Here is a 144,179-nt window from a genome sequence, read left to right as displayed (position 1 = left end):
GAATTTATCGCATCATTTTGAATAGTTTCATTCTTTTAGAAATGTAGTTTTGGCAACAGTTTTTTATTAAATTGTATACTGGACTGCTTACTGTCGAAAATCAGCACTGTTGCCACTTGAAAAATGAGGGTGATAATTATGTGCAGTTTTAAAATTTAATGTTTCTCTTGGATAGTGGACGTTTGTTGAGAGAAGGCAACGGGAAGTTGATTAATTTGTTTATTAGGATAATTAATATTTGTATTAAGGGATATTGCTTATTTCATTGTAATTTTGTTACGTGTAATATAGTTTTTTTTAATTTGTGTTTTTGTTTTTTTAAGAAGTTGTTCTGGACAGTAAAATTCTGCTGCAGTTTTTAAATTTAACGTTTGGTTTTCCCTTCAGGCGTTTTTCCGGTATATTTAAAAGCCAGACGAAGGCTGGCAGTAATATACATAATTATATATATCACCTAATAACTATATATTACAGTTTTAGAAACCAAACACGGCTATTAATATTATAGCTGATGGAGTAAAGTAACAAAATGCTACAAAGTTGAGTCGGATGTTAAAACTAATATTTGATTAGTATAACTAATAAACCATATCTATTTATTCTTCTGCGATCATAAATGCCTACGTTTATTTTTCAGCTCTTTTGGTACGCACGATATCACCTGTGCCAAGCCGGCCTTTGCTGTGTCTTTTGTTACAATTTAAATGTAGCAGACTAAAATTGAACAATTCTTCCCTTTAAAAAAAAACCTTCGTTTTCACTGCACAACAATGTAGTCCAGTGTTTTTTTTCTTTTTTTTTCTTCCGATCTAGGTATAGATATATCCATGCAGAATTGGTTACCAACTCGGCGGGAGTCAACCTCTAGCTACCAGGGTTCAAGATCAAGTGGTTAGGGGAGCCTAATGGGGTACCGAAGGGCTCGGATTCGAATCCTGGAGAAGACAGAGATGTTTGTAAATGCACAGTGTCTTTGCGGCATGGGGGCACTCTAAATATATGGCCAGCCGAAAGCCCTCTCCTGCGGTTTGGTGGTAGGGGACCCTCGGACCATCCCCCAGTGTGTTCTCCCTCAAAACTAGGATGGGAATAGAAGTCCAACCTACTTAAGGCTCTGATAACCATTCTTCCATGAAAAGCATAGACAACATAATAACAACTGTAAACAAACAATTCTATTCAATAGTCTCTCGATGTGGTGTTCCCATGGGGCACCAGGCAGTTGCTGCTTCTAGCCAGAAGATGTCAGGGATGTATACCTGCTTACATCTGTTAGCCAACGGTTGTCCCTTTCCTCTGTCACCTGCGCAACGAAGTATTCCAGCTAATGCACCGGCTGATGGCTCATAAGCAAATGATTTTTCAAAACCAATTGGTACCAATTTTTTTTTAATAACAAAGGTCTATCCCGGCGAAGTGCTGTAAAAAATGTAGAGAGTTGGAAGAATCTTTAAGTGGGACCGCTTTCAACCATTTAGAAGCAAGGAAGACAATTAAACAAGTAGAATAGTGCCTAAATGTTTCAACGAGAACAGTTACTTGGCCATCTGGAGGAATTAAAAGTTTCTAACACTGTTACTAGGATACCGGAGCAACGTAGCTGAAGAAATCGGCTGTTAAACAGTTGAATTTAGAACATACAGCTACCTCTAGAAATTTTGTCTTGTGGCAGATTTTATATAGATAGCTTACTGAGAAAAACATTTATGCCTGAAAGTAGCTTAACTAGAAAAGCCTTTATGCTGGAAAAGTTAATGATTTACGTTCTGCAGACTTCATAGCAAGAGAGGGTCCTTTTAATGCGGAGGACATGAATGTTAGAATCTAAAGCAATAAGCCAGTCTTCTGTTTCGTGATAAGCCAAGGTTCAGCGTAACATCTGGTTCAAAATGTTTTTCCGTCTGGTGGAACCACGGACACCAATATTCACACAACATTAGGAAATATGACCATTATGGAAATGCAGAGGCGAGTGTATGGAATGTTATATAGTTCAGTCGAAGCAAATTCCTGAATGTGTTTAACAGGGGATCTTAAAAATGCATACAGACATGATATTATGACATTTCTTCACAGATTATAACATGCGTCCACATCAAATAAACCTGACTGAGAATTTCTTGAAACAGAAGGCATCGAGTAAAAAAACTGATTAGCAAAATCTCCTGGTTTTAATCCTATGGAAAACTTATAGGAATTCTTGGAAAATCTGTTTCGTAGCGAATACATTCCTAGATCTCTTAGATTGATTGGAGGAGCGGTATTTGAAGTAACCCAGATTCTAATTAATTGCTTTACTGAGAAAATAAAACCGCAGTTTGATACGTATAACGAGTTTAAAATGCCGCATTCCATATTAAAATCAAACGTCTATATCTGTTTAAAACGTTTTATCTAAAATTTCCATGATTATGTGTTATTTTAAATTTATTTTTCATAATGGTAAGGAAATACCTCGTACAGGCACTCGTGTGAATTTTAAAACTGAAATGTAATTTTGGATATTAGAGCTTATCTTCGTGTATGATTAACTATTACATACGTAATAATTTTAATGCAATGTTTGACAACTCGATGCGTCATTTATAATCATCCTGTATAAATTTGTATCTTAAGCATTCACGCTTGATTTTTCAGTTGTAATCTAATTACAATTAAAGTGCATAATAACTACTTCACTTATACCAAACATGGGTGGAAAGCATCTCTATTCGGATTTAAAGTATCGTCGGATTGACAGTTTGAGATATTCATGAACATGAACGTCAGAACCACATGTATGTGCGCAAGCCTGTATTCATAAATTTATATGAATATTAAATTAAATGTTAGTACACTTAAATGAATTTCGATATTTATTTTTAGATGATAAAGAACCAATATTTAAATACTTTTCCACAAGATAAAGAAGATTAAAAAATGGAACTTATTTTTTGTTTCAATTTTATTTTTCCTCTTAAAAGAACTAAAATTAAGTTTCTAAAATAATTTATTAAATTAGTTTTAATAAAAAGTACATATTCTTTTCTATTGTGAATGAAGATTTTAGAAACATTTTTCAAAAATTTTTGTCAGCATTTTCAGCGATTATTTTGCAGATTATAAACTGAATTAATATTTATATACGAATTATTCGCTCGTGAGAAAAACGAATTAATGGGTTTAATAATCTAATATCAAAATGTATTTAAAAAATTAAAAGTTATTTTTATTAGTCCAAAGGGCGTTAGCCCAAAAGGGGTATTAATTTCGTTTTGGCATTTCGCGTTGGTTCACTATAAATGTCGGTTCACTTTTCAAATTGTTACCACCAAATATTAGAGCCCTGTGTTATATTTAAAGAAATTAAATAATGAAGAATCTGCATAAATGTATGTACGTTTTTCGCACGTACCTAGAACCATCAAATTTTGAATATTGTAAGCTTCATTGAATATTGTAATTCTTTGTATATTGCATCTGGAAGCCCGAATTTAGAATTTGAAATTTTTATTATTGTCGATTCCATATTTTGTAACATTTTAACGAATTTGATGAACAAACGTAACGATTTCAAAGCGACCAATGGCAATACTACACGACGAAAAAAAATAGCAGCATTTTTATCTCCAACGCGCGAAACTGTGTATCGAAAATTCTAATGATATGCTCATGCGATATTGCTGTTGAATTGAATTTTATGGTTTAAGTGAAACGCTGTTTGATGATACATGATATTTAATAAATAAACATGATATTTAATAACATGATATTTAATAAACATGATATTTAATAAATAAAGATAGCATCCAAAACATTAAAAACGCCTTTTTGGGCGTAATGTAAAAACTGAAAACTTTCCAATTTTATTATTATTTTTTAATTTAGTATATTTTTTTTCTCTTTTCTTAAATTTTTTAGAAAGAAAAAGTCCTAAACAAATCATTATATTAGAATAATAAAGTCAAAATTGTAAGCTCATTTAAACGATTTTTTAAAACTTTATCGACTTTCTGTATCGAATGCTATAATTCGAAAACTTTGCTCACTTTTAAAAAGATAAGATATATCGTTATACTTGTCGTTGAAACTTGGCACAAGCGGTCACACAGACGTTTCTAGTCCGTAACCTTAGGCAAATGATCTGACAGATTTCCCACAGCCTGCTTCTCCGGTTTCCGCAAAAGAACCAAAATGCGAAGTGAACCAAATGCCACTGAGTGAAAGGAAATACATAATCGCGTATTAGTTTACTCTGTTTAGGTCTAGAATTGTTGAAGAAAACCGGATCTACGAGGCCTTCATAACACGTGCTGAGTGCATATTCGGTGTATTTTAGAAAAGCTTGGAATTTTGAAATCATATAATGCATTCTATATAGTTTTTATTATAGTTTACTTCTTACAAAGGCTGCATAAGAGCTATAAAAGTTTTCTTAACCCAAAGGGGCAATTTTCCCAGAAGGGCTATTAATTTCGTTTTGGCATTTTGCGTTGGTTCACTATAAACCGCGTTTCACTTTTCAAATTGTTGCCACCAAACATTAGAGCCTTGCATTATATTTAAAGAAATTAAATAATGAAGAATCTACATAAATGCATGTATGTTTCTCCCACTGTGATAAAACAACGGTATCTAGAGCCATTCAATTTTGAATAACGTAATCCTACTGCGAATATGAGCATCTAAAAGCCCAAATTTGGAATTTGTTTTATTATCTATTCCATATTTTGTAAAACTTTAACGATTTTTTAATTAACAAACTCAACAATTTCAAATCGACCAATATCAACACTGTACGAGGAAAAAAATTATCTCCACCGTGCGAAATGTGTATCAGAAATTCTAAAGATATCCTTTTTACTTCCTTGTACGACGTAAAAAGGAAATATAGTAATCGCGAAAATTTTCGGGCATCATATTTCAACGAAAATATCCATTTTGACCGCTATCGAATGCAACTTAACGATGTTTTTGCGTAATATCTGTTACGTAAGGACAGAATAAAAGACTCTTTTTCGACAAAAAAATTATAAAACTGATTTAAAATAAATTATAAAGATAATTTGTCGTGGCGTCTGTACGTACGTATCTCGCATAACTCAAAAACGAGTAGCCTCAGAACGTTGAAATTTTGTATATCGGACTGCTATAACATGTAGACGTGCACCTCGTATTTTGGTTGCAATCGGCCGCACCAAACGCATATAAATATATGTATATATATATCTATTCTGTTAACCGGCTCAGTGATCTCAGTTTCTTTATATGTTTGTAAGTTGTGCATTTTTTGCTTTAAAAATGATCGAATTATGTTGTTATTATCCCCCGGTAAAGGTTTCCATGCCTTTAGTAAATCTGCATGCAATATTTGTGGTGTTATCAGCAATTTAAAAGTTGTTTAAGTGCAACTAAGCCTAATGAATTTTGCGATGGCGGACATGTTTGTTTACATTTGAAACTTGGCAAAATAGCGGATTTGTAGCCAATCTAGAGAAACTAAGCTTCGGAACAACAAAGATAATTCTTTTATTATTGCGAATTAAATCATGTTTAATTCCTTCTGGAATTTATTCGAGAAAATAAGTGTTTAAGATTTACTTAGTAATTTTTAATATAGATATTTTGAGTTTTTATGTATTTTTGCCTTGTCGGGAAGGGAGAACTGAATTAATTGAATGAGAAATACTGAATCGTCTTAAAAACCTGCTTCTTTTTTGTTTTGTTTGCTTAATTTCTTTTATACATCGTTTTAGATTTATTATAGTATTTGAGTAGAACATGTGGCAACTATTAGATAATTCTTGAAATGATATGAATTTATAAGCATTCTGATTTATAATATGAACGAAATGTAACGCTATTAAGTGAAGCTAGCGCTAGTGTCTAGAAGCTAGCTATGGTAAATAAATATAGTGAATTTTAAAGAATGCATTTATTCTGTCGTGGTTTATGCGCTATCGACGAAGTAGATTTATCTGGAAGCTTTCACATTTTAAAAAAAAGTTTTATTTATTTATTTATTTACTGTTTATTTATTTATTTACTTTTCGTTTGTGGTCAGAACATTCTATTGGACATTGGACATCGTGCAAACGTTGAATATAACACTTTCGTTCTATATTATAAACATAGAAAAACTTATTTTACCAATACATTGATGCGTTGCAGCTTATCAAACACCACTGCATCTCGATAGCATGTCATTCCTCAAGCTGACCAGAGCAGATGAGCAATTGAAGCTTTTCAAAGTATCTAGAGTTTATATATTATGGTGCATCGGGGAAACTCACTGTACACTCTGCATCCCGTATTTTTTACAAATAATGATTTAGGACATAAAGAAATTACAATATAATTGAAATACAATTTAAAATGCACAAATTAAATTGAGAACATCTGTTCTGATGTAACAAAAATAACGGACATAGTACTTACTGGGAACGCAGTGTTATAAGGAACTGTACTAATGATGCTAAAGAAGTGTCCCTGGAGTCAGTTCGTTTTAGAACAACATCAGAAAACATTGCGAGTAAGAAGCTAAGAGCTAAGGGATTTGAGAATGCAAAAATTGGAAATAAAAAAAATAATTTTGACAAGAACAAAAATAAATTTAAAAAAAAAAAAAAAATCTGAAAGATTTCAGATTTTATATTACGTCCAAAGGGGCGTTTTTTTAATATTTTGTTTGTTACCTATATTTATTAAATATCATGTTCTTCGCACTTAAACCATAAAATTAAATTCAGCATCAATATCGCAAAGTATTTTAAAAAGCATATCTTTAGAATTTGCGATACACAGTCTCGCGCGCTGGAGATAAAAATGTTTTTTTTTTCGTACAGTGTTGCCAATGCTCGCTTTGAAATCGTTGAGTTTCTTAATCAAAAACTCATAAATGCTTTACAACGCACGAAATAGATAATAAAACAAATTCCAAATTTGGGCTTCTAAATGCCCATATTCGGGTGGAGACTTAACGTTATTCAAAGTTTGATGGCTCTAGGTACCGTTGTTTTAACACAATGCGAGAAACATACATACATTTATGCAGATTCTTCATTATTCAGTTTCTTTAAATGTAATACAGAGCTCTAATATTTAGTAGCAACAATTTAAAAAGTGTATCGCCGTTTATAGTGAATCAACGCAAAATGCCGAAACGAAATTAAGAGACCTTCTGGGCAAACTGCCCCTTTAGGCTAAAAAGATTACTTAAACACAGGTTTTAACATTTCCTCAAGTGGTATCTTTTTCAATATGCCCACAGATGATTTAAAAGTTCATTAATGTTACGCTGCATGAGGAACTTAAGCCATAGGAAAAGAGTCGTCGCATAATTTTTTGAAACTTCGGATACTAATATCTATCTTTAATTAGAAATCCTTGTAATTTCAAGAGATCAGTATGCGGGGATTTTGTGTGACTACCCTCAGTTAAGGTGCATGAGAAAGTGTAATGTTCAGGAGTTCCCAGTTACCCGCATACATTAATGTTGGATTTCGCCATATTTCTTACGTAGAAATATGCAAGAAATAGTCACTGTCCTGTTATATAGTAATTTAATGAAGCATTCGAGTACAGAGATACGAAGCTTACATTGGAGATTAAATTACATGCGCGTCTTCCCTGTGAAGTATTATTTCACTGTTTATTAACAATGATTTGGATAAATATTAATCATTTCTACCTTTTCTTTTAAATTCATGCTATTATCTTTCTCTTAGAGATAAGTTTTATAATGCTGCTGATTTTTAACAGTAAGGAAATATGTATAAAAGAGAATAATGCACTGTGAAGGGTTTCAAAGTGTGAATACATTAATTTCCTCCAGCAACAATGTAAGCAACAGAAACAAAACACCAAAAGCCTTCCTATGCAAGCCTAAAAGCTTGCAATGCCAAGTTTTATACTAACCTGATCTAATTTGTAACATTCTCATTAAAGCAAGAAAATAAGACTGTCTAGACACCAATACTAATTACAAGAAAAAGCGAGATTATCAGATACGAACTGAATTTCATTCGTTAAAATGTAATTCTATAGAACTGAAAAGATCATTTCTCATCTGTCAGAAATTCATTTGTTCACACCTGTCAGAAAAATATATTTTGGAAGTTGAATGGCTATGTTGAAAAGGGAAATATTAATAGAATATAAATATGAGCTCAATATGACATGATAAAAGAAGCTTTTTTTTTTTTTTTTAATTAGAGCTATTTTAAGAAAACTAAATAAGTTATATAGCTAGGTAAGTGAATTCTTTTAAGATGCTGTTAAGATTGTGTAATAAACAAAGTGATCTATATCTTATCTTGCTCATTTGTGCTTTTGCAGGTGAGGATGATGGTTCGGTAAAACCATCGAAACTAGTCCTGCGAAAATTTGAAAACATAGCGCTGATTTTTGTTGTTTAACTTCTAAATTAATACTTTTTCGGCGTGTTATTTTAGCTTAATCAAAGTGATCTGTTATCCAGACGACAGTTTAAAGAGTTTTGACAGTGCTTCTTTTCTCATAGCATTCCATTTTTCATGTTATTTTTTTGGAAAGCGAATACATACTTACTACAATCGTATACCATTGCAACAAAGGTTACTTTAAACCTAGCAAACTTTAAATTTTAATATAATATGCGATGAATCTTTGCTCACTATATGAAAGACCTCTGCTTAAATGATCTTCGTAAGTTTTCATCGATTGAGCAAAACACTTTTTCTTTTAAAACAGAAGCGAGTATTACGTAGCAGTTTTGTTGCCATTTTGTATCAGAAAAAAGCACGAAATTCTTCGTTAAAGGAATAAACAAAATGACGTTCAAGCAAAAACTCGAAAGCGACATGTAAAATAATGTCAATAATTAAAAGCCAAAATGGAAGTAATAATAAAAAGCCTATTTGAAGATTGCGTTTAATCCTACTGTAACATTCAGATTTAATTAAGCAAATATAGAAACAAATCTAAAGCAATTCGCTTCAAAAGAATGTAAAGATATCACAAAGGTCCATCATTTCTAATAGCTATTTCGTAGAATCCTATACTATTTGCAAGTCCTTCTTCTGATTATATATATATAAGGTAGTAATCCAAAAACCTGAGAATAATTTTACGACAAATTTCCAAGCAGATTTAGGATATCTTCTGTTCAGAGACGTCGTTAAAGGGAGGATATGAGAATAAGCAACCTGGTAGCTATCCGAGTCTCGTTCGCATTGTACAAAAAGCACATATACGCTCTACTCAGAAAAAAAATTACCTCATATCCTCTCTTGGAATTATGATATTCACTCGAACTTCCGTTTGCTATAAAAAAACAGGAAATTTTATAAATACAATATTTTAACTAGTTATTCAACACAGTAATATTTTCCTCAGTGCGTGAATATTATTTAATCATGTATAACCGTATATGTATTTATTAATTATGTATTACAAACACAGTAATGTTTTTAATTTTTAGGAAAATACACAATAGCTTTCATTTTTTCCTTCAAATTCAGCATAAAGTCGACAAAATGATGTGTCTTCATGTGCATCATAAATTACATTTGGAAATTTTTTCACAAAATTTTGTAGTTTTTTAATTTTTACCAAAGCATGGAATTTTAAATTATATGTAACGATACTATTTTGTTTTTGGATGACAGAGTAAAATTGTGTTGCTCTAAATAAAATTTCCATAAAGTCTTTTATATAATTCCATGACATTTATGTTTTGTAGAATATCAAATCAGAAATAATTTATAACTAAGCTCAACATTTTAATATTTTCAAGTCAAAAGAGTTGAATATCTAAATCCTAGAATAGAATGTTTTGAATAGAGCATTTACACTTTCAAAATTTAGTAAAAATATTTTTAACAATCGAAAAATAAAGGTGGTGAAAAAGCTATTTCTCCGAATTTATAACCAAAATAGAAACTCGTCTCGTGCATCTGAATGACATACAGATTGCTTCAAAAAGATTGCAGTTGCAGATTGCAGAAAGCTGCTTTCAGACCTACGGCTCTAATTTAAGATATGTATTAAATAGTTTAGGAAAACTCTTGTTTAAGATGTATATCACTCAGCGTTTCTCAGTCTGTGGTCAGCGGACCACAAGTAAATCCTTAGCACTTTTCTCTCAAGACTGATTGGCCTACCAGCGGCCGTACGGTTAAGTCGCTGAACTCTGGTAATTCTGCCCGAGGTCTGAAATCCGTGAGCGGGCTGGCTACATGGGGGTTTACGTGGTTCTCCCTATGTGCAATATGTATACGAGCCAGCTTCCCTTAGAAAGCCCTGCACGAAGCCATGCCTTTCCTTAGACAGATAGCCATTGAGGCTTTGCCGTAATCACATAAAGCAAACTAAATCCAGGACTGACATTTTGAGAAATTTATTACCAATTATTCTACTTAGGAACATGAAACTCTAGTTTTAGCTAGAAAGTAGATATTTAAAGCACTATGAATACGGTGATTCTTATCAATATAGCCAAACGTAAAAAACAAATATGCAAGAATATGCAGCCTCACTTATCTGATTAATGTGAATACCAAAAAGTTAGTTAATAAGATTACCCAAAGTTAAATAGCCTTAAAACATCTTCCGTTAATTTAATTGCTTAATGTCATTATAAAATTACAGGAATTTTAATTAATTGCATTTAAGAAACACAAATATACTACTAATAACAAATGCTAAAAATTGTTTTTGAAGGGGATAAGAATTAGGTGGTCCACAGAACACTATAATGTATAAAAGTAGTCCTCACTTGAGATTAAGTAGATAACAGAAATTTTGGTCACGTAATACATTTTACTAAGAACGTACGAAATTTAAATTCTTACACTGATTTAAGAGGAAAAAATAAATCTGAAAGGGTTCAGATTTTAAATTACGTCCAAAAGGGCGTTTTTTAACGTTTTGTGTGTTACCTTTATTTATTAAATATCACGTTCTTCGCACTTAAAACATAAAATTCAGTTCAAGAGCGATATCTCAAAATAGTTTTAAATTGAACATATCCTTTAGAATTTCCGATACAGAGTCTCGCGTCTTGGAGATAAAAATGCTTTTCTTCCGTAGAGTGTTGCCGTTGTTCGTTTTTAAATCGTTGAGTTTGTTAATCAAAAATTCATTGAAGTTTTACAAAATATAAAATCGATCATAAAACAAATTCCAAATTTCAAATTTGGGCTTCCACATGCCCATATCCGCAGTAGGATTACGTTATTCAAAATTCGATGGCTCTAGGTACCGTTGTTTTATCACAATGCGAGCAACATACATACATTAATGCAGATTCTTCATTGTTTAATTTCTATAAATATAATGCAGGGCTCTAACATTTGGTGGCAACAATTTGAAAAGTGATTCGACGCAAAATGCCAAAACGAAAACAATAATCCTTCAGAGACAAAAGCCCTTTGGACTAATAACATTTTGAATTCGAATAAATCAAATAAGAAAATATTCAGATAAACTGAAAGTCCATTTGCATATGATTTTACGCAAATCATTAACTGAATTTTTACGTACCGAATGAATACATCGCTAAAAAACAGTTTCAGATGCATCCCTTAGAGATACTTGCAACGTCCGAAAAATACTTTTTTATAAACAGTGTTTCAAATTATTATTCTCAGAAATGCTAGAATGAAAAATTTATTTTAAATAAAAATTTATACGGTTCCTAAAATGGATCTACTAGACCGTTTTAATTGCATAATTTTGATAATTTTTTAAGAGGGAAGCACAGATATTTTATATACTACAGTATTTTCTTTTTCCTTAAAATTTTCATTGTGAAAATCCTCTTTAAAAACTACCAACCGAGTTCTAGATGATTTTGATCTACTTTGAAACTGGTCGTCTTACACAGTTAATTTGCAATGCCGGCATTTCTTTATATTTTCAGAAATACTCGACAGTTAATAGGTTTTTTTGAAGCAATGGCACCTTTAAAGAAGAAAGTTATACGCATGCCATAAAAATGAAATTAATGATGTTCTTTAATGAATTCTCTGATAGCGTATTTTTAGCCGAGAGGGGCGTTAGCCCAGACAGACTAGTCTCGAAACGGCATTTTACGTTGAATCACTTAAGTGCGATGTATAACTTTTTTATTTATTGCCATCAAACATTATCGCCCTGTATTATATTTAAAGAAACCAAATAATGAGGAATCTGCATCAATGTATGTATGTTTCTCGCGTTGTCGAAAAATAACGGTACCTATAAACACCAAATTTTGAATTATGTAGTCCCTGACATGGCCACCTGTAAGCCCGAATTTGCAATTTGTTTTATTGTCTACTTCATATTTTGTAAACCTTTAACGAATTTTTGTTTAAGAAACTCAACAATTATAACGCAAGCAGTAGCAACGCCAGTACGGAATAAAACGTTTTAATCTCCAGCGCGAGAGACGGTCGATCGCAAATTCTAAAGATATGCTGTTTTTAAAGATTTTTCGCCCAGTGTGGCTTTAGCCCAAATGCTTTCGAAACGCGTATATGTCTGTGAACGAAAAAATCTGATGTGTACACCACATAACTTCCTTGTATGGAGTATTAAATTATACGCATTTTTCTTGCATTTCATTTAAACTTATTGGATTGACTTAAATCTACTTCGTCGATAGCGCATAAACCACGAAGAATAAATGCACTCTTTAAAATTCACTATATTTGTTTACCATAGTGACACTCTGGCGCTAGCTTCACTTAATAGCGTTACCTTTCATTCATTTTATAACTCAGAATGCAGAAAATTTATATCATCTGAAGAATTATCTAATCGTTGCCATATGTTCTATTCAAATGCTATAATAAATCTAAAACGATGTATAAAAGAAATTAAACAAACAACAACAATAAAAAAAGAAGCAGTTTTCATAGACGATTCAGTATTTCTCATTCAATTAATTTAACTTCGCTTCGAGATAACGCAAAAAGACATAAAAATTCAAAATACTTATATTAAAAATTACGAAGTAATAAACACTTATTTCCTCGAATAAATTCGAGGATAGATTAAGCATGATTTAATTCGCAATAATAAATGAAGGCGTTATCTTTGTTGTTGCGAAGCTTAGTGTCTCTAGATTGGCAACAAATCTACTATTCTGCTAAGTTTCAAATGTAAAAAAACATGGCCGCCATGGTAAAAATGCTTAGGCTTAGCGGCACTTAAACAACTTTAAAATTGTTGATAATTCTACAAATATTGCATGCAGATTTATTAAAGGCATAAAAACCTTAACCGGAAGATAAGAACAACATAATTCAATTATATTTACGGCAAAAAAATGTACAATTTACAAACATATAAGAATAAAGAAACTGAGCTCACTGAGCCGAGTAACAGAGTGGATATATATATATATACATCTATTTATATACTTTTGGTGCGGCCGATTGGTACCAAAATGCGAGGTGCACATGTACATGTTATAACAGTCCTATATAAAAAATTTCAATGTTCTGAGGCTACTCGTTTTTGAGTTATGCGAGATACGTACGTACGTAGGTGCGTACGCACAGACGCCGTGAAAAATTCTCTTTAGAATTCAGTTTAAATCAGTTTTATAATTTTGGGGAGGGGAAGAGTTCTTTATTCTGTCCTTAGGTACAGATGTCACGTAAAAATGGCGTTTAATTGCATTAGATAACCGTCAAAATAGATATTTTCGTTGAAATATGATACCCGAAATTTTTCGCGACTACAATACTTCCTTATTTCTTCGTACAAGGAAGTAAAAAGAAACGGCATAATTTAAAATCTATTTGATTTGATTTGATTTATTTATTTATTTGTGCTTCATTAATTTTACAAATGACGATGTCACGAAAGAATGCAATAAAAATGTAAAGAAGAAATATTGCAGTTTAAATGATATTCAGGTTATTTGAATTCAATAAAGCACACAACGGCTATTTGTCTAAGGGAAAAGATGCCGTCGTAAAAATTTTCTTCAGGAAAATTGGCTTGTATTTATGTTACACATGAGAAAAATTACGAGATGTCCCATGTTAAAATTAAGAAGAAAATTCACTTAAGCCTAAGCACCGGGAAGTAAAAATTTTCTTTTAACAAATACGTTCAAAACACGGCTGTATGAGAGAATATAGCTCAAAACTGTATTACAATAAAGGAAAACGATCCATTACCCAAACATCCATTCCAGAGCTGGAACAGCTAACCCATTCCACAGTTTGCATAACAGTTGACTTACTTTACAGAACATAAGACGCATATAGTTAAGCTGTAGAAATTTTACTCACATAGCTCACAGCTGCTTACGGTTGAAAACCATTCCTGATAGCGTAACTGAATATTGCATAAATGAAATAAAAGTGAAAGTTTCTTACTTTTCAATAATTAAAGAGAAGAATTTTAAATATTGTTTAAAAGCATACATTAAAATATGAATCCTCAGTTTTTATACATAAACAACCAAAATCGCAGAAGGTTATTTAAAAATTTAAAAGTAACTGAAGGTTTGAGAATGCACAAGATACTATAATTACATTCATGGATGACTAGTGGTGTAAAAGCCTTATAAAACGCTATTCTTCACATAAAAGTCAATAACTTCAAGAGTATGAAAAATGGTTGAAGCTTAATGTATTTTCTTACAAAGCTTATTCACATTTAAAAATAATTACTATAACAACGGTACACAAATTTTTGGCAAATAAAATTTATATAGAAAAAATAAGAATGTAATGATATTAATAACTGGAAAAGGTAGAATGTCACGCTCATTCATTTGTACCGTCTGATTTAAAGCCACTTTTATTAGGGGGAGGGGTCTCTTTTTGTTAGATAGTTGGGAATATTTCCTACATTCTTTGTTTGAAAAGGTTCTCAAGTATAAAAACATTAAATTATTATAATATGTTAATCAAGAAATATATTTTAATAATGCCCCAAAGATATGATTAGTTACGGTAAAATGCTATGCATGTTTACTAATTAAAATTTTAAATTAAAAAATTAGTTACAAGTGGGGCTGTCTTGTCCGAAAATTTCCATTGAGCTGCCAAATTTGCGAAAAAACTACTTTATAGTTGAGGGGGTATTCAAAAAGAAATACCCACAAGATTTATTTCCTTGAATATTTATCCTAGCCATGTACTTCCAGCTACCAATCCTCAAGATACAGAATTTCTCGAAATTACTAATTCAGAAGTCAAACAACAAAAATCAGCGTTATACCTACAAAATTTTCACAGGACTAGTTTCGATGGTTTTACCGAACCATCATCTTCAGCTGCAAAACCGCAAATGAACAAGATAGGAAATAATGATTAGATAAGATAAGAAAGCCTGGACAAGAATAAGCAAGTGGCGCCATCTGTTGGCGAAACCAGAACTAAAACATAATTTCTCTAAAAGCCGAAGGCAAATTTGGATTGGAATTAGGATCGTTAACTAGAACAGAAAGATTTTTATGAATGTGAAATGCCTCTAGAAAATCCAGTTCTCCAATGGAAGATGTTTTTTGAATAATTTTGGCAGCAGAAAAATTGAAAGTGTGATTTTCGGACCAACAATGTTGAGCAACAGAAGACCTCTGTGTTTCCTTTTTTCTAACATATGCCTCATGTTCTTTGACGCGAAATTTTAAGGCTCTCTTAGTTTGGCCAATGTAAATTAAACCACACTGGCAAGGAATCCTATAAATACCCCAGGAATTCATATCCGGAATGGGGTCCTTGAGTATAGAAGTTGGAATTTTATTGATGGGAGAAAAAACAACCCGAAAGTTAAATTTCTGCAAAATATGTGCAACTTTATAGCTAATTGATGGAAAGAAGGGAAAGACAACAGTATTTTTATTTTCTCCTAAAATAAGAGTGTGGCTTTTAGTGTGTTGAGATGAGAATTTTTTAACTGCTTGATTAATAATGTTGGGTGAAAAGCCCCTGTCAATAGCTATTGCTTTTAAATAATTTAGTTCTTCATCAAGGGCTAGTTTGGAGGAGCAAACTTGAAGAGCACGGAAAACATAGGAATAAAATGAAGCTAACTTTTGTTTAGTCGGATGACATGATTTAAAGTGTGGTGGAAGGGAAACCGATGAAAGTTTACGGTAAACTGTAGTACTGAAGTTGGATGTGTTACGTGTGACCAGAATGTCGAGAAACGGAAGAGAATTGCAAGTCTCAAGTTCAAAAGTGAACTGAATAGCAGGATCAATAGAATTCATTGTTGAAAGAACTTTATTTAAATCATCTTTATTACCTTCAAACAGGGTAAAAGTATCGTCTACGTAGCGGAACCATGCCGGGAAGTTTAAAGTTTCAAACAATTTTGATTCATAATAATGCATGTAGATATCAGCCAGGATGGGACTGAGGGGACTTCCCATGGCTAATCCCTCAGTTTGCTTGTAATATTTATTTTGGAAAACAAAATGTGTTTGTTTCAAACAGAGTTGAGTGAGAGAAATTAGCTCATCAATTTCGATGCAAGAGAAATGAAATTCGCGAAGTCTGGTTTCTAGACATCTTAATGCACCCTCCACTGGGACATTGGTGAATAATGATTTTACATCAAAAGAAACCATGAGTAAATTACTAGGAGAAATGTTTTTAACCTTTTTTACAAACTCTATTGAATTTTTTATGGTGTAAATGTTATTGTCTAATAGAGTGGAAAATCTAGAAACTAAATATTTAGCTAAAGGATACGAGGCAGTACCTAAATTTGATACAATAGGGCGGAAAGGAATACCACTTTTATGAATTTTGGGAAGAGCATATAATCTGGCACAATTCGCAACAGATGGGATAAGCGAATGTTTTAAGTTGCTTGAAATGATTTGCGAAGATTTGATCGCAGTTTTTATTTTGGATAAGTCCGAAGGTGAAGGATCTTACATTGGCCATTACATTGGCCAAACTAAGAGAGCCTTAAAATTTCGCGTCAAAGAACATGAGGCATATGTTAGAAAAAAGGAAACACAGAGGTCTTCTGTTGCTCAACATTGTTGGTCCGAAAATCACACTTTCAATTTTTCTGCTGCCAAAATTATTCAAAAAACATCTTCCATTGGAGAACTGGATTTTCTAGAGGCATTTCACATTCATAAAAATCTTTCTGTTCTAGTTAACGATCCTAATTCCAATCCAAATTTGCCTTCGGCTTTTAGAGAAATTATGTTTTAGTTCTGGTTTCGCCAACAGATGGCGCCACTTGCTTATTCTTGTCCAGGCTTTCTTATCTTATCTAATCATTATTTCCTATCTTGTTCATTTGCGGTTTTGCAGCTGAAGATGATGGTTCGGTAAAACCATCGAAACTAGTCCTGTGAAAATTTTGTAGGTATAACGCTGATTTTTGTTGTTTGACTTCTGAATTAGTATTTATTTGGCGTGTTATTGTGTCTTAATTCTCGAAATTAGTTTCAATTCTATGAGTAGGAAAGTTTTGTACGTAAAACGTTTAATTTCTTATAGGGTCCGCATTTAGGAAATATAACATTTCAATAAATAAAACTTCCCTCGTTGTACAAACAAGCTAAGTACAAAAAATTCCATACCTTTACTAAAATGTTGGCTCAAAGAGCTTAAAATGCAACTTTCAATTTTGTGTAACTGACCTTTGCAGAATATGCGCCTAAATGATTCATAGTCACCAAAAAAATAATATTATACGAACTTGTAGTGGCATTAGGATTTTTAACGCAGGAGTCGGGATAAAAAGTGCAACGCCCTCGCCGGGACTCGAACCTAAACCTCTCGAATACGCGCCGAGTGTGCTAATCGTTACACCCCGAGGGCATGCAGGAAGGAGAGAGAATGCCTTATATACTCCTTCTTTTAAAGGACGACTGGGAATTACGGGACAGAATCACCAAATCCTGGTGAGGATGAATTACTGTCCACCACATTTTTTAGTTCGGGCGCCATAGTACAGTCATTACGTTATTTTGAAACAGCAGACATAAATAATAAACAACGTCTTCACAGGGACTCGAGACAGGACCTCAAGAATACGCGCACGAATGTGCACAACTACACCACGAAGGCATGCTGGAAGGAGGGAGAAAATACCTTATGTACTCCCCCTTTTAAATGGCAACTGGGGATTAAGGGACCCACTCGCCAAATCCTAGTAAAGAAGAATCATCATACACCACCTTTTTAGTTCGTTTGCCACTTTGAAGCAGGAGACGTGAAAAATGTGCAATGCCCTCGTTAGGACTCGAACTTAGACCTCTCGAATACGCGCCGAGTGTGCTACCATTACAATCATGAAGGTACGCGGAAAGGAGGGAGAAAATACCGTATAACGTCTTTTGCAGTCAAAGTATTTTGCGGAATATGCGCCTAAATGATAAATTGAGTTATAAACAAGAATATAACAGTATTCGCTTTATTTACATATACCTACCATCACAAGGTTAACACTATGCGTTTAAATTACTTGCATTTTCCATGTCATTATCACAGCATGAGTTGATGTAAAGAATTTAATCTCTCAAAGCATCATCATTATAAACAATAAATATTATAATTTTTACTTTATAAATGCAAATAGAATAAACTTGTTACACATACGCCATTTGCGTTTAGCGAGAAATTATAAATACGCTAAAATAATCAGAAATCATAACTTCCAAAATCCAATTCGACGATATCATCTGTGACAATACCTCCAACAACCTTATGATATTTCTAAACTGGTCTTCCGAAGTAAACAAGGCCAATTATTTCAAAATTAGATTAAATAAAAGATTTCATCTCAGCGTCCTACATTTATCGTGAAAGGCAAAATATAAGTCACGCTGCTTAAAAGACAATACTCTACGCCGTAAAATCTACGGCAATTGCATAATGTAACTTCCTTCCTCGATAATTTAATGTATTTCCTCCTATGTATCACTGATCTCGGCAATACAAAGCAAAATATATTTAAAAACTACGTGCTTCAAAATAAGTTTCCTCGTGCCTTCACTCTGTTTTATCAGAAATTATGCTTAGCACGGAAACTGAATCTGTGGCTAAATCCTGCTCAAGATTAATTCAAAGTACTTCAGAAAATGAGTACAATTTTGAGGATACTCTCAACTTCCCGATTTTCACGTATCCCATAATTCTGCTCCATTTTGGTCTAGTCTCATCTCAGAACTTTCTTTGGGTGTTATTTCTCATGGCAGGGCGTCTTTATGTGCTCTGCAGAAATATACACGCCTCTCTGTTCCATTTTTCCATGTAACGTGTATACAGTTCAGTTTTCTTCTTAGAATCCTTCTCGAAGGCATTCTCCCGCTTAGGCAAAAGCTTCCGTGTGCTCTGCCACAATCCGTTAAAAGGCTGTTTTATGGAACTCTTTCAAAAATCTATGTATCTGATCAACAATAAATAATCTACACTTATTTTTTAAAGAAAAACTGAGATAAATCGAAAACTCTGCTGAGGAAAAAATAATATAACTACATTGCAGAAAATTTATACCTGAAGGAATTATTAATGAAAAGGGGAAGACTTTCCAAGAATATCTTGTGACAGAGCTGACAGAGCTACATGTTTTTAAGTTGCAAATGTAAAATGGCTCATCAAGAATGTGCATCTATATTATGTTTTTTGTTTCTAAATGAAAAAAATAAAAGAAAACTAAGGAAAATGTATTTACTGTGCTTGTAAAATAATTCTAGTGTAGCCACCCATCATTAAGATACTCTTATAAAACTTTCCCATTCTATAATCAGTTATGCCAAAGTAAACTATTGCTTAAGAATTCTATACTACTGCCTATAAACTTAATTGCCTAAGAAAACGAGTGCCTTTGTGGGGTTTTTTCTAAGAGCAACTGACCCGTAAGTATGTAACAACCATCAAAATTCAACGGAGCTAATTAAGCTCCTTTCTGGCCAAATGAATAAGATGGAAGAAAACTCACAGTTTGAACAGTGTTCGAATCCCCGAGAATGGGATAGCTGAATGGATATTTTCCAAGTTTTCCTTGCGTACAGTGTTAAATATTTTAGAGTCATTAGTTTTTTTTTTTTTTTTTTTTTTTTTTTTGTGTGTGTGTGTGTGTGTGTGAAGCAGGAGAAGTGAAAAATACGCAATGCCCTCCCAGGGACTTGAACCTGGACCTCTCGAATACGCGGTGAGTGTGCTACCGTCACTTCACGAAGGCGTGCTGGAAGGAGGGAGAAAATAACCTTATATACTCCCTCTTTTAAAGGGCGATTGGGGATTAGGGGACACAATCGTCAAATCCTGAAACGAATTATTGCCCATCATCTTTTAGTTCAGGCTCCAATCTAGAGTCGTTTAGAACTTTTTATGCTGGAGACATGAAAAATGAGTAATGCCCTCGCTGGGACTCGAATCCTGGATCTCTGTCATACGCGTTGAGTATGCTTCCAGTTACACCACGAAAGCATGCGGAAAAGAGGGAGTAAGTACCTTATAATACGAGTTAATTTCTCTTAAAAATTGTTCCGCAACATCACCCCTTCACTTAGGTAGTTGCTTTTTATGTATTTTTCCTTATTTAATTAACCAAGCGAAATTTTCAATCACGTGGAATAAAACATGGGTCAAATGGTAATGTTTCACAGCTAAATTATTATATATATATATATATATATATATTTGGTGGACCATTTGCGTATTGAATTTCATTGTATTTCCAATAGTTAAACAACGACAAAATCTGTTAAATGTGAATAGCATAAATTATCACTTAAGCCGTATTAAGAAACATTAAAAAAATGTAATTAATGTTAAATTTATAAATATTGAATGTCAGAACATTCATTCAAATAAGACTGCCAATTACTTTGGACAAAATATTACTCGAATGATGCTCATATTATTTTCTAATGTTAATACTTTTATTTTTACTTAATATTTTCTATTATCATTGTCGGTGCACGTTTTCTTAAATTTGCTCTTTCAAAACAGACTGCTATGTTCTCTTTTGTTATTACTGAAGTTCGAAACGATTTAAAATTACTATGCGTTAAGCTCCAGAAGAAGTACGCGAGGAAATTTTCCGGGCCATACCGCCTAGTCTTGTTCAGAACTCGAATAGATGTGACAACAAATGCACCACTTGCGTCTGGAAGAGCAGAGAAATGTGGCACCAAATCCGCTCCGCATCGATTTTGTCTTAACTGCTGCGATTCTTGGCGCCGATCGCCAAACGACCGCGTCTAATCATTATGCAAACAGGTTAAAAAACTGCCATGAGGTTTCAGATACGAGATTTCTAAATGCAGTGCTGGATGTGCCAAATCAAAGGAAACAGCAGTATTTTTTTAAAATTTTTTTTGCTGTTAATTTACAAACAGTTATAGTAAAATGCTGTTATTGGCATTTTATTTGGTCATTATGATGAAAAATAGCTGCTGCGATAACTTTCCCTATAAACTGGAATTTTGTAAAAAAAAAAAAAAAAACTGACGTTTCATTCATATTTCTGCCTGCTTGGCTTACGTCATGTGCGATATCATGCGCTGGTTAAACCCACGCCAACAGGTGAATCAGCTGCTTAAGTTGTCACCATAAAGAACTACGAATTTCTACGATTAACTAGACGTCAGTAACAAGCCAGATCTTTCCAGTTCCTGAAACATACTTCTTCCGCTCCTTAAGTAAAGAACGTAAAAACAGTCACATAATTATCGGAAATCATATTCTATACTTTCCTTCGAATAATAATGTTAGAAGCCCTTCTAATAACTAAATATCAAGAATGTTTCCTCCATTTCTGCTTTAAAATTTCTGCTTTAAAGCTTTAAAATTAAAGCTGAACTATTATTAACCAGATGCTCAAATATATCGAATCCTACTCCATCTGCATTGTATGTTCCTTCTGGGCGGTGTAAAGTTGCAAATGTTGTTAATTTACTTGTTGTTAATTATACAACTGTTGTTAATTTATTTACGTATTTTTAATTTTTTCATTACTTAAAATGATATGAAAAAATAATACAATGCAATATACATTTTTTTTAAATAGTATATTAATTTAGATAAATGTGTACGAGATAGATAGTTACTTACGATGTCCGGCAAATATGTAGGCTGTATAATCATTTCCATAATATGTATATATACATATTGCATATATATTTCTATAATATATATATACGTGTGTGATGTAGTTTTGGGGGAAGATGAAAACCAATTCACGTTTTAGTCATGACCGATAAAACTGCTGAGTAGATTACTGGAAAATGAAGTGTAGTAGATGACCGGATGGAATACCTGAAGAAGCACTACCAGTTTGGTTGTTAAACATAATTTATTTTCGGTTGACGAATTTTTTAACCCATATCTTCTTAACTGGTCCAATACAATGAGTGCTAAACGCGCCTTACGAATTTTGATACACAATTTCATCTTAGCTAATGGCGAATAATTAGCAAAGGCGACACGATGCTAACAGGAAGACGAAATGACGAAAGTGGATGCGTAATTAGTTGCAGCACTAATTATAATCTCGGAATGCCTTTTTTTTTTTTTTTTTTTTTTTAATTCTGAGCGGCGTCTGGGCAAAAGATTTCGCACTGCGGCTGGGCTGCTGCAAGATGATGCAGTGATGTAACATGGTGCAACGTAGAGCCTTGAAGAGTAAACGTATAAAATTAAAATTAAGATTTTTAAGGATCGTTGCAATGAGGTGTAATGTGGTAATATTTTTTTCATATTTTGATCTGCTATACACACAGATTTATATATATATATATATATATATACGAGGGCTATCCAGAAAGTAGATTACGTTTTGGAATAAAAAAATAAACAAAGTATAGGAAACAAATTTTATTATATACAGATGAAAGCCACACTCAAATACTACTTTTCTACATAGTCACCATACAAATTAAGGCATTTATCGTAGCGATGTACGAGCTTGGAAATTCCTTCGTCGAAAAATTCGGCCGCCTGCGCCTTCAACCACTTCGTTACCTCTTCTTGCAGCTGTGCGTCGTCATCAAAACGCTGCATAGCCAGCCACTTCTTCATTGCTGGGAATAGGTGGAAGTCGCTCGGTGCCAGGTCGGGACTGTACGGCGGATGAGGAAACAACTCCCACTTTAAAGATTCAAGAACTTTACGAGTGACATTTGCCGTGTGGGGCCGGGCGTTGTCGTGAATCAACAAGATCTTAGAGCTCAACATTCCTCTGCGCTTGTTTTGAATTGCTCTTCTGAGTTTTTGGAGAGTTTGGCAATACTTTTGAGAGTTTATTGTAGTGCCTCTTTCCAGGAAGTCCACCAAAATTACACCTTTTCTGTCCCAAAAAACAGTCGCCATCATCTTCCTTGCCGACATTGTTTGCATGCATTTCTTGGGTTTTTGGGGAGAACTTGTGTGCCCCCACTGCATTGATTGCAATTTCGTTTCACAGTTCACATGTTTCACCCATGTTTCGTCACCAGTAACGATGCGATCGAGTAAAGAGTCACCATCCTTATGGTAAGCGTCCAAAAAGTTCAACGCTGCAGCCATTCGCTGATTTTTGTGGTCCTCTGTCAAGATTTTTGGAATCCATCTTGCACAAAACTTGTGGTAACCAAGCTTTTCGCTGATGATTTCGTGCAACAAACTTCGCGAAATTTGTGGAAAACTCAAAGAAAGTTCCGTTATTGTGAAATTTCGATTTTCACGGACTTTAGCATCGACTTTTTCGAGAAGTTCGGCGGTCACTATGCTGGGTCTCCCACTTCGATCTTCGTCGTGAACATTGGTTCGGCCATTTTGAAATCTTATGACCCACTGACGCACTCCACCTTCAGTGATAATGTTGTCCCCATACACTTCACGAAGCTGCCGATAGATTTCTATCGGTTTACAGTTTTTTGCAGTCAGAAACCTTATTACTGAGCGCACCTCGCGGGATTTTCAATTAACGCAGACATTTCAAACCGTCACAGTATCTGAACGGAGCACAGCACGAACCTCTCACTAGCACGGCTAGATGCAGACTGAGCTGCGCAACGCTCTGACCCCAAGATGGCCGCGCTAGACCCGCCCCTAGCGGACACAGACGGAAACGTAATCTACTTCCTGGATGGCCCTCGTATATATAATTTGTATCAGACACATAGATATATCGTATATCATTACATAAGAGATCTGTTCTTCGTTTATTATGAGTGATTTTATTATTTCATGTAAAAAATTACATCTACCTTTATCGTGCTCGAAGGTACATATATATATATATCACGCATTTTGTTTTATAAAAGAAAACAAAATATTTTTGTTTAATTTTTGTACAATAAAAATTTTAAAAAATTACGTAGAAACCACATAACTTCATCATACGTTTTAAAACTACACACATTTTTTGCTGCACTTCATTTAAAACTTTTTTTCTCGAATTATTCTAACTTAATTAACCGATTTCTCAAGGCAAGTTAAAAATAACATCAAAAACCGCAAATTCTGAAATTAAATATCCCAGTCAATTTCTTTTCGTATGGAAGTCAAACTTCTTGTATTTTCATTTTTCATAACGAGTATAAAAGTTTCCCAAATATAAGTATAGGAACCGGGAGATAGCATTAAAATTTACATTTCGTTTCTGTCTAAAATAAATTTTTTCTTAAATTTTCCACTGCATGAAACTTTTCGTCAAGGAGGCACACAACTATACTGTTGGTCAGTAAAATTGCAGCACCAGGAAGGAATGATCTGACGAACATCAAAGTCACATGAAAGGAAGAAGAGGTTGGGATATGCAAATGATTAGTACTTCAGTGCATTTAGACGACTCAGGAGTGAGAAACGACATCTGAAGCACTGCATAAAGTTAAACTTTTGTAGTAGATTTCTCATTCGTAAAGTGCTTTGTAAGGCTGGAATTTGCTCAGAATATCGTGTTATCCCTCGAATAAGAAGAGGAAATGCTTTCCAGCAAGTTTCGAAATTCGATCGTTGCTTATCAAAAGTGTAGATTATTGTTCTGTGATATCGCTGGTCGCTCTGGTCGACATCCAACACTGTCATGCGAATATGGAATTAATGGATTTCCGAGGGTCATACTGAACAGCACGCAGGATCTCAACGCCCTCCCATGACTAATGCCAGAGAGGGCAGATATATTGTGAGGTAAGCCCTGCAAAACCGTACGACCACATCACGGACCATTAGTCAGGAAATGGGCATGTTTCCAGCACGCCCAGTATCAGCTCGTAAGGTGCGTCGACGTTTGCAGCAGCATGGACTATCAGCAGGGTGACCATTACTTCGGCTTCCCTTGACAATGCAGCATAGAGAGAGACGCCGACTCTGGTGCGCCAAACGAGGAAACTGGGTACCGAAGTGGCACAATGTCGTCTTTTCAAACGTGTGTCGGTTCTACTTGCAGTATTTCGATGGCCGTATACGTGTCTGGAGTGTTCGAGGAGACCGCATGTCGCCTGCTCGCATTCGATATCGGCATAGGGGCCCTGCACCTCGTGGGATGGTTTGGCAGCCATTGGGTACACGACATGCACATCTCTAGATTAGATCAATGGTAATTTGAACGCAGATGGGTACATTTCTGACATCTTACGCTAAGTGGTTGTGTCCTATCTTCGAGGCCTGCCAAACGCCATCTTCCAAGAAGGTAATGCGAGATTACATGTTGCACGTCGTGTTCTGACCTTCTTCGATACACAAGGTTTCAATTACTGCCCTGGCCTGCATGGTCTCCACATCTGTCACCCACTGAAAACATCTAGTCGTGGGCTGCTGAGAGACTGGCCCACTACCCCTGTCCAGTGGCTAGACAGTGGTTTACATTTAGTGGCTGTGCCCTATCTCCGAGGTCCCTAAACGCCATGTTCCAACAAGATAATTTAACCACATGTTGCACTTCATATTCTGACCTTCTTCGATACACAAGGTGTTCGATATGTTGTGATCTGGAGACTGGCCTGCACGGTCTCCAGATCTGCCACGCAATGAAAACAGCTGGTCATATGGAATCAATGGATTGCTGAGGGTCATACTGAACGGCATGCAGGATTTCAACACCCTTCCATGAGTAACGCCAGATAGGACAGACCTATTGTGAGGTCAGCCCTGCAAAACCGTACGACCATATCACGGCGGTCGCCGTACGACCACATCTTAATTATCTGGTCATGTATTGCTGAGAGACTGGCCCGCCACTCCTCTCCAGCTAATACGGTTGATGAAGTGTACCATAGATTTGAAGCAGCATGGAATAAGTTGCCCATTTCTGTCATCCAAGCCTAGTTTGACCGCATTCCTAATGGGGTAATGCAAGTTTTAGCTGCCAGGAGTGGCAGCTGCTTCTACTAATTTCTCACCCCCGTAAACCTTCAAAATGCTTACAAATTTAATCATTTTGTCTTCATGCCATATAGTTTACATGCAATAAATATCTTTTTTGTACTTGCTTTCCTTCATGGTGCTGCAGTTTTAATGGCCAGCAGTGTAGATATTATAGCAGTCCCATACACAAAATTTCAACATTCTAACAGCTCATCGTTTTTTGAGTTATGCGAGATGCATACATACGTATGTACAGATATTGAAAAAAATCCATTTTGAACCAATTTTACAATCCGTTTTGGAATAATTCTGTCAGCACGTACAAATAACAAGCCAAAAAATAGTCAAATTAGAGTCGGGAATGGTCAAAAGGGATATTTCCACTGAAATGTGAAACCCGAAATTTTTCGCGATTACAGTATTTCCTTTTAGAATTTTTTGATTTTAGCAAAGAAGTGGGTTAAAAGTTATATTCAAGAAATAATTCTTTTTTTCTCGAAATTTTGTTTCTTATTCTTAATTTTATAATCAGGATGAAATAATATAAAATATAATAAAGTACAAAATAAAATTCCCTAAAGTTCATTACAGTAATTATTCATTTGGCCTAAAGGAAATTAAGGCTATTATTCAATTTTACTGAACATACGGATAAGTTGCGGCTCATTGATATCTGGTGTATGTGTGTGATTATGGCAAAGCCTCGAGGTCTATCTGCTTAAGGGGAGGGATGCCTTCGTGGAGGACTTGCTAAGGGAAACTGGCTCGTATACACGTTACACATGGGGAAAACCACGAAAACGCCCATGCAGCCAGCCCTTTCGCGGGATTCGAACCTCGAACCGAACTACCAGTGTTCAACGACTTTACCGCTCGGCCGCTGGTAGGCTCATTGATATCTGGAATTCTACTTTATGTTCAAAAACAAATTAGGCTAATATGCTTGAATGTTCAATAAGAAGTACTCATTCAAGAAGAAGTATTCACTGTAGAAATGAATTCATTGAAAAAATTATTTTTTAATGAAAAATTTCAATCTCCGTGTCTTTTTACTTCCTTGTAGAATAAAAAAGAAGTATTGTAATAGCGAAAAATTTCGGGTGCCGTATTTCTAATGAAATATGCATTTTGACCGCTCTCAAATGCATTTTTGCGTGACATCTGTACGTACGGAAAGAATAAAGGACTTTTTTCCTCAAAATGAATTGAAAAATTTATTTTAAATGGATTCAGAAGAGTTTTTTTCATGATGTCTTTAGGTGTGTACACTACGGAAAAAAAAAAAAAAAAAAAAAAAGTATCTCTTGTTCTACTGGGCGGATTGACCAAATTCAACTTGCGTTTTTTATGACTCGAAAGCGCGACTTAGAATATATGTATTAGATTTATATATATCATTGTTCATACAGGTATTTTGATACAAAATAGGACTTATTCTAAAATGACATGCCAATTGTTTTCCATATTTCGATTCTACGACTCAAATTATGCCGAAGCGGGCCAAGTTTTGTAAAAATCGCACGAGTAGTTTCTTTTAAAAAATTAACTTTCAAGATTTTACGTCCTCAGTGTTAATTCCGTTTGATATATATTTATTAATGTCTCTTTTTTATTAAACATAATTAATTCCTTCTTGAAGTACTCGAAATGTAGACTTAGTCTAAATATAATTTTTATGATTTGTTTTTAAAATTTCTATATTTAAATAGTTTTTATAAATTTTTGGAAAACACTTATGTACCTATAAAAATTTTAATATAATCTTAAAGTAAATGCATTTCTAGGCATACCTGCACAATATTAGAGTTTTTAATTCATAATTTTTCAAGATATACGTAATTTTACATACTGGCGCGTTTTGAAATTTAGAATATTTGTTATAAGCGATAATAACGCCAAATGTGGTTTACGCACTTTGTTAAAGTTATTTGAAAGTGTGAAAGATGACCTTCTTTTCGCTCGTGTACACTGAAAAAAAGGAAAGGTTACTATAAATTGAGAAATTCGCCAAGTGAATTATTCTTGGCGCGAACTGAAAAAACTGCGCCAAGGTAAATTTTTAAATTTCTCCGTAAATTTCGCACCAGATTTTACAAACTTCAATATTTAGTCATAATTTGAGTCGTAGAATCGAAATATGGAATACAATTGGCATGTCATTTCAGAGTGTGTCTGATTTTGTGTCAATATACCTATATTAGAACAATGCTATATATAAATCTAATATCTACCCTAAGTTGCGCTTTCGAGACACGAAAAACGCAATTTGAATTTCGTCAATCGGCTTAGTAGAACGGGCGATATAAAAAGATCTTTTTTCCCCCCTCTCAGTGTACGTAAATAGCATGCATAACATAAAAACGAGTCACATCAGAACATTGAAATTTTCTTATATGGGACTGCTACAACATGTAATTGTGCACCTCCCTTTTTGGTAGCAATGGGCCGCACCAAATATGTATATATATATAATTCATAATTAGAAAACTTTTCACATACCATCTCCAAATATAATATACCCCCTCTGCTACCCGCTTCGGCGAGCTCAGTTTTTTTATTCTTATATGTTGGTAAGCTTTGCATTTTTTGCTTGAAAGTGATTGAATTATGTTGTTCTTATGTTCCGGTTAAGGTTTTTATGACTTTAATCTACATGCAATAGTTATAGAATCTTCAGCAAGCAAAGGAAAAAAAAATAAGTACTACTAGGCCTAAAGAAGGCGCTATTTGTTTACCTTTTAAACTCTTAGCAGAATAACGAATTAAGTCAGCTGGTGCACCAACTTAAGTGTCTTTTTACCGAATCTGACCCAAAGTGAACTTTTAGTTTCGTGCACCGAAAAATCTGTCTTCCTGACCGCTGTCCGAATTGCTTGTTTTTGTTTTTTATTTGTTGTTTTATGTTTTTCTGTATTTTACAATTTTTAATGAAGCTATTTTGAGGTTTTATGTATATTTTCCTTGCCGCGAAATGAGAACTGAATCGTTTGAATGAGAAATATATCTCTAATGAAATTCGAGGAAATAAGGTTTAAATGATGCAGCAAAAATATGTATAATTTAATAGGCCGTACAAGGAATTCATGTGGTGTTCATATCAGATTTTTGTTTTCTTTTCAGACATCTCTGACATATGCATCTCAAATATTCAGCAGATCTTCATTAAAAAAAAAAAAAACTCAGGTAGAAGATCCTGCCGGAATTTTAAATGTCTATGAAGTTGATTTCAAATCTCTTGCATAGATGGATTATTTTCTATAGGAAGTACTTCAATTTCTCAGCAAATCAATAAATTTCAGGTCGAAATAAATCAGAAAAGCTAGCTTACTATCCAAGGCCTTATCTGCGCATTTAAATTTTCTTTAATGAAAATAGTAAATGCAGAGATAAGCAAATATCCATGGTCTCTTAGAAAATAGACATATAGCTTAATGTAATTTATGGGTATTTCATCGAAATAGAATTTTCTAGAAACTAGAAACTCAAAAGAAATATGTATTCTAAGTTCAATCTAAATCAGTTAAACAACTTGCTTCATAAGCCTCACGAGATAACTATGTATGCATATTAATGATACAAAATGCTTTTCTAAAGCATTTGCAGTGTTTAAAATTCTGTTTTAAGTATTATATATGCGCATGCGCAGCTTCCAAATAAAAAAATCATACTATTTTGTTGTAAAAATAGAACTGTCAATTTATCTTCAGAAGTATTTTTAATAGAATTATAGAATGGATATGAAGTATTGAGTAGATTCGAATTTTACGGTGAGCGCACATTGAAGATTTTTCTTTCGCATAAACAGCTGGCAAATGGGAAAAAAATCATATATTTTGTTTTAAAAAAATTATTTATATATTTTCAGTAGTTTTTCTAATAGAATGATAGAATGGATTTCAGATTCGAGTTTTTACTTTATAGTTTAAGTTACTATTCAAATATATATTCGTTAGCCACAATCAAGAAATATAATCAATTTTTTGCTTTTGAACTATCGGAAAAAGAAATATCGAAATAAAACGTATATTGGAAAACTTTTAGAGCACAATAAAAAAATTAATTAAAAAAACTGAAAAAAAAATCTGAAAGATTTCAGATTTTAAATTACGTCCATGGGGGCATTTTTTAAATATTTGTGTTACCTTTATTTATTAAATATCAAGTTTTTCGCACTTAAACCATAAAATTCAGTTCAAGAGCAATATCGCAAAATAATTTTAAATTGAGCATATCTTTAGAACTTCCGATACAAAGTCTCACACGATGAAGATAAAAATGTTTTTCCTGTACAACTTTGCCATTGCTCGCTTTGAAATTCTTGAGTTTGTTCATCAGAAATTCTTTAAAGTTTTACAAAATATAAAGTTGATAATAAAACAAATTCCAAATTTCAAATTTTGGCTTCCAGTATTCGCAGTAGGATTACGTCATTCAAAATTGGATTGCTCTAGGTACCGTTGTTTTATCACAATGCGAGAAAAATACATACATTTATGCAGGTTCTTCATTATTTAATTTCTTCAAATATAATACAGGGCGATTGTATTCGGTGGCAACAGTTAAATGATACAGCCTTTTAAAGATTTCAACGCAAAATGCCAAAACGAAAAAAAAAACTTGTTTGAATATAATAATTTTTTTTAATTTTCACTACAATCACCACTGACCGAGTCTATCTAAAAGAAATTAAGAGTAATTAACTACCACAAACTATCAGCATAAAACCTAACTGTCGATCGATCATGTAAAACGTAAATGAAAAATGCGTGGAATAACAGCAGTGATAGCACCTGATATTACAGTATTTGCAGTCTTGGCATTTTTATTCACAATACTACGTAATTTAAATGCATATATTGTTACTTAATTGGAACCTATTTATTCACGTTGAAAACCCACTACTGTATTTATAATAACAGTAACAAAGAGCAAGCCATGTTTTATTTCAGTAAATGAGGCATTTTTCAATCTACAACTGTTTGCCTATACAGAATATGCATTACTAGTTAAGAGAACCAAATTAGTTTTACAGATAAAATACTTTACACGTGAGTGGTATTAGTCATTATTAAGGAAAGTAAAATAGAAAATACTTTGGGAAAAATTATTTTCAGATTGTCAGTAAACTGGTGAACCATTTGTGAATGTGCACGGAAAATGATTTTCCTTTTTCTTTATTTAAACAGGTAACATGCTACAAACTTCTCACGAAATATAAGAGGAGAAAGAGAAACTGTACATCTTACGGTTCTATAACTGGCCTTCAGTGAAATAAAACTAAACATAAATTAAGTAAAATAACTTGTACTTCTCACTGCAGCGTCAAATTACCTTAATATTCACAGCATGCATCAGAATAAGGTTATTAGAACATTTTTATCGCTTCGTATTGTAAAAAATAAAAAAAAGCACAGTTACGTTCTTGAATCCTTCCGAATCTTTAACCCCGTTATTATATTTAAAGAAGATATCTTTTACATGAATGCTTATACTTTCATTTTCGATGGATTTGGGGCACTATGTTGAATGTTATTAAAATAAATTTTAAACTATCCATATACGTAATTTTTAATAAAACCACTACAGACCTTTAAACGGATACTTTTGAGGAGGACATTCTGAAACAAAATTAGCTCATATTTACATTATAAATGAGAGAAAAAGCAAAATTTCTGTGTAGCATACCTTTTAAGCTACCAGGTACCCAACCCGGGAAGAAATACGAGGTTTTAATTACCTTATGAAAAGATAGCTTTATTTTTAATTCTTCGTTTTATCTTCCTTTGCTTACGATTTTAGTTGATAAAGGCAAAGCACTCGAAGGCTTGTAGAGATATTAGGTTGTTTTGAAGCAGGAGATGTGAGAAATATGCAATGCTCTCGCCGGGATTCGAACCTAGACCTCTCGAATATGCGTCAAGTGTCCTACCACATATTGTGCGCCAAGTCTTACACCACGAAGGCATGCTGGAAGGAGGGAGAAATACCTTATAGGCTATATGATAAAAAGTAGGGATGCTTTTTATATGATAAAAAGCTTTTTATATGATAAAAAGTAGGGATGCAAGATTTTAAGGCAACTGGTCATATTTCCACACAGAAAACAAACTGAAAAAACGCCAATTCTGCCCCCACTTAATTCGTTGGGATTCAAGCCCAGTCGAGTTACTAGTAATCAACAATGTTATCCACTTGGCCACTGGATAACCAAACTTTTTTATCTACCTCAATTTCAAAAAATGAAATAAACGTTTCATTAAGGTTTGCAGAACATTAACCTCGACAAAAACTACATTGTCATCTTCAATTTTATGTTCTTAATTATTCCTCTCACAAATTTAATTGAATATAGTGTTGTGATAACCATAAACAATTTTACAGAAATAAAAGCAATACATTTGTAAGCTGAATTCTGATGCATTAGTGTTATTAAAAGTCACCACGAAGTGTTTGGTTTACCAGGAACTGTTAGGTTAGGTTAGGTTATTTATCACGACAAGGCACTCGACTATTCACTTTGAATAAAATATTCCGTGAATGTCAGAAGGTTCGCCCAAAATGTTCAAAAATTAAAAAACAAGAATTTTTCAACAGCCGTGTGATAAAAAACATCTTTTTAAAAGAAATTATAAACGGAATTTTCGGTAAAACGCAGTGTACAAACTCCTGAATAAGATAGGAACTTTAAAGGTTCAAAAACAATTTTAATATTTTACTTAATTCCAAATGCTTCATACTAGTTGTTACCAAGGATGAGGCATAAGGGAATGACATACGATTTTGTGATGTCAAATGTCAAATTCCTTTCTCTCCATTAAAAAACTTTAATAAAAAATTAAGGATGCTCTTACAAATATTTATCCATAAATATATGAAAGAATTATATAAAACATTCTCGAAATAACTGCTGTTATATTCACCAAAATTGATTTTTGACAGTAATTATTCATAAGTAAAAAAGTATACAATTTAGTACACATTAATTTCAGAAATTTGTCAAAAAATTTTCCGTTTTGTGAGCTATTCATTTAAATAACGTGTGATTTTGTTACAATTATTTATAGCATACTTCTGTGAACTAGAGCAATTCATTAATCAGGAAAGACACATGCTGTGTAGGACATTTCAGGAAATCATTGCAGGCAATTAAGCGATTAATAACCTGAAAACTTTTCCCGGAAACGGATCTACAATACGCTTTTAACTGATTGGATGAAACCTTTGCAATTTAGTCAGAGTTGTGTAAAGCTACATGTGCTTGTGTATACACGGTATTTTAAACGCAAAAGCAAGTGTCTCTCCACTTTTGAAATGCCCTTCTATTTTATCATTTCTGAGATAAATGTGTTATTTTCAGCAAATTTCACCAGATAAATCGTTATGACGTTGATTAAAAGTAAGTTGTTAAGCCTACTTTCACACTCAAGCCTTACACTGGCCAAAAAGTTTGCATATGTGCTTCAAGAAAATATTATTTCATATAAAATAAATAATTTCCAGGAATTAATTTTTATTTAGACATTTGTACAAAGCATGTGAGATTTTTCAAAAGCGAAATTAGCACACGATTACTAGAAAATAAGCTACGAACATGCAATTGAGTTAAATTCGTTCTGGTTAGGTCCCCGAGGGCAAATTAAAATCTGAAATTTAACTTCCTTACGGTCCTAAAATCCTACTTCCTTATAGAAGATATAATTTTTTTTTTTTTTTTTTTTTTTTTTTTTTGAGAAATTCTGCCAAAAAACATTTTATCTGAAAGCGATACCAAAAATGCAAGTATTATACAGCAATGGTTTCAAATTCAAATTGCATGCTGGGAAATGCACCATCTGAAAAGAGTTTACGGACTAAAAAAATGTTCTTTATAACGAAGAGAAATACTTTACTAATAAAATAAAAAAATTTAAAATAAATTTAAAATTTAGTTTACTAAACATTTATTAAAACATACATAAACGATTATAATAATATCGCAAAGGAAAAAAATCCAAATTTTTATTTATTTTCTGTATACAATCTTAATTCTGTTTTTTAACCTTCAAGAAATTTTTGCTTGTTACACTGTAGAGTCATTAAATTTATTATTATTATTTTTTTTTTACAGAAGACGTGAATAATGTGCAAGACCCTCTTCGGGACTCGGACCCTGGATCTCTCGAATATGCGTCGAGGATGCTTCCAATTACACCAAGAAGGCAAGCTGAAAGGAGACAGAAAATACCTTATAATACTTTGTAATTAAAATACATTGACAGCTAAATATTAATTTCTTAGACTGACATTAATTTTAAATAATTCTAACATGTTTAATTGATCATCAAATAGCTTATTTTAATTTAAGCTAAAAATAAATAGAGATAAAATTTACCAAGTGGGACAAAACTTAAGAATAAATAATAACAACCTAGACTCTTTTTCTAATTTAATAGGTTTTTATTAGATTCATAAAAATATATATGTCTGCATGTAAATAATTATAAAATTCTGTATTTCGCGCTATAACTTGTTGGCGTTTCGATTTTGATAAAAGTTTGTAGCCTTCGAGAGAAATTATTAGAAATTATCTTCATCTTTAATTCTAGATGCTCATCGATCAATCCGGTTTTTTTTCTTTTTAATTCTCAACTAAGCAAAAAAGCTGTTTACATATAAATGTAAAAAATAAAGCGAATATTCTTAGTGCAAAAATTCGTAATTGAGCTCATTTATTCTTTGACAAGTACGAATAAAAGTTAATAAAATCTGTTATTTTCAAGTCTTTGAATAGGTTTCACATTGTTCATCATTTACAGGTTTTCTGCTACGTTATTCATGTTCCTTTTTAATGGAAATGAAAATAACATAAACGAAGACTTCAAATAACTAAAATCTTTAAATCTTAATAATAATCTTTAATCTTAAATGAATACATAACTGAAATGTCTTGGTAAGCAGCATAAAATATCTTTCAAAAAAAGCACGCGGCCGGCCGGCCAGCAGTTTGTGACCATTATTATACAGTATTCAATTAATAATAGTAGTAACTGAAAAAAATATATACATATATATTTGCTATGAAATGCAAATCTGACTCCTTATTGTTAATTAGACAAGACTAGACCTTAAAATGTTGTTGTGTGTGTGTGTGTGTAATTATGGAAAAGCCTCGAGGGCTATCTGCCTAAGAGGAGGGATGAATTCGTGGAAGACTTTCTAAGGGAAACTGGCTCGTATACACGTTACACATGGGGAAAACCACGAAAACGCCCATGCAGCCAGCCCGTTCGCGGGATTCGAACCTTGGACCGAACTACCGGTGTTCAGCGACTTTACCGCTCGGCCGCTGGTAAAATGCTGTTGAAATGACTATTTTTTAAAATCAGCGCATTACTTTTGTTTTAATAGGCATTAATCAATATTTATCGTAAAAATACACTTATACAAAAATTAGATTCAACGCTTTTTTTTTTTTTTTTTCCTTTCGAAAGAGGCGAAAGCTTTCATTTTACACTAAGATCGTTATAACTAGGAAATAAAATTTACTTAAGTAACACAACTGTTGTGGTAGAAATTACTTTAAAAATAATTGATTAATTATTTTATTAAATAATTAATTAACTAGATTTACAGTCAAATATATAAACCACATCTTTAAATTTCCTTCATTACAAAAGAGCACTTCTCTTTTCGAAAAGCACACGTAAAAGTCATATCATGTGAGTGAATCTTACAATAATTGACTATGGTTGTTGGGAGGCATAAGCGATTCTCTCTAGAAAAATTGCATGGATTGATATAATCTGGAACAGCGCGATTTTGTTGTAATACAAAAGAAGTTAAAGCACCTTCGCCGCAATACCACATTTTGAGTAAAGGAACATAGGTTGCTTTGATCAGGAACAGATCTCTGCCATTGTCCAACCATTATATTTGCCAAATTTCTAATCCTTTATTTTATCAAGACAGATCTAAGAGTCAACGTTTTCCAAAATATTGCGATGATGAATCTATGACAGATACTAAAAAGAGATTTTTTACCAATACTTGCAAGAACCTCAGGAACGCTGTCGAAGGTGTATGTATTCCGATGGATGTTGCTTCTAAAGTGCTTGGTAATAAATATTTCATTTTAAATAGAAATACTTTATAAGCACTTCTCGCAAAATTTTTAATGCAGAAATATTTCTATGAAGATCTCTGTTTTAAAAATTTTTATCCGTTAAACATATAAATTACACGACATTAAAAGCAGCAAAGCAGCAAAAATAAAAAGGTCATTTAGCGTCTTATCTAATGATTAATATACTTATTAATATCTTCATATCTGCGAATTAAAGATATGCATTATTAAAGGCCCAATTAAATAAGGATCTCTATTTTTTCCTTGTTTGTGTGTGTTTAAATGAACTGACATAATCAAGCTCCTTTTAAATTACACTAGTCTTTCAAATTCTTCTGTTGATATGGGTATTATTAAGTAATCATCCAGGCATAAGTTTCAATTTAACCCACGCAGGCTTGAGTTTATCACTTACAACGCAACTAATTGTAAGACCATGTAGATGAACAACAGATTCAAAGATAGAAATATGATGCTTGGAAAATATCCTACTTCATCTAGAACCGTCCAAAAATATAACCGCTGGATATTGTATAATATTTCTTTCTTCAGCAGCTAGTTACGATAAAGAGCATACAAACAAATTGTGTTATATGGTTCTAAATACAAGAAAAAGCTAATAATATTAACAATAATTTTTAAACTATCACAATATTCTTGGATATACGTAACTAAAAATAAAATCCTAGAGCTGTTAAAAATGACAAATTTCAAATCAAAAGAGTCAAAAAAATTTTGAACTGCAATAAATTTAATCATTCTCCGATATGCCATTTTTATGCTTCGACGTATAAAAAAATAATACAATAAAATAATAATTATAAAATTAAAAGTGAGCTTGAAGTCTGAGAAATTCAAATAGTAGTCTAGCATCTAAAAGAAATATTTTAAGATAAAAAAAATCTGATGTGTACACCACATGACTTCCTTGTACGAAATATAAAATTATACGCACTTTTTGCTGCATTTCATTTAAACTTATTTCCTCGAATTTCATTACAGATATATTTCTCATTCAATTAATTCTGTTCTCAATTCGCGGCAAGGTAAAAATACATAAAACCTCAAAATATCTTCATTAAAAATTGAAAAATATAGAAAAAAATAAAACACCAAATATATTTAAAACAGCAAAAGAAAAAAAATAGAGTTTCTAAGCGGAAACAAGCAATTTGGCAAACAGACAACAAAGCAGATTTTTCGGTACACAGAAATGAAAGTTTAATTTTAGTCCCACTGGCAAAAAGAAACTGAACTCATATTCTGCTAAGTTTCAAATGTTGTAAGATTCAAAATCTTGGATATTACTGCAATGTGTCTGGAACATTGAGAACTGATAAGCGAATAATCGCTTTAGTTCAATAGACAGAGAACAGAACTCGAGAAGGATTAAATACCCTTTATTATTCCAAATAAAGTTTAACAGATGACTCCTTTCTTGGAGTTTACAATAAAGCCTCCCCTGGGGCTTGAACTTAAGAAACTAAGAAATAAAACTTAACTAATCTTAACTAAAAAGATATAGCCGAAGCTATCAAGATTTTAACAGATTTGACCTCTTAACGCTAACTAATGGCGAAGCTATTAAGGGCCTAAAGTACGGCCAAGCGTAAAAATAGCTTTAAAGAGAGTATCGCCAAAAGGCTAACGCTCGCTGATCAGAATCTCTGGCTTTTTAACACAGTAAAACTTTACAGTTAAATACTTCTTCTCCTCATTTGCATTCAACCGCTATTCTGAAAATACGTTCTGGCCGGAAGTTGTAAGCTAAAATTAAGGAAAGACAGGAAAGTAACTTCAACTTAAAATTAAATATTACAGAAATTAAGATAAAGCAAACAAATATGGCTGCTATGGTAAACAAAAATTAGGCTTAGCCGGACTTAAACAACCTTTAAACTGTTGATAATTCTATAACAATCGCATGCAGATTAATTAAAGGCATAAAAACCTTAACCGGAAATAAAAAACAACATAATTCAATCATTTTTAAAGCAAAAACCAACTTATACGAATAAAAAAGAACTGAGCTTACTAAGCCGAGTAACTATCTATATACACTTTTGGTGCGGTCGATTGCTACCAAAACGGTCCTCAACTACATATTATAGCAATCCTCTATACAAAATTTCAGCGTTCTGAGGCTACTCGTTTTTGAGTTATGCGCGATACATACATACATACGTACGTACGTACAGACGCCACGAAAAGAATCTCTTTTGAATCTATTTATATCCGTTTTACAATTCGTTTGGGAAAAATAGAGTCATTTATCCTGTTCTTACGTACAGATGTCACATAAACACATCGTTTAACTGCATTCGATAGCGGTCAAAATAAAAATTTTTGTTGAAATATGATACCCGGAATTTCTCGTGATTACAATACTTCCTTTACTTTGTACAAGGAAGTAATTAATTCCTATCATATGATATTTATATAACACTTAGGATGCGTGTACTTACTTGATGATGAAAAGTTTTTTTATCCAATGACAATGATAAAATTTGCAAACCGAAACATTTGTTAACCAAGAGAAATATAACAGATCCATAACTTCATCATTCTTAAACTGGCATTTATATTTTAATTTACGCAGTGTTAGCTCCTTTGCCTCTAAGCTACTAATGCTATGTTAGCCGCTTCTGTTTTCTCATCATTTATATTTCTATGAATCTAAGAAATTTGTGAGTGAACTGTTATATTGTATTTCATCAAAATGCTTTAATTTATATGATCTGTGAAAGTTTCATCATGCATCCTTTTCTTCCTGCAACATTTACGTCACTATCAACTAAAAATTATATTTACAGTTGTGGGATGGCATCGTTCATTATAATCGGATGACGCGACAAGCTGTGAGAATAAATCTTTGACTTTTCCGATGATAGAAGTCAGACGATTCCGCCATTAAGACGATGACGCGATTAAAAGATGTTTGCATATTAAAGACTATTCCTTCTCTTCATCTGTAAATAATCTCATCTATTTCCTTCTACGTATGTAATTACTTTGTAGTTTGTTGCAACTATTTATGTTTCATTAAATATTTAAGTTATTTGTAAATCGGACTAGTTTATTAGCCCCTAGACAGCCACATAAGAAGTAAGTTTACAAACATCATATTCCTAGACAGTAAATACCGATTCTACAGATTTGGGCGCTCGTGCCGCGATGAGCCTAGGAAGAAGCATTATGAATATTACAAAATAAGAGAAGTTAGTTTTGTTTCGATTATTTCCACATTGTTACTTCTAAGAATAGTGTTCTATGATACTGTGAATTAAGATGACTACCTTAAATTCTATTCCTAGAATTTCAAATTCTTTAAAGACTGGGCCTACTAAGTCAATTAAACATTTACATCAAATTGTGTTTGGAACTTTGGGTGATCGAAAAAATAGAGCTAGATTGCGTAACTTTTGTGGTTTTCCATCTCATTTTAATATTGAAGAAACAAAACAAAAATTACTTAAAACTCTTACTGCAAATGATTTTATTTCTGTGTGTAATTTGTTACATCTTAATTATGATTCAAATCCTGATAAAAACTGTGATTTAATATTGAATAAGTCTTTGTGATTTTAAGCTTTTAAAATCCGAAAGTGATGACGATGATGAGTTATCTGAAAACGAAAGTGCTTATGATTCTGATAAAAATGATGATATTAATTCTGTTCGGTCAGAATCACCTCCCATAAATAACTCAGTGAATGAAAACATTATAATGCCTAGCAATATTTCCTTACATTTTCGTGATATCTTAGAAACTGTTTCTGAATTTAATGGCACTGATACATATCCAGTTGAATCTTTTTGAAGGTTTAGAAATTTAGTTAATAGTTTAGTTTAGTTTAATTTTGAAGGTTTAGAAATTAGTTGATTTAGAAGAATCTTTTAAATGATTTAAGTTATCGGAATTACAGAAAATTGTGTTTGCTAAAAAATTGCTTACTGGTTCTGCTAAAGTATTTATTAGGTCTTTGAAGGGTATAATATCATGGGAGAAATTAAAAGAAAATCTTTTATCTGAATTTGGTTCTAAAATAAACAGTGCACAACTTCATAATTTGTTACAGAAACGACACTTAAAACCTGGTGAATCACTTTCCGAATATTTAATTGCCATGCGTGAAATAGCCAGTCGCGGTTCTGTTGATGATTCATCAATTCTTGATTATGTAATCAATGGGATACCAGATCAGAGTAGTAACAAAATTATTTTGTATGGGTGTAAAAATATTTCTGAATTCAAAGAAAAATTAAAAATATATGAGAAAATTCGTGTTCCAGATACGAAGAATAAGGGTTATTCAAGTAATAAAACACGCGCTATACCTAGTAAGATTAAAGAGCCAAGGTGTTATAATTGCGGAAGTTTAGGTCATAAGTCTAATTTTTGTAACAATAAGAGTAAAGGATTTAAGTGTTTTAAATGCAATTTATTTGGACACAAAGCCGCAGATTGCTCCAAAGCATCATTTAAAAATATCCAAGAGGCCAAAGCTGTTACTCTAATAACTCAGACTTGTCAGAAAAAAATGCATAAAACTGTTAATTTGGGTAATTTGCAAATTGATCCTTTAATAGATACTGGTAGTCAAGTAACGTTAATCAGAGAAGATATACATAAGAAGATAGGTTCTTCTGAACTTAAGTCGGCAGAGCTACAGTTAACCGAATTTGGCAACAAACCTATAGAGAGATTTGAAGGTGAATTCCAAATTGATGGTTCTTCACTTAGATCAAATATTTGTTTTATCGCAGAAAACAAGAAATCTGAGAATGATTCTGAAGAGCAAAAAAATGCTTATTGCAATGGAAATGGTTCTGAAGAAGGATATGGAAAAGTTGTTAATTATGGTGTTTTACTTCCAAAACCAGAAACTGATCCTGTTAGTATAGTTCCTGCTACAGTACAGAATGTGATCAAACTGGACACTTCATCTACAATCAAAGCAAGTGGCATTCATTCCCTTATTGTGAATTCTGATGATGTCCCGAGTGACGCAGATTCTTCTGTAAACGAAAATGATGCTATTAAAGATGAATTTGAATTAGTGCAAAAAGGAAACTCAAGCACAATACAATTAGCTTCGAAGCCAACAAGGAGAAACGACACTGCAGAAGGAGATTCTGAAGAGAATCATTTTTCCGAAGAAGAGTCAGTTGCTAAAGATGATGAATCAAATGTGAATTCTACTAGAACAATTTCAGTGAAATACCTTGCAATAGAGAAGCAAAATAAACCGCTGGAGACGAAGAAACTACAGAGACCACTGAAGAAAAGGAAAAGGTTGAAAAACAGAAGTCAGTCAGAAAACCTGATGACGACGATGCTGATACAGAAAGAAAAAACGGAACAAACGAAATTAAAGAAGATGAGAAAAAAGAAGCGAAAAAGCAAATTCAGAAGATCGAGGAAGAAAATCGAAAATTTTTGATAATGAAATAACGATTTTGATTATTCCTGATTTAGACAAATTTCTCCCGATTTGACTAATAGACTATTATTTTAAAGACGTGACTAATTTAAGAAGACTGAAGATGATGTCTAAGGATGAAATGTATGAAGGAAGACGGCTTGAAGAAGACGATTTTAAGAAGACGCATTCGAATGACGGATCTTGAAGATATTTAACACGCATTCAGAAGACGTATCCAGACGGTATCTAAGAACACGCATTCAGACGATATTAAGACGTATGTAAAGACGAATCCAGACAAATTGTACCAGAAAACATCAAAGAAGACGTGTTTGTGAAATGTATTTATTCAGATAGACTGTTAAAGATGAACGAACACTGAAAGAGCATTGAAGAAGAGATAAAGCCGTTATTTCTGTAGATGTTAAGATGATGAGAAAAGATGGCTGAAATAAACCTTTTAAGACGACTTTTCCCTCAATAGTAACTAAAAATCTTTTTTTTTTTTTTTTTTTATTTTTTTATTTTTCAGATCCCTAGATGTAGACAATGGTGCTACGAGAATGCGAGGCCGCATTCCATCAGGATGGACGAGCAGTTGTGGGATGGCATCGTTCATTATAATCGAATGACGCGACAAGCTGTGAGAATAAATCTTTGACTTTTCCGATGATAGAAGTCAGACGATTCCGCCATTAAGACGATGACGCGATTAAAAGATGTTTGCATATTAAAGACTATTCCTTCTCTTCATCTGTAAATAATCTCATCTATTTCCTTCTACGTATGTAATTACTTTGTAGTTTGTTGCAACTATTTATGTTTCATTAAATATTCAAGTTATTTGTAAATCGGACTAGTTTATTAGCCCCTAGACAGCCACATAAGAAGTAAGTTTACAAACATCATATTCCTAGACAGTAAATACCGATTCTACACAAATTAATAAATGTAATAAAAAACTAAAAAAGACTATTAAAATTAAACCTTTTCTTTCTTTTCCTCAAATTAAAAAAAGACCTTTTATTGCCAACTTCTGAAACTAAATTTTTACTGCTGAGAAACAATAGTCAACTGAAAAAGAATTTCAACTTTAAAAACTTAGTTTGTTTCTGCACTTCTTTCTTGAATGCCAGATTATATAAATAAGAAAATGTTAAAAATTACATTATAGCTTATGAAAAAATTAAAAGCAAAATTATAGAGAAAGATTTGGAATCTGAAGATTACTATAAAATTTCATTAAAATCATCAGATTTTTATTTTGAACGCAGACGATACAGAAAGCAGAGTTAGAAATTTTGCAGCCTACCAATTATGAGTATCAGAAGCCTACTGTGTATTTATGACACTCATAATATTCAAAAACTTGTTGCAAAGTATTATTAAGAATTCCAATATTTATAATAGTAAAAAAATAGAGCAACTTATGTTTCAATGTTTGGCAGTAGCAATTAATTATCATGGACATAATTTTGTTGTAAATTGAAATCGAAGAGATCTTTCTTCAAGTTATTAGTACACTTTTTCTCTAAAAACCAAAGCTCTCTTACACCTTTTTCTCTTAAAACCAAAAATCTCTTGCAAATTCTTTTTATGTTCATTTTTGTCCCTCGTACCCAAGGCCACAAACTACAAATAAAAATATGCATCATAATAACAATATGCGCATGGGGACAGAGAACATGTTCATTTCATAAATGAGTCCATTTAATTATTAAATGACGTTGCAAAAGCATTTTTCTGCGCCTGGTACTATGGCCTTTACTTATTGATTAATTAAACTTTATTTTCCAGATTCTTAATTCGTGTAATGCTTCTCATCTGCATAAAAGATCATTCAGCGTCCGAAGCTGATTAAAGCAAGATTACCTCAAGGTTCATTCCTAAGCCCCCTACATACTTTCTAATCCTGTAACGCCTTAAATTTCATATAGCATTCTGCGCTGATATTATTCTGAATTAAATGCAGTTCCACATCGAAAAGGTCAGTTACCAACCTAAAGTTCGTTTCCACGTTATTTAAGGAAGGACTGTTCCGGAAACAACCAGTCACCTAATCAAACTATCGTATGTGATAATAAACTTGCTTTCCAAACCTTCCTGCAACATTCGTTTTCGTAATTTTCTCCGTGTAATGTGATTACAAGCCATTTTTCGTAGGAATCTTTCATTTTCTTCATAATAAAGTGTTACTATATATTATATTCGCAAAACACATTACCCGAGCTCTCTTTTCGCAATCGTTGGTCGTAGATATAGACTTAAACTTACAAAAATGTTTCAAAAATGCAAAGATTCACATTATCGTATTTTTAAATTTAAAAGATTAATTTCATATAAAATACGAAATCTAATTTTTTGAACTCTTCTCCGGTTCCTTTACTTATATTTAGGAAATTTTTTACTTATTATAAAAAAAAAAGAAAAAAAAAAAAGACTCTTTTATAATAAAATTTGTCCGAGATATTTGATATTAAAATCGCGAATGAAATTCAGGAATACACTTTGCATTGTTAGGTAAAAATATAATGTCGTTCCGAAAAAGGTTTCTGATGTTACGAGATCATATAATGAGCACTATATATGCTGATTACGGGGGAAATATTGAACAATATAATAATAATAATATATTGAACAATTATAATTTTTTTTCAAAATGGAAATCTTATTCACAGAATTTTATAGAATTCGTTTTCTAGAAAACACTGGCATTTCGAGTTCGCATATAGCCAACTCGGAATATTATTTGCATTAATTAGAAATGAAAAATGTTTATACTTTAATTAATTTTTTACGATTAACAAATTACGATTATATAGTAATAAAACTCAACGAGAATATTAATAGCGTTAGACTATAATAATATGTAAATTTGTACATAAAACTTCTTTGTGCATACGAAATGTAACAAAATTATGAATGAAAACACTAGTAAATCACAAAAGAATATTATTGAACGGCATTTAAGGGAGGGGGGAAATATAATATTCTAATTTATTTATTAATCTGCTCTCAATGCACGTTAAAAATGACATAAAATATCGCATATCTTGAAATTAAATATTTCGGTCAATTTTTATTACACAGATGTCATTTTTTATTTTATTTTTTAGTCTTATAAATGAAAGTATAAGGAACGTGCAAAAAGTTAGATTTCGTATTTTACACACCTTTTTTTTTTTAATTTAAAAATAGTGCATTTTTACATTATTTAAAATATCTTGTAACTAGAAATATATGTTTACGACTAATGTTTCCGAAAATAAAGGCCGGGTGAGGACTTTAGTGGATGCAATATATATCAAACAAAAATTCGTACAAATTGACGTCAGGTTTTTCCTATTTCGGAAGATCCAGCTTCAGCAAATTTGTTTGAAAGACGATTCTTTGAAAATAAAGCTGTCAGAAACATAGCCAAAACTTCTTTATTTTTAAGGACTATCAAATTACATACCATTAAAAAACCCATCAATAATATATTATTCAAATATTATTTGAATATTATATTATTCAAATAATATATTAAAAATTAAATATTCATTGCTGATAATCATACATGAATCTAACGGGTGACCCAAAAGTCCGTTAACATTTGAAAATTCAATAATTCATTGAATAATATAGATAAAGGGGTAAAAAGTGACATACATGGCTTAAATGTCATGGGGTTTTATTGAAAGCAAAAAAAAAAAAAAAAAAAAAAAAAAAAGTGCTTAAAACAGCCAAAAGACGGCGCTTCATATGATTGCAAAAGCAATAATTAGCATAATAATTGATTTTTAGCAAAGATTATGTTCTTTATAACAGATTTTCAACATATCGGCCGTCATTCATCAACAATACTTGGAGTCGAGGGACAATGTTGCGAACAGCATCGTATAGCATATCTATAGGTACCGTGAGAAATTGCCGGATGGTATTCCTTTAGCATCCCTGATGAGGTCGGACGATCGTGGTAGACTTGCGATTTCAAGTAACCCCACAACCAATAATTACACGGACTGAGATCTGGAGACCCGAGAGACCAAGCAAGAATGGCGGAAGTGGTGGCTCAGCACGCGATCCTCACAAAAGGATGCGTTCAAGAGATCTTTCACACGTGTAGCAATATGGGGTGGTGCGTCATCTCGCATTAAAGTCATACCTTCCAACAAGTGTTTATCAGCCAGACTAGGGACGATGCGATTCTGTAACATATCAGCGTATCTCGCACTCGTCACACTGACAGTTTGAATAGCAGAACCATGCATTTCCTCGAAGAAAAAAAGTCCGATCACGATTGATGTGATAATTCTACGTCACACTGTGACCAACACCAGGAGCCGTGGATAGAAAAGCGACAAAGTCGTGAAGGAACTGCTTTCCTCTCTCACTACAGTTTATTTGATATACGGTTCTCATGCGGCGTCACTGACATTTTGCTGCCCAGTTGGTCTTTTCCCACGTCATATGTTGGTCTTTTCCCTTTCCCTTCCAATAAAACCCCACGTTATTTCAAGCATATGTGTCAATTTTTACGTTTCTACCATCTTTATTCCATGAATTACTGAATTTTCAAATGTTAACGGACTTTTGGGTCATTGGATACAACGAATCAACCTCTTTGTGATAATCATACCGGACCCTGAACTGGAGTAGAGACGGCTATTTGCCAGAACTTCAAAATACCATTTGTTCCAACATAAATTTTAAATCTAATCCCATGCTCTTATTTAACATTTATTCCTAAATTATTAAACAACAATATATTCAAACGCAATATAATTAATATTTGTCAATGACTAATAAAAATATCCTTCTAAGAGCATATCTTTTATCAAGTTTCATTGTGCAGATAATAGGAAAAATGAGTTGCGACAGTCATAAGGTACAATTCCATTTTCGGGGCCCTAAAACGTCGCGAAAATACTGTAGATGCTAATGATACCAAAAATAACTATGGTAACTCTAATGCAAGGAAGGAAGCACAACAGTAAATAACTATCTAAGAATATTATTTTTATTTAAATGAAAAAGTAATTTCATATATTGCAATTTTTTTATTACAGTCTATAAAAAAGCTTAAAACGATTAAACGGGAGGCGTAAAATTCTTGATATCCTCCAATATTGCAGAGAATTTTTTTTTTTTTTTCTTAAATATTTCCGCATAAATTCAGACAAATAATAATCGAGGTGCCATCGAGCAATGCCCCGATGGCGTTTTTACTCCATTTAGCACCGCCCCACATCCGCTGTTCTGTTTGTGTATAACACCCACTTTCGGGGTCCACGACATTAGTTTGTGGTTTACAGTAAGCCGGCATCTCACAACAGCAAACGATGTAAATTTAATGCTTCCTTCTGCGATATTTACCTTTGTGATATTCAATAAACTTTTCCTGTTGTGGCGGAAGAACACATCAAATGTTCATTCTTCGAGTGGAAAACGCTTTCTTCCACTTCAGAAATCTTGTCACATCCGCCGATTTTCAACTTCGAGCAATCAAATTTGTGGCACACACCTCACGCATATAATTGTTTTAGTCTACAGTTAGTTGTAATTACTATAATTGTGATTTATCTTCAGCTGAAGTTCACAATATTCAATAGATGTCATCTCTTGACACGGAAAATTAATGAACCTCGCGGCTATAAAGAAGGGAATTTTCGATCCTTCGAACCAGTTTTTGTGTTCTTAATCCTTTCTTCAAATTACAGATTCTTTCCGGCAGCGCCATTTCGCTACCATCGATAAAACATAGTTTCGTGTCTTGGATATTCGAGCATAATTTTCTGTCATGAATGATGCCTTTTCTTTAAAAAATATGATTGCAAACATTTTTGTCTCTGAGAAATTTCCAGATTGTTAAATCGCTATTAAAAAAGAATTAAAAAATTAAACCAGTATTTCAGTACAAATCTATAACTATCTAAATTCACACGCATTTGGAGAAACGTAAATTTACAGGCAGTTCTGTAAATGGGCATGTGGTGCTGGATTTAGCGCTTTTGCGCATATATTTTCGCTGCGTTTTGCACGGTTCCGATAACGGAATTTTATCTTTTATCAAGTTCCGTTAGGTAGATAATAATGCAAATGAAATTTTACTACAGAAATAATATATCTTAACAGTACTTGCCGGTTATTATAATCATTTCCGTTTTAAACATATTTCGGCTGAGTTTAATAAACGGCGATTTCAATATTGCAAGTTTCGTATCAATTTTGATTTAGTAAGATAGTAACTAATAATTAATTTAATAATTACTATCTAAACTATTAAATAAAAAATAGTGCTAATATTAAAGCATCTGCGAAATTTGGAAATTTATTTATTTTTTATTAAAAAATTTATAATTACATATCTGATGAAATTTTAAAGAACTGCTCTATCCATATTTGTTCGTATTGTTCGTCAATACACTTTGATTTGTATTTCAAGTTCGTAAAACTGTTGGTTCCTTTTCCGATCTCCATCCTTCAATTCAAGAGTTATTTTTCGAGTTTGTAGTGCTTTTCTCGATTCAGCTGGTTTGGTTTGCTTTACATGTTTATGGAAAAGCACACTAGAGCTATCTGCTTAAGAAAAGAGATGCTTTGGAGGAGTTTCTAAGGAAAACTGGCTCGTATACACGTTACACATGGAAAAACTATAAAAACGCCACTGCAATCAGCCCATTCGTGTAGAATCGAACCCCAATCGAACTACCAGCTTACAGGAAATTTACCGCGCGGTCCATGGTGGGCACACGATTCAGGTTGACATATAGCCACTTTTTTTTGTAAAACTTTCACTGTTAGTTTCAGTATCTGGAGCTCTTTTAACACTTTCTGTAATATTGTAGTCAGTGTTTTCACACACTATCTATTATCATCATTTATTCTAAAAGCATCAAGTATTCTAAAAACAAATCTTTATAATTTCCCTCACTCGTGTCCAAAGTATTAGAAATTGCTTGCAGTTCCTCTGTGATTGCAAATAAAAAACCACATTTTCTAAAGCAACTTCCAGCTTTGTTTTGAGAGACTGCTTCCTATGCGTTCACTACGATATGTGTAGCCTCTACCAAAGATATAGACTTAGTTATCTTCTTCGAAGTGCATGTATTTTCACAATATTCAATTTTATTTATCTCTTTATGAAAGATACTTTTTCTGTAATAGCATTTGAGAGCTTTTATAATACCTTGGTCTAAAGGCTGAATGACAGAAGTCGTATTTGCAGGAAGAAACACTAATTTAACGGTTTTCAGAACAATATCAGAGGGGGTATGCAGCGCAGTTATTTAATCATAAAACTTTTCTTTCGTTTTTCAGTTCTCTATCCCACTGCTTAACATCCATGAGTTCTTAATACGTTAAATTCTTCACTTCTTTTAAACATCGAGTTTTTCTACTTTTTCCAATAACTAATGGCATCTTCTTAATTCTTGCATTCATATTTCACGTTAATAACACGTCACTTGTTCTCTTGACTTCGTTAAAACTGCTGCTGTTTCACTCGTAAATACTGTTAACCGGTAATGTGCTCGTACCGGTTACTCGTAAATACTATGTGCTCCGGTAATGCTACGTAAAACAAACCAGTTCTACCTGTGTTATAAATTTAGTGTGGTTTGTATTCTTTAAAAAGCCCGGCTAAAACGTCTTTTATCCAGTTCTCAACCGAATAATGATCTGTCCCTTGCTTCTCACCATGTAATTTTTGATAAACAGTGTTATTTCTCCTTAACATCCTCGAGATATTTGCATTTTTTACTAATTCTTTATTAATTTAACTTTTTCGTATAAGAAAACTGCGCAATGTTGTTTGGGAAATTCCTATTTTAAATGTTGCTTCTCTTTAATTGCATTTACCAAACGTATCATAATCTTTCATAAATTTCTTTTAATCTTCTTTCTTTTCTTTCAGGTTTAAACCATTTCAGTTAGGCATTTTCGACATGTTATGAGTCATGCGCACAGTAAATAAAACATTTTTCTTCCAGCGATTTGTTCAAATCTAAGATTCCTCTTTCTAGCCAGCAGGAAGAGTGCACTCCATCTGTCAAGTTGACCTGTCACTTCATTGTTATATATAAGCGTAATAAAAAGTTGTTTTCTTTTCTTTTTTAATCAGCTTACACTCCCCTTTTCCAATCAGACAGATAATATACGATAGTGCAAGGAAGCATTTCGTGATATTTCTGAGAGCACCCAGCAAACTTAATGTGTACATTCACTTCCATTCTCCTATCAGCTGGTATTTAAAAAAGGAAATCAGTGCTCACTTAAGAACCACCTTTTCTTTAATTTTGTGAAACCATTACTCATTTACAGTCCAAGAACCCGTTGCGAATGCCTCTAGAAAGACTGCTTTTCTTAAACATAATATAAAGGTAGTCTGTCATATTCAGCTCTGGTCAGGGAAAAGAGATTTACAAACGGTATCTGATATGATCTAGGGAAGGGTACCAAACACCCCCAGAGAGATCTTGGTTCTATCTACACTAGCCGAAAGTTCTGCTATTCCCGCTTTGGTGAAGTAGTACTTCATAACTGAAAGATTAAATGAATGAACTATAAACAACTTTTATAGGTAACAAACGGGATTTAATGAATCAGATTTTCGGGATCTTTATTCCAGATCTGATGAAACAGTCTTTTGCCGAGTTTGAGTTTTATAAGTGGAGGAGAAGAATTTAATAAAGCGCGATTTTCCTATTGGTTAGTATACATTTGTTTGGCTACTGGAAATTTGAACGTAATAAGATGCTGAGTTTTTTAACCAGCGAGTTTAATAAGCGGCGGATATTAATTATAGCGCATGATATATTACTAATATACAGTTCTAATGAAAACTTACATTTGTTGCGATTTTTTTAAGATGATAAAACAGGGGATAATGAAACAGATGATGATATAAGATAGATAAATGAAAGACATAATACACCTGTGAACTGTGGATTCTAGATCTATGCAACCAAATTTAAGCTAAGGATGCAGTAGAGTTTCAGATAACGCAATAGGCTATTCCGCGACAACGGCGAAGAAGAAAAGACAGCATAGACAGCAGTAGCAAAGATATATAATGGTGATTTTGCGAATCGTGTCAGCGTGCTGGGAATGCTGCCAAATTCTGAGTTCTAGTACTAAAAGAACATATTTCAGTTTTTTTTTCCTCTCTTCATAATGGTAATTCAAAAAGTACTATCTGATCAATTCATACTAACAGACCCGAAACAAAGATTAACAATCTAAACAAAGTCTGCGTAAAATCGGCAGCTTTTTCCAGTTTACAGTAAAGGAATGCTAAAAAAGGAATATTCAGATATTAAGAAATATTCATAAAGAAGTTCCACATATATTTTGAATCAGACTAAAAAAAATTCAAACTGTTAAAGTCACAACTCAGTACCATAACAGCTTAATAGCTGTTATCTTTCAGGTATCAAATATGAATTTAATAGTAAAGATTGAAATATAATAAATAAGAAAAACAACTTAAAAAGCAAGCAAACTTCCTAGAAAAGGAATATACAATGACATAGAGCTTTGCTATCACGATACACGTTTTAAAACAGAAAACCTTTTCCTAAAACCAGTTGTTGAAATATTTACCCCTTGTTACAAAATAAAAGTAGCCCATTAGTTTGCGAGTTAATATAGTTTTTTTTTTCGGGGGGGGGGCTCAATCTTCTTTTGTCATGTTTAATGGTAGCAGAGTAACTATAAATGTAATGCGTTGCAAGATCTCAAAATGCATTCAGGAAGATGCAGCTGCAGGTGCAAAAAAAAAAGGTAGAACTTCGAAGGAGCGATGTCGGAGCTATATGCTGTGTGTGTGTGGCAAAAGACCCCATTTGAATGAATGCAGAACCCAGCCTGCGAATGCACCTTACTGTCAAGGGTTTTACCTTTTTCTAAATACTATTTGTAGATAATACCACGGCAGATACAAAGCGTGATCTTTTTGTTTGTTTTGGTGACACTGCCAACGAGCTCACCAGGCGCAGACCAACCCCCTTTTTTGGCCTGTGTTGTTGAAATAAATCTATTTTTCATCACAAGTGACAAGCTTGCGTTGAGATTCGAGCAGATTAGTGCAGGCCCGAACACGTCTGTCCTTACAAAGAATCTGTAAGATTCTTTGGTCCTTATCTGCTTGATTCAGCTCATGCGGCACACAGCGATTGAACTTGTACGTCAAGTTTATGCGTTGCGCAGCGCGACAAATAGACACGGCATTAACATCTAACTCCTTAGCAAGCTCTCGAGTGGTTGCATATTGATCTTCTTCCACAAGTTTTCGCAGGCGGGCCTGACAACTCTGCTTCTTGGATGCCATAGTTCTTGTTTTTGAACTTTCGCAGTGTCAAACCTTTTCAGTGTCATATAATACAACATTAGTACCTAGAGCTATACACATGATTTGGTGACATTCTGTAGCTGACTTTTTGCAACAGAACTGGAAGTCAATTATGGTTCTAATCTGGTAGCGTGATAGTTCCATTGCAGACACCTTGCACTTAATGATAACGTTATTTTTTTATAATTTCACAATAAAGGAAAGCAACACAGCAAAGCAGACTAAAGCAAGTCTCTTTCTTTAAAATGCCAAAACTCGTTTCACAAAATATGATTAAACACTCCAACGCAAATTGTATGCGCAGACGATATTTTCGGTGGCGGAAAACTATCATTTAAAACCCTATCATTTTTATCTTTTAAAACTCCATGCAATTCAAATAAACAAAATTGAGATTGCATTTCGAATATTATTCTTTAGATCATAGCACATATTTCTGCACTGATAAAGACGATTTAAAAATATACTTGACATTTATTTATATATATATACGGTAATATTTTTAATTTAAAATAAACCCTTCTGGTTGGGAAAATAATAGAGTCTAGGAAACTGTTAGTACTTTCTTCCATTTTTCAAAAGAACATTTAAATAAAAAATGTGGCTTTTATAACTAAGATTTATGGATGATCTTAATCATCAACATAATATATAAATGACTGACTTATGCACAAAAGTATTCATTTTTATTTAAAATATTTATTATTTTTTTAATTTCTCTTTAGAGTATGACTGTCTATAGTAAAGTATTTATATGATTCAAATGAGAAAAACTTGTTTTCGAATTCAATAAATTTTAGATCATTCAATATTTATATATATATACAAATATAATTATAAAACAATACTTTTGAAAACAAAATATAAACACTAGTATTTTCGCGCATTAAGCCGCAGAAAAATTATCATTAAAGATATAAAGTAAGAAATTTATGACTAATATTTAAATAGACATAAAATAAGAAATTTATGACATATGACCAAAAATAGAAATTCATGATTAATAAATTTAAAATAATCTTATAAATGCAATAAAGAATTTTAAAAAATGTTAAAACCAAAAATTTTCAAACAAGCAAAACCCCATTTAAAAAAATTAATGAAATTTAAAGAAAGATGAGCAAAAACAGAAGAGAAATTCAATTAACTTCAATGCTACTTCGTCAGGGGGAAAGGAACATTGAAATCTCTATTCTACAAAAATCCATGCTTTTCTATCTAGAATTAGCCGATGAACCATTTCAATGTGTTTTAATTATAATAGTTCATCCGAAAATTCTAGCCTTTCCCCAAAGTAAGGAAAAGAACAAAGTAAATTTTAATTAGAATAATTAGAATAACCTTAAATAAAGAGCATTTTGTTTTATTAAAGGAATTGAAGACAGAAGAGAAAAAAAACAAAATATTTCAGTGAATTTTTTTAAAAATCAAAATGCTTACCTTTAAACAGATAATCCAATGTATTAAGAAGTGAGTGAATTAAAAAAAAAAAAAAAACAATAGTTGAAAAAAAACCTAATTAGAGCATAATATATATATATATATATATATTATCTGGGAGTTAATAAATTAGTCATTCACCCAGGTACCTTCCTAACTACTAAAAAACAATTTAAATCTTGCAATAAAGCCTGTTAAAAGTTTTCTTCCGAACGGGTATTGCTAGTCAGTAATAAAATCCATTTGAGATTTTGACTTGCGATAAAAATTAAGTGTATTAACATACTTTGCAACATAATAGTGTTTCAAAATCTAAACTAAAGTTCCATTGACTAAAAAATCAGTACAGTCAAAAGTCGTTAATTCGGACACCCATAATCCGGAATGATCTATAATCTGGACCCCAAAGCTAAAAACTTTCTGCGCATGCGCCGCGTTGGCACATGCGCACAGGCGTTTTACGTGTGCGCGTAAGACCTTGACTACTGCGCATATGCGTGTGCGCAAGTGCAGAATACGTTTTCGCCTGCGCGTTTAATGCATAACGGACGGTGTAAGCTAAAATTATCTAATTATCTATTTCTGTTAATGTTAATGATTGCGTTGTTCCTTAATCTTCGAATTGGATCGCGCTTATTATTTTTTGCAGACTGTAAGAGCAATTTTATAAAAGTAAACTTGAACTTTCGATTATGTCAAATAGAATTTCCGATGCTGGAACTTCCAAAGGATCTACAAAACGAAAGTATGTTTCGATGTCCAACACACAAAAAGTGGAATTGCTGCAAAAAATGGATAAAGACATGAACAATGTGACAGAGAGGTTAGTGAAAACGAAAAAAATTCGATTGACAAGTTAGTCGGTGTTCTCGGCACAGCAATTAACGGGACTTGAACAGCGGAACTTTGTAACTGAACAAGGAATTATGTCTGTTTATAGAATTAAAGAGAAAGTATTATCACATAAAACGAAGCAACTTAAACAACTTACATTGAAAGAAATGTTTAATAAAGTAAATAAATATTAAGCTTTTTTTTTTTTTTTTTTTTTTTTTGTAAATTTTGATGCCCTTAAGATCATAATTGTTCTTTATTTCATAAATTACTGTTTCATATTTTTAATTTTAGAATTTCTGCATGCCATCTTACGAAATTTAAACTGATGATCTATAATCCGGAAAAATCGATAATCCGGAATCGCCGAAGTCCCGACGAGTCCGGATTAACGACTTTTGACTGTATTTCTTGAAGTGAAATTCAGTTTGGCGTCAGAATTCACGTCTAAAATTTCTCAGATATGTTTACAACAATAATAAATCAATATATGGTGTAATCGTTACGAAAGGCGACATACTTTGAGCTGGATGAAAGCGAAAAAGAAATCGCTTGCACAGCTGTTTAATCCGAAGAAGAGACGGGAAGATATTCTATACTTCTTTCTCCAAATCTCATCTTATTTATCAAAATACCCGTTAAAGAAGTACAAAGTTTATTTCAAAATCAAAGCTACTTCTGTTTCTCAATTTAATTCCCGATCGACAGATGGACAAACGTAAGAAATGAAATCTTTTTCTATAAACTGCCATTTCCATCAACAGACTCCAGTTTTAACTTCAAAAAGGTAAAAAAATTCAATCTAATGAGACAGACGATAAGATTTTCAGACAATTGTGCAAAATTTGGTCAGGAAACTGAAATATAAGAAATCTATGTATTATTTTCCCTCCCATCCTTCATCAGTTTTCTAGTTTAAATGCCATTAAACAAAATTAGCTATTTTGTCGAATTGCCTTTCTTGTGCTTTCTTTTCAGCAAGTATAATTAACAAAGTTTAAAAAAAAAAAAAAGAATCCTTTTAACGAAACACTTTTAAAGAAAAAATTAAAATGTAAAGTCCCATAATGATGACCACAAAAATAAATAAATAAATAAACAAATAAAAATTTTTAAAAAAATCTGAAAGGTTTCAGATTTTAAATTACGTCCAAAGGGGCGTTTTTTAACGTTTTATGTGTTACCTTTATTTATTAAATATTATGTTCTTCGCATTTAAACTATAAAATTCACTTCAACAGCAATGTCGCAAAATAATTTTAAAATGAGCCTATCTTTAGAATTTCCGATACACATTTCCGTACGCTGGAGATAAAAAGGTTTCCTCTTCCCCCCCCCGTAGATTGTTGTCATTGCTCGCTTTCAAACTGCTGAGTTTGTTACTCAAAAATTCAAAGTTTTACAAAATATGAAATCGATAATAAAACAAATTCAAAATTTCAAATTTTGGCTTCCACGTGCCCATATTCGCAGTAGGATTACGTCATTCAAAATTCGATGGCTCTATGTAGCGTTGTTTTAACACAATGAGAGAAATATACATACATTTATGCAGATTTTTCATTTTTAATTTTTTCAAATATAACGCAGGACTAATATTTGGTGGCAACAGTTTGAAAAGTGAAACGGACATTTATATATAATGATTCAACGCAAAATCGCAAAGCGAAAACAATAGTCCTTCAGAGACAAAGCCCCTTTGGACTTATAAATAAATAAATAAAAAAAAAAAAAAAGTCATCAGATACGAAAGAATAAAAATCATCTGATGAGACTTTATTGAAAGCTCAATTTTAAATTATCAAGTGCTTTAATTAATACATGACCGTACATCAATAAGAGTATTTGAAATCTTTACTGTAGTTTGTTTTTATTTATAACTCAGGAGTTTTTTTGCTAGATTTAGAAGAAATACAAAACGTAACTAAACAAAAATCACCGAGTGTTTCTGCGTCTGCGAGTTTCTAAAAACTAACACAACCTGCAGATAGAATGTTTTTTAAAGAAAAATTTAAACTTAATTTACGGAAAGAAACCCCAAAATTAAGTTAAGTATATTTTATATCAATGCTGCAGTTAAAACATTATCTGCGAAATTATTTAAAAACAGAAGCACTGCTGCTTCTGATCCTCGGATAAAATCCTTGGGCAAATCATTTCTCAAATAAAGAGTGTGCATTTTTGACTGGTTGCTATTATTATTTACTCCTGCCCATTGATGTCTCACTATTCCTATAGCTGTCACTTACAGCACATTATTTGAAAATACAATCAGTCATACTCAAAAGAGAGAAAAGTACTGCTATTGTAGAGATTATTTTAAGTTTCTAACAGTTATTTTAAATTTAAACATGCTTAACTGCTATTCTCGTTTCCCATCTACTATTCCGTACCAGAATGAGATTTTAGTATCGCGTTTTACGCAAACGGCGCGGTTTGCCTCTGGCTACTTCGTTCTGGAATCTACTAAGCTCTATCATATTGTACGTACCTCTTGAGAATCGCCGGCTAGTTTAATTTAAGGGCCAACTACGTTAGGTATTTGTGTCTAGCTTCGGCCAAGTCTATTTGGTTTAGTATCAGATCAGTTTCTGATCTGATACTAAACCAAATAGACTTGGCCGAAGATCAGTTTCTGATCTTGATTTAAAAGCTCAAGTGGAGGCTTTCTTGTAAGCCCGAAAAGGGACCATATGCTATTATCTCTTTGAGTGAATAAAAGAGTATTTTAACCCTTCTCAAGACTCTGTAGTATCTACTTAGCGATAATTCGCTTCTTAGTTCACTAGGTTCCTAAGCATTTCATCATAGACAAAGTACTGAGGAACATTACACCATGCTCTCAGTGAGATGATATTCAGAAGAAAATGGTAGAAGAAATATCGGTATAAACAAACTATTCTGGGGTTTATATATTTCATGTTCGTCATTTTTTTATTTCCTTTACGGTAAGAAACGAAGAATAAAGAAAAAGTAGAAATTACAAAGAAAAAAATAGGAACAAAGAAACTAGACAGAGGAAAAGTAGGAATCGCCAAAATTTCTGATGTTGCAGTTTGGTTACAAGCAAATATTTTACTCCTTCCTATATTCAATTCATATATATTTATTTATATATGTGCTTTTTCTCATATACTGTATACCATGTTACGGAAAATAGCACACAAGAGCCTCCCATATCAATAATTTTGATGCTACGGATCTCTGTCACAGTTTTAAGCATGCATAGGTTACTTTTTAAGTAACGTGCATTTACACTCATGTCCATAAATTAAGGATAATGCAAAATCAGGCAAAGGAAGAGTTAGAAGCAAACCAAATTTGACATATTTGTAAAGCTTATTTATTAAACAAAAAGTAAAGAGGAAAAAAAGATGCTATATGTTTGATATTATTAAAAAAATTAGCGATTTTTTCTCCCTGAAGCAAATTACAAAAAACACCTATTTACAAAAAACCAATATTACATGGCTGGTATGATTGTTAATACATTGTATGTCTCCCAGATGATGCAATACAGTCCGTACAACGCCTAGGCATGCTGAGTATCAAATTATCGATCTGATCTTGGGGGATATTACACCACTCAAAAAGCAATGCTCTCCGAAGTTCCGGTAGACATGTAGGAGGAGATTGACGGGCTGCAAATCGTCGGCCAAGCATGTCCCACACGTGCTCTACTGGATTCAAGTCCGGTGAGAATGCTGGCCAGTCCATACGGGTGATATCCTCCGATTGAAGGCATTCGCTTACGATGTTTGCACGGTGAGGACGGGCGTTGTCATCCATAAACACAAATTGTGCGCCCATGACGCCCCGAAACAAACGTACATGTTGTTCCAGAATGACGTCCCGATAGATTTGGCTTGTCATGGTTCCAATTTGAACATGTAGGTCAGTTCTGTAACCCAGAATAATTCCACCCCAAACGAGCACTCCTGCACCACCGTAACGGTGTCGTTCAATGATGTTTTCTTGGTGGTAACGGGTACCTGGAGCTCTCCATATGAAAGTCCGGCGAGAATCAGTTTGCAAGCTAAACCTGAACTCGTCGCAAAACATCACACAAGCCCACTGTTGCGGTGTCCACAATGCACGCTCTCTACTCCAGGCTAACCGCAGGCGACAGTGAGTTGCAGTAAGTGGAACGCATCTGACAGGTCTACGAGCATATAGACCAATCTGCCCTAAGCGTCTGTACACGGTCTGCCTTGAAATTGTCGTACCAGTGGCTGAAGACAGCTGACGAGACAGGTCTGAGGCTGTGCTCCGCCTGTTTCTTTTGGTAGTAATTGCCAAATACCGGTCCTCATTCGGCGTTGTAACTCTGGGGCGACCTGTGCTGTAACGTCTACTCACATTACCATCATCTTGGAATCGTTGCCAAAACCTGGAGATGACACTCTGGGCAATTCCAAGTTCGTCTGATACTTCCAGTTGGGTACGCCCACATTCCAGACAGCCGATAATTCTACCACGTAAAAAATCATCCAAATGCGTCCTTTGTGTCAGAACTATTCGGTTATTGCACTGAAATGCTTATAAAGCGCCTGCGAAGAATTTTACTTCTTTGCCTGTATTCCTTATATATCACTCTCTTACACTCTCGTCATTGTGACGTACCATCGGTGTCATCTGGTTACTTCCTGAAATTTGTATATGCATCTTGAAGATGTGTGTAGTGATTTTACAGGTGATATATTTATTTTAGAGTTCGATTTCCGCGTGACTCCGAATTATCCTTAATTTATGGACATGAGTGTATAAATACTGTTTGAAATTTAACGTCTCCGTGAAAAAAAGTGGGTACAAAGGCTCCCGATATTCCCTGCGTAGAATCTGACGCCACTTGCATTTCCGGCGTTAGTTTCTACGGTTCGTAATAAATAGTCAAAATGTTTAAGAAAATATAGGGGTCGCTTTTAATCATCTGTTTCTATCAATAAGAAAATCGAAAAAATGTGCATATTCATTGCTAGATATATTAAAACCCTCTAACCGGCAAGGTCGTATATATATATATTTTTGTGATATCTCTAAGAACATATATATACGTGCATATTAAAATGTGGGAAAGAAACTAAGGCAATGTATTAAAAAAATACAAATCTAGGTATAAAATACCAGGAGACGTTTTTACATTAAAAAATCAAGAAAATATTTTTTTCTCATAGTACTTTTGGGAAATTTGTACTTTTTTAGCGAAAACCTGGTCGGCCAGAAGGTTAATTCATAATGTGTACGGAGACACCTCTCCACTACCTGTTCCTTCATCTGAAGACCTTCCTGTATATAGCAAGCATTTAGACACTGATAGATAAGTAATAACGACTCTGAGTAAGTAACTAGTAGCTATCATCACAGTCGAGGAACTTCTATCAGAAGGATCTGCAGAAACTCATTTTTCGACTTGGTAAATGCTAAAACCGATAAAGAAATTATGTAGAAAACTAGCGAATTGTTTGTAAATTCAGGAGGGGACGGGGAATGTTTTTTTATTTTTTTTTTTAATTTTATTTTTATTTTTAAGTTTTTACTTGTTTCGTTTGAATTGCAAAACGAACCATATTTACTTAACAAAATAAACCTTCTATACTAAATTCTTTTTAAAAACTTATCACATAAAAGTACAGTTACGTTTCATTTGTGTGCAAATCTGAAATGCCTAATTGAAATCGTTAAAATTTTTTTCCAGAAAAATATTCCGTTAGAAACAGCAAGAATTATTGCCAATTCAAAAGTTCTGTAAATGTAGCTCTACATCTAACCTAAATATGTCCGTCGATAGCTCAGTTGACAAAGCGGTGGACTGTAGGTTTTGAAAGCAGATATCTAACGTACATCTGTTGAAAATAAATAAAGTGCTCTTTAGACTACGTACAGTTTTACAGTTCTTCATAAACTGCAGACACTACAGAATTTTGAATAGTAATAAACGCTTTTTAAAGTGTACATTTTTCTAATTCTTCATATCACGTAGATAATACAGATTTTTGAAACTAAATGTAACTTTTTCTTGTATATGTATATTCATATATTGGCTGATTCAGAAATATCTCAAAAAAGATATAGATAAAGGGACCAAATAAACAGATTTTGAAATAGTAGAATGAGTGCAAAAGTATCGCATTAAGTGGCACAGGACACTGTCATAAAAGGATTCTGTTGGCGTAAATCGTCATTTCGCGCACTTGTATCGCGCTACGAACGCAGAGTTCGTTGAAACATTGTTATCTATGGATCTGCGGCCAAAAAAGAAGCAGTTTGTAAAAAGTCTCCATTGTGTTTATTTATTGCTGCCCAGACGGGAAAGTGGTTAGTGAGTCTGACTGCCGTACCGAAGGGTTCGGGTCGAATTTCGAAGAAGGCATGAATGTAATTTGTCCGCTTCTTCATAGGAGGCAACAGTGGCCCTCCTATTAGGTGATTCCATAACAAATAGAGCACCGCAACAATAGTGGCCAACGCCTATAAAAGGCTAGAGCCCGCCATTTTTTTGGGAGGGGGAGACCTGTTATTTTTAACAATTGTTATGATTTCGATCTTTCCTGCCACTTCTCCTTTCCGTTTCCCTCCCAGAATGCAAATTAGATTAAGAGTATTAAGGGAAGATTTTTCAGGATTGTAAGATCGAGCGTGTTTCTGCCAATAGATGCCACGTTATTAGGTTTTGCTAGCTCCGATTGTATTCTTCGGCTTTGCATTATAGTTGCCGACATTTAAATTGTTACATTGGTGAGAAATCTGAGCCATCTTCACGTTGTTTCAATTCTGTAGCCCTTGGCTACTAGATTTAGTTTTAAATTTGAATTTGCTATTACTTTAAAGGTACACTGCGAAAAAAAAGGGGCGACAGTTTCATATCTCTCGTTCTACCACGACGATTGACGAAATTCAACTTGCATTTTTCATGCCTCAAAAGCGCGACTTAGCATATGTATTAGATTTATATATAGCATCGTCCTAATATAGTTATTTTGACACAAAATCCGACTTTTACTGAAGAAACACACCAATTTTCCATATTTCTATTCTACGACTTAAATTATGCCAGATTGCCAAGTTTTGTAAATACGCACGAGTAGTTTTAAAAAAAATTAGCTCTCAAAATTTTAGCTCCTCGACGTTAATTGAGTTTGGTATATATTTATTAATCTCTCTTTTTTACTTTCTTGTACGAAGTAAAAAGGAAGTATTATAATCGCGAAAAGTTTCAGGCAGCATATTTCAACGAAAATATCCATTTTAACCGCAATCGAATACAATTTAACGATGTTTTTGTGTGATATCTGTACGTAAGGACAGAATAAAAATGAAATACTCTTTTCCTTCAAAAAATTATAAAACTGCTTTAAAATTAATTATGAAGAGAATTTTTCGTGGCGTCTGTACGAACGTATGTACGTACGTGCGTATGTACGTACGTATCTCGCATAACTCGAAAACGAGTAGCCTCAGAACGTTGAAATTTTGTATATAGGACTGCTGAACGCTGCTCAAGTGGACTGCCGCCCTTAACTATAGTAAGCCTTGCGGTATTTGTTTCCACTTGGCAGATGCTGTCTAATCATGACTCGCTGATCCGACAGCATTTATTATTTCAAAATCTTAGGTTTCATAATCACTCATTATTTTACATAGGTTTTTAATATCTATAACTGCCTGGTTGTTAACTCAAGTTCTATTTTAACTACTACGCTGCTAACTATACTACACTACTTTAACATGGGCAATGTTGCTATAATTCCTTTACACTACAATACTACTTCAATGTTTTACACTAGACCACACTACATTTTACACTGAGTACTATACATTGTAACAATATCATATATAAATGCAAGACATAGAAAAATATATAAATGCAAGACATAGAAAACCTGGTTATAAATATAATACGATAATATTAGACCATTTTTCTATCGCACAATTTCGAGTACAACACAATGCCTACGAAACTTTACACTTTAGTACTATAAGCTACAAAAGTACAAACTCGGCTAGAATTGCATTTTACATTGGGTACATTACATTGTGATTCTATTATATATATGTACAAAATTTACAAAATATAAAAGCATTAAAGTCGCATAACCTCATACTACTACTTATACAGATATACTGAACAATTACTGTAAATACAGTAGCTTGATTGATCTTGATTACAATTCACACTGTACTAGTTAGCCATATTATTGCAAAATTTAGAAATAATATACAATGTTAATCAAACCATACACTGTTATTCATTATTTATGCAGGTACCCAAAGATAATACTATAAATGAAAAATGCTAAGGTTAGGTTACAATACACTTTTCAAAACCATTCCTAGTTAGCAAATACAGTGGAACTACCAATAACATGATTTAAACATTGATATTTCAAGCATAATCCAATTTATATTCTGTACTCTAACTTAAAAAAAAAAAAAAAAAATCTGAAATGTTTTAGATTTTAAATTACGTCCAAAGGGGCGTTTTTTAACATTTTGTGTGTTACCTTTCTTTATTAAATATCATGTTCCTCGCACTTAAACCATAAGATCCAGTGCAACAGCAATATCGCAAAATAGTTTTAAAACGAGCATGTCTTTAGAATTTCCGATACAGAGACTCACGCGCTGGAGATAAAAATGTTTTTTCTGCACAACGTTGCCATTGCTCGCTTTGAAATCCTTGAGTTTGTTAATCAAAAATTCGTCAAAGTTTTAAAAAATAGGAAATCGATCATAAAACAAATTTCAAATTTCAAATTTGGTCTTCCACATGCTCATATTCGTTGGAGGATTACGTTATTCAAAATTCGATGACTCTATGTACCGTTATTTTATAACAATGTGAGAAATATACATACATTTACGCAGATTTTCATTATTTAATTTCTTCAAATATAATGCAGGACTCTAACATTTTATGGCAACAGTTTGAAAAGTGAACCGACATTTATCCGTCCGACGCAAAATGCCAAAACGAAAGCAATAATCCTTCGGGACTCAAGTCCCTTTGGACTAAAAATATTTTGGTAACAATAAGTTATGCCTCCATCTATGCTGAGTAAATAAATAAATATAATTCTGCCAATAATGGAATAGATACAATTCAACAATGATACAGTTATATAACTAGTAAATTTTACAATACGTTTTAATGATTCTTTCAGTTATGAGACTTATTAATTGTAGGGTAATTTAAAAGTCACAAAGATGTGTACAATGAAAAATTAAGAATCTATACACAAATGTGGTTAAATCACACAAACATTGAACAGTTCAAGGTTTTGCAATGGTAATAAAGCTAATGTTATGTCATTCACAAGGAAGTCTTTACCCTAAGATGATCCTTTAATTGTGAGCGTACAAGGTACAGATGTGTGCAGTAATTGTCAATTATTCTGAAGTGTTCGCTCGGTTTATGCCTGCATGACTCTGTGCACAATACTTTAATACCTCATTCAATTTGCTTTTAGCAATACTATTCTTGCAGATTGTTTCTGCCCATTGTGGCCAAAATAAATCACTTGGTCTCCTCAAGTGATAAGGTTTGGTGGATCCACAATGGAAGAGATAGTGATCTGGATCACCTACCTCTCCACATTCACAGAATTCTGTTCCGCTTAAGTGGAACCTCTTTAAATAGGTAGGGAATGGTCCATGTCCAGAAAAAAAGTGGGTCTGTATAACATGTAGATGTGCACCTCGTATTTTGGTTGCAATCGGTCGCACCAAACGTATATAAATATATTTATATATATATATCCACTCTGTTACCCGGCTCAGTGATCTCAGTTTCTTTACTCTTATATTTTTGTAAATTGTACATTTTTTGCTTTAAAAATGATTGTATTATGTTGTTTTTATCTTCCGGTTAAGTTGTTTATGCCTTTAGTAAATCTCTATGCAATAGTTTTAAAATTATCAACAATTTTAAAGTTGTTTAAGTGCCGCTAAGCCTAATACTTCTCTTGATGGCGGCCATTGATGTTTACATTTGAAACAGGAGACTAGTGGATTTGTTGCCAATCTAGAGAAACTTATAGTTTCACAACAACAGAGATAACGCATTCATTTATTATTGCCAATTAAATCATGCTTAATTCTTTCTGGAATTTTTTCTAGGAAATAAGTGTTTAAGGTTTACTTCGTAATTTTTAATATAGATATTTTGAGTTTTTATGTATTTTTGCCTTCTCGTGAAGTGAGAACTGAATTAATTAAATGAGAAATACTCAATCGTCTGTGAAGAACTGTTTCTTTTTTGTTTTGTTTGCTTAATTTCTTTTATACATCATTGTGGCTTTATTATAGTATTTGAATAGAACAAGTGGCAACGATTAGATAATTCTATTCTTTAAATGATATAAATTTTGTGCATTATGAGTTATAATATGAACGAAATATTTAAGTTAACTGTTATATAATTATTGGATTATATAACAGTTAACTCAGTTTCCGTTATATAATTATTATATAAGTTAGTTATATAATTATTAATACTGTTAAGTGAATCTAGCGCCAGAGTGTCGCTATAGTAAACAAATACTAGAGTGAATTTTAAAGAATGCATTTATTCTATTGTGGTTTATGCGCTGTCGGCGAAGTAGATTTAATTCAATCCAATAAGTTTAAATGAAATGCAAGAAAAAATGCGTATAATTTAATATTCCAATACAAGGAAGTCATGTGGTGTACACATCAGATTTTTTTATTAAACTTATTTGATTCTTCCTTTCACATTTCGAAATTCGGGTTCATTGCAAATGAAATTCACCCATTTTTTTTATGATTTATTTTTAAAATTTGTATTTTTAAATAACTTTTATAATTTTTTTCGAAGAACATTTTTGAATTATTAATCTATAAAAATTTTACCATCATCTTAAAGTAGACGTATTTTTAAGCATATCTGCAAAAAATTACAATTTTTTATTCAAACTTTCCGAAGATATACGTGAATTTATCAGTTGGCCCGTTTTGAAATTTGGCATATTTGTTGAAAGCGATAAAACATCAAATATGGTTTAGATACTTCGCTAAAATTATTTGAAAGTAGGAACGAAGTTACTTTTCTCCGCTCATGCACAATGTAAAAAGGTAGGAACAAAGTGCCTTTTTTCCGCTCCAGCATAATGGAAGGGAAAGGTGGTGGTGTGGTGTATTTAATTATGGCAAAGCACACGAGGGCTATCTGCCTAAGGGGAGGGATGCCTTCGTGGAGGACTTTCTAAGGGAAACCGGTTCGTATACACGTTACACATGGGGAAAACCACGAAAACACCCATGCAGCCGGCCCGTTCGCGGGATTCGAACCTCGGACCGAACTACGAGTGTTCAGCGACTTTAAGGCTCGGCCACTGATGGGCCTGGAAAGGAAAGGAAAATTGGTTCTCTTTCTGTCAAGCACAAAACGTGCATTTATGTTCCAATTCTGACTCAATTAAAAGGTTACTTAAACCTTCTTAAGACTCTGAAGTTTTTTCAGATACAGCGATAATTCGCTATACATCTGAACGGAATTAAGCCTTAGTTTATGTTACCAAAGAACACCAAACTCTATAACTTGCTAAAAATGAAATATTCAAGAATCTTTCTCTGTACCTCCTTTGAGCAGCTGCTCCGTTTTAGCTACAAACCCATAGATAAAATATATATATATCGATGAGCTCTTATGCTCGTATAGCGATGCATACTTCTCGAAAACCATAGAGAGATTAACAATTTACGCAAACGGAAGGCTTTTACTTACTGCTCAACAGTGTCCGTACTACCTCAATCCGCCATTTCGGCACACACATTCTGTTACAAAATCTGCTTATTTTGGTCACCTTTACCTGTTTTTAACTTTTTGGCAGATATTTTTCAATTCCCTATTTGATCGACTGAAAGTAAAACTCGAAATCTGCTATCATTACTCTAATAAGAGTCTTTATCACATTATTTTGATTCCACTCATCGTGTTTTTAAATAAAATAGAATAACGCGAAATTGCTCGTTTGAGTACCGCATTTCCATATTTACGCATCAAGAAGCGAAAAGAGAAGCATTCATATTTATATCAACAACCATTCATATAACAGATCGGGATTCGCGATCGATCAATGAATAGCTGCGTGCATCTGGCTCACGAACTGCACGCATTTGGCGAGATTTCTTGGCGACGTCACCAAACATTCTTTCAAGATCACTTCCATGCCTAGACAGAGTGAATAAAAAAAAATAAAAAAAATCGTCGAGTGTAATCGCATCATAAAAGTGATGCAAACTGAACAGTATTAGTTACTCAATACAATACGATGAGCATTATTTTATTAAATCTATAAGTAATTTCGAACTTACGAAGTGAGGAAAAATCCCCTCTTCCCATTTCGCAATCTCACGGAAAAGAAGATTACTTATTTAAGTTATTGATTTTATTTAACTGTTCAAATTGTACTTTCGTCCCATCAGCGGCCGAGCGATAAAATCGCTCAACAATGGTAGTTCGATCCGAGGTTCAAATCCTACGAACGGGTTAGCTGCATGGGCGTTTTCGTGGTTTTCCCCCCTATGGGTAACGTGTATACGAGACAGTTTCCCTCAGTAAGTCCTCCACGGAAGCATCAATGCCCTTAGTCGGATAGTCCTCGAGTGCTTTACCGTAATCACGTAAAATCAAACCAAACCAAGGATCGCCCAGACGATATAGTGGTTAGGGAATACTGATACTGAAAGGCTCGGGCTCGAATCCCGGAGAAGGCATGGATGTTTGAAAATGTATAGTGCCTTTGCGGTATGAGGGCATTCTAAATACATGGCGAGCAGAAAGTCCTCTCGAGAGGTTGGTGGTAGTGGAAGTTGGGTGGGAGAAGGTGATTTTCTGCAAAATTGGTGCGGAGATTAGCGAAGTCGTACTGTCACCTACATGGTACTCAAGGCTCCATCCAATGACAGGCGCAATCTTGCTCGCCTTGCCAAGATGAATTTCTTGGACTTGTTCTGATGTTACTGTTAGACAAGTGATATTAAGTCACAACACAACAAACCAAACCAAACCAAATTTTTCTTCCAAATTTCGTGAAGGATTTTCTGAGAAAGACCAACTGGTGCTCGAATTACACTCATCAAAATCACGAAAACTCCATCCAACTAACACCTTCATCGAAACTTACACTAGCGCTGAATTACTTGCGTTCAATAGTAAATTATAAAAAAATAAAAAATTTTAAATATATGCGTGGGGGGGAGGGGAATAACTGAAAACGTTCAACCACGTTTATTGAACTATTCACTCAAAACAAGAATGACGTACACCTTGAAGAAAGTTTAAAGTATTTTCTGCATTGCAATCCCAAAATTTAATAAATAATACATGAGTCTATAGGAAGCGATTATGTTTATATATATATATATATATATGTAAGATATAACAAAATGTGATAGCTGTTAGTAAAATGTGAAAAAAACAGTAAAAATTAGATGAAAACTCCATTGATAATATAAATTACTTAACATGCATTGTTTCATAGGGAAGGTACTGCATATATATATATATATATACTATATACTTCACATAATCAACCAGCCACGTTCTTGAGTATTCAGCTTGAAGTTTATGTATAGTAAATAAGTTAAATTAATAATGTTATTTGCTTAGTTACTGTCGAAAATTTGGTTTCATAAACTTCTTATGGCTAACATACCGCGAGAAGGCCAATACATGTGGGATTCAGTATCCAAAGCATTATAATAATAATAATAGTGATTTCAAAAATACCAAAAATCTGAAAGGTTTCAGATTTTAAAAATTACGTCCAAAGGGGCGTTTTTTTAACATTTTGTGTGCTACCTTTATTTATTAAACATCATGTTCTTCGCACTTAAACCATAAAATTCAGTTCAAGAGCAATATCGCAAAATAATTTTAAAATGTGCATATCTTTAGAATTTTCGATACACAGTCTCGCGCGCTGGAGATAAAAATGTTTTTCCTGTACAACGTTGCCATTGCTCGCTTTGAAATCCTTGAGATTTTTAATCAGAAATTTGTTAACGTTATACAAAATATTAAATTGATAATAAAACAAATTCCAAATTTCAAATTTGGGCTTCCAGATACCCATATTCGCAGTAGGATTACGTAATTTAAAATTGGGTGGCTGTAGGCACCGTTGTTTTATCACAATGCGAGAAACATACATACATTTATGCAGATTCTTCATTATTTAATTTCTTTAAACACAATACAGGGCGATAATATTTGGTGGCAACAATTTGAAAAGTGAAACAACGCTTGTGGTGAATCAACACAAAATGTCAAAACGAAATTAATAGTCCTTCTGGGCAAATTTTCCCTTTGGACTTAAAAAAAAAAAAAAAAAAAAAAGCCCAAGTAAAAAATACAACACATCTTTTTTTTTTTTTTCTTTTCGTATCACAGAATAGAATTTTTTTATACTTTTACATGGATAATAGCGTAAGAAAACATCAGATATGCTTTGCATTGTGAATCATAAAGTGTGTGTGTATATATATATATCAGCTTTAGACTGACAGCGTAAATGTAACTTGCAGAACCAATATATTACATGTGATCAAAAAGATGGAATATAAATGTCAAAATTTTGTGGAAGGATGCAGAAAAACGCAGTGAATTGAACGCACATGTCCAACAGGATATGCTAAAAAATGAAGAGGTGGATCTTGGGCGATCCGAAGTACATTTCCATTGCAACCCACTAAGACACGCATAGTAAAGCTTTTTGCAGATAGTGAACAGCATCACTGGGACGAATCGGCTTTATCACGGTCAAGGAAAGCAAGGTCACAAAGCAACCATTCTCCTCGTGCCGTTTTACGCAAATTCAGTTTTCGTTTTTCATTTTACTTTCTTTCTCTTTCGCAAAAACAGCTGTTTCTGAAACATCGGTACAAGTTATGTTGTTACCAGGTCCACAAACCCCACTACTTAGCAATTTTTTCAATCATTCCCGAAATGCTTAAATTTGGTAACAAAGAACATTAGAATTGAAAATAATAATGATATATATTGTATGTACATATGATCAATATATACTAATAATTAAATCAAAATTGGTATTTAACAATCTGACAGGAAGAACATGCATCAAAATTGGAACCAAAGCAAATATCTGGATCTCTTATATAAACAAATATTCCTTAAATCTGGATGATTATAAATACATTACTTTGTATTTATAATCATCCAGATACAAAATAAATCATTATTTTGTGTTGTTATTTAAGTAAGTGCTAAATAAAAAACAAATTAAATTAATTAAAAATAATAAGGTAAGGCCACTAAAATAAATTATAATACTAGTAAAGAATGCAATAAAATAACGCATAATTCTTTTTTTAAAAAAAATCACGAGTATTTAGTTTTTTAAATAAATCATCAAGATATAATCTGCTTCAACGTGACTCTAAACAAAAATAGTTTATAAAAATTAAGCATTATAAAATAAGAATTTTCAAAATAAGAAATAGCTAATAATTTTTTAAAATCTGATCTAATCTTTAAAAATTTTAATATACATAGTTTATCAGTAGAGATTATCAACAGAAATTGCCCAGGTGAAATAATAAAACATACTGTAGGATACTAGATGAATAGACGTTTAGACTAACATAGCAGCGCTACATATCTTCTGTATATTTGAAAAACAAAAAAAAAATATATATAACGTAATTTTATAAAAATATGGTACTTTTCCGTTGTATACGGGCGCCTCGAAAAAACACAGTTAAAGTGTAATAACGTGCCGAAGACAGCAACAATGTGATCAGTTCAGTCATTTTTTTTTTTTTTTTTTAGAACTGCACGAAACATAATTTGATAGACGGCAGACGACTTTCTTCGTGTACACTGAGAAAAAAAAACAAAAGATCAATTCTATATCTCCCGATCTACTGAGCCGATTGACGAAACTCAAACTGCGTTTTTCATGTCTTGAAAGCGCAACTTAAGATATGTATTAGATTTATATATAGCACTGTTCTAATATCGGTATTTTGACGCAAAAGCGGACGTTTTCTGAAACAACATGCCAATTTTTTTCCCTATTTCGATTCTACGACTCAAATTATGCCAAACTGCCGAGTTTTGTAGAAACTGCAAGAGTAGTTTTAAAAAAATTTCCTCTCAAATTTTAGCTTCTCAACGTTAATTGAATTTGGTATATATTTGTTAATATCTTTTTTTTTATTAAATTTATTTTATTCTTCCTTTCACATTTCGAAATTTAGGTTTATTACAAATAAAATTTGCCCATTTTTTATAATTTATTTTTAAATAATTTTTATAAACGTTCCGAAACAAATTTTGAATCATAACCTATGAACTTTTTAAAATCGCCTGATAATTTCTAGGCACACCTGCAAAAAATTACAGTTTTTATTCAAAATATTCTAAGATAAACATGAATTTACAAACTGGCACTTTTTGAAATTTGACATATTTGTTATAAGTGATAATAACACCAGATGTGGCTTACGCACTTTGTTAAAATTATTCGAAAGTATGAACGATGACTCATTTCCGCTCGTCTGCAATCAAAACAAGGAAAGGAAAATAGATTGTTATAAATAAGAAATCCGCCAAGTAAATTATTCTTGGCGCAAACTTAAAAAAATTGCGCCAAGATAAATTTTTGAATTTCTCTGTAAATTTCGTACCAAATATTGCAAAATTTAATATGTAGGCATAATTTCAGTCGTAGATTCGAAGTATGGAAAAAATTTTCCTTGTCATTTTGGAAAAAGTCCGATTTTGTGTCAAAATACCTGTAATAAAACAATGCTATATATAAATCTAATATATAGCCTAAGTTGCGCTTTCGACACATGAAAAACACAATTTGAATTTCGTCAATCGGGCCTGTAGAACGAGAGACATAGAACTGCCCCCCTTTTTTTTTTTTCCGCAGTGTACATTATTTGACTAAAAGCATTTTTTTGGGGGGGGGAGGAGGGAAGAAAATGGATTTCACAATCTGAGATTAAACCCAAAGACGATAAGGAGACACTGAAATCACTACAAGATAAAGGAATTCTTCATGGGCAAAGATTTGATAAAAATAATCAGGAAATAATGTTGTGTTTTACCAATTACCATACACCAAAATGGTGTTCAACCTTAGATACTGGCGAGAAAAAACAGGTGCCATATCTCACATTTGGTTTGAAGGATCGCGCCTAAATTTCCTTACAGTTGCAAAATTTATCTCCTGTTGGTACCATGAACTGAACTCAGTTGAGTTTTCTAATATGCAGTTAAAAAGGACGTCGACTGGAACAATTACATGCGGAAGGTTTACGTTCACGCCTTGTTGTGTAGACCTGAAGTTAAAATTGGTGGAAATAACACAGCAGTAGAGGTTGACAAGTCTTTTTACGAGGCGAAACAGTACCGTTGAACATTCTTCCTCTACAGGGCAGGAGACAAGAGACCACTGGGTGAGCAGCTGTGCCGCCATGAAGACTTTCAGCTTTACGGTCGTGTTTCCGTGAAATCCTTGATTGTCATTTGTTTAACGAAAACCCACAGTAATTCGGTGAATAAAATTTAAGTGTTAAATTTACAAAACTAAGTAAAATTCAAATGAAGAACTGTTTTCATAGGCCATGAATTCAACATAAAATAAGAAATTGTTTATTTATTTGTTATTAGTTTTGCTTTAGATAGTTGTGACCTAAAATAATCTTTTTATAAGGTATTTTCTCCCTCCAGCATTCGTGATGAAACGGTAGCACACTCGGCGCGTATTCCAGAAGTCCAGATTCGAGTCGTCCCGGCGAGGGCCTTCCCGAACTAAAAGGTGGTGGATGATGGTTGTTGAACACCAGGGTTTGGCAATTGGGTCCCCTAACCTCAGTCGCCCTTTAAAAGAGGCAATATATAAGGTATCAATATCAGAAGTGGGCGCAGTCCGACCCACCTAACCAAAGAAGTATAGTATTATAAGGTGTTTTCTCCTTCCATCCAGCATGCCATCATGGTGTAACGGGTAGCACATTCGGCGCGTATTCGAAAGGTCCAGGTTCGAGTCCCGGCGAGGGCATTGCTCATTTTTCTTGTCTCCTGCTTCAAAAATCCTGTTGACTGTACATTCTAAAAGAAAATTTAAAACGTGATATATTAAAAACTATTTCAATACAAGGTAACTATAATTTGTCGTATCAATTTTTTTATTAGATTTGTACAGCTAGTATTCGCTAAAAAGCATCTGAAATAGAATATGATAAAATAGTCAAGCGAAGTAACTAAAGAATATTAGGAAATGAACCAACTAAATGACACAAAAACTTGCTTGTATTCAATTTCCTAAACCCTTTACCCCCCCCCCTTTTTTTTTTTTTTTTCGGTGCTTTAGTTATTGATGCTTTTGAAATTTCTGATTCTTTACGTTAAATTACATCTTTTTGTATCCGCATTAAGAGCTAAAATTAAAATGCCAGAACAAAAAAAAAATTATTATCTGAATGAGAGGAATCACTCTGACAGGATTTCATGTTACTATTCGAAGAAACCGAATGGAGGTTTTTCGATTGTGTATGAGGATAAAATACGAATGGCTTTTCCTTGAATCTATTTTTTTTTAACCTATATTCATTTTAGGACTACGTTTGCCTAGAATGCAGCAATTTCAGATGAAAAAGAAAGATATTCTATAATAAAACGAAAGAGATCCGAAACAAATATCAGTAGGAAAATTCAGAAGTAAATTAACAAATAAAATACGTTTCAGTAAACAACAGGACATCTAGATTATGCAATGTTTTCATAAAGATATCATAATTCGCTGTAATAGTTCTAGTTATGAATAATTTAAGCATAAAGTGCGGCGTGAAATCAGTAATACCCTTCTCAAAATGGAGCAGAAGTTCGGTTTATGTGCCTACATACGAAACCCTTTTTTTAAATACATAAAATTTTAATTAAACACACATGTTTTTAAGTAAAATGCGATATAAAACTATGAATTTAAATGGAATTTTATAGAACGTTTAATTAATTTTTCAAATATAGGCAATATTTAGTAAAATTTTCATTTACGCCAGATCTCCTAAAATAAATTCTAATGAATATACTTCATTAATCTTTACACAGTATATAATTAACATACTTACCTGTGTTCTGTAGCAAAAGATTTGCAGTATTTATAAATTTTTTTGAAATATTCAAAACTTGGTGCAAAAACTCAAAATTTAAATAAAAAAATCCTCTTTTCTTTCAATAAATAAATACAAAGAGGTCAGATTTTGCTAAAGAACACATGTAAAGATGAATTAAACATTTTGGCAAAATTTCCTTTCAATATTCTAAATACATTTTGAGAAATTAACGTAATCACAATCAAAAGTAACGAAAAACCCAATTTCTCAGAAAATGCATTTAAAGATTTTAATACAGCACAAAAAATTTTGTAGTCACTTTAGACCTTTAAAACTCGCCGTATTTGTAGGTTAGGCCCTCTTTTACTTCATTCTTAACTAATTTTGACTTCCATTTACGAATTTTACGAATTCATTTACGAATTTATTTTGACTTCCATTTTTACATTGTTTACATGTTTACGATTTTGACTTCCTTTTAGCATTTTACTGGTTAAGTTTGCTGCTTGTAGAGATTGGCGTTTCTATTTCTGAATTTGCTGTTTGTCTATTCCCATGTAGCTTTCAAGCATAATGGGATTAATTTCTATTTCTATATACCTGAAAATAGGTAAAAGTCCTAAATATCTTTAATTAAATAATAATACAGCAGTATCTGCACATAAAAGCAATGTTTTCAGTTGGACAAAAGTTTCTTTAGGTAAAATATACCTCAAAAGGTTAATAAAATACTCGTTATTGTTTTGAGTCTTCCCATGTAGGCATTTTATCAGCAAAGTGTCACACAGTGAAAGATGTGTTGTTTTTACAGCTTTTATATATTGTTTAATAATTAGAAAATAGTTGTTTAAACTTATTGTTTACATTTTTACGACCATTTAAATGCTAACTTCCGGCATCCAAAAATTCACTTCCGGTTCACTTTTTATACTATAACTTTGCTTCTATTTATCGTAAACACAAAAATACATTTCTGGAAACCTAAATATATGCCCTATAAAATGAATAAATAAAAAATTTTCGAAAATTTTCACCAAAACGACGAATTTAGGGTAGGCACATACCTTAACGTAATTAGAAACACCAGAAATGTAACCTTACGTAAAATAAAATTAAAAAAAAAAAATTCACACTTCTGGCAATTAAGGGGGGGAATAAATGAAAAAATTAAAAAGAGGGGAAAAAGCATAATTTTACGTTTTTGAAAATAAAGTTTAAAAATATGTTATAGATACGAAGACAATTTTAGTTGTCTATGCAGATGGCCACCATAGAACGAGACTGAAAAGTGATGTTTATTTACATTTTAAAGAAATAACGGCCATTTAGAGAGGTAGCCACTTACAAGATATATCGTCACGAAGTTATCACTTTGAGAGTTTTCATTGCATGTTCTCTGAAATATTAGTTAGTTTCAGAGAATGTTTAGTACTGAAAAAGTAAGAATTTTCTTAATTTATGTACTGAACCTCACGATGAAATAATAATATAATATATTACTGCGTTTCCGTTAAAATATTACATAATCTAAAAATAAGCCCTAGCATGATTTTTCGGGATACGTGTAATATAAGCCGTACTCCAAAATAAGCTCCTATTAAGATCGTTAGGTCTCCAGACGTACTGGCTAATGACCAGACCGACCGAAAGCGGCATACATATGCATTTCAAACTATAACAGACATACTCAACGCTCTCATTTGAAATAATAGGCTAGAGTTTTTCATCGCCACCATTGTGTGGTCTATCAACTTTTGTTGCCACTTCTGTCTTGTAAATCTTCAGTTAACATTTGATTTAATGATAGATTTAAAGGGAATAACATTTTGATCCCTAAACAAGATAGTTGAAAAAGAAACATATATTCGAGTACAAGAATGGAATCGCGGAGAATCCCCGGGCCAAGAAAAATTTACAAACTTACTTTTGCAAAGAGAAGATTGATTTTCAAATGGCCCAAAAACGCTCAGTCAACATGTGGACAAATAAAATGCTAAGAATCGCAAGAGTGGATCAAGTCAGCATCCAGCATTTCCTAAACTGGAAGACATCATCTGTGAATGGATTGCTGACAAAAGAGCAGACGTTTTAATTGCTAGCAGTACTGATATTCAAACATTTGCCTTTGCAATGGCACCACAGTTAAGACAAGCCTCAGAATACTTTATTCGGGGATATGAACTATTTCTAAGACGGTTGATATGGACGCTGTTCAAAGTGGAAACTACAAAGTTATTAAACATGCGCTTACATGCAAGTCTTATTTTGATGGCATCGACAAATATGAGATCTCCACCATGATTGCTATAGGGGAATTGTTTTGAGGTTAAGGATTTCAAACGGCAAGTGATCAGAAGATGTGTCTCGTCAATACCCTTCACCAGTTATCAAAGTGCATCCATTACTTATATTTTGACAATTCGTCTAGATGAAAAGGAAGCCATGCCTCTAATCATCACTGAGGGCAAGAAAGATAAGACTGAACATGTTTTATGCATTTAATGTTCTTGAAACCGAAACCGCCTGGTGCATGCAAGCAGCTATATGGAAGTGATTCGATTTAATGTACAAATTTTTTTCGGGAGTTGGGGGGACAAAGAAGTCTGCTAATCTGGCATCCAACCTGTATTCACCCCATTAACATGAAGAACATACTTGTAGAAAGACGAATACATCAAACGATTACTGCGGTAATGATTTCAAGCTCTTGATTCCTGATGTTGCAAAATCTCCAAATTCTTGATATTGTAATAAAAAAGCTATTTCCGGAACATCTGAGAATGGAAATCAATGACACAGAAAATAGGATCTACATTGAAAACAGAATACAGAAATTTCAGCGTGAAAACTTTGTTAAGCTTAGCTTGTCCAAGTTCGTAACATGGAGATGAATTCATGGGATATAATCACTGACAGCTGTGTTGCCAATGCCGTATGTGCAGGCTAGAAAGACAAGAAGTGCTCACTTAAGGATAGCTATATTGGTACACATGACAGATTAAAGCTGGTGGTTCGAAAGAAAATAGGCGCTCAAGAAAATAATCCGAATTCAAGACGGATGAACGAATGATGGATGATGAATTCAATATGGATGAATAGATCAAGCCCGAATTCAAGATGAATGATTTGTATGAATTCATGGGATATAATCACTGATAGCTTTGTTCCCAATACTGTATGTGCAGGCTAAAAGGACAAGAAGTGCTTATTTAAGGACAGCTGTATTGGTAGACATGACAGATTAAGTCTCGCGGTTCGAAAGAGAATAGACTCGCAAGAAAATCAAGCCTGAATTCAAGATTTAGGGCTTTATGACGTTGATCTAGAAGATAACATGACTGTATTTAATTAAATGTAAATTTTTGTACACAAATAAATATCGATTTTTGTGTGCGAGTATATATATGAAAAATATAGATTATTATTAAATGGATAAATATTACCTTAATTCCTCGTGTATTTTACCTCAGCCTTTTAGCGCCAAGTGCTGAAATTTTAAAGAATATTCTCCCCTCCCTCAATGAAATGATCTTATTAGATATTGTAACGTTAATATTACTATGCATTCTTATTGAAATTCAGGTTTCTTTTAAAGAAATAATCTTGTGTACGGTAATTGTTATTCATGAAAATAAGATATCCACTGAAAATAAGTCCTAGCATATCTTTTGGAGCAAAAATAAATATAAGATCTGGTCTTATTTTCGAGAAATTCGATAGTAATTATACAACTTGAAATAAATTGAAAATAATCATGTTCATCGTTTTCCACCATTAAGACATTGTTAAGCTCGTGGGAGACTAGTAGAAGAAGTTGGCAACTTTACAAAGTGTGAAAAATACAATTGATATTTAAGAACATCAAAAATATTATCTTTCTTGTATTGCTACATTATATACGGTATTTTAGAGCCTTTTCTTTCAGTGTTACTACACGTTAAAAAGGTTTACTTTGCTTGAACTTATTGAAGTCCATCTAATGACCATCTTATCATTTAGCAGCAACTTTCCTTTAATTTTACAGAAGATGGTGTTATGCCTTTCAATTCTCATGCACCTAACCCTCAGTTCTACTGCCAAGTTCGAAATTCCCTTCGTTATTAGACATTCTTAGGCTGAAGGCTAAAATGCAGTTTAAATTTATAGTCGACTGTCTAGTTTGTATGGGGAGAGGATTCTGCGTGAGTAACATAGCTACGCGTAAATGGTACCAGATGTTCAAGAAGCCAAGGAAGAAATCTATTTCTTGATACTTTTTTTTTTTTTTTCAAAGTATGTGAAGATTGGGCCTAGTTTCTAGGTTGTATGACAAAATTATGGAAAGATTGGTGAAGCTAATGCCAAATGCTTTAATCGAAGACAACTATATGGAGAAATAGTAACAATGTATCTAACTGTATGCATACATTAAAAAAAATTTCTCCATTCGTATTTTTAAAGCAATTTTTTATTTGCAAGCTCGTCGGTAAATTATTAAAATTAGCCCTCATTTGGTATTTAAATAACAAACCAAATACGCATTTAATAGTCTATGACAAATTCATTCTTTTTTCAATTAAAACTCAGAAAATTATTCCAAGCAATGTTGTGGGTTTAAGAGTTTAAGGGCATATTGGACAGTGAATCTGTATCTCCTTTAAAACACTCCCAAGATCCCAAAAATTAAGATTATCATTTTTCGTAACTTCTTCGTTTCAATTAGGTGCTTTGTCAGTTTGTTTTCATGAATTGACCAGTATTTAAGTATCAACATCAATGTCCAATCTGGCAATTCTAAACTTATTCTTCCTTTTCAAAAATTTCTAGGAAAGTTTTTTTTAAGAGGATAAGACCAAGAACGTAAAGATAAAAGACATTTAATCTGAATAGTGGACCTTAAATGTAATCGCAAATGAGTCGTGCTCTTAAAAGCAATAAGGACAGAAAAAAAAGGCAGAAATTCTGAAAACAATCGTTCAGATAATTAATGTAATTCATAATTATCTACCAGCTAGTTCATGAAAACCATGAATTAACATGAACGAATAATGATTTATTCCAACTAAATTTCATTCTCATTTGAAACCACTTTCATTTTGCTATTAAAAAAAATAGTACGATTTAGATTGAATTCAGTTTACTATAAAAGTTGCCCGCGCCCTTTAATATTTTTATTTTTTTTAGTCTAATTACTAAGAGAAATCGATAAATGTTAATGAAAAACTTTAATCTATCATTTTGTTTTATTTTATTAGTATTTATTCATTTACTTATTCCTAGTTTTAATATAACAGAAATGTTCTGTAAATTCGACCTACTTTACTGTTTTATTATCGTTTTTAAATAATGATTTATTTTTATTAACTTCCAGAGTATTATTTAAGAACGAACAAATACTTTCACAGCTGCGGATTCGGCATCTATAGACTATACAATTAAACTATGAACTAACGTTTCTGTATTTTCACGCGAAGGTATCTGAAGAACATAAATAACTGTAATGCTAATATTTATACATTAAAACAAAATTCACGCATGGAAGGCAACTGCGAGCCTAATGGGGGGACGTAACAGGCAATAATCTGACGTCACTGTGATGCCACCTGTCCTGATTTCATGCGTTTAAAACAGTAGTTTCATTGAGCTGCGAGACGATTTTCTAGAGGTTACATGTCCCAAATTAATTTTAATAATATATATATCTGTTTTCTAATAATGTATATATTTAAAATAATTTATATGTATGTAATTTTAGTCAGTTTTTATTTTAAATTCTATATTGTAAAGTATCGTACGTGCCGTAGCACTTACAGAAGTATGAAAGGATGAGATATTTTATTTCATGGGACCAAAGGATCCAAATGAGAGTTTGCTTTTGACGGAAGAATAGATACACAAATGTCAAAGAGAAGATTCTATTAATGTGAAGAGCGGAAAAATCTGGAGCGAACATTTTCTATGCAGTGTTTATGAAGATGATATGAAAAATCGCTTGTTTGGATAGCCACAAAAAGAAACTGTTGAAATGGAATGCTGTGCCGAAAGTAAATTATGATGACAAAAATAAATCGAAATTGATGATGATAATAATAAATCAAATTTTAATGATTTTGAAATAAAACTCACAAATGAAAATGTAGATCATCCTGAATGTTTAAGGATAAACAAGAATGCATTGATAATTTGAAGAACAAAATAATATCCTTAGAAAATTGTATTAAATTGTATTAAAGTATTGAAAAATAGAGAAAAGAAAAATTTTAGAATGTTTTTTCAGCGACAAAGAAGGTGGACGACATCTAGACAGAAATTGGTATCAAAAATTAAAATCTCAAATAGCGAAATTTGAGGGTGGGAGCACAAATCGGAGAATTTGGAAAAATGTCTAAAGCCCATTTTTATAAAGACGCAGATTAATGCATTACTGAAAAAGAAGAAAAAAATCAGGTGGACTAGTGAAAATATTTTTACGTTGCATTGTCATAAGAGCTCTGTCATCTTAAAGCTATGATTTTTGGAAAGAAAAAAAATTAAGAAAAAAATTGGAATATCTTTACCTAGTATTATCAAATTAAAGAAATGGTGTTTATTTTATTTTTTAGTGTTTTCTAAATTTTAGTGTAGTCCAAGAATTCAGAGCAATGTTCTTACTCTAAAGAAGGAAAGAGGCGAATATTTGTATTCTGTAGAAAAATTATGCGTTCTCAGTTTCGACGAAATGCATATAGATTGAAAACTCTGCTATGACTCTAAACTGGACTAAGTTGGTTCTTTTCAAAATGTGCAGTTTGTTTTAATCAGAGGTCTCATTTCGCGCTCTGTCTCAAATTACTGAGAAACCGCGTTTTAGATAGAGGATTTGTTTTAGAAGATTAACTGTTTTAAGTTTTGATATTATTAAAGCGGTTTTAAATAGAGATTGAGAAGAAATCAAATTGTGTCACAAACTAAAACCAAGTTATTTAATGGTCAAGGGAAACGAGAGACAAAACGTCGCTCCAGAGAAAACATTATTTTCAAAAAGTACCGCAAAAGGTTTACTCTACCACACAGGAAATCAGAAAGCATTTGACTTCTATGAGTTAATCGATAATATCTTCGGTATTATGAATAGTACCAAAATAGCACCAACAAGAATAACAAGTATTTAACAAACTAATTTTGTTGATAACTAATTAACAGAAATGTTGCCATATATGTCATATATTTAAACCTACGTCAATGTAAAGTTGTTTTTTGAGTAAATTTAAATAGCTGCTATTATAGTTATCTTAGAAGCAGTATAAAAATTCTCTCAGTTAGCATGCAAATAAAGAAATGATTAGAAATAAACGTGCATTAAATAAAAAAACCTGCAAATAAAAATAAAAAAAACCACAGAACTTTATGTTAAAAGAGTAGCACATTTTATCTATTATTTTAAAATTGAGTAAGCATTATTAAATTTTTTAATGGTTCAGTCTAAAATGCATAAAGCAATAACATTGCCTCTTCCAAATTATAGCTATCTTTCACACACAGCTCATTTTAAACGCTGGTTCAAAAACGCTAATTTCCAAGGTGTGAATTATATTGGCGCGCTAAGTGTCATCATGGCTACGTCATCACTTCTCACTTTCTGCTTCAGGGGGAAAAGCTCTATGAGCTAGCCCTTCTCTTCTAAGTCCTGACTATTTTATTAACAATACTGGTGTCACTCAAAAATACTAAAATGTTATTAAGAAGTATACTGACTTTCTCTGTCGCATTGACATACAATATAATGTTATAATTTGAAAGAAAAATTAGAGATATTGCATTGCTGGCAACCATTCAGTTGCCACTGCTATTGCTTTGCTTGTTATGAGCCAGGAAAAACTGTCGCAAAGACTTTTAAACGAGGTATTTTATATACAAAGGGTAGAAACAGAAGATTGATCCTACCTTTTTTTAAGCTATTTATAAAAAGACACAACAACGTAACTATAGTAAAAACAGTTCGATGGGTAGTGTTTAATGTAAACAACATTTTCTCAAGCCATACTACACCGCCTTTATTTACCTAAATTACAATTTATTTGTGCAAAACCTTTTTCGATAGATGCAGAACTAGTACAAAAGACGAGATTGACAGAATCCTCCCAAAATATTATTAAGTAATCACCAAGCTATGACTTAACTGGACCCCATACAGTGGAAATGGATGGGGTTATTTTAAAGATGCTTCGAGATCAATTCTAATATCATTACTTCATGCATCACTAAAACAGGAATTTCAATAATCTTTTTTTATAAAAAAAAGTGAATTTTTTTAATAAAAAAAATATTAAATTAGAACTGGTGTTACTAGTTCTCTCAGTTTTCACTGCAACTTTCTCGAAGCAATTACGAGTTCACTCTAGTATGACGGCTGCCCAGGCGTCGCTTTCGAGATTTCGAGACAAAAGGTATCAAGAACACAAGAATAAATGATTTTGAAGTGAGAAAGAGAACGACTTTTTCTGACAAAGCCGAGATTAGTTAGTGAATTGTAGTTGGGCTTAGAGAAATGAAACTGAAATCAAATAGTTTTACAAAGTCTGAAACAAGGAAATAGTTGCAAAATTGTTAAACAGAAATTAAACTTTTCAAGTCTCTTATTTACAGTTTGAATATTTTCCAATACCTAATTTTTTTGTTCCACATCAAATATTATGGCATGTACTGTCAGTCGATTTTAGTGATAACTTTTAATACAATTTCTGCTTTGAAACTTAACGTGTTTTACAGGGAAAGTCCTCAAGTAATAAAAAGACATGGAAGACATAAAAGTTTTTGTTCTCTTTTTCACTGGAAATATCATTCAGGCCACGTTTTCCCTATCAATATAAAATTAACATTTTTCCCTATGTATTTTACCTGACCGTAAATTTGTTCTATGTTGATTTTTAAAGCAATTACCAAATGCATTACTACAAACTCTTTCTAAGACGGCCATCAACAATTCCAGATTATTATAAAACAGTTTCAGATTTATTATTTAGAGATGATGGCGTTAGAAAGGTTATGCTTATTAGCGATATTTACTTATGTTCTATAACAGGTTTTGAAATTCGCTTCAAACAACTTCATCAGCATCACCTTTTTTAATTCCATTTAGATCAACATCTTTCTTCAGAATTTCTGGAAACAAAGCTTTATTTTTCGGAAAAGATTTAATACCAATAATCTAGGGATTGCCACAGAGTTTAACTTTATCCTTCGTTTCAAATAAAAACAGTTCTTGCCCTTAAAAGCAAGTAACTGTATTTGAAACATTTTTTAAATAATTCCAAAGATCAAATGATTAAATGGCAGCAGCAGGAGGTATTTCCTTATAAGAGGTATGATCTTATAAACATTTCTTCCACGTATCGTCAAAAAGAAGTTGAACCCACAAGAAAGAAATCTACCTGAGTAAAATTAACCATATAAATTCGTCGCTGGTTAGATATGCAAATGATTCAAGTTTCACATTCGCCCGGCTTAAATCGTGTCAGCGAAAGCGAAGCTTATCGCCGTACTTGCTAGGCTATAAAATGTCTAGAATCATTAGGTTATTTTGATACTGGAGACATGAAAAATAAGCAATGTCCTCAACCGGGACTCCAACCTGGACCTCTTGAATACGCGCCGAGTGTGCTAAACGTTACACCACGAAGGAATGCAGAAAGGAGGCCGAAAATACTTCCCCTTTGAAAGGGCGATTGGGGGTTAGGGAACCCAATCGCCAAATCCTGGTGGTGAAGAATCATCATCCACCACCTTTTAGTTCGGTCGCTACTATAGAGTCATTAGGTTATTTTGATGCTGGAGACGAGAAAAATGAGCAAGGCCCTCGCCAGGACTCGAACCTGAACCTTTTGAATACGCGCCGAGTGTGCTAACCGTTACAAAACGAAGGCATGCAGAAAGGAAGGAGAAAATAAGTCATTCGTTTTTTTTTAATTTTTTCAGTGGCTAGCTCCGCAAAATACTTTAAACTCTATCTCAATCAATAACTTAAATTCAAAGATCAAGCTAACTGTGCTTTAACGAAAGCAGATGCTAGTTTCATGATTATATACCCACTTACTGCACACCGACCAAAACTAGGCATGAGTGTCAAAAAGATTCTTCATGTAATTCTTCATTGTATGTAAAAGTCCTCTTCTTTTACATGCAAGTACTATGTAGGCAACATTCCTATTTTTTTCTGTGCAAGTCCTATATAACCAACAGCCCTAAATCATACAAAACAAAAAAATGTTTCTCAAAATAAGGTCTTTAGAGCCATGACTAGTGTATCATGCTTCATAAGAAATGCGCAATTACAAAAAGAACTCGACATCCTCAAAACTTCGTTCTTACAGCTTCACACAATTTCTTTTCACTCTTCATTCTGAATATGCACATACTGCTATTTTGCAATTATGACCCCATTGTAGAACACCCTTATAAACGGTAGAACATCCTTAATACATTATTCATCGTAATAGTTAGTGCCTATTAGCCATTTCACCGATTTCATTGTGATATCTTTAATATTGTCATAATTCTGAAAACATTCTCAAAGATTTGTTTAAACAATTATACAGTAGTTTTATAAGACAGTAAGTTCTGCTTCAAATGAATGAAAGCTAAAAAAAATTATTAAGCTATTTTATGATATTAACTGTAAACTGTAGTCTTATTATTATTTCTTGTAATATTTGTAAGTATAAACTCTGCATTTTTAGCTTTTGAAAATTACTGCCATATATATTTGTTTTGTGATGTATTGGCCGAAACCGCTACGCAAACCCTGGGTTGTGACACAGGGGTGAAATGAACTTCAAACTCAAGTTTTAACAATAACATGAATTTTAATAAGATGAAAACCTTAACAGTTCCATAGCTTGACAATATGGAACTTGGATATATTTAGTACCGTAATTTCAGAATTTTGTTACAGGAAAAATGCTCTAACGCATTATACAGGAGGAATGATCGTTCCAGCAGGAGAACATGCCCAAAGCTCCAAACAGGCAAGATCCTTTCTCTCACTCTCTCTGTAGAATGGTGTTTGAGACACCAGGGTACCTGAGCAGTACCTCCTACATACATATACTGTATGTAGGAGGTACTGGCCTGAGCCAAGGCTCTACGCCTTGTAGAACAGTTTGATCATTTCGAAAGTTAGTATACAATAACAGAAAGATAAATCGAATAGGTGGTTTTTTTTTTTTTTTTTTTTTTTTTTTTTTTTTTTTTTTTTATATATATATAATTTTGTTAAGGTCAGATAAGAATATTGTTAACGTACTTGTAAATGAGTAATATCAATGGAGTTGTTGTCTAAAATAGTGAAAGCAGAAAAGTCGAGAAACTGGTGACTGTGACAAGAATGAGGTAGTGCAAACATAAGCAAATTGAATCCATTAAGAATTATCAAGTACACAACATCAAATATTAAGACATGAACTTGAAATAATTATATTCATATATCTATAACATACACAAAAGTGAGAATGCAGACAGAAAATTTGAAGTATAGCAGATAAGAGGAATTAAAATAAATACATAAATAAACATATATGTCAAATTATCAGAGTTGCATATTACATGATCCATACATTTAGTTGGGCCATAGGCCTATTCATATTTTCCAAACTGTTATAGTCGTAATCACAGATTTTAATACTGGGATTATCAATAGTTTGCTGCCTTTCATGAAATTTTTTCGCTAAGTAATGAGTGCGCAGTAACTCAATGCCTAACTCTTCATGCATTCTATTATTCCTTACATACCATTCAGCATTTACAATTTGTCGTAGAACAGTACTCTGGCAGACTTGCAATCTTTTCCTATGAGTTTTCTTGGTACATGCCCAAACTGGACTTGCATAACACAAAAGTGGACGTAGAATGGACTTGTAAATGAGTAACTTGTTGTCAATAGATAATATACTGTTTCGAGCAATTAAGGGGTATAGTTTGGCTTATCGAACTCGAAACTTCTGGATAATAGTGGAACCATGTAAGTGACTTATTGAGGATCACCCCAAGATAAGGGAAGATCCTTTCTCTTCTCAGGAAACCACCTTATATATCTAACTGTGTCTACTTGCGCTGAACTTCTAAGGGGGAATGATTCTTTCACTCAAATGATTCTTTCAAATGAATGATTCTTTCAAAGTGTCCATCGCCTGACCCTGCTGAAAAGACTTCTTTTACCTCTTTGTTCATGGGAGTGACCCTCGAGGCTGCAACCGGTATCATTAACAAAGGCACAGGATTTCACCGCTGATGAAAATTATTGCACTCTGAAATTATTGATCAGAAAAATCTAAAATCACTCATCCTAGCCCAAGAACCTTTATACCACCTTATTACAACTTGTTAAATCATGATCTTATTATAAATATGAAAGTTTGAATTTAAGCTTTTTGTTATTAAAGCGTATTCTGTTTTCGTTGCTTAATTTTTCTACATATTTGTGATAGCAAGAAAATTCATTATAAATGAAAAAAAAAAAAAAAAACAAGAAAGATGAGCAATGCCCTCGCCGGGACTCGAACCTGGACCTTTCGAATACGCGCCGAATGTGCTACCCGTTACACCATGATGGCATGCTGGAAGGAAGGAGAAACAGTACTTCTTTGGTTAGGTGGGTTGGACTGCGCCCACTTCTGATACTGATACCTTATATATTGCCCCTTTTAAAGGGCGACTGAGGTTAGGGGACCCAATCGCCAAACCCTGGTGTTCAACAACCATCATCCACCACCTTTTAGTTCGGGAAGGCTCTCGCAGGGACTCGAATCTGGACTTCTGGAATACGCGCCGAGTGTGCTACCGTTTCATCACGAATGCTGGAGGGAGATAATACCTTATAAAAAGATTATTTTAGGTCACAACTATCTAAAGCAAAACTAATAACAAATAAATAAACAATTTCTTATTTTATGTTGAATTCATGGCCTATGAAAACAGTTCTTCATTTGAATTTTACTTAGTTTTGTAAATTTAACACTTAAATTTTATTCACCGAATTACTGTGGGTTTTCGTTAAACAAATGACAATCAAGGATTTCACGGAAACACGTCCGTAAAGCTGAAAGTCTTCATGGCGGCACAGCTGCTCACCCAGTGGTCTCTCGGGACGTTTATAAAACGTTTCGGAACGTTTATAAAAATTATTTAAAAATAAATTATAAAAAATGGGCAAATTTTATTTATAATAAACCTAAATTTCGAAATGTGAAAGGAAGAATAAAATAAATTTAATAAAAAAAAGATATTAACAAATATATACCAAATTCAATTAACATTGAGAAACTAAAATTTTGAGAGGTAATTTTTTTAAAAACTACTCGTGCAGTTTCTACAAAACTCGGCAGTTTGGCATAATTTGAGTTGTAGAATCGAAATAGGGAAAAAAATTGGCATGTCGTTTCAGAAAACGTCCGCTTTTGCGTCAAAATACAGATATTAGAACAGTGCTATATATAAATCTAATACATATCTTAAGTTGCGCTTTCAAGACATGAAAAACGCAGTTTGAGTTTCGTCAATCGGCTCAGTAGATCGGAAGATATAGAATTGATATTTTGTTTTTTTTTCTCAGTGTACACGAAGAAAGTCGTCTGTCGTCTATCAAATTATGTTTCGTGCAGTTCTAAAAAAAAAAAAAAAAAAAAAAAAAAAAAAAAATCTGAAATGTTTCAGATTTTAAATTACGTCCAAAGGGGCGTTTTTTAACATTTTGTGTGTTACCTTTCTTTATTAAATATCATGTTCCTCGCACTTAAACCATAAGATCCAGTGCAACAGCAATATCGCAAAATAGTTTTAAAACGAGCATATCTTTAGAATTTCCGATACAGAGACTCACGCGCTGGAGATAAAAATGTTTTTTCTGCACAACGTTGCCATTGCTCGCTTTGAAATCCTTGAGTTTGTTAATCAAAAATTCGTCAAAGTTTTAAAAAATAGAAAATCGATCATAAAACAAATTTCAAATTTCAAATTTCAAATTTGGTCTTCCACATGCTCATATTCGTTGGAGGATTACGTTATTCAAAATTCGATGACTCTATGTACCGTTATTTTATGACAATGTGAGAAATATACATACATTTACGCAGATTTTCATTATTTAATTTCTTCAAATATAATGCAGGACTCTAACATTTTATGGCAACAGTTTGAAAAGTGAACCGACATTTATGAGTCCGACGCAAAATGCCAAAACGAAACTAATAGTCCTTCGTGATTCAAATCCCTTTGGACTAAAAAAAAAAAGGGATTATTAGCCAGAGTATCCTATTTAACAAAAAGGAAGTTTCAAAGTACATACGCAGCATATGCTACTGTATATTATTTAAAGATTTTCTGTGCAGTCAACAAAAAAAGACTATTGATTTTTGAAAATGTATTATTTGAATGAAGTGATCATTGTAATCTACCATTCTTTCAGGAAATAGAAATTAAAAATAAATATATACGTTAGATATGACAGAGAGAGAGGAGATGATAAGAAACTAGCATAAAAGTGAATATTTGAACTTATAGCTCTTGCTATTTTATTTAAGCCTATTTTTGCTTTCATTGTTTAGTTCAATATATGTTCATGATAAAAGGAAAATAAAAAGTGAAAAAAAGATTTTTATGATATACTGTTCAACGGAAAGGAGATATTTTAAGTCGTGTAGCAAGTTATTGTGTATATTATTCAAAGTTCTTCTGTGAAATCAGTATGCAGGGAAAAGTTATCGATTTTAAAAGGTGCTTTAAGTGATCATGATAATCTACCGTTATTTGAAATGTAGAAACTAGAAAATAAGTATATACATTTATGTGATCGAAATAGGTCATATTAAGAAACGTCAACGTTACTGCTAAATACTGCTATCCAAAATTATTATATTTTTAATTGCATAACATTTAAAAAGCATCAAATACATTTTTATAGCAAATTGCAATTAATTGCAAATTGCAATTCTATTACTCTTCTTTATTTGTAATTCAAGTTTTTGAAATATTGCAGTCATACATATTGTTTGTTAGGCTATTATCTCATTACAAACATTCATGAATAAGCAAATTAAGCATTTCGCCATTTTAGCAAATTAAGCATTTCCCCACTGTATTTAATGCATTTTAATAGTCCCATTTTTAAAATAGCAGAACACTAAGAATTATATGCTAATATTTTGCAAGTTAAATGCAGAAGAGAAAAATTGTTTAATAGAGGTCTTTTGGAAAAAAAAAAAAAAAATCTTTTCTGCTATAATTTTTCTCCAGATAAACACATCAAATTTTGTCTGTAATGCATGATTGAGTACAAAATGGCTCCGATTTTAAAATTATCGATCAGAATTTGAATTATCTTTTTCTTTTTATTCCCATGGATGAGCATAATTAAATTAGTATCACCAAGCATTACACAACTAAGATTTTGAAAGGAAACAGACGAAAACAATTAGGTAAGACATAATGAACAGAAAACAAATTCAAACTAGAGATATGCACTATCCTCAGATAATAAGAGGGTAACTTGCGTAGTTAAAACAGACTTAAAAAAATTTGATATTTAAAACTTTTATCTTACAAGTATTTTGGTGTTCTATGTGTTGTGCAAACTTTACGAAATCCAGTTTAAGAAAACTACACAGGAAAGTTTCTTTAAAGATAAGTTAGTTTGTATTAACTCATAGGGAAAGGTAGCCTAATTTGAGACCGTAGCCTTATTTGGACCGCTATGATATACAAAGACTGATGATATCTGCGAGATTTGAGATAGGCATTTTGTTATACGCAGATGTAGATGAGGTTTAAAGAAAAAAATCTGTTATTTCGACATAAGTGTGGAAGCAGTTAATTCGTCTAAACGTAAGTAATTACATGTCTTATTATACCATCACAAAACTTGCTTATTTATCTACAGTTTGCAGTTATAATTTTACGAGGTTATGTTAGTTTGTCGTTTCTGTACAATATCAAGCATTAAATATTCAAGTTTCCCAATTTTGCCGAAATTGAACCGGTCCAATTTTGGCAACGACATTTTTTCATGGATAAATTATAATTAACCCTAGAATGCTACCCTTTGAAAAACTTACGGGAATGGTAACCATTCGTCTCCGAGATGAAGTATGCGTAAGCATGCTTAAAACTTATTTTAGAAGCTAATTGCAGAAATATTTCCGCAAGAAGGAAAGTTCTTATCTGTAGTAGCCAAAGTGTCTCTATTAGCAAAAATCAGTTCCGCTTGGATACATACTCGGTGTGCAGGGGTTAGTGCTGCAATTAAAAGGTTCTTTTGTTGTAATTTCCGTTAAGAAAGCTCATGGTCCAATTTAGGAAACTAGCGGTTCAAATAAGGAAACCGGGTTCCTAAATTGAACCGATGATGAATTTTTAAAATTCATTTTTCACCGTTATAAATAATTTTTAAAATTTAATAAATGGTTCTATTTTGAAGGTACATTTTTCTACTACTTAATTTTAAATGGCACTTCCTCCGTCCTTCTATATAGTGAAAAATACAAAATTGTTCCAAATTAGGCTTTTCTCCCTTAATTTTCAGTGAACTCTCATTAATTCGTACCCGTAGAAATTGCTCGAAATATCAAATGTTCCAAAAAGTCAACTTTTAAGTATCGAAATATTCTAAAAAGGCACCTTTAATATGTGAAAGAAGAAATAATATAGAAACTGAAAACTTCTTAAGAAGAAATATTTTTTGGTACTTGTACAGTAATTTCAAATTTCTTATAAATGCATACATTGCTACAAAAGGAATAGATGTCTGTTTACCCCTATTAATTTTAAGCATTTTTGCCAAATTTTTATTTATAACAAGCACTGCAGTTCTTCTTCTGATGAAAAGCTGCAGAAGAATGAACGCACGAGAGATTCGACTGATTGCACAACTGACTTATCCGTCGGTCCTAAACATGTTCCAGAAATGAAAACTGATATTTCTCGTTTCAAAATTTCCTGATAACCCTAGCAATTCCGTTGTCACTTAACCGTCTACAAACTTATAAATCATTTTCAATTGAACATGATCTGCTAATATTAGGTTATCACATTTGAATTTTTTCCCAAATGAAGAAATTGGGTTTACTCTTTGGGTTTCTCGCGTTTCCATGTTCGTGAATGAATGGTGAAACCAGCTGGCTATTATGGTATGTTTCACAGCATCCCATGCAGAATACGTGCCCACCAGCGGCCGAGCGGTAAAGACGCTGAACACTGGTAATTCGGTCCGAGGTTCGAATCCCGCGAACGGGCTGGCTGCATGGGCGTTTTAGTGGTTTTCCCCATGTGTAACGAGCCAGTTTCCCTTAGAAAGTCCTCCACGAAGGCATCCCTCCCTTTAGGCAGATAACCTTCGTGTGTTTTGCCATAATTAAATAATCCAATCCAATCCCATGCAGAATAGAAGTCATTAACATTCAGTAATATGTGTGTTTATCGAAAATAAAGCAGCTTCGTGTATATTTCATGATAATGTGATTTTGAATTATGCCTCAATCCATCGGCAATAGTTTAACGGTGGTATAAGATGGTAAGCATTCAACATTGATTATGTAGTTGACTATGACTTCATGCATTATGACTAATAGTAACAGAAGTTACCTCCTTTGTAATAATTTTTTTTTTAATCTAGATCTTTTAGTCAGTTGTCTAAAGCATCAAGCATTATCCAAGCGTTATTATGTGATTTATAATCAATAGGCAATGTTCTTACGTTTTTACTTTCTATTACGAGCTTTCCATAGTAACTCTTATAGCTCTTTACTGAATTAAATACAAACATTGTCGTATACATATGCACTTTAATCGCACTACACTTTCATACAATATTATACTGAAGTTTAAAAAATGCAAGTCAACCTTCACTATATTTGTTGTCATTAATATCTAAGCTATGCCAGTTCAGCTGTTTTAGCTCGCAAAAGTTCCACTTGTCGTTAGCTCTCTTGTTGGAATAGTTTTCGATCATAAAAACTTGCTTTAAATCCTCTTACACACTGATCTCATTTCTTTTCATGATTTAGAAAATTTTTTGCAATCCCATAATTTCAAAATGAGTCTTGGTCTTTGAGATAGGTAAACAAAATATTCTCTTCGGGGCTGGCGCCAACTTTCTGCCGTCCGGTCCCCACCAAATTCTTAAAATTTTATTGCCGTTAAATTTTTTCATCTGGTGCGATCACGACTGTCGCACCGGCTCTGACCCTAGTTCTCTTTTGTTCTATATTTATTGTTATTTCTGATTTAGAACGGCGACAGTTCGTTTCAAGGTTTAAGATACTACATTTCCATCTTGAGTCAAATTTTGCAACGAGGCGATTCTGTAGCAGATACTTTTTTCGGGGAAAAGTTACCTGCTCAAAAAATATCATAATAAGATCTCAGCTAGAAGAGAGACGCATCGTAGAAACTATTGTAAGCTCTTATGATTTTACTCAAAAAGGTTCTTTATTTCAAAGAGCACATTTTCAGAGAATTCTGTTACGTAAATAAGCATACAAGCTGCGTTTTGGATCGAGTCAGATGGAAATCAATCCTCGGGAAAGATTTTACAAAAGCGCGTCCCACTTGAAATGATGGAATAGGTCCTAGAGGAATGCAGATAATAAATAGGACAAGACAAGATAGTCAGCATTTCATCAAAGCATCTGAAGTTTAGAAACGAAACTGAGGAATTTAGTCTAAAGAAATTAATAACACAAACACATTTGGAAAGTAAAAGAAGAGAATTCAGAGAATTCTGTTACGTAAATAAGCATACAAGCTGCGTTTTGGATCGAGTCAGATGGAAATCAATCCTCGGGAAAGATTTTACAAAAGCGCGTCCCACTTGAAATGATGGAATAGGTCCTAGAGGAATGCAGATAATAAATAGGACAAGACAAGATAGTCAGCATTTCATCAAAGCATCTGAAGTTTAGAAACGAAACTGAGGAATTTAGTCTAAAGAAATTAATAACACAAACACATTTGGAAAGTAAAATTAAAAAATAAATAAATTTGAGAGGGTTCAGATTTTAAGGGCTTTTTCGAAGTTAGATAAGGTTTATCAGTAAAGATGGTCCGGGTGGAATAACGAAGCATTTTATGTGATACTAGGTAAATATACATTTAGGCCAACATGAGAACGTTATATATCTTGCGTAAATTTAAAAAGTGAAAAAATATGTAATGTAATTCTCTAAATATATTTACTAATTTTAGTTAGATATATGACCCTTTTTTTCCAAAGACTGAATTCTTTAGAAGAAAAATCACTTTATTAATGCTATTTTATTCGGAGAGGATTCAGCATTAAAAGACATTGCAAATATAACTAACGTTTGCGTAATAGCTAACGAATTGAAGACTTTTTTGTTTGTATGTCTACCGAACTCCCATCCCAACGTTTGCTGACAGTGTTTTGAATTGCGAATCTATTAAAGCAGATGCAACGAGACAAAGTAATTAATTAAATACCGGGACTTTCCCGTCGTGTGCGTTCGATAATGGTCTCGGATCAAACACAAGAAATAGCGCAAAAATAAGGACTTGTTGGACTTGGAATCCTAAAGAAGACAGGATTTGAGAACATACCCACCGATGTTCTAACCAGTGTTGCTGTGACTGCAGGCACCCATATTAATCAACTGCTTCACAAGCAAAGTGAAATTCCACTTGGTGGCCAAGATACTTTCAATTTAATTGCTTATACACACATGAAAGAATCAATTATTGCCATCATAAACAATACTAGTAAGATCCCACCCAGAGCGCAGGATATGATTTGTACAGATAGCAAATTTATCAAAAAACGAAAACATTCGAAGCAATTAGCGACGCCCGACGAACTAAAAGCCCAAAAAATAATGAAAATTGGATTAAACCCAAAAGAAAGCATAAAAGATCTGGAAGTCAAACTTCTCAACCAGACAATGATCCAGAGAACAGATATGAAACCCCGCCCCAAGCAGAAGAAATGGAACATATTGTTGTTGTGACTTATCTCACTAGTCTAACAGTAACATCAACACAAGACCACGAAACTTTGAGCACAATATAGGTTGACAGTACGAATTTTCTCAGTTCCCCTCTCAGTTTTGATGAAGAACACCTTGGGGTAGGAGACTTTTCCACTCCTTTCCCTTAAAACCAACCTTTGCACAAGACTTTCGGCTTGCCGTATATTTAGACTGCCCTCCACGCCGCACAGATATTATACATTTATAAACATCCATGCCGTCTCCGGGAATCGAACCCAGGCCCTTCGGTGCCGCAGTCAGCGTCGCGAACATCCCGGTTGAGCGGCTGAAATGGAACATGAAACCATCACTGGCGAAACAAAGGATCGCGAGAAAGCAGATGCTGTGAACGTCATTCAACCATACAAAACAGCTAATAAAATACCTCTATTTGTTGTTTCTGAAGGAAAGTTTAACTGGAAAGACTTAAAAAAGCAAACTGAACCATTGCGCAAGAAAAATATAATAGGAAATCTAAAAGGAGAAAATTTAAATATTTAACTTCCCCATTCTAAGTTTATCGTAAAATGTTACAAGATTTTTCAACGAAAAAGGCATTCAATATCATACTCATGCACTGAAATCGGACAAACCAATCAAAGCTGTGATTTAGAAATTACTATCAAACCTTGATTCTGCCGATATACTAGAAGAAGAGCTAAAAGCTCAAAATATCCGTTTCATCAAAGTAAGACAACTCACTAAATTTAAAAATCGTAATGTTATTCCCCTTCTAATGCTTCTGGTAGAAATCAGTAAAAACGAGGAGGGGAAAAGAATATATGAATAAGTTAATATTCATATTAAAATATATGAATATTAACTTAACGTGGTTAAGTTGTTACGTTATATAAAGTGGTTTATCGCTCCAAACTAGGTCCGGTCCATTATCACAAATGCTAAGAATATGGGCGTAGATCAAACACATATACAGTGTCTCAAAAAAGTGATGGGACACTTGCGCTTTGCAAAAGGAAACTGCAATAAAATAAATTTAAAAAACATGTAAAATTTTTTGTGGGTGTGTTTCATACTTAAATTTAGTAACAATAATTACATAACATACATTTTCTCAAAATATTAAAATATTAATTTGATAAAAATACAATTGTTTAGAACGGAGCAGAAAATGGCTCACTTAAGTGATGGGACACTACGTACTATGCAACAAAAATCGTCTGAAGTAAGCAATAAAAATATCTTTTGGGGTATTTATTTTTACTCAAAAGCAATTGCCAATAATTTATAAAATCGTCTGCAGTATTTCTCTCCAGTTTGTTTTGGAATTTTTGTGTTTTTTAGCTCTGTGCAGCCATGAATGCTATACGAAAAGAAACTTTGCCTGGAATTCGAAAATTAGTTATTAATTTGCATATTGAACGTGGAAAATCTATTAGAGAAACTACTGAAACAGTTAACTTCAGTCATTCAACAGTTTTCAATATCATTAAACGATATAAAAAGAATCATATGATTCAGGATAAAAGAAGACCTGGCCGACCATCAAGAGCTATCCAATGGAATAAAGCGAATTATCGTTCGAAATATTTTTAAAAAATCCAAGAATGAGTGCTCCTAAAGTTGCTGCTGATTTACAAGCATTATATGGAGTAATTGTTAATTCTGAGACTATTAGAAGAGTAATTCGATCTACTGGATATCACGGTAGAGCAGTCAGGAAAAAATTCTTCGTAAGTGAAAAGAATAGAAAACTCAGACTGGCTTTCGCAAAATCCAACATAAATAAGAATTCTGATTACTGGAATGAAGTTATATTTGCTGATGAGAGTAAATTTAATATATTTGGATCTGACGGTAGAATCTTGGTGTGGAGAAAACCCAGGGAAGAATTTCGCAAACAGAACTTGGTGCCAACAGTAAAACATGGTGGAGGAGGAGTTATGGTATGGGGGTGTATGTCGTCTGCTGGAGTTGGTAATCTTGTTTTTATTGACAGTATAATGGATCAGTACAAGTATATTGACATTTTAAATCAAAATTTGAAATCGTCAGCACGAAAATTTAACCTTCATAACGATTTTAAATTCTACCAGGACAATGACCCCAAGCACAGTGCTTTGAACGTTAGACTCTGGCAGCCAGAGTCTAACGTTCAAAGCACTGTGCTTGGGTATAACTGTCCTGGTATAACTGTCCTGAATATAATAACTGTCCTGAATATGTCCTGGTATAACTGTCCTGAAATAATAAAAACACCCCACAATCTTCACAATTAAATACCATAGAGATTTGGCAAGAATTGGAATCAAGAATTCGCAAACACACCATTTCTTCAAAACAACAATTAAAATCGGTGCTTCAAGAAGAATGGGGTAAAATCACTCCAGAAATCACAAAAAAATTAGTCGAATCCATCCCAAGAAGATTAAATCATGTTTTAAAAGTAAAAGGAAATCCAACAAAATATTAAAACCTTTTAAAAAGTAAAATTTTTGGTTAAATATTTGATGGAAAAGTAAGTGTCCCATCACTTAAGTGAGCCATTTTCTGCTCCGTTCTAAACAATTGTATTTTTATTAAATTAATATTTTAATATTTTGAGAAAATGTATGTTATGTAATAATTGTTACTAAATTTAAGTATGAAACACACCCACAAAAAATTTGACATGTTTTTTAAATTTATTTTATTGCAGTTTCCTTTTGTAAAGCACAAGTGTCCCATCACTTTTTTGAGACACTGTAACAAACCACGATGTATTAAATGTGTTTCATGTCGTCCCACATAAGAATGTGGACACTCAAAAGAAGATGGTCCTGTAAAATGTATTTTATGACACTGCGGAATATTTCATCTTCTAAGGGACATCCGGCGCGTCGAAAAGATACATGCTTTTTTAAAAAAATAATAAACTATGGATTAAACTGCTGAAATCGTTCTATCTTACTCGTCACTTTTATTCCCTTCCCCAATGTGTTATTTTCCTATGCATTAAAAAGTATTCTGCTCACTGAAGTCAATGCATATAAACATTTTCTCGCTATTTCATTGGAAAAAAAAAAAAAAAAAGAAACTCGTTGTTCAGAGCTGATTTCGGCAGAGATTTCCTGTTTATACGAAAATACTAACATCTTTTCGAAATTTTAAATTATAAAAAAAATTATCTACTGCTCGCGTTAACAGATTTGTTGGAAAATTAATTAATTATGAAAAGATGATTCGGTATTCCTCTTCCGTACTGGCCTTGGCATGAAAAAAAAGGCGCAATTTGTCTTAAGAATCCTTAAGAAGGTGCGATTTGTTGCCAGATTTTACGCACTCACCAAAACGAAACTGACTGTTTAATAATTGTATAATAGATCATAGTATTTAATTAAATAAATTTTTAAATTATCTTCCTTATTTTTAACAAGCGGAAGTACCCAACGCCAAGTTAGATTGAGAGTAATGCGTCTAACAACAGAGAGAACAATACCTATGTAATCTTTCTCTATAAACGATGCGAAAAATACGATTCATAGTTATACATTTTTCAGTTGGATGCTTTCTTTTAGACTAACACAATGAAGAAACGATTCCATGATGTATGAATTTAAGCAAGTATTTTCTTCCTTCCAATGTAAATCAAATAAATGAATTTTAGAATAATTTACATATATCACGAGAAAATTTATTTTTTAATGTAAGTAAAGTAAAGCAAAAATTAATTTACTTACATTAAAAATTAATTTTTAATTTAATTACTACATTAAAAATTAATTTTTAAATTACTACATTAAAAATTAATTTTTAATGTAAGTAAAGTAAAGAAAATTTATTTTTTAATGTAAGTAAAGTAAAGTTTAATGTAAGTAAAGCTGCTTTAAACGAAAAATTACTTAAGAATTACCTTAGATTAAATTAGAAAAAATTATCTCAGATTTATCTAAAAATGCAAAAACGTTAACTGTCACTTTATTACGATCAAATCTCATCCATAAAGAAACGTCTAAAGTTTAAACACACCGATTTAACTTTAGTTTTATTAATTTACATCATGAATAATGAATTATTGCACAGTTAGAATCAATCTAGTTACTTCAGTTCCCTAAAAATGTAAAGCAAAGCAAAAGAATATTAGTTAACTAGCAATGAATTACAGCTTTAAAGTTTTAACCCAACTTTATCATTCTGTAACAGATTTTAATATGAACTTTTCTTTAGTTTTATACTACCGGAAGTACCCGATGCCAGTTAAGTTAGACTGAGAGTAATGCGTCTAACAACAGAGAGAACGATACCGCTGTAATCCTTCTTTAATAACGATGAAAAAAATACGATTCATAGTCATACATTTTTCAGTCTGATGCGATATGGAACCCACAAAAAATTCGATATAAAAATAAGCTAATTCTCTCTCATTATATCAACAACAACGGCACGCAGTCTTTAATGATTTCCGTCTTTCTAATTAAATAAATGGTCGTAAAGGCTAATTTCCATCCAATATTTCACCTATATTCAATTTTGGTCGATTAAATATGGAAAAAATATTATCATAATTGATCAGAAATCAATAACGCGAACAAACACACAAACAGACATTCTTCTTTATGTGTATAGAGTTTGTAAAACCTATCAAGTTTTGATTAACAAATTCTACGATTTAAAAACGAGCAGTAGCAACACTTTTCGGAGTAAAACATTTTTATTTCCAACGCGCGAAATTGTTGCCACTCGGAAAATGAATGAGAAAATTAGTGTTTTCAAAGTTTTTAATTAATATTTCAGCTGATTACAGTCGTACGAAGATGGGAATAGTCTAAATGGCTTTCCACGAACTTTTGGAAACGGGAATAATGTATTTAATGTTTGGCAATGCTATTTTTATTTCAACGTAAAAATTAGAAATTTTTTTATTAACAAGCTCTAGGATTTGAAAGCGAGCAGTAACAACAACTTTCAAAATAAAGCAAATTTTCATCTTCAAATTGCGAGCCTGTTGCCACTGGGAAAAATGAAGGCGAAAATTACGTTTTTCCAAGTTTTTAATTAATACCTCTAATTTTAGCTACTTTTTTGGAGAAAAAAGTGGGCGTCGACCTTTTCCAGGACCCATAAAAGCATCGCAGAAAGTTTGACGACGATAGCTATAGTAATGACAGAGTTATTAGAGGACAAACACACATACTTTCTTCTTTATACATATTGATACAATTTTGTTAGCAATTTCTTTTTAAAAAATAACATACAGGAAAATTAATTTTTTACAAATTTCTTCTGCTGGCTACTTTTCAACAACTGCTGCTAACAACGCTTCAAACACATTATCATGGTCAACTTGGTAGTGAGTATTGCATTACCAAATGCTGTATAACTGCATATTATTTAACCTATACCTGCATACGTGAAAATTCTCTCGCTTGATAAAATACATTTTTCTTGGAAAAAGCTACAGCACCTTTTTCAGTTGATGGTAGATTGAAAATAGTAAGCATAATAAATATTTACAAAGAAAATCTGCAGTACTTTAAAAACGAAAAATTTCACAAGCCGAATAAACGTGAACCACGAAAAATAGACGGAAACCAATATGCATTAAAAGTGACAGAAAAAAAACACATGCGAAGATCGGTAAATGTAAACTCTTGTTTCTTGCATATGCACAGATCGGAAACCGTTTGTTTCTAACCAGTGCATAAATGCACCAAATCAACATTCTCGCCAAAGCCGCTATAGAAGACAAGTACCGATAATTCTTTCATGGAGATACTAAAAAGCAGTATAAAATTTATGACAAGAATTCTGACTTTGGTCTTTGAAAAATTACGGTACTTACATATTATCCCGTCGACCGGCCAATGTCATGTTTCTCGCATTGTGATAAAACAACGATACCTAGAGCCATCCAATTGAATCCATCTGAAAGCCCAAATTTAAAATTTGTAATTTGTTTTATTATCGATTTCGAATTTTTGTTTAACAAACTCAACGATTTAAAAGCGAGCAATGGCAACAAACACTCTACGAGGGGGGGGGGGACCTTTTTATCTCCAGTGCGCGGAACTGTGTATCGGAAATTCTAAAGGTATGCTCATTTTAAAATTATTTTGCGACATTGCTGTTGAACAGAATTTTATGGTATAAATGCAAAGAACATGATATTGAATAAATAAAGGTTATACACAAAACGTTAAAAAAACGCCCCTTTAGATGCAATTTAAAATCTGAAACCTTTTTTTTTTTTTTTTTAATTTGGATAAGAAAATTACTATGAAATTTTCTTTTTACATATAAACTTAAAGCATCTAAAGTTAAAATTAAACTGGAATCAAATTGTTTCGATTCAAATTTAATTTTAACTTTAAGATGCTTTAAGTTTATTTTACTTCAATCCTGCAGCTATAGCGCAGGACGGGTTTAAAAAAATTTTGTTTTTAATTTTTAGCCTATTGTTATGTTTCTTTCTTATATATATATATATATATATATATATATATATATTATATAAAACAAATTACTGTGAAATATTTTATGTACACGTATTATAATTTAATTATCATTATACAATATTAAAAGTTAGCTAAAAATCTGGCAATAACGTTCAGTTAGTTTGCTTTCGAACAGTATGAACTAATTAAATATTTAAAAGTACTTCACGCTGAATATCCTTTGACGCAATTCCATCACATAAGAGAATATTCTTAACTTTTTGTTGGAATAAGCAGAGAATAATTATTGATTCGTTCCTACAGTTGACATTATTGTGAACATTTAATCTTTTAAAACTTCGACAGAACTAAGTATGATATGGTAAGTGAAATTATAATATGCATTCAATTAACGAAATCATTACAGAATGTTGATTTCCTTATCCCGCCATACGTAGTAACCAATGAGAGCCTTGCAATATCTGCGAGTCAGATACTACGTTTTACATTTAATTTGTTGGGTAGAGAAACCGGCATTGAAATATATCTGTCATACACTTAAATAATAGACCACTTTTTTTCAGTTACAATACAAGTCGTACAGAATTATGAATAATATATGCTTACCTCGTTATCGCAGGATGACTGCGCATTGCTTGAATGTTTCTCAATAAACATATTTTTTTAATTTCGGCAAACAATCGAAACGCGTTCCTTTATTGTTGTAATTAGGGAATGTGAGAGTATTTTCAAAACAGGAGAAATAAAAACTATATCATGTGCTCAAACGTGAAATAATTTTTACCTACTTGGCAATTCGCACTTGCGCAGAAAGCAGTATGTCGTCTGCTCATGAGTTACGTCGACGGTCTCGGATAGATCCAGTCACCGCGACGCCGGTCTTTGCTCCTCCGGAACCTCCCTCGGTAGCTCTCCGCCGGAAGAAAAGAAACAATATCGCTGGTTTCGCTGCTGCGCTGAAAAACCCGTACTCCGCATTTAGTACACGTACTTATCCCGGCAAGCCGTACTGACTCCACGTGAACAGCTGGTAGATTCAGGTCTAGCTCATTTTGCAGTGTAGTTCGGCAACGACTTGAGGGTTTACATTTTCAATGTTCCGTACAGAACTATGCAAATTTTTGCCTTATCGAATCATCGTTCACCTCTTTAAACACATGCTACGAGGCTTTTCTTCCTTGTGTCTCAGTTAAGAGGAATAATAAAACCGAGAAGTGTGTAGTCAGAGGTTTGCTTTTACGCACTCTACAGCGGTTCCGTAACCGCCTTATTGTTAATATAAAAGCAGGATTATTTTTAATTTGATATTCTTAAGAATTTATTAAGACTTTTATTTTAAAAAGTTCCTGTCGGCTTTCATGTGGGGCAACATGTCCGTATCAATGAGCAATGTAAGTTTATTTTATTTTTCACTTCCTGTGTGATATATGTATAAATTAATGATAATTTACGAAAAAGTAATTATAAATGTATTATTTGTTTTATGTATATATGCAGGAAGCTAATAAGCAAGCAAAACATCACGTGGTGTGTTGACGCCCAGCTTTGCGCATTAAGGAACTGCACGTGGTTATTAACTAAAATAAATCTTTGAAAAAAGAACATTTTTCTTACCATATTTTAGTATTGTTATTACTTATATATTGTGTAATACTGATAATAAATCTCAAAAAGTCTTCATATGGTGGGAGTAACCGAAACCAATATTGATCGATGATGATCACGAGAAGAGGAAAAAGAATCGCGTAGTTTGCAAAATTAGTCTGTAGGTTACCAGAATTGTATGTCTGTAAAGCTAATCCTTCAGTCTTTTACCGAAACTTTTGTTCATTTCTTGCATTTGCTTATTTTTATGTAAATTTTCAGTAAAAGTTAATTATGGAAGATATCCCATTTTATGTTTGTATCCTGAAATCTTTGATTATTCTTTTCTCTCTAAGTTTTCTAAATTATTTAAGGAATACTTAAAACGTCCCTTTAGTAGTTATGTTACGTAATGAGAAGCAAGTAACGAGTAGGTGATAAATACATGTACCAAAATATGTATATTTAAATAGTTCTGGTGACTTGCAACCATAATTATCGATTTCGTGCATTATTTTGAAAATTAAGTTTTAATTGCTTTAATAAGTATTTCACAAAACGAGGGAATATCTTTTTATAAATTTACTTAGAAGTGCTTTTAATTACTAAACTTGGGCATCTCACCACAAATCTAAGGCTACATGTAGAAGCATAGTTAACTTTCTCTTGGTAACAAAAGAAATGCTGTGTTCTAAATTATATGTAATAAAGCATTTACATATTATGGTTATATATAATCACTTTAAAAAAATTCATAGTAATAATAGTCCCCTTTAATTCATATAATGCCTTAATGTCATGTCGTCTCCAACATATTGCATTTGTAGTTAAACCAGTGTTTTAAAATTATCTTATTCATTAACTGGGTCATATTTCAGACTTTTAAACTAAAATGGAAAATAACTGTGCGAAATTCGTTTCAAGTTCTATGGTTGCAACTATTTTTATGCAAAGTTTGCAGTTATTTTTACTTATCCCGGAAAAACATATTCCTTAATATGAAATAGAAGTCTATAATTTTAATCTATGATATATTGTGAAATAATTAGAAGTACAATTTATTTAACAAAAATCTCAATATACTGTGCTTGAATGCCATATGCTATTTAAATATTATAGGGAAAAAATTTAGTTTCCATCTTTGATTCACTTTGTCAGTTAGTGGATTACTTACAATAATCCTCTTAAAAATTTTCAAATATTTGTTTCAACAATACCATTACTATATTACTGTGCAGTGTATAACCTATATATGATTAAATCTGAGAAATATGCACATTTTATCGAATAGTTCTCATTTGATTTTGTAATTCATTTTGGATGAAATTTATAGGGGCAGTTCTTCAATGGTTCATCCGAATTCGATGATAGGTATTATTCAAATACTGAATTTCCTAAAAGTGGAGACATATATCAGAGGATAAATGCTATATTAGAAAATACTTTAGATTTGACTAACACCAGTGATTCAATAAACAGAAGGACAAACCAAGGTAATTTGTTTCATGAATGTTTTTCTTCTCTTATTTTTTTCAGTTTAAATTTGTCTTGTATATCTATTTGTGTTTAAAATAATTCCTTAATGTATTTATACAAAAATAAGTATATATAGCAGTATCATGTGTAGGGATTATTATTTTGCCTCATCTGTTATTAATATCGGCGACATATTTTATGTAAGAAATGTAGCTTTGCAGATAACGAAGATAGGGAGTCTCTTAATTTTTAAAATCTTATTCTTAAAATGTGGACAAAATATTGATCATAAATTTTAAAATATTTAGATTCTTCTGCATTTAATGTATTCTATTGTATAATTCATTTTCATCCATTTTATTCTAATGATAATGTAAATTAAGAAGAAAGTTTGAGTATTTGGTTTAATCCTAGTATCCGGTGCACAAGGGATTTGGCGACGACTTTATGATGAGCAGTAAACGAGACATATACGATGAGTATTTAAACGGGTCATTTTGGTGTTGGCGATAATTTTCAAAATTGCACCAAGGATGCACCGTATACTAAGATTTTACAGAGTATTTATTCCATTGTACTTTTAACAAAATTACTGTACCCCTGTTTAGCTATAAGGACAAAATTTCTGCATATTGAAAAAAGGAACCTGAATTCTCTTGTATGCAGCCTTAACATGATGGAAATTTCTTCACAATTTATGTTGAATTTATTGTGAAGTGTAACAAATCCTGACTTGTCAAAATCTACCCTACAATGGTAGACTTCTTATTGGAAATGCACCAGGAAAGTTAGATTCCTTATAGTGAAAAAAGGAAGGTTTTTTAATTTTCCAATCCATGTAAATACCAACATTCTATATTTTATATACAGGAAGTGTTAGGCAGTTTTTTGTGGATTTTGGTATCTTAGGTGTCGTATAGTATTTTAACAAATACTTCTGCAAGACTTTATTGAAATATGAAATCTAATATGTCTTAGCAAAACTGACTAGCCTTTCTTGTAAATACTAGCATTGTGAGAATCAGCTGATTATAGCTAATAAAAATAGTAAACTTTTGATTTTTTTTAGAATAGAACAAAATTACTCCTTTGGGTAAAATCCTAGTATATGGTGCAGCCTTGGCGCGATCTTGAAAATTATCGCCAACACCAAAATGACCTGTTTAACTACTCATCGTATATGTCCCGTTTACTGCTGGTCATAAAGTAGCCAAATCCCTTGTGCACTGGATACTAGGATTAAACCCTCCCTTGGACAAAAATTATTAAATATTAACGAAATTTTTACATAATTTCATACAACCATATTTGTAGTTAACTTGCATAACAATTATATGTATTTGAAGTTATTTAAAATCTAGTTTATATAATTTAAACATCTTTCTTTTCATGGCTATATTAAAATATGCTTACCCACAGCAGGCCTTTTTTAAACTGGTGAGATTTTATTTTGAAGAAAGGTAAATGTATTTCATTTCTCTTTTATGGTTTTAAATGGTAAATATTAAAGAATCTAACGTTAGAAACTTATCTTGACTCAAATATTTTATTACTTAACAGTACTTTCTTTTTAATTGGCTTATTTATGATTTACATATACACTTATTAAATATCCTGGTTATCTGGGAAAGAAACGATTAAAAAGAACAACACTTATGAAATTAATCCGTTTATTGCATTGTGGTTTACATAGCTGAAAGGAAGAAATTAAGTCTTGTACATCTCTGTAAGCATAATTTATAACTTGGATTATGTTTGAGCAGTACTCTTATTTTACATATTTAGCAGCATCACTGATATGACTTATTCCAGTCATCTCTGTAATCTGGATATCTAAATCTAAGAGATCAAGTCTACTCCAAATCGGTCTTTCTACTGAATAGAATTTTTGAAATTTTCCATATAAGTCACAATGCAGTAAACATTGGTTCTAGATATTTTTTCATATCTTCTTGGACATTCTGAATTTCGCAATTCTGGCTTTTGTCTTCGTAATTCAAATTTTACTTTTTAAAATATAATGAGTTATTTGTTATATTCAAATTTTATTTTTATATCCATATGTGTTCTCAAATTCAGTCTTTTTTTTTTTTTTTTTTTTTTTAAGGCTTGTAATACAACAGCTACTATATCTGTTAAGTAATCAATTTCAAAACTTAAGATTGCTAATATATCCTGATGTGTTTGATATAAAGGCTGTCTATCAGCTTCTAATATGTAAGGAATTGGGACTGTTCTGAAATATTGGAAGTTTCTTAAGTTTTATGTCATCGTACTTATTACATTCGTATTTGAAGTAGACTGTGCTAGTTTTGACTAGATTCTGTTTCAAAACTGCATTTTGTTAGATGGCCACAAGGATACATGTATCTTTGAGACTGTCATATGAGCGATTAAAATTTTTATGGGTAAAAGTTTACAATTGGTTACTTCCTGTACTTTTGGTGATTCTTTTTTTGATGTCAAGATAGGCACAAAGTTTCAAGATGTCTGCTACACAAAACCAGAATAAGAAGTCGAAGAATTCAAACTCTGTCTCCATGTACACATCCATCTATTTTCACTTAATAAACTTTGGAGAATTGCATATATTCCGCACTGCCTTTGTCCATGTACAAAGAGATCTGGTTTCACTTTTTAAAAAAAAATTGGGAAGCTAAAACAGACTTGAAACTATCATGGTAACCAGAAGGGTTTTATCACCAAAATTGAATGCATTTTGTTGCCAATCAAAGGGTATTCAATTTTACACTAGAGCCTTTTATGGTTTAATTTCTTGATTGTAAGAAACTTAAATAAATTCTTCTGATAGAAGCTGTCTTCATAGTGATAAACTGCATGTAACGTGAACACATTTTTTTTAAAAAGTCCCATGAAAGTATTTTTACCTTTAGGCAGCTGGAATTAATTATGATAAAATGTATTTTTATCTGCCAGCATGATGGCTGAAATATAAATATTACGTCTCTGATTTTGTTGGGCTGAAATCTCTTAGAATTTGCATATTGAAAAGTGTAACTTTTTGTAATGTGATGGCTCATATCATATCTGATTTTGAATGTTGTTAAAAAAAAAAAGCTAGATAGTTTACTTTAATAGCTTATTCCATTCAAAATTACTGTTAAATTTTTACTTTTATGATAGTTTTTATGAAAATAGATATGCAAAATAATTTGCTTCTATTGACTCTATCCAATTATAAGCATCTTCACCAAAAGCTGGCAAATTTATGAATTTTTGCATTTATAAATTTGTTGGCATCCTTACTATTGTTTATAAATAATAAAAAGAAATATCTTATAAGGAGCAAGAAATTTTGAGTAAAGGGAGTCTTTATATATTATATTTAAATTTTTACAGCCACTGCCATGACATTAGAGTATAAAATATATAATGGTTCTGCAGTTTGAAATATCATTAGTTCATTCCAAGTTCTATATCTGGTGATTGAATGAGTTGGCTTCATGAAGTTTTGAGCTTTTTTCCGTACAAAACGTGAATGAGCCTTTGTTGCTCCAGAATAACTAAGTATTTTAAGTTAGACAGTATAATTTTATTTAGATTTCACTTGTGAATCGACAGTGTAATTTTATTTAGATATTACTTGTGAATCTTGCATAAATCTTATGTTTGCATGAATAACTTAAATCTCTTGTATTTAAACTTTAAGGAGTCTTGATCTTCTACATTTAAGTAGATGTAATTAAATCTTTTTCCTGATATTTAGGGAAAAGGAAATTCAAATTGTAAAAAAAAAATGGAATCTGAAGTTTTAAATCTTTATTTTTATATATACTGCTGAACACTTGCTAAGGGTAACAATGTTTATTGCCCATAGCAGTAATAAAACAGGAGGAAGCAAAATGTAAAAAATTAGAATAAATGCACGATGCAGTAAGAAGAGGTGTATGTATGTAAATTTTAATTTCTTCAACTGTTCATCGCAGGATAATGCTAATAAGATTTAAGCCCTTGAGGACCAGCTCTCAGAGAAAGAAGTGTACCCACGAGACCGACCCCTTCCCCAAATGGAATGTGGCTACTGGGCCACACATTTTCAGTGATTAAGCCTACTTTTGCAAAAGGAAAAAAAAAAATCTTATAAAATCTGCATTTTAATGATGACCTCAGTTTTTGAAGTTACATACTTAATATTCTAATTTTTAATATGTATTTATAGAATATTAATTATGGAAAATACTAAAATTATAACTATGTGCATGAAAACAAATCCTATACACATAAAAACAAAATGACAAATATAAAATAGAAAAGAAAATTTAGTAATTATTATCTGTAGGTAGTTAAATTCCAATTTAATAATTCTGCTGTGTCTGAAATAATTAAAAACGAGGATCATTGAGCTGGTTGCATGTCCCCACATTCTAATAACGATAAACATAAAGAAAAAACAATTTCTAACAAAATAAACATGCCGGTATCCCTTTAACTTAAAGAGCTGTGATTTCCAGTTTGTTTATACCAATATGTCTTATCAAAACCAGAAGGACAGATCAGAAACTGATGTTCATACATAAAGGTCAAAAGCCATATGACTTAACCAATGTGAAAACAGTTATCATTTAGTACCATCTACTGGCATTTAAAAATTCAAATAAATCTTTCCATTTTAAGTTGCACATACGTGAAGCTGGGCTGAAGAAATTGATTGGAGTTGTTCGTATATAAGCAACGCTGGGCTAGTAAGAGTGGACTTGTTGCATCGCGCCTACATTACGTTGGTGCTGAATAGGTTAAAGGATTTGACACATACAGGCAGTTCTTGTAGTGGTGTATTTTTTGTCACTTTGATGATTTTTATGCTTGGCCTTATTGTTGGAAAGTTTGAAGAAAGGGGAAAGATAAGATGTTGCTAGGAAGTCCACTGTTACCCACAGTGTTGTTTTACTAATGTGGAAAGCACTTAAAACACTCTGCAACTTGAAGCCAGCATAATGGAGGAGATTGTTAGATGTATTCTTGTACAAGATGGGTACATTACTTTATCAGCAAAAAGCACCCGGGATATTGCAGCTCTGAAGGTGACAAAAAACTTTCTTGCTGCCATAAAATATGGGATCTCGCCCCCCCCCCAAAAAAAAACTAACCAGACATTTGAAAAAGTATTGTACACCCACAAACTTGTTCTCTCCTTAACCATGCTCTGCCTATTTGTAATGGTGTTTCAAGCATCGTAACTGAACTGGACTGGGTTTGCTATTCTGTGATTTAAGTGTCATCTGATCTGGTACAAGAGTGGTACTGCTTATCATCCAGGAAAAGTACTGATATTGGAGATGCATTATCATAGTATGGGCTAGGAATAATGACCTTGCATCTAGTTTGGAACTGGGTCTCATATGATTGAAACTAGGACTGTGACTAACCAATAATATGTTAAAGTTCTGATGCCTGATGTTCATTTTTCATGGTGCTTTCATAAATTTCTTTTCATCAACCTTTTGCTTTTAAAGATTGTTTAAACCAGAGGTTTTTAAATAGGAATTTCTTCCTGAGAAGTAATTTCAGGGGGAGGCTGTAATTAATATTTTATCTGTTAGGTATTTAGTTTACAAATATAGAAATAAAGTTTTAAAGTTTTGGTATTTAGAAACATTTTCTGTACATTGTGTTTAATTTTAAAGCACATAAAAAATTTAAATAAATCTATGTATATTTTTAAAGTTATGGAAAGGGAGATGATCATCTAACAATGGTAAAAGAGGTTAAACCAACTGGTTTAGATCCAATATTCACAGCCAGAAGGGGATTTCTGCCTAGAGAGGAATTTATAGGGAAATGTGGTCAATCTGACTCTACCTCCTAGGTTCTTAACCTTTTATGAACTGGTGTCCCCTTTTATAGTGAATATTTCAATATTGCCTCCCTCACACTTCAGAGAAATAAGAGTGCACATAATGCATGGTGGAAACAAGAATTAAATAAAAATTGTAAATCTAAATTCTAGATAGAATATTGCTGGAATTGAAATGTTTCTGAATTTCATTCTGTATTTAAAAATGGGTAATAAAAGTTTTAGCTTACCTGTTATAAGGACAGGCAGGGGTTTTGATGATACGAAGCAATCCATAATAAACTATTGCTTTCTAAATAAATACAGTTTCAGAGAACAATCAAAATGTATACCTAATTATATTAAAAAGTATTTTTGTTAAAATTTAAAGACTTCGAATTTCTAACTTATGGGAAGGCTGAATTTGAATTTTAATAAGCTTGTTAATATCCGGCTCGATTTTACTTAAACAGTTGCAAGTTGCCAAGTTCAGTAACATGGAGCCGATTTCTCTTTTTCGTTACCAATGTTGTTACAGCACTAAATTCACATTCTGCTAAATATAAAGATGGGAATGCTATCAGAAATCGTTGAACAATCGACCATAATCCTGAACAGAGTTGCAAAATCAACTTCTGCAGCCAAAATTCTTGGTAGCCATTCTTGAATTTAATTTTTAATTCCTCATTTGTCATCACTTCTATTAGTTCTTCTTTAACTACAATGATCCTGCTGTATTGACATTGGGAAAAGGATCCAAAACTCAATCTGGTATGTCCATGTTTAAAATGTCCTGGAATCGTTCCTTGAAGTCATTGTAGAGGTTTTCCAAGTGTAGACAGTAAACAAGCAAGTCGTTGTGCTTGAATGATACTGCTGATAAACATGGGAAGCTATTGAATTCACGTCTGCCTACATTTCTTTTATATAATAGCAGTTTGGACACGAAAGCAGCAACGCTATTTTTAGTCAAGTCGAAGTCGTCGCCTTGAAGTTGGAGATTGACATTAAACAATTTATATAGGTGTGCTAAGTACGCAATATCATTCTTTGATGCAATTCAGCGTCTTTGTTTCCTAGGAACTCTATCACACATTCAAACAGATAGTAAAATCGAGTCAAACAAGTACTTTTTGAGAGCTAGCACACCTCTGTGTGAAGCAGCAATTGGTTAAAATCATAATTTACAGTGCAAAGCTAAATAATCTGTCATTTAACAAGTTGCTTCAGATTTTATTAACTGCTCTTATAACATATTGCAGTGATGTATGGAGGTGATTGCTCAAATTTTTCATAACCAAATGCTGTCGATAAATTACGCAATGCACAGCAAGAACGTCGGGAACTTTATTTTTTAAGCATGCTATGAAGCTTTTGTGATGCCCTGTCATAGCCGGTGTACCATCGTAGCTACTGACAAAATATTAAAAGGAATTTCCTTTTCATCAAAAACCTTTCCCAGTGTATCGAATTTGTTTTCTTCTTTTGTATCAGTTTCCAAATTGGTAGCAAACGTTCCTTTACACACTTTTTCATCTTTGATAAACCCCGCGTCTGACAATAACAATGTTTCATTGGTTGGTAAAGTTGACACATCCAGCTGACTTGAAAATTGACAAGTCTGCAGAGAATTGCACAACGATTCTTCAGTGTTTTCAGCCATCTCACCAATTTGTTTTTGCACAGAATTATTGCTCAAAGGAATTTTTCGCATAATATCTGTAGCTGGTTTATGGAGCATGGTGGTCATTACTTTTTTAACTGCTGGTAAAATTAAATCTTTCCCAATAGTATGTCGCTTGCCTGTTTTAGCAATCAACAATGAGATATTGTACGAAGTTCGAAGTCCATCATAGTCTTGTTAAGAAGCTGATGAAAGTAATTTTGATATAGTTGGCTGATTTTCAAAGTTTTTTTTATGTCTAGAAAATAGGTCATATCTTTCTTATCCAGATGCATTTTATTAAGATGATCTTGAAGCTTAGAAGATTTCATCGCATCATTTAAAAATGTATTTTGACAAATAAGGCATATTGGTGATGATGGATTTGTGGGATTTTCGATAAACCCGTATTTTATATAATTCACACTATACAGCCGCCTCTTCTTTTTTGTTTCTGACATGGGTTTTTCTTTACTTATACTTGATCTAAGTTAAAGGAGCTGTAAGGGATACTGCCAGTTTGAATAATATAAGTTGAAGTAGCAAAATATTAAGGCACACAAATGCCAATCTCATCGTACGCAGTACGTGCTACGATGAACGATAGTGAGAATGAGTCGACAGTTTTCTGTGAGAGAGAAGTAGGCTAGCCTCAAGGTTGCTGCGAGGAGTGTATCTCGCCAAATTGGCAAGACGGGTTAATTAGTTTTGGCACATGCAGCCACAGAGCTGTATGTACTAGAGATCTTTCTCTCAGCAGTGAAGTTTCATTTCGAAATATGTGAATTTTTGCACACGTGATAGAAATGAATTATCAGCATGATTTTTAAGTCTTTTTTAAGACTATATTTAGTTAATCTTCCTACGTCCTTCCATGCTATATCAACGGCTCCTAATTTTCTCTGGGTCTTTTACTGTCTCCCTTAAAGCCTCAAATGCGCACGGGGGGGGGGGCGTTATCGTACACGTTGGGAACTTATGCTCTACCTGCTTCTCTGTGTCTTTAATCTAAATCTAAATAAATGCATAAAGTATTTCAAGTTTTAGGAGGGGAATGATCTTCTGGCAGTGGTCAAAGGGCTGCATGAGGAAAACATGTTGAGAACCACTGGTCTAGACAGTATTCAATGCCTCGTATAGCCAGCTCATTTTCTAAACATTAACCGTACTGAAAATGTTAGACTCGACTTTCTGGTTAGGTGTACTCTAATGTACAAGAAAATCCTCATCTGTGTGCAGACAGGGAGGCAAAATCAATTGCTTTTGCAAACATTTGCTAGATAATGCTGTCCAAAGTATAATGCAGCATGCGAAAATTTGCGTAAATCTCCACGGTGAACATATCCTCCCACTGATACCTTTCACAAAGGTGTTGCTGTCATTCATTTGAATTTTCTCAAGTTTTCTATGCAATAAGACTTTTTGCCCAATGTCCGAACAAAGTAGTAACAATATTTTATCCTACTCATCTAGCCACACCTAATGTTATGCTACACCGTAATCAGAGATCTGTCTTTGGCAGTTTTTCTAACAGTGTATCTGAATTTTGTTCTGATGCAAAAATGAGATGATGAATCCTTATTTGTAACTAATTATAGTATCATTTTGAAAAACTGCATTTAAATCTTAAGTTTAATCAATACTATTCCGTTTTGAGGACCGTAAAAAAATGTATGCGCCAAATCTAGCATACGTGCTGATTTCAGATTGCGTAAGTTTATATAGTTCTATATTTCGTAAGATGCCATTGAAATACTAGTTTAATTTTTAAATCCTTTTTTGATATCCTATGGATATAACAATTTGGAAATTGCCAGTGACGAAAAGTCTGCAATAGAATTTTGAGTAAAATGTAGAATCGCCCACTGCTTGATGCATTTTTAAGAATTGTACATACTCGGTATCCACGTACACATCGACCTATTTTCACTTTAAAAAAAAATCCCAGAATTGCGCAAAAGTGGCACTGCGCACACCCTTGGCTTAATCTATGTACACATTGACCTATTTTCACTTAAAACATAAGAGAAAATTGGCAATTTTTTTTACCCTTGTAAAAAGCGGCAAATAAATAAGTAGGCGATTCTGCACTTTACCGAGAATTTTTTCATAGGAAAGGCATCATTCATTATAGAAAATTATGTTTGAACAACCAACGAGATGAAATTATGCTTTAGCGATGCTGGCATCCATTCAGTTATGTTTAGCAATTTTTATATAAATTATGAAAATGATCTGAAATAGTTGTATACTCTTATGCTTCCATTCAGTCATGTTTAGTCTTTTTCATATAAATTATAATAGAAAAGCATTATGCGAAATTAACATTTCATCTAAATTAAAACATCAATCTTGGATAGTTATTGACTATTATACTTTCTTTCTTGTGTTGGGGTTGCCACAATTATTTCTATTTTTGGCAGCACTGGCATCAACAATAGTTTGACATTTTTTTATTTGTTTTTTTTTTTTTTTTTACGACCCTCGAAACCAAATAGTACTGTTTAATCTTTGTTAAAATTAAACTCCATAGACTCTAAACACTTATAAGAAAAGTGTTTTACTATATTCAAGTATTTTTTTCTTCGTTTAAATGCTATGTAGATGTTCAAAGAACTGTTATTTAATAGTTATTTGCAATTATTTTATAAGTAGTTTAATTTTGATTAACTGTATAATTTCAAACTTTCAGTTAGTAATATTTGTGACTTTAATGTTTAAGTTATCTGAAATTTACAAAATTAAACTTTGAAGCTCGTATATGAATGATCTTGTTATATTTACGAGAAACTTGAAGCCAGTTTGTGATCAGTTTAATTAATGAATTGGAAACAGCATGGCAATATGAATGTATCTTTTGTAAAGGCTTTGTAGTTCTTTGAGCTTTTATTATGTAGGGAATTAGGAGAAGGTCTTGTAATATTAGTCTTTGAGTTTTATTATATTTGTTCAATATCAAAGTTATAAAAGTTTACTATTGTATTCTGGATACGAAAGCCTCTCCTGTGTATTATTTATATGTTCTTTAAACAGTGAACTTTCCTGGGAGATGTCATGTGTAAAAGTCATGCATATATTTGTTGTGGAAGATTATCTTGTAAAAAGGCCTGCAACTGAAAACCTTTTCATATCACTTGTATGTAAATCAAGGGCATTCGAAGATCAGCTTAGAGTGGAGCAACTATGCAGATGCTTTAAAAGGGTTATGGTTTAAGTGGATGCTTTACCAGCTGAAAGAGGATAGTGTAGATTGATATAAATTTATGTGAAAACTGATATATTCTAGATTCAAAATAAGAAAAAGCTCCAGAAAATGTTACTGTATCTTTTAATTTTGTTGAACAGAAAACTTTTGACATTAGCTATGAAATGGTTACAATGAAATTTTGATTGTGAATTGATTGAAAAATGAACTAAAACTTATCTGTTTATTTGTATTATTACAATGCATCCTTATGTGCAGCTATGAAAGCTATGGACATTCTGTAACAGAAAATGTCAGATCATCTGTATTTGTTAGTTGACTTCTTGTAATGAAAGAGCAGAAGAAAGATTTCATTAGATGATCTCATAGCAACATATAAATAAATTTTAAAATATCTCGTGCCGTTGACTGATTTGAAGTGTTGTCTTAGTATTATAAAAATAGATTAATTATTCTGTTGAACTCTTGGAAAAGATTCACTGTTTTAAATTTTACTAGCTTTTGTAAAAAATTCTTTTATGTATCTTATAGAAATTCCTGGTGCAGTTGTGAGTCAGTCTTTTTATTTCATTAAAAAAGTTAGATTTTCTGAATTTCGGAATTGCCAATAAATATTCTAACCATATTAAAATTGATCATGTCCTTGGAGAAGGTATAATGCTTTACCTGGAAATCAGGGTATATGATACTTTTACAGGATCTAGATAGCTGAAAAAAGTTAAATTTTTATCCAAGAATTAAAAATGTCTATGGGTATTCATTAGTAATCATTTTCAGCAGAGCTGATCCTGAGAAAAGTTTTACACATACGTTATCTGAGAAACTGTTTTTTACACACACGTTACCTTACTGCTTATCAGTCTAATTATTAAGTTTGCCTATAAAAAGTATAAAGTGTATTTCTTGAGCATTAGTATAGCTGCTAAATTGGTTTTATTAAAAAATATTCTAAAGTGTAGAAGTGAGCATTCTTAAACTTTTCAAATTACTTATATGAAAAAATACAGCTTTATTTATTTAAATATACATGTTTAAAAATGTCCTATTGTCAGCATACCAGTAACAGTCATTTAGATTTTATATATAAAAAGTCTATGTGTTCATCAAAAAAAAAATCAAAGTGCATTTTCTTCTAATTATTTTGATTCTGCTCATACTGAATGGTCTTGATGGCAGCTGATGTTTAAATCTTTTCTGCTTACACAAAGTTCTAGCATGTCCTGTTATCTGATTTGTTTCAATGCAGTGTTAAGAATAAAGGAATAAAAGTTCACTTTCATCATGTTTTTTTATCTTAAAGAACAGTGCTAGTCAGACAGCTTGTAAAATTAGTGTTGTATATAAAGTGCTGTTTCTGATGACGCAGTTCAGTGGCTTTGAGAAGTTGAGCATGAAATTTTCAAGCTCAAAGATTGAGATTTCTAGATGGTTATGTTCTGTAAACAAGGACCTATTAGAAAAAGCCAATACTGAAAAAATTCATATTATACAATTCAGAACTATCAGACTAAATATTTTAAAAAGTATTATGTTTTATCATTTAAGATTGGATATGTAAGTTAGGATATTTAAATATCCCATATTTTATAGAGCAGAATATGTTTGCTTAAGTTTTGGTATGTGATCCTTTGTTTTAAAAAAATCTTTTAATAGCTTGTTATTGGAGTTGAGAAATTTGTATCATTTAATAATGTTACAAGATCATGGATCAAGAAAATAACTTTTAATAACATCAAGAGGGAGGCTGCATTCAGGAAAAATAAGGCTTTGTTTAAAATAGGACTTCAAAGAAAATTGCTCCCACTAATGTAAACAATAAATTTGAAGAAATACAGATCTTAAATGGCAGTTTTAAAAGCAGAAATCAAAGCTTTTTTATGAATAAATGTAATTACTTTTAAAAAGAGGAATTTTCCAGCTGCATAGTCCAAAACTCGTAGAATAAATTATGCTTGTACAGTTTGCTTTTGAACAACTTCATTCGTATTTATCACAAAAAAAAAAAAAAAAACTTTTTTAATCCCCAATATAAGTAAATAATTTTTATTAATATTGCTAATTTCTACAGGTTATGTAAGTACTTTTCAAATTTGTGAATTTGATATTTGTTTTATGTAAACACTGTTTTAAATTGTTTAACCTGTTCAGGACTAGTGAAAGAAGAAAGAGGTGTTTCCCAGGCCTGTGTGTCCACAGAATATACAGGACTGGGCATATTTCCCATTAAGGCTTAATTTTATTTAAAAATTTATTTAAAATCATTACTGCAATAAAATATGCCGAAATGTTAGTTTATTTTTGATAGTATTTGATTATACTGTAATAAACTTTTCGTGCTATTTAAAATAAAAACAGTGAATTTTGTTAGAAAAAAATCTACATGTAATGATGTAGAAATATTGATATGTAATGCTCCATAACAAACATAGCAGCTGAGGCAGATTAAATAATTCAGCTTTATTTTAACTGATATCTGCAGCCACAATTCATATGGCATTTTCACCATGCCTATTTCAAAACATTTCATTTTTGATAGCTTTGCACATCAAGTTCCAAATTAGCTATGTCATTATCATTATATAAAAGTTGTATGTTAAATTAACCTAGAAATATAACAGTCCAAAGAAAGTTATTGCTATTTTTAGAATAGATGGAATTGCCTAAATTCAAATGAGGGCTGTTGCTAATTTAAGTTATTTTGATATAATAAAGTTAATATGTGTACATTGTCGGGAAAAAGATATATCCAAAATTTCACAAATATAACAAAATGAATGTACTGTTTGCATTTATAAAGTCTTATTATTGTCTACTTATTTATCTTATGCTAGTTTAGAAGTCTTGGCAAATATAAAAAATGTCTTGTCCATTTTTTTCTCTCCGGCAGTGTATGTAAATTACAAAAATTTTACAAACTTCCATAAAAGTGTTCATAATATAAATAAAACATTGGGAAATTAAATATAATAAAATTTAAGATAAATGTACAAATTACTAAACAGTGTTGAAAAATTCTGAAGCATGATGCATTTTAAATCATTATCAAGAGAAAGCCCTGCTTGCAAGTTTTTTATTCAGAAATTTATATATTTTCCCTTTTTAAGGAATATTTTTCTGCATACTACATGCTGTTTTCTTGACTTCTCTGTAAAAATATAAAAAAAAACCAAGCACGTAATATAATGCAGCCCTCTGGGCAGTTTATATGTTGAAATTTCTGATGCAACAGTAACAAAAAAAAAAAAAAAGTTTTCAGATTTTATTTTATGCTCAAAAGGGCGTTATTTTAATGTTTTGCATGTTGCTTTTGTTTTAAATATCATGTTCTTTGCACTTCAAACGCATGAAGTTCAATTCAACAGCAATATCACAAAATAATTTAAGAGCGTATCTGTAGAATTTGCAATACAATCTCTTGCTCTAGAGAATTTTTTTTTTTTTTTTTTTTTTTTTGTACAGTGTTGCCATTGCTTGCTTTGAAATCGTTGAGTTTGTAAAACTTTAACGAGCTTTTTATTAACAAAATATGAAATAGATAATAAAACAAATTCTAAATTTGGGCTTCCAGTTGCCTATATTTGTTTGGAAGACTGTTTTTAAAAATTTTTTGGCTCTAGGTACCATTGTTTTTTCACAATGCAAGCGATCGTGCAGATTCTTAGTTAAGTTTTTTTCAGTCCTTCTGGGTTAAGAATCCAGGATTGTATGAGTGCATTAAAGGTCAAAACTTCTGTTGAATATACAGAAACATAAGACTTTAGTCACCATGTACTGTTATTTAAAAGTTTAAATAAAACATTCTGATTTCAAATCTAAGCGCTTTGTTCATGGGCCTAAAGTCTTGGAAAGCTTGCCTACATATATGATGTTGTGGAGGGAGAATTGTGTGTTCATGGTCCTGAAGGAGTTAAAGATTTTTACCCCGAGTTTCTAGAAGCATTGAAATTTTTCATCTATAATATTATGTAATCTGTAAGGTGATTTTCAGGTAAACCCATAATTGTTTCCAGCTGAGTTTTTTAAACAAAATAAAAAGCTAGAATTATTTTTAGTTTTGAAATTTACACAAGATGGGACTATTATTCCTTTTCATACTTCTAATTTTTAAATCATTTAAAAAGGTTGTTTACTTTATTCTCTTAACCCTTTAACTGTCAAGTTATTTTGATGATTTGGGTACACAAATTGTCAAATTTTTTATTGCAAAAACCAAATGTTTAGTACAAAATAAAATATACTTAAGTAGTTAAAAATTTATATTTTGACGTACATGGGTAAAATTTTAGTTTTGTAGCCACTGCATATTTTCTTTGAGGCAGCTGTCACTCAACATGGCAGTTGCAAAGTTTGCTTCTAGTGGAGCATTATTTTCTAAAAATAAAAATAATTAACTATTTTCTAAAACATAAATAAATATAAGTGAATACCTAATTAGTAGTTCAGTAATTCAGTCTTATGTGGTACAACTGGAAACTCTTTTCCAAGCACAAACCAACTCCACAATCACTACACCAGAATCGTGATTCCTTCCTTATCTTTTCCCCATTTTTATCCTTTTTCGAACAACACACTTTGCACTGTCTTGTAGGCTCACGTTTCACAGGAATAGGAGGAAAATGGGATATAAAATGTCGTTCAGTAAGACGGGCAGGGTTATCTATTGTAGGTGGTCTGCCAACATTCTTTTGTCCAGAAGCTGCATCATCATATTTATGTAAAAGCTCTTCTACAACTTGGATTCGAAATTCTAAAAATGTAATGCGTTTCCCAACTACATTTTTATAGAGCAAATACGAGTTCCAGAGTACCTTGTCTAGTAAATGTAAAAATATCTTTTTATAATATTTTATCCGACGTTTTCGGATTGTTGGATGAAAGGATATTTCCTGATCACAGCGATCTACACCACCCATAGTTAGACCATAATTAGAAACAATCTTCGGCTTGAGTATATCTCCATTTTTTATTTTTGAGACTGACCATGGAAGTATCATGAATACTGCTCATCAAACACACATCCTTCATCTTCGGTTGAAGAACATAATCATCTATATAACGTTTCAAAGAACTGGATGCTATTTTACAACAAAAAGATCCCATGCACCTTGAACCAAATAACCTCTAACCTTTGAAATCTTCAGTAAAGTGCTGTCATCTGTTGAACTGAGCGCACATTAACTTTTCCCGAGATAGTCGGGTTTGACAAAGAGATGAAGCCGAAATAAACGTCTCCCGATATATATTCGGGTATAACAATACGATGCACTCAAAAAAAAAATTACCCCGAGTAATACTCGGGCGTGACATTTTCGAACACTAGTGCTGTGCCCGAGATTATCTCAGGCATGACAGTTAATAGGTTGTGTCCTTTTGGTAGGATAATTTGTGCTAGCTAATGTATGGAAAAAGGCACAGTGTGTTCAGTTATTTATAGATATGTCAAATATACAAATCTAATGGAATATCAATATAAAATACAAGAAAGAATAGAAAATTTGGTCTTCTAGCATGTGCATATTGACAGTCGACAAGTTCACGGAGACTAATTATGTTTCATACTACCTGGTCAAGCACAAGTAAAGAAACCTGAAGAATGTATTTTTCGGTTCTTGCTGAAATTTAGACAAGTGCATTCGTGTATGTGACAGAGCCCATCTGTATTTTATGTTAAAATTGCTTTGGACTTGTATATCTGATTTCATTTCTATGCACTGCTAACATACTGGGCCTTTCCCTACAGAGTAAATATTGTAAAGGATGCATGTATACCATAGGTATGGATAATGTATATATCTCTTGCCTGAAAGTAAACAAAAACCTTTTAATGCAAGTAAAACTTTGGCTTGTTAAGTTTTTTAGAAAACCAGAATTGTTATAGCAATTTTTAAGATTGTCGTCATTTCAAGAAACAATTAAAATTATAGCAATGTCCAACTTAAATTATAAATCTTCTATTTTTATTTTATTTGTAGCTTATAAATTTGGCCTTTCTTATTTCAATGTAATAACACCTCTAAATTTATTGAATTTTACAAGTGTTCTACATTTTTGTGAAAATCTTGACATGGAGCTATAATCTGTCATTCTAACCACATTCTTGTAACTCTTACATTTCAGCCATTCTGTAATATTGAAAATCATTTCAAATAAGATTTGAGATACTTTGTATTCATATTTGCAGATTATTAAAGTATCTCTATAAATTTCAAATTTATTATGTGTTTTTTTACTTTTAGTCTTTAAAGTTTTTCCGGTACTTTTCCGTGGCGACAACATACAATATACACATAACAAATGTTAGTTCTAAGAATTTTTTATTTTGAAGGCATAAATGTTTTAATATCGTTTAAAATTTTGTAAAAAACATCAGTTTAAAAATTTACTATGCTTTCATGGTTCAGCATCCTTATTCATCGGTTCATATCATGTGACCTCGAGTGATCTCATCTCACGTAAACTGCTCTACAAAAATAATTCTCTCAGTAATTATCTACATTAATTTCAACTTAAATCTTAATTTAGAATAAAAGTTTAAATGCAAGAATTATTTCAATTTGTACAAATAGGCTTACTCAGAAATTATGTAAAATCACAGTGCTTTACGTCGCTAGTGAATTCACTTTAGAATTGATGAATTTAACCCTTGACTTTGCCTTTTCTGTATTTTCACATTTGGGTGAGTGGTGTGATTACATCCTAATTATCTTAATTACTGCAAATGGCCTTAGGGCATAAAATTGAACTATCTAGTAAAAATTCTATGTCATTGTTTGCCAGTATTGAAAGAAACAATCAATCTGATAAGAAATGGCTGCGACTTGTTTTGAAAATGAGGCATAAAACATTACCAGTGAGGATATTCCATTTGGCATCAGTTGTACCATTATTGGCGACTTTATCCATTGCCTGCACTGGCAAAACTGAAAAGTATGGTTTTTCCTTTAATAACTTTATTCAAATGAACACAATTTTATAAAATTTTCAAGTAAACTCTGACATTTAGATTTTAAATTAAACTAGAAATTTCTAATCATTAAAGTAAACATATTAAAAAGATGAAGGCAAAACAGTTGAGTTATAAACACAAAGGAACTTTTATTTTAAAAAAATTAAATATTATTTTGATATGCATAAAAATAAAATTAAAAAATTTTGTATATTTGTAATTAATTTTTTTTAATTCTGCACATTATAGATTAATGATTTAAACTGAAAAAGTTTTTACAAGCTGTTATGCTTATAATGAGATTTTCTTTAAATTTTATGATCTTTTATAAGAACTGAATTCAGCTCTGCTAATGATAGTATGGCTGCTAAACACTAGTAATTTGACCCAGGTTAGAAGGCTGGTTGTATGGGAGTTGTGGTTTAGTTCCATGCAATATGAATATCATCCAGTTTCCTGTAAGGTATCCCATCCCTTACACAAATAGCTCTTGTGTGTTTTGTCATAATCCAAATAATATAAAAATTGAGTTTAATGTCTAATAATTCTGTAATGCCAAATCTTGCTCTGAAACCTAAATTTAAGCTTTTTCATTTCTGTTCTGTTTAATGTTACTTTTGAAGATTTTTTTAAAATATATTTTTAAGTTGAGCTATCTTTTATTAAAAAAAAGTTATTTCTGAATTTATGAAATTTTATTAAGCAAAATTAAAATCTTTAAAATATAGCTTTATATGAATTTTTCTACCTATAATTTATCTATTCATATACTAACAAAACCAACTATAATTTCTTTTAGATTCATCAGTAGTTGATATGTTGGGTCTTGGAGGTCGATCTAATTTTTCTGGTAAGCTTTAAAATATATTTTAAAATTTCATTCTTATTATTTCTCATATTATACATATTGTTTCAAATGGAATATTTCTGGGTGTGTCAAATAATCATATTTTATAAGTCATCTCATTAAACTTCCATTTTCTAGGTTCCAATTCTAATATACTCGGTTTGCCAAGTTTAAATATTCCAAATGGAAACACGTCTAACAGTATTCCTTATGGAACCAGTTCTAATTTAAGTTACAACTCTATGCAGAATAATCCTCTGAAGTCTTTCAGTTACGGTTGTTCTAAGCCTTATGATGTTAGTAACCCATTGAGCAAGTTATTATCACAGAATTGGTCAAGCAATACTTCAACTGCAGGCATGAGAGCAATTCGAGCTGCATCACCACAGTTGTCATTTACTTCGTATGTATTTTTCAAATTTGTATAAAATTGTTTCTGAATTTTTAAGTGTTAAGGATTAGTAGACTGTTTTCTAAAATTAGAGAATTAGTGTGACTAGATTTCAAAATAGCCTGTGAAGTTTTGATATTATGTAGTCAACAAACTAATTTAAAGGAATTTTTCTTGATTATATAAGACTTTAATTTGCACATACAGTTACTTATATTAGTGGCTTTGAAATCTGAAAATTTTAATACTTAATCTTTTAAAGGCTGAAATTGTCAAATAAAATATTTTATAATGGAAAGTAATTTCTTTCAGTAATAATAAGTAGCTTAAAAACTACCGTAGGAACAATTGCAAAGAACATATCTGTATGATAGCAACTTCAGGGGATATATCAGGAGTATATAAAGAACATAAGATTATCTGTAGAATACTTTCATACAGATATGTTCAATACATATCTGTATGATAGCAACTTCAGGGTCACTGTGTAATTGTCTTTTCATTTACTGCTAATGGCAGCAGTCGTAAAAGCTAGGGCTAGAAAAGATAAGTCCCTTCGACCAGTCCAGCCTCAGAATGAGAGGAGTGCTCTGTTAAGTTGCTTGTTTGATAACCAGTCTTTTTCTTTGTGTTTTTCATATATCATAGTTTCACAAACTCTTCCTTATAATTTTTAGTCTTCATAATGAATTCTTTAAGTTAATTTTTTTTTTTAATTTGGGTATAAGACTTCATAGTTAAAATTGAAAACATTTTGCTTTCAATTTTAGTTATGAAGCATTAGCCAGGAGTAACGTGTATTCATATGGAAACTATTAAAAACACTACATTTTGAACATATGAAGTAGATATGTAGAACATATGAATAATTAGTGTACTAAAACTAAGCATAATATTAAAGTTAAATGCATCGTACTTACTTTATCTCAAATTTCTAATTTTACCAAAATGATACTTAGTTATTCCTTACTTTCAGAAAAAGCATAAATTTTCTTGCAGAGCATTAAATATTGCTTTGTTCTTATTGTCTTTAAAATATGGTAATATATTTCATAAACGCTGGTAAACATTATCGAGTATTTAGCTTAAATACTTCAGAACCAAACATGATACACAAGTGATAGTTTATGTAAAATCAGTGATAGTTTTCCAATCAAAATAGTACTTCACTATATATCAAGTTAATACCTCATATCTTGAAAGTCCTTGATTATAACACAGAAAATATTTACATGAAATCAAAAATTTCTTTAAAATCAATATATATGAAATTAATATATGTTTAAAAAATCAAAGTAAATATCAAAACAAAATACTTGTGTACTTACTTCCAATTAAGTTTATTCCTCTTAACGCCTACCGAGAGATCGCCTATTAATTGGTATTTTTTCACCATCGCCTACCAACTGATCATCTATTAATCTGCTTTTTTCTGCCAACGACTACCAACAGATAGCCTATTAAGCACTTTCCTTTCGGGGCTACCTAAAAATAGCCTATCAATTGCTTTTCTTTCGGGGCTACCTAAAAAGCCTATCAATCGGTAGCCATGGCGAGAAACGATTGCCCTTCACTATATCATTTGCATTTTATTAGGGAGAATCTGCGGCCGATAGGACTTGTGTATGCTGTTGAACCGATAGTGATCGGTTAAGTGACGTCGAGAATTATTAATCTATGTTTGGAGATCAATTTTTCACTTTTATTTAGTTTCTTCAGCAGAATAAGTTATTTTTTGAACAAGTTAAACTGTACTGAATAAAATAAAGTGGTTAGTATTAACCAATAAATTTGAGCCAAGATTGCATCTTTAATGTAAACTATTCATAAGTCGAAAGCTCTAATCTATTGAATTGGAGCTGCATCACATCAACAGAACTTTGAAAATTTCACATTTAGCCGGAGTTAACAATTCTTCGAGAGAATGGAAATCTGAAAAGAAACTGGGTAGCCACCCTGGATAAAGATATAAAAAGCTGAAAAAAGATGTATCGCTTTACCTCTTACCAATCCTATATTCACAGGCAAGGCAGGTAATGTTTTCAGTCCAAAATTCGATAGTAAGATTTCCAAGTTTCAATAGTTTTGGTAAATTAGGGTCCCCACAACGCATTTTTACCAATTTAACAAACTTTTCTTCCATTAACTATGATGTTGAACATCCAAAAATTTGTTTTCTATGTGTATGCTTTTTGCCTTAAAGAGTTGATTGGATTTTGGGTAAAACTGGACAACTGGAAGTGGTATTTAACTTGAAGTCCATAAATGTTTCATAGAGAAGCAACAGTAATACTTTATTTGAAACCAATAAATTTTGCGACATTTAACATAATATATTGCTACATTTGACTGAGCATTATTTGCTGATAACTGAACATCACAGTGATGTATATGGAGATCAAAGTGAAGTTAGAATTGTTAGTATTGTAGAAATTGTTGATGCTATGGAAGCAAAGAAAATTAAATTGATATATGAATTTGATTAAAATTAAATTATGAAAATTAAAATATTTGTTTTAAATATATTATAAACCAATTAAATTGTTATTCAACTGCCCAATAAAATACAGTTTTTAGTAAAAGAAAATAAAGGGAATGATATTTATGTTGGTATAAATTCAGGAAAAACAATTTTTACACATGGTCAAAATTTTATATTAGACCTTTCTATTACTGGAACAACAAATTGGATTTTGCTCATAATTCATCAACTGGAAGTTGTACTTAAATCTTACTGTTATTTAAACATAGAAAATGTTATTTAAAGCATGGAATTCGTAGGAAGTCATGCTGGCTATATCAGATTTTTTAACACACGTTAAGCAGGAAATGGTGGAACTAATTTTGCGCAAAATTTTACTAAACCACCGTAGACAACAAAACATGTTTTCTACAAGTTATTTATTGTTGGGTTGTTTGATGACTGTGTTTTTTTAATAACTCATCTTTTTTACGAAAGATTCCTAAAAATTGCCCATTATAGAATAGAATATGATGAAGAATTTTACAGTTTGTCAAATTATTCCTGTGACAACAAGCTTGCTGATGACTATTCTGCAAAAAATGCAAATAATTTAATATTCCATAAGAGAAAGTCGTGTGGTATACACATCAGGTTTTTTATTTTTACATTGTTATCCATATTGTAAACTTTAAAAACATTATTTAAAAATGTTGGTTTATAAGTCTATGAGGTAGTGTAAGATTTTTTAGATGAACTCATTTTAAAATCTGCCTTAATCTTTTTTTATGTAATAAATGAGAAGTTATAATAATTTAACTCGTGTTTTAGCGATTCTTGTACATCTTCTCTTGAACAAGCATTACTAATGGGATGTGAAAATTATCGTGAAACTAGAAGCTCATCTCCAACTGAATCTGATACCAGTGGAATCAGTAGTGTATCTGAACTGAGCAGCATTTCTGATCTGATGGCAAGTTTTAATATTTTCCATATTTTCCAAACCAAATTATTAAGAAATCTTTCTTAGCAATCCTGATGTATCTTTTGTTAATGTCGTTTTTTTTCACTTAAAATTTTAACTTTCTAATGGTAATTAAATTATTCTATTTTTCTTATGGTTCATATTTTATAGCAGCCAGTAATAAGAAATGTCGTGTTTTCCCAAAGTTTTTATGAATAGTATTCATTTTCAGTAAATTTGCGGAAACTCGGTAATTCATTTTATGGAAAGATTACATATGTATGAAAGAACAAATGTTCTATTAAACATTTGTTCTATAGTTTGTTCTATAGTTAACATTTGTTCTATTAAACAAATGTCAACATTGTTTGTTTGAACAATGTTTAATAGAACATTTGTTCTTTCATATCTGTAATAGCTATACAAGTGAAAGAACTTGGAATTTAAAGAAGCTTGATAGTCTTAAAATATTGTAAATTGTGACTGATATCATCGTTTCTTGTTTTAAACTCGGACATATCAATTATTTTGAAACTTGTTTTTCATAATTATTTGTTTAAAACTTGTTCTTTTTAAGCACTTTTATCCAATTTATTAACGAAATTTGATTAGACTTTGGTGTTGTGATTTGGTCATAAAAATTACTGCTGAAATGTGTCTTGAAAAAAATTTGAAGATAAAGCAGTGTTATCCTTCAAAATAAATTGTGCAAAGTGTGATATTTACAATATCTTGACTAAATTCAGCTGGTTTCTTGAGAGTTCTTAACTGTTACTCAGATTGCTGGATAATTTTCCAGGATGAGGCCTGCTTAGTTTAATGCTTAGATAAAAATCTGCAGTACAAGTCATGTAGTTCTTTTGATTATAGTGCCTACGTCAAATATGAGCTAGATTTGTTCAAACATGAAGTAATTATCTTTAAATTGCTAAGTATAATTAAAGTAGTTTAAAATATTAGTATATTTTACCTTATTTGTTAGCTGGTAAAAAAACTGTGCATATGTAATGTGTAAACAATTTTATAACTCTCAAATTTATCACTTTCTATTGGTTTGTGCTGAGTTGCAAAATCTATGAGCAGTAATTGTACTGGAATAGTGAAATCTATAACTGCATTATTAAAAGTCTATAAGAATAAAATAAGATCTGGTGCTTATCAAATTAAGAAACGAGTCAAAGCAAAATATTACAGTACAAGTCTTGAAGTTTGAAATTAATAAAAGGAGATATAAATATTGAAAACAAAGTAATACAAATATGTACACTGCGCCAAAAAAAAAAAAAAGACAGTTTTATATCTCCCGTTCTGCTGGGCCAATTGACGAAATTCAATTTGAGATTTTCATGTCTCGTAAACATGACTTAGTATATGTATTAGATTTATATACAACATTGTTCTAATATACGTATTTTGACACAAAATCGTACGGTTTCTGAAATAACATACCAATTTTTCCATTTTTCAATTCTATGGTTCAAATTACGCCAAACTACCAAGTTTCGTAAAAATTTTCGAGTAGTTTTTAAAAAATTCTCTTAAAATTTTTGCTCCTCAGTGTTGTGAGTTTGGTATATATTTAATTAATCTTGCTTTTTTTTATTTAGCTTGTTTGATTCTTTCTTTCACATTTCAAAATTCAGGTTCATTCCAAATAAAATTCATTCATTTTTTGATTTAGTTTTAAAATTTGTATTTTTAAATAATTTTTATTTTTTCTAAATTTTTTGAATTATAATCTAAAATTTTTACCATCATCTTAAAAGTTGACACAGTTCTAAGCATACCAGCAAATAATTGGAATTTTTTATTCAAAATTTTCGAAGATGTACATGAATTTATGTATTGGTGCATTTTGAAATTTGGCATGTTTGTTGAAAGTGTTAAAACATCAGATGTGGTTTAAACACTTTGCTAAAGTTATTTGGAAGTAGAAACGCAATGACTTATTTGAGTTGTAGAATTGAAATATGAAAAAAATGGTATGTTATTTAAAAAAGTCAGATTTTTGTGTCAAAATATCTATTTTAGAACAATGCTATGTATGAATCTAATATATATCCTAAGTCGAGTTTTCGAGACTTGAAAAATGCAATTTGAATTTTGTTAATTGGTGCAGTAGAACAGATGTAGAACTGTCCCTTCTCTTCTCTCTCTCTCTTTTTTTTTGGGGGGGGGCACAGAGTACTTGGTCTAAGATCTTCAGCTGGCCTCCCCCTCCTGTCTTTATTTGTTTGCATCTTATTTTTTGAAAACTTCAGTATATTCTCGAGTAAGGCTGAGTATCTGTATGATATAATGTTAGTTTTATGTGTTAAATTTGAAAAAATATACCTAAAAATGCTATTTTAACTTGTATTGATTGAACCTATTTTTTGTTATGAATAGTGTATCTAAATATATTTGCAGAACAATTTGAATTTGGGAACAACTGTTGGTACGGGATCAGGAGTCACTTCTGCATCACCTTTAAATGGTAACCTTACATGTCGAAATGATGTAGATATGCCAGTTGTTTCTTCACCTTTTTTCCTAGATCGAAGGTGGGCCGTAAATTCAGTTTTAAATGCCAATTATGGAGATTTGGATTCTATTGAAAGAGCTGCACGGCTGTATCGAAATGCTGCTGGTGAGTTTAAATATTTATTAAATTTTCACTTCAATTATAAACATCAAATGTTAAGAATTTTTGAATTTCTTGGAAATTCTATAATAGAAAGATTTCATTTGAATGCTAGAGCATTTGGAACTAAGTAGTCATTTATTGCATCATTTATTATTGGTAAGATACCTAGTACCGGCTTTCAATAAGCCTTAAGTATATGGGGAATTTATTTATTCAGGACTTGGATAAGCCTTAAACAAGGGAAAGAAGTACACATAAGTATAATAAACTAGAAAGCCCAGCGGTCATACGAAATAACCGCTGTTTTAGATATTATAAATTGTAATTAAAATGATTTGTGCAAAGGTGTCTGCTAATTCAAACTGAATTACCCAGGGCAGGCAGCGAGGACGCACCTTCATTTACTGTCCCACGGGGTTTCCCCTCTTTCTACTTGCTTAATTACTTAAAGTACAGTGCAATAAAGGAAACCACTGGTGGTACATTTCTTAAGAGCTACTGCTAGCTCAATAAATAAAGGTGATTTAAATAATAAAATGTTAATTCACATGTCAAAGATCTCTTTGTACATAACATTTCTTGTGTAGATCTTTCCATCATTTTTAAGCTCGCCTTGCAGAGGATCATCAATTATTTTTAATTTTACGTCCATTTTTTCACGAGCTCTTGAACAGGCAACATAAAGTTGACAGTGTCCAAATGCAGGCTGAGGTAAAAAAATGGCAACGCACTTAAGCATTTGGTCCTAAGGCTTATTGATGGTCATAGCAAAGGCAAGTTTTACAGGAAATTGTCTACATCTCAATTGAAACGGCAACTCTGTGCTGTGGCAACTTCACCCCCATTGGCTAGTACAGTTACGCAAGCAACCAATAAACTATCGGCGACCAACAGACACTTAAGCCGCATATAATATATTTATTTCATTTGTTTTTACATCATTGCTGGGTTTTGCCGGTTGCATATTTCCGAATTCTATTATATATAGATGTTGAATTTATTTATTAAATGTTAAATGCACATGCTCTTGTATTTATAATTTTTCCAGCTTAGCTTTTTCATAATATTTGTCGTGCTGCACTGCACGGGGAATAAAACAATTTACAGTTATGCAAACAATCGATAAACTATCGCAGACAAACACTTAAACCGCATATATATAAGATAACTAAACTAATACAATTCAGGCTTAATTATCTCGGTGCGCAATAGAAGATAAAATTTAGCGGAACAACTTGTCATTAGTTGCCAATCTCGTAATCCATAACCAAGTATATATAATAAACGATAGTTAAATTTTATGATGATAGCTGCAAATTTTAATGGTTTTCAGATATTGCAAACCAAAGGTGAAATTTTTCATTGATTTTGTAAAGAAATGGGGAGTAGTGGTAATAAAGGAAGATCATGTAAAAGTGTTTCATTGTGATGACAATGCTCTTCCAGTCAATTAATGGATGACGAAATCTGTAGTATCAGAATGTATGTGTAATCTAGATCCATAAAAGACAACTACTGATAGTGAAGAAAGAGACAGAGGTTACTAAAAACTAAAATTTCGATCGACTTGACGAGTTAGTCGGAATTCTCGACACAGCAATTGCAGGAGATCAAGAATGTAACTGAACAAGAAATTGTCTATTTTATAGAATTAAAGAGCAAGTATTAGCACAAAAAAATGTAGCAACTTGCATTGAAAGAAATGTTTAATAAAGTAAACTAAGCTTTTTTGTGTAAATTTTGATACTCATGACATCATAAATGCTTCATTATTTCATAAATCATGATTTCATATTTTATAATTTCTACATGCCATCTTACTAGATTTAAACTGATGATCTAAAACTGGAAAAATCCAGAATCGCAGAAGTCCCGACGAGTCCGGATCTCGAACTTTGTATGGTATTGAATCCATTGTAAAACGTTGATCTGCGCATGTGCCTAAAATTGAAAATCGATACTGAATGATAAAATATGTGAATTTTTTTGTTTTGGCTTTTTCATTTTTAGATATTTTTTAATGCATTTTAATATTCTGTGTCAAATATTGAAATGCTCGCTAGATGTTGACATAAGTTAAAAAAATGAGCTGAGTATTAAAGTCAAGCTAAAATATTTTGGTAAACTTATGCTAATTCTCCATTAGGGCAGTTAATATTGTTATGTAATGCTTTATAATCATAAAAATTAACAAAACGCTATATTGATTAATTTCTATCAAGTTCTTTTTCTTTTAAGATTTCTCGTTTATTGGCTGTTCTCATATTTTGGCTATTACAAAATATGTTATTAAAGAATGTCATAGCATTTGGCAGTAGCAATGTTTCTTTTATTCCTGGTTAGTAGATTTTTAATAGATAAATTTATAATCCTTTTTAAAATTAGGAAATAAGCTTCTGCATTAATATTGCATAATCAATCGTAATAGTTTATGCTAGTCAATTTTTATACAGGATAGCATTTCTGTTTGAGAAATAGAAATTAAAAGAACGTTGTCAAAAACTGCCTTTTTCAGTAATATTTTTATTTTTTGCCTGTAGAAATTATATTCTTGTATTTATTGGTCTATGCAGAAATAGATAATGTGAATGTTCAGTCTGACTTCTTCAAAAATTTTGAAGATTGAATAATGGTATGTCTACGTAAAATATGTCTGCCATGAAAATTTTTTTAATTTCTTCTTTATTTTGAATTATTTGTAGCATTTTGTGAAGCTAATTGTACATGGAGTGGTCATTTACCTCCTCGTACTCATAAGAACCCTACTTATTCCTGTAAAGTGTTTTTGGGAGGTGTTCCTTGGGATATAACGGAAGGTATATATATTCAATTCTTATACTTGTTATTTTTTCTTATGTAGCTTTCATAATTTCATTGTGTGTAAATAAAGTTGTAGTTTATTGGAGAATGCAAAATGTTCATAAATAAATAGAATATGCTGTTTTTATTATCTAGGCAATGTGTTGTGAACATTCTTCTTAAAAATCCCTAAATTTTTCAGAGATGTAAGAATAGTAATAAAAATGAGTTTTAAGAAACCCTGCCTTAAATGCTCTTGTATTTTAGTGCTTATGCTGATAAATAATGTAAAGAATAAATAAGACTGCAGTTATACTTAGTATTTCATGTTTAAAAAAGTTCTCACATGTTCTTCATTTCATATTTAATACCTAAGCTTGCTTTGAATAACATTATTTGTGAAAAAATGAAAGTTTTCTGTGACTCTGTCAGAAGTACAAATAAATCCTCATCTTTTTATCAGAACTTGGGTATTTATTGTAAAATAGAGTTATGTTTTATTCAAAATATTGTCTATCGCTAGCCACTACTTTTTCTCATCTTTCTGGCTGTTATCTTTCAAGGCTGTCCATAAATCAATCCAATTTTTGGTATGTTCATATGATAAGTGCTGTTTAGAGATGCCATGTGTCTTAAATCAAAACAAGTAGTAATTGGAAAGATCAATGTCTGATGAATACAGTGAGAGAAACAAAATTTCTCATTTGAAAATTTTGACTGGCACCATAACATGTGGACATACCGAAGAATAATTTTGTCATGCATGGAGTAGGTGTATTTTTCTTTCTTTGAATGCTGGGTTCACTTTTTGTTTGGTAGAAAGCCCCAGTAATAATTTTGTTTGGTTTGAGCAACTCTTAATTACATGACACCAAGTTGATCCCACTATATATGTACGATTTTTTTCATGAATATTTAACTTGGCTCTCGGTGTTGAAGCCATGATTTCTTTTTATGGTTATCATAGAGAATCCATTCTTCATAACCAGTGACTATACAATACAAAAACCTTTTCTTTTATGCCTGATAAGCAGCATTTAATGTATAAAAAATTGGCATTCGATGTTTCTCAGGTTCAGCTCATATGAAAACCAAGTTCTTTGCTTTTGAATTATTCCCAATCGTTTTAAATGACGTGAAACTGCTTGTTGAGTCATTCTTAATGTAAGTGCAAGTTCTACTTGCTTCTGGTATGAAACTTCATTCTGTAGTATTTCCAATTCTGCATCTTTATATTCTTTTATCCTTCTGCCACATTTTTTGTCTTCAACGTTAAATTCACCGTTCTTAAACTTTTGAGACCACTTACAACATCTTTCACTTTAAGGCTGCTTCACCAAACAATCGATATCTCAGCCACAGATTTCTTGAAATTAATGTAGTTGGTCAAAGTTCCCTCAAATGACTGTCATTTGCATTAGGACATATCCAACTTAACAATGTGATGTTTTACTTCAGTTTTAACCATAACTTATTGGCGGTACCATTTTTTTTCAAATGGAGATTTATTTGTACTTCTAATACTTCTTCAAGAGTGAAATGGTTTCATCGTAAAAATGCTGTAGCAAATTCAGTTGAAGAGAACATTGAAGATAAAAGGTTATATTTTCAAATAGAATTTTTAATTGCATTTTCTCCTGATATTATAATACTGAGCTTTTGCATTACTTTATATATAAAAACATTGAACATAGAATGTGTTGTAGAAATTTTGGAACATTTTTAAATGTAGTAATGGAAAGGAATTTTAAGAGCCTCTCCTTTCCCTGCCAAAAAAATATAAAATTTCATTATTAATTTAATAATTTTCTTTTATAAGATGTAATACATACATTGATTTTTAAAATCATATGAACAGTTTATTTAGTGGCAGAAACAGTTGGATTATATGTGTGTTTATTTAAGAATATTTTTTCATTATTAATTTTTGCCAAGAATAAGTTTAAGTGCATTCTTTTATCAACCTTCGTACATTACTATGACGTGGATAGCCGAAAATACCTATTCTTTACATGAAGTTTGTTATATTTATCTAAATTAACATCGAGAATTTTTTTCCAAAAAAGTTCATTCTGATGGGTTATGAGACTTGCAGTGACACTAAGCAGTAATAAACGTGTAATTGCTGAAGGATTTCATCAATCTGACCACGCAGTAGCAAAACGTATTAGTGCCGTGGAGCAAATCGACAAAAATTTTCTCCATAGATATCCAATTGGCCCATGAACTGCAATGCAGTAAAACTACTGAACAGTAATAGTTTGACCTTGGTTTACATTCCAGCAAGTGGGTTTGCTGCATGAGTGTAATCGTCATCTGATGAAAGTTATAAAATGTCATCTTCATCCAAATCCTTTATAAATTTTAATACTTCATTCAACTTTAAAAACTGTCATATTGAAAATCTATTATTTTGGAGCTATTGTTTGTAGAATCTGTTAAAGAAGAAAATATCACTATGAAAATCTGTGTATTCACAAAGACTTTGAACTGTTCCTTTTGTAACATTTTGCAGTATGATTTTTAACATTTCTTTTTGTGCCAAGAATGTGGCATGCTTATCTACATAAGTGAGAAATATATCCTGTATGATAGTGGGGAGGCTACAAAATGAATGAAATGAACGTAAATGTTTTTCTCTTAGAAACTGCTGTATAATCATTTACTATTGTAATGAGGTAGTACCTCATATTTGTTTGCTCATATATGCAGTTGGCCTTACATTTCTGTTAATGCAGGATAGTGCTGATATTTACATAATACTTATTTAGTATAAAAATTTTTTGAAGGAACTTTGGTTATGACATGATCAATTAGTCTTACTGGATATGGAATGTATTTGTATAATGCACTTAACTGCTGTACACTTGTACAGATATAACAGTTTGCAATGCTCTTGCACAAAAGTATGCGAAGGTAGTACAAAATTTATGTTTGCATGTAGAATTATCACAGATTTTTAGGTCTTTTTCCTTTCATTCTTGTTTGTGTTATTGTGAACTTGTAGTTGCTATTTTTTGGAAGTTGCATACAATTTATGTATATTTCGGTTAGTATGTTATACATTTTCATGTTACTTTAATGTTGGTATATATTGTATATTTTTGATGTGAAGATAAAATATACAATATATACCAACACTAGAAGTGTATATTTGATGTGAAGATATCTTTTATACTAAGTGTATATTTTTGATGTGAAGACATCTTTTATACTATATTTTACAGTATAAATGGTCAATAAACTTTTCAGTTGAAAAAGAATCCTTAAAAAGTAAAGTGCAGCCATAGTCGTAAAAACTTTGTTGAGATAATAGTTTTAAAGAATATTATGTTTTCAGTATTTTAAACTAAGAGACTGAACGGTAGGTGAGAGGTTTCTATTGTATTTCGTTTAACCCTTTGAGAAGCATACTGCGAAATTTCTTTCCAGCTTGCAAGTTTTCTAATGCTTGTTTTCTTTTAGATCATAATGATTTTCAAAATAAAATATTATATAAAGCAAAGTAATTTCTAAATGGCTTTATAAAATACAGCTGCTAGGTTTGTCATCTGAGTTGGCAGAACTGTACATAAATTGTGAAATTATATTTAGTAGGCTAGGAATAAAAGTTGATAATTTGATAGTTGCATTTACATTGGTTTAAAATATTGCTGTTAACAGTCACTTCAAAAGAGTAAGATTGAGAAAAACTTGAAATGCCACTTATTCACATAGCCTGGTTGTACAGATCAGTTCTCAAAGGCTTTTGAATCTTTTTCATTTTTAAATTATAAAAATGAGCACAGTAATATATTAGTGATTTATGACCTTATTTTAAAACTGATTTATGTATTAAGTTCTGATGAATATGCAGAAATATTAGTATTAAAATAATTTTCTTGTGTTTGAAAGTAAGTTATGAAATATTTATATTGAAGGGATACCACGTTAAAGTAACATATATAATGGACTTAAAGTAAAATTTTCCTGCCTTGAAATTTTCTGTAAATTTTTCCTACAGCTGGCCTTGTTGAAGCATTTGCTCCTTTTGGACCAATTAAAATTTTATGGCCTGGAAAAGATAGTCGTAGTGCCTCATATCCTCCTAAAGGTAAAAGATTTTTTATAGGCTAAAGGTGAAATTTAATTTGTCTCTGATATAGTTGATTTGTGTCATGCATCTTTATTAATCAATTTTTATTTTCAGCCGGGTATGTTTACATAATTTTTGAAGCTGAGAAACACGTCAAAGCTCTGCTTCAAGCTTGTACTCATGATTATAGCAATGGTGGAAATTGGTACTTTAAAATTTCATCTAGGAGAATGCGATCGAAAGAGGTAAGGTTACTTTTTGAATATTTCTAAAATTATAATCTTGCATGTGTTTTAAAAATGCCCTTGGTTTCTTACAATACTTCTAAATTATTATCAAAATATGAAAAACCTAATTATAAAAACTCTAGATTTAACTGTGTTTGAGTATAATTTTGGCTAAAGCTTAAGTTTCAAATTTATAATTTTTCAATAATTTTTTCCTTTCTGACTTAAGTGACTTGCTTTACATTTTTTGGTTTCGTGCATGCACACTGATAAGCCAAAACATGAGCATCCCCACATTTATCAGTAAAACTCTTCTGGATGACATAAAGGGAATGGTATTTAGCTGCTGCTAGAGAAGGTAAGGAATTATACTTGAACTTTTGTGAGCAATTGGAAAGGCTACTGATCTAAACAAATTTGATAGAGAGCAGATTCTAATGGTCCGAAGACTTGGAAAAAGTATTTTCGAAACTGAACAGCTGGTAGGTTGTTTACAGTCTGCTGTTGGTATTTATGCAAAGTGGGTAAATGATGGTGAAACCAGCTGTAGCCAACAAGGTGTTGTACATCAATGCATGATCAAATAAAAAGGACATTGGAGACTATCTTGTAAAATTGGTGCCAGACAGTGACTCAGCTGATAGCCCAATAAAGTACAAGTCCAAGTACTTCAGAATAACAGTTCAGTAGACATTGTTGGATATTGGAATGCACAACAGACATCGCACTCGTGTGGCTCTGTTGACCAAGAGTCATTGCCAACTACGTCTACAGTGGGCCCATGAATGTTGAGACTAGGCCACGGATAAGTGGATGAGAGTTGCCTGGTCTTATAATAGTTGTTTCACCCCCGTACAGCAGGTCATACACAACCTGGTGCTGGCAGTATTATGCTCTAGGAGACATTCTCATGGGTGGCTCTGGGACCCTTAGTTGCGATAGAACATGCCATGAGCACTGCTGGTTATCTGAACGTAATTGCGGATTAGTTGCACTCTTATGTGGTGTCCATCTTCCTAACTGGAAAGGGAATCTTCCAGCAGGACAATGTCCTATATCACTAGGCTTAAATGAGAGTGGTTAGAGGAGTATAATGATGAATTCCAATTAATGTTCTGGCCACCTTTACTTGCCGTGTCTTAACCTGATAGAGCACATTTGGGATGTTGTGGAGTGGCAACTCTGACCTTGAATATCACTGTATTGGAAAATCTCCACTTTGCATGACCATTGCATAGACATTTAGTACAACCTTTCTCCAGTCATCTAGCAAGAACATGTGGCATGCATGTTAAGGCAAGTTGCAGCTGTTTTGCAAGCCAAAGATTGCATAATGCACTATTGAATTAGGTGGTCATAATGTTCTGCTTCTTCATTATAAATATCCCAGTTCTTCAGGCAAATGAAAATACGTCTCTAGTAAAATATTTTCATATTTAAAGGCTATATTTTAATAAGCCAAGTTATTATATCATGTACTGAAAACTAGCATAGTGCTGCATGCAGATATAATTTCTGGAAACTTGATTTCGTAAATTTTTGTTTCATGGAATATTTATTATAATTTCAAAATGTTCATTACTATTCATGATTATTATTTCTACTATTCATGAAATTCTTGCTGGAAGTAACTATATTTCATAGTTTCATACCTTTTAGCTATGTAAAATCGTTTTAATAATTAATAATTATTTCCAAGGTTTTGAAGGTGTAAAATACAGTTAACAAAATAGCAGAAAAGTGTTCATATTGGTACATAATCTTTCCAAATCTTCACCCATAAATCCCATTATAGAATTTTTGATTTAGCTGCTGTAGACCATTTTACTTTACAAATGAGGTGTTGATAAGTCGTACTGCAACTGTGAAGTCAAACTTAATTTTTTAGCAAGGTTTTGCTTAATGCTGAATTTTCTGGTCATTGTACTAGATATGCTTCTAGATAAATCTTCCCTTCATATATGACCTTATTATTTTTGTATATATATATTTATTTCAAAGATCATACGTTCATATCTCCTTTGCTATGTAATTTAGCAGAGTTGCAAAGAAGTATCTTTGTGTAATCATTGGTATCAGTTGTGAAACATCTGAATTTGTGCAGCAGGATCTTAGATTCAGGACTGATATTTAAGCACTTCACTGATTATGCATATATATATTATTTGGTAAGTGCTTATTAAACATGGACAGTCTTTGTTTATTATGTACCTTTTTTGCTGTATTTTTTATAGATAATGTATTAGGAACTTCTAAAACCCTGGAGGGTCTTTCGAATCTGTTTAAAAATTTCTGGACAGTATTGTTACTGTATGCTGAAATGCCAGAGCCAATGTCGAATGCATTGTTATTCTATCTATGCAAATCATTGGTTGTATTCACCAAAATGTGTGTATTGGTCTTCATAGGAAATGCAGTTTTTACACTTATTTTTCAAAATTGGAGTAGTTTTCCTAATATAACTGTCCTTCATAGTCAATTATTAATAATTGGGATTAGTTCCATGCTATGCTGATGGTTCTTGTCAAGCACTACAGCTCATAGAGGAAAAGGCTTATCTTCTAGATTATTTTCCAACTTCATTGTTGACACTGCCTTATATTTATTGCCTGATGTCCATATACTGCATTAATAATTATTTAATTGAAATTGTTAAGCAAAATATGGAATGTACTTTTGGCCACTATTTAGCTTTCAAAAAATGCCTTAAAATTTAACTGTACTCTTTGAAACTTGCACTAAAAATAAGTAAAAGATAAAAAATACTGCCAGCTTTTTATAGCAAGTTGAGCAGATAGTTTATCTTATAACCTTCTTACTTTTAATGAGTAAAAACTGCATGATGTACGAGATGACCCAGCTGACCAGATTTTAATGTGGTCTGATAAATGTAGCTTCTGACATAGATAATAGCATTTTTGAAGGTAAAACAAATTTTTTATCTTCATGTATGACCATTTTAACACTAGATTTGTGGGTCCATAATTTTGTCAGATTTTAGACTTCATGATTAAAATTACCAAAACCATTATTTTTTTTATTCTGTAATTTATGTGGACAGTTATCGATGTAATAAGACAAATACATACCTAAATTTCTTCTCCTTTTAGCATTTCAATTTCAGAATTATCTATGATGTATACCTATTTCTACGGTTACCCGTCCTGGTTTCATAGTTAATTGTAATACACCTTTTCTTTGCGAAATTATTTTTCTGGTGACAAATGTTAAAGTAGAAACTAGATACTAAATAAGAATCTTAATTTAATGGAAATATCTTTTTGTAACTTTGAACCCAATATTCCCACCACAGTTCGCCAGAGTAAGGTGTATGTCACATGTGGTTATCTATCATAGGTGCCTAAGGTGTACAATGCGAGGCTGAAGTCAGAATGTATATATTAAATATTTTGCTAGTTAAAGTGATGTTTAAACTTGTTTCTTTTATCATGATCGTTTCGCTAGCTTTTCTGCTAAAAGAAAAAGAATCTTTGAGGTCTACATTTTTGTTTTTTTATAGTTTGTATTGATAACATGTATCTAATTTCCATTAAGAATATTTGCCCTTATGTATAAATACCTGAAAATGAATATTTCTAGGTATAATTTGAACAGAGCTCAGTTATATATGAAGATGTAAAATAAAGTTATTCAAAATTATCCTTATTATCTGTAAATGTTAGTATGAAGTTCAAGAGCTATGGCTGAGATTTTTATGAATGCAAGTGTAATTAAAATTATTTGTACAAGTTTGATTTCAGTTCACTCTAATAAAATGCCACGTGAAATTTTTGTTTTGTTTGTAAGCAGTTTTTGGTAGTCCATTGTGAGCAATTTTTTTTTTTTTTTTGTAGCCTCTGAAGTTATAAAACTATTTTGCTTTGATTTGTTTATTAAAGTAGCACTTTTTATTTTCTTGTTCCAGAACTTTTTAACTTGGTATGAATGAGGCATACTTTCAGCTTGCCTCAATATCAGACATGCTTTTCTAAAATTTATCATTTCTAGTTTTTAATTTAAAATTATCCTGTTAAGTCTTAATTTCACGATGGGATGAAAAGTTTAAATTATTGATAGAATTTAATTTTTATATGTGCATGTGTGCTGAATTATTCTGAAGAGAAAAAGTGTGGGAATGCACAGTTTAACAATAGCAAAATTTTGACAGATGTTGACTGACTGGATATAAAATTACCATATACCTTTGATTCATTAAGTGATGTCTTAAAGTTCCTGAAGTAATTATCTGTGAAGTCCAGTAAAATGGTCCTACATAATTTTTACACTAATGAATGTTTCATTTACAGCTCAAAGTGTGCTAATTCTATTATACACTGCATTGTTATTATTTTGAACATTTAAACTGTATAAATGTTATTTTATAGGTTCAGGTTATACCATGGGTCATTAGTGATAGCAATTTTGTACACTGTCCTTCCCAGCGACTGGATCCAAGTAAAACTGTTTTTGTTGGAGCATTACATGGGATGTTAAATGCAGAAGGTTTAGCTTTAGTAATGAACGATTTGTTTGGAGGAGTTGTTTATGCTGGGATTGATACTGACAAGTACAAATATCCTATTGGTGAGTTTTTTTTCAAATCATATATTTTGAATATTAACTGCTGTTATTATCTGTCCTCAAATGTAGTATATAAAATTGGTTTTGAAATAGTTATCTTTATAAATTTACTTTTACTTAGGTTCTGGGCGAATTACATTTAATAACCATAAAAGTTACATGAAAGCTGTTTCTGCAGCGTTTATTGAAATCAAAACTCCTAGGTTTACTAAAAAGGTATTTTTATTTTCTTATGTACATTAGTTTAAGGAATTTTAATTTAATTTATTATCTTGTTCCTAATATGAGCAGTAATAAAGTCTGTTAATAGGGCACCAGTCACCAAATTTATTTTCCTGTCTATATCCCCTTAATAGTTATGCAGTATTTAACTTAAGCAATGCACTATGCTGAATTTGCAATTATGGTATTACGCCAAAACTAAATATTGTGTGTATCATTATCCATTCTTGCTTTAAAAAAATCTAAACTTCACAGCTTTGGCAATATGTATCGTAAACATAAATATATTACGATGCATCATTTTCATATTTGTTTAAGCTTCACATGTTTGGATTGCCGCTGTTGAGTTAAATTTCGCTCAAGTGTTTGGCTCTAGATGGTTCCCTGTTAACAGAAAAATACCAGAATAAATATATGTATTAAATTTTGAAGTTTCTAACGTAACATTTGTTTAATTTGAATAAAAAATTATCAATTTAATACTTGATAAATTATATTGTTCTACTTTCAGACTGTTTGAAATTGTATAAATTAATAAATGTATAATTTTGCTTTGTCTATAATAATGAAATTTTATCAGCTTCTGTATGTATTCTTTATATATGCATTTTAAGTTTTTAAATTCATGAGTTTCATTTTCTTTCAGGTGCAAGTGGATCCTTATTTAGAAGATGCAATTTGTTCTAGCTGTCAGATTCAACAAGGGCCAATATTCTGCAGAGATGCTGCTTGCTTTAGATACTTCTGTCGCAGTTGCTGGCAATGGCAGCACTCGGTGGATACTTACCGGAATCACAAACCTCTGATGCGTAACAAGACAAACCGTTAAATGTTCCTGAATGACGAACTGATAACTGCACATGCAATTAGCTTGGAAGCACCTGCCAGATATTTCTTTTTGCCCCTGTTTCAATGTATGTTCATTGGAATGTGTTTTTATGTACTGGCAGGCCTTTTCATTTGCTGTTAAACAGGAACTTTCATTGTTGGTGTAACGTTCCAAAACTAATGTTTGATCGGACGACTTCAGAAGAAGTCTTTTATGTTAATATTTCTGTTGTACAAAGTTCCTTCTATGCAAGAATTTTGTTAAAAAAACTGAAAATGACGTGATATTTTATGTTTAAACTGTGACGAGAAGTCACTTCATATATTCTTACAGCTTTTTTAGTTTTTATCAAGAAGAGCTTGTTTAATGGGATAGTTATTTTGGGGGCTACCAAAGATTATATTTAATTGTTTTTTCTATGGTACCATGGCTGTGCGGGCTTTCAATATTACGCATTGCTAGAAATGTGTTGATACATTAGTAAGAAAACAATAATAGTATTTAATCTTTGGATTTTAAAGTAACCTTATCAAGCAGCCTTTTTGGACTTTAAAAAGCATTTATTGTATGTATGTAGCTTATAAGAATTTTAACTGTGAACACTTCTGATCTGTGCTGTATCTTCTCTGCACCCCATACTTATTGCTGATGTTCACATTGGCATTGAATTTTATGCATAAAACTTGTCTCATTGCCTTTTCTACATTAAATGCTAGATACTCGTTCATGTTTTTTAACCTTACATTGTTATTTAATCACAAATGTTCTTAATGGGCTACGTTGGAAACGTTTGCCACTTTGTTTAATTTTCTTAGCTTTATTTGATTGTTTATCATTGTTTAGTTTATATGAATTTTGGAAGTTTGTTTCATGTGATCTTAACTTTCATCAGAAAGCATTTTTGCTTTTTATTTTTTAGTGAGGCAAATACATTTTTTTCACTGGGTAGTAATGTTCTTAACTGCAAAGAAATTTAATATTTAGCATTATCTTCCATGTCCATGTGCCTAACTACTTGCCATAGTTGTCAAGGCTAGTCATTTGAAGTTCCTTGTGTATAGCTAGCCAGGAAACAAAATGGCCTTTTCTAGATTTTATCAATTGCCTTTAAATCACTTGATGTTTGTGTGGCAGCACCATAGTCATGTTGTGATGATTATTGAAATTCTTAACAAAGCTGGTGACTGTGGTTATGTGCTCTGAAGTCTAATTAACATATTAAAGAATCTAATTTTAAATGTAGCAATTTAAATTTGATTTTTCGAAAGCACAGCAGCTTCTGTGTGCAATACGGGTACTGTGCATTCCATGACCCTCTTACTTTTGCTGAAATTGTTTTAATTGTATAATGAAATACAAATGTATTTGGCTGTTTTGTTTTCCAATAGATTAATAAAGCATTATAAAGTTGATGGTTTATTTGAAGTTAATTTTTATATTATATACCGACATAAATACATGTAACATCCTTATTTCTAATAATATAGTATTTGCCGGTGTATAGGACGCACTGGCCTACAAGATGCAACCCCTTTTTATACATATTTATAACGGCCTGTAAGATGCACCCCCCTTTTTTTGTACATGTTTTTGAATGATAAGACTTTATTACTGATCATTATAATGAATTTACAGTATTTTAAATATAAAGTAATATAACTACAAAGTAATACTTTCTGCAAGTACTAAATCTGTCTGGAAAAAAACACTTTTTAATATTCTTCATCAAAACCCAGACAACTCAAGACCCGTGTAGCGAGTTTTTTCGTTCTGTGAAGCTTTAGCATAATTGGAATATACAGTTTTGTTTGAGGGGCACATCAAATGTCTGAGGAATTGATATCTAATCAATGAAATTCAATCATTTTTTCTTCGTATTCGTCTGCTATCTTTTGTGATATTTTTAGTCCTCGTACATAGCTCGTTTCTCTTCATGAATCATGAATACAATGATAACTATCAGTAAAACTGGCAATCTCTCTATCAGTCACTATCGCTTTCGCTTGATGGAAATCATTTTTGTAGAGACTGAAAGTCCCGCTTTTCTGTGATCTAGAATCTAAGTATTCAGCTCTGCCTCAAGTTCAGGCTATTGCGCAGTTCTTTTCTCAGTTGGTGGTGGCCCAAAATGCCTCTTTGCAGTCCTGTTTCCATATTCTTTAGCATATGCAATCACATGTACCTTGTATGCTATGTTATAGCAATGCTGGCGTTGTTTTCGAGCCATAACTTGCCATTAAATTTTAGAAAATTGAACGGTAGAAATTTCGCACACTTAAGTCGTTCACAAAAATTAGGAAGTTTAAAGGAACCCAGTTGTGAACATAAAAAATTATTATAAATAATGTCTGAAACAAAATTAGCATTAATTAATTGGTTTACATGAATGTATCTTAACCTTAAAGAAACAATGTTAGAGTAACAAATTCAGACTGATAAATCGCTGTATTTATTGGTGTGATGAAATTTTAATGTATTTAAACCACTTATGTTGCATATTTACCAAATTTTTATGTGTATATCAATTAACATTGAATTTTTCATAATATAAACTAGACAAAACTTGTTAGCAGATGTTTGAGAGTTAAAAGTGTAACATCAGAATTCCAAGGTAAAGTGCCTGACTTTTCAGTTTTTGTGAGTATTCTATTTTGCTAATAACTAAGAAAATGCAATATAAGGAAACTTCACTGTAAGTAACTAACTTGTTTCACTGAATTTTATTTGTGCTTTACTCTATGGAAAAATTTAAATGATTTTAAAATAAGAAATTGCTTTTAATAATATGCAAGTGTGATATTGCCTGCAAGATTGTTTCCTACTCATTTTACAAATACCATTTAGCATCCTAACTCGTAGTTCTGCTTACTTATAACACGGTGGTTCTCAACCTTTTTACCGACATGTACCATCTAAACAAAATCTGAAAAACTTTAGTATCACCATTACATTTTACAATGATTATTTTTCAGTTGCGTAAAGAAATGCTGAAAAAATATATTTTGCCATTTGCATAACCTGTTCTCTTTCTGTTAAATATAGCCCGAAAGGGGTACTAGTAGCCTCAACACTCGTCGACCTATCCAGAACGGTTATCCCAGTGAGGATCGCCAATGTGATGAGAAGGCGAGAATTATTAAGAAAGGTGAAGTGGTGGCAGTATGTATTCCAGTAACCAGTCTTGAAAGAAAGAGTAACATCCCAGAATCCGTGTCCTCAGAGAGCATTACATCGGAGTGATTGTAGAATGCGCAATTAAACGATAAAGAGAGGAATGCTGCCGATCCCGTCATTAAAGATCTTCAAGTTGTTTTTTCCTGCTCGTCTTCTGACGTGGGTCGAACTAGTTTCACACAACATAGAATCTATACCGGTGATCATCCCCCGATCAAGCAACATCCAAGACGTCTACCGTTGGCTAAACAGGAAGAGGTACAAACACTTTAAAGGATATGGAAGAAGGCGATGTCATCGAGCCTTCAGCAAGTCCATGGGCATCTCCCATCATTCTCGTCAGAAAGAAAGACGGCTCAACAAGATTTTGCGTTAACTATCGCCGGTTGAATGAGGTTACGAAGAAAAACAGTTACCCTCTTCCTAGAATTGACAACATTCTGGACACACTTTCTGGAAGCA

General features: G+C 32.2%; 1 protein-coding gene and 1 long non-coding RNA gene across 3 annotated transcripts; one reads left to right on the top strand and one right to left on the bottom strand.

Moving 5' to 3' along the window:
• Positions 1 to 34,199: 34,199 nt before the first annotated feature.
• Positions 34,200 to 100,781, bottom strand: LOC118194986 (uncharacterized). The gene is made up of 2 exons (XR_015044402.1): positions 100,642 to 100,781; positions 34,200 to 34,434 (listed from the first exon to the last, which is right to left on the bottom strand). It is a non-coding gene; the product is annotated as an uncharacterized LOC118194986 (long non-coding RNA).
• A 264-nt stretch (positions 100,782 to 101,045) lies between these two features.
• Positions 101,046 to 141,962, top strand: orb (polyadenylation element binding protein orb). 2 transcript variants are annotated; one of them, XM_035357761.2, is made up of 12 exons: positions 101,046 to 101,244; positions 102,771 to 102,930; positions 121,321 to 121,371; positions 121,507 to 121,771; positions 125,052 to 125,193; positions 127,594 to 127,813; positions 130,513 to 130,626; positions 134,613 to 134,702; positions 134,799 to 134,929; positions 139,297 to 139,495; positions 139,614 to 139,708; positions 140,361 to 141,962. In XM_035357761.2, exons 1-12 carry the CDS (start codon positions 101,212 to 101,214, stop codon positions 140,541 to 140,543), a joined length of 1,683 nt encoding a protein of 560 aa, XP_035213652.1. In that variant the 5' UTR covers positions 101,046 to 101,211; the 3' UTR covers positions 140,544 to 141,962. The 2 variants fall into 2 exon arrangements, with proteins under 2 accessions (XP_035213652.1, XP_035213653.1); XM_035357762.1 differs by lacking the exon at positions 101,046 to 101,244 and adding an exon at positions 101,476 to 101,618.
• The last annotated feature ends 2,217 nt before the right edge of the window (positions 141,963 to 144,179 follow it).

The sequence above is a fragment of the Stegodyphus dumicola genome, chromosome 12 (assembly GCF_044657685.1).
Source record: "Stegodyphus dumicola isolate Sdum_Otavi_A_Nest chromosome 12, ASM4465768v1".
Lineage (NCBI taxonomy): Eukaryota > Metazoa > Arthropoda > Arachnida > Araneae > Eresidae > Stegodyphus > Stegodyphus dumicola.
This window is presented reverse-complemented; position numbering and strand designations above follow the sequence as displayed.

Excerpts from the sequence above, each read along its gene's own strand:
- orb (XM_035357761.2), top strand. The coding sequence starts at position 101,212 with ATGTGGGGCAACATGTCCGTATCAATGAGCAAT. Across the intron at positions 101,245-102,770 it reads TGTCCGTATCAATGAGCAAT|GGGCAGTTCTTCAATGGTTC; the intron begins GTAAGTTTATTT and ends TGAAATTTATAG. Across the intron at positions 134,930-139,296 it reads GGAGAATGCGATCGAAAGAG|GTTCAGGTTATACCATGGGT; the intron begins GTAAGGTTACTT and ends GTTATTTTATAG.